Consider the following 114,444-nt stretch of genomic DNA (forward strand, 5'->3'; position numbering starts at 1 on the left):
CCAAGATTCAGATTAGAGGCTGTCAAAAATAACAACTCACCTGGGAACAACCTTTGCCCATTTTCCTGACATTGGTGTTCCAATCATTTATAGGGTAGGGGTCTAGCAGGGGCTTCTAGGGTTGCTTTCCCATATCAGCGGTGTCCTTCATGACCCTTCACAGCATTACTTGTTTCTGGAGATCTTACTTCCAGCTTTTTTCCTCCCTTCCCACCCAGCTAACAGTTTGACGCGACCCCTTTTCAGGCCCACATCTGCAGATCTCTTGCTTTCCAGGAGATGGCGCCAGGAATCCTTAGCTGGGGTACCTACCAGCCACCTCTCTCTCCCTGGAGACCCCAGAGTTGGAGAAAAGTACACCAGATTTCCTATTTGGATAGAATGCATTTACTGCGCCAAATGCATAAGAAATCCACAATTACATCGTGATAACGTAATTGCTTGTGATCCTGCCTCACATCATCTCTCCCCAGAGGTAAAGAAGTTCCAATTTGATTCCCCCCAGGGTAAGCGGAAACCCGATATTTAAATTAGCCAGGACTGCTTCCAGAAATGTCTGGGGAGTGGGGGAGGAGGGGGAAGAGAGGAAGGAGGGGTAAAAAGGAAGGGAAGGGTCGGTGCTATTGTGTAAGGGATTTGTGGTCCTTGCAACATTTTAACAATACAGAAATGTGGCAACACTTCACGTATAAATGAGCTTTCTAGCTCAGCTCTCCAATTTGTCTGTGCATCGCGATCTACTTCATTTGAATCACGAATCTTTTCTTCCAATCAATAAATCCACGGAGTAACAAATATTTGCTGAGCAGTTACTGTGGAAAAAGACCTCACAGTCCAACCACTTAGTGTTTGACCAGTTGGGCCAGTATTTTATCACTGGAACAGGTGCTTGTTCCTGGTGAGTTCCAGGAAGGAGATTTTTTGTTTTAATTTTGGTAACCTGAAAGACATTACTTTAAGTACTGTGGGGATACAGAAGCTGATAACAAGCGAGCCTTCTCAAGGCTAGCTTGAGTGACAAGATCCAGAAACACATTCAAAAATAGCTAAAATTTTTTTAAAATTCCAAGGTAGTAAATGCCAAGAACAAGGTGGAATGTAAAGGGAAAATATAGTCATCTTTCTATGTTCGAGGTCCTTTGTTAAGTTTAACCATTTTTAAATGTCTTAACTAGTTTGGTTACCATTATTTTTTAAAACTCTTATCTTCTAACAGAATCAATTCTAAGAATGGCAAGGAGGAGGCATTTGGGGTTAAGGGACTAGCTCAGGATCACACACCTAGGTGCTACCTAGTTGCCCTTAGTTTGGTTATTGTTTAAAGTCAAAATTTGATCTGAGAGAGAGAGAAAGAGAGAGAGAGAGAGAGAGAGAGAGAGAGAGAGAGAGAGAGAGAGAGAGAGAGAGAGAGAGAGAGAGAGAGAGAGAGAGAGGGAGGAAGGAAAAGGAGGGAGCAAGAAAAAGAGAGAAAGGAAAGACAGAGGTAGGGAGGGAGGAAGAAACAAAGATAGAGGCTCAGAGAAAGGTGAGGGTAGGGAGAGAGGGAGAAGAGGGAGGGAGGGAGAGAGACAAACAGACAGAGATAGAGTCAGAGAGGGAAGGAGAGAGGGAAAGACAGAGTAACAGAGAGAGGAGAGAAGCAGAGACAGAGGAATGAGAGAGAGGAAAAGGGGGGGAGGGAGGGAGGGAAGACACGGGGGAGGGGAGAGAGGGAGAAGAGGGAGGGAGAGATAGAGAGAGTCAGAGAGGGAAGGAAGGAGGGAAAAACAGAGAGAGAGAGAGAGAGAGAGAGAGAGAGAGAAGAGAGAGAGAGAGAGAGAGAGAGAGAGAGAGAGAGAGAGAGAGAGAGAGAGAGAGAGAGAGAGAGAGAGAGAGAGAGAAGAGAGAGAGAGAGAGAGAGAGAGAGAGAGAGAGAGAGAGAGAGAGAGAGAGAGAGAGAGAGAGAGAGAGAGAGAGAGAGAGAGAGAGAGAAAGCTATAACTAAGAGTCTTGGCATCTGGGAAAACATTCAGGTGAGAGAGTGATTATTGCCATTGTTTTGTCAAGAAAAATGGTGGCTCATTTCCTCCTCAAATTTCTGCTCTCTCTCTTTCCTCCTGACAAGACATCTCTTTGCAATTCCTGGGAGCATGGTGGGTGTAGAATCAGGAGACACAAGGATGACAATGGGAAGGAAGCACCCCACCCAGATGGCTTCATCTGAGTAAAAGCCTCACCCTATTCAGGGTTCTGGCAAGTGATAACAAATGGACCACCAGAATGCTGCTGTGGGGTATGTAAAAATAGAGTCCTAGTGAAGAATACTAGTTAAATCCTATATAGGTGCCATATGGGAGGGGAGACAAGAATAGAATGACAAATGCGAAAGTGTCACTGGGTCAAAGGATCAGGGATCTATAGAGTCTATCCTCATTTTACAGATGAAGAAGCTCAGGTTTCAGGGAGTTAAGTGTGTTCCACCAATAGTTCCACCACTAATCACACCAATGAGACACAATGTAAAAACATGTAGGAGCAGTGAAATAACCAGGGGAGAGGTAGCCAGGCCTAGAGATGTGAGATCCTGGGTTCAAATATGACCTATACTTCTTAGCTGTGTGACCCTGGACAAGTCACTTAACCCCCATTGCCTAGCCCTTACAGGTCTCCTGCTTTAAAACCAATACTCACTATTAATTCAAAGACTGAAGGTAAGGGTTTAAAAATTATAAATATATATAAATTAAAACTGATATGTTTTCATAAAAAAATTATAAACATTTGATATATCAAAGGTCAAATAGTAAAAAAAGAAAAAAGCTATATATCCATCGAGGTCTTTCTATAAAAGCTTAATTAATTGTAAGAGCAGAGGTAATTGGTTTGGTGATTTAATGGTGATATATTACTAATTTTTCATTAAAAAAATAAACAAATGCAGATAATTGCTACTGGAACTACTTAGTGCCTAGCCTCGAGTAGGTATTTAATAAATGCTTATAGGGTACAGTCAGGTGTCTCAGTTACCAAATGGAGAAATAACTGAATGTTTGAAAATATTATAAAAATAATTACTGAAAGGAGCCCATTTAAATAGTGGAAGTCTCTGGGAGAAGGAGTTAGGTGCAGACTCACCTTTACTATCTATATCACTTTGGGCAAATTCAATTCTCTTTCTGGGACATTGTTTCCCATAATCTGTAAAATATGGAAAATTGGACTAGATGGTCTCTAATATCTCTTCTAGGTCTAAACCCCAAATCTCTTCCAAATCTGTGAGGCTATTATTGATCTTTATGATGTAGATAAATGAATGAATAAAGCATGTTTAAGTGATTAGTTTGTGCAAAGCATTCAGCTAAGAGCTGGCCATACAAACAGGAAAAAGAGACAATCTCTGCTCTGCAGAAGCTCATATTTTAATGGGGGAGACAATACACGTGGAAAGTTTCAGCTGCAAATCAGACGAAAAGGTCCCATGATCCTTGAAGTACAGGGTCAGGGAAGATGCTACTATGTCCTCTTTCATGGCATCTCTACTGATAAAAACGTATCACTTTCTGATTTTGTACTATTTAACAGTACCAAAGACTTTGGCAGCCAGAAATCTCCTTTCTTGTTCTTTAATAGTTGTGGTTACAGGTCAAGGCCATCTATCCCCCACTTCCCTCAAGTCAGGAGCTTTAGAAAGGACTGTTTAAAAATACACACACGCACACATGCACACAATACATGCATGTGCATATAGGCACACTGAGTCTATCTACATATGCACACATGTATCTATACCAGTGTTTATATGCATGCACAATATGTGTACATCCAGAAATATATGTGTGCACATATTCACACATGCACATAATACATGTGTGTATAGATATATATAAGCACATGTTTTAGATGTATACAGGAAGGTGTACATGTATGCATATACATGTGTGTGCACACATATTTCAGTCTCAACTATCTAATCTATTATATTATTGCATATTATTTATTATGCTTGTTACTTACATATTGCTATATTATGTCATAATATAGTATGGCTATATATACTATATTATATATAAATATTTATTGCATTATAATATATGATATAATTATGAAAATATAACCATAAAATATATTATATGTTAAAGAATATATATTATAAAACAATCAACCCTTAAATATCCTCAGCATTATCAAGGCAAAATGATTGAAGTTTTCTCACAAATATCTCTCAAGCTGCATGTTAGTCTTTATTTTTTTTGTCCCTTCATTCATTGTTTATTGCAAACTTATTTTGTCCTGAGCTATGTAGTGAAATAGAAAAAGTGTTGGATTGGAAGTGAGAGGAGATCGAAGCACTGAAACAAGTCATTGATTTCTTAGGGCTCTCATTTCTTCATCTGTAATATTTTGAAAATGCATTTTTTTAGGGGCAACTAGGTAGCATAGTGGATAGGGTGTCAGGCCTGGAGTCAGGAGGTCCTGGGTTCAAATTTGGCCTTAGATACTTCCTAGATGTGTGATCCTAGGCAAGTCACTTAACCTTGTTTGCCTGGTTCTTACCATTCTTCTGCCTTGGAATTGATACTATTGATTATTGAATATTATAATTGATAATATTCATTCATTATATTATAATGAGTATCAATTAATCAATTAAATCAATTACCTTAAATAGAAAGTTAAGGGTTTAAAAAAATATTTATTTTTACCTGCATTGCTAATCTATCCCCCCTGTAGCAGTCCAGCCCATAGGTATTGTGGAGAGACAAGGATTGTGAGTGAGCACATGGCCATTCTGCACATGGCAATGAACTCTATTCCCAGCGTGGCTGAAGTTAGGGCGCGAAACCTTGCTTCCCTTTGTCTCACTCACCTGAGGATAATAACCCCACCTTCACCTTGTCATAATTTGCAATTATCCAATGGCAATACACATTGTAACTCATCTATATGTATTGAGGCATCATGTAACTTATCAATATGTATTGAGTTCATTTGCATATCAAAGAGAATAAAACAAAGGAATACAGCCAGCTCCACCTACTTTGAGGGACAGGTTTGCCCTACAGACCAACTTCTCCCCTTTCTCTCTCCTCTTTTCCCTTCCTGAGGCCTGGCCCTTCGGTCAGGTCTCTCTCTCTGTCTCTCTCTTTTCCTATGCTAATACCTAGCATTGTCTAATTCTTTCAGTCTCTAATCTCTCTCCCTGCTGAGCTAGTATTATCCTCTGACCAGTGCAGTGTTGAATTGGGATCACTGGATGGGAATAGCCTTGAAAGTAATGTCCAGTGGTCGAAGCATGGCTGTGGCTCCCGAATATTAATAATAATTGATTACTGACTCATTACTCATATCTCAAAGGTCGGCTCTTTCACGCCCTTCGTGGGATTCAAAAACTTCTATCCTGTTTCTATTTTCCTACCATAAAGCTTCTCACTGGCCGGGAGGCTTTACCCCCACTACCTAGATTCCCTCTCCTGTTGTTGATCAAAAGAAGAAAATCTTCATCATTAACATGCATGGTCCTAAAAAAGAAATCCCCACATTGGTCATACCCTAAAAAAATGGATGCCTCTCCCTGCATTTTAAGTTCATCCCCATTCAGGTAGGAAGTGAGTAGAATGCTTCATGTTCAGTTTTTCATCTTGAGACTTCTGGATTCATGGTTTCTCATTGCATTGATCAGAGCTCGAAAGTCTTTCAAAGTTGTTTTTCTCTTTTATGTTATCTTCCCTACATTTTTCTCCTAGCTCTGCTCACTTTGCCATCTACATCAACTCATGGAGGTCTCTTCCCAGGTTCCTCTCAAATTATACATCTCATCATTTCTTATGGTGCAATAATATTCCATTATATTCACATTCCACTAAGAGAACAAGACCTCAGTTTCTCATTTTGGGCCCCTGTGAAAAAGAACGACTAGAAATATTTTTGTATACTTAGGTCCTTTTTCTCTTTTCAGAGCTTCTTACAGTGTCTGGCCTATAATAAATATTTAATAAATTACCTGAGGGAGGGCATCTAGGTTGCTCAGTGGATAGAGAGCCAGCCTTAGAAGCAGGAGGTCCTGGGTTCAAATTTGGCCTCCAATACTGCCTAGTTGTGTGACCTTGGGCAAGTCATCAATTGCCTAGCCTTTACCACTCTTCTGCCTTAGAACAGTACCCAGTATTGATTCTAAGACAGAAGACAAGGGTTTAACAAATAAAGAAATGCTCACGTACTTGGTGATCTTTGATTGCTTTGGGGTGTATGGTCAGAGCTTCGTCAAAGGTATATCATTTAGCGACCATTGGCCAGGAGGAAGCTCCATCTCTAAATGGATCATTCCCTGATCCACTGAGCTAGGGTCTGGAGAGATACAAAGGGGATAAAGCAGTTCTCTTCCAACTAATGCTGAAAGCTTATGGGGACAAGATGTACTCATGAAATAATAAAACTTCCAATTCACAGGATCCTAGATATAGCTAGAATGTACCTTCCAGGTCATCTGATCCAACTCCCTCACTTGGCCATTGAGGAAACTGGAATCCCTGAAAGATTAAGTAACTTAGCCAAGGTCATACAGGTATTGGGATAAGAGAGCTGAGAGTCCAACTCAGTTCTTATGACTTCAAGTTCATCCCTTCTGTTATTGTGCCATGCCACAATTAAATTTAGTGCCATGTGCCAGACTCTTGCAACTATAGGATTGTGGGCAAGTCACTTAATCCTATTGATTTCAGTTTCCACATCTATCAAATGAGCTGGAGAAGAAAATGGCAAACTCCTCCATTATCTTTGCCAAGAAAACCCTAAATGGGGTCATGAAGAGTAGGACATGACTAATCAACCCCCCTCCAAGTGGGGCAGCTAGGTGCCATGGTGTAGAGGGCAGAGCCTGAAGGCAGGAAAACATTTTTCCCGAGTTCAAATCTAGCCTGAAACATTTACTAGCTGTGCAATCCTGAGAAAGTCACTTAAGCCCATTTTCCTCAGTTTCCTCATCTATAAAATAGCTGAAGAAGGAAATGGCAAACCAATATCTCTGCCAAGAAAACCTCAAATGGGGTCACAAAGAGTCAGATATGACTGTAACAATGGAACAATAACAACAAACTATGTGCCAATCACTGTTCTGGGTAGAAAAATGAAGACTAAAGCAAAAGCATCTGTGGATTCAAGGCACCTACATACACCATTGGGGGTTGGAGGTGGGGAGCATAACAATATGTACACCAGGAAATACAAAACATCTACAAAGTAAAAATAAAGTCATTTCAAGGGAGGGAGTTGGGACAGAGTTCAATAGAAACTGAGAACAATCTTTTCCTGAGAAGGCTCTGTGGCTGTGGGTCATGGAACACGATGACCTCAAAAGAATTACAATGGACATTAAAGAGACAAGAGATATCATTTCAATCTCAAATGTTCCAAGAAACTTTAAAGATATTTGAGTGAGACCTTGGAAGAAGGATTGGATTTGAATAGCCAGAGAGGAAGAAACACTATAGGTGGATGAAATATCACAGACAGATGGACGCTGGGAAAACAAGCCCAGGGAAATGGGGAGTAAGACCAATTTGGTCGGAGCAGAGTTTTTATAAGGGAGTCAAGTCATGAGACAGGGAATAGAGATAATCCATTCCAATCCCCTTTTTCTACATAGGAGGAAACTGAGATCCAAGGAAAAGACTTGCTCAGCAGCGGTGAGATTTAAGCCAACATGTTCTGACTTTAAATCAATCGTTCTTTTTCTTATTCATTTTTAAATGTTTAATTGAGTTTTTAAAAATATTTCTGTTCCTTTCCAATAACTCTAAGAACTTCTTTACAGAACTCTTCCTTGTAACAAAGAAAAACAGTTAAGCAAAGCACAATGATCACATGTGAAATTTAAACATTCTATATCCGGCTCTCTATTGAGAGGAGTCATCAGTTCTCTCTGAGACCAAGACCAGTGAATTGTAAGGGCGTCATATATATTGTCCTCATCTGCTTGTTTTTTCTTTGTTATGAATCAGTTCACAAGTTGTCTTGGTTCCTCTGAATTCCAAAATTCGTCATTTCTTCCAGAGTAATACTATTACATTATATTTGAATAACACAAAAAGCTTTGAGTGTGAGTCCAGAAGTCAGCTGTAATCCAAGGTGTAGTCTTGATAAATTCAGAGAATATCATCACCAGAACACTGGTCACCAGATAAGAGATGAGTCCTTATGTCCAAAGTATCTCTATGAACTATCTGAGATAGAAATCTTAACTCGGGGCAAAGGAACTTGACTTTTAAAATATTTCGATAACTGAGTTTCAGTTTAATTGGTTTCCTTTGTAACCCTATGTATTTTATTTTAAGGGCTTAAAAATATTTTTCTAGGAAGGAGGCCACTGACTACACCATACTGAAGCTACAAGTCACAGTGGATAGAGAATGAACCTAGAGTCAGGAAGACCTGAATTCAAATCCAGCCTCAGATATTGACTAGCTATAGGACTCTGGCCAAGGCACTTACCATCCATCTTCCTCAATTTCTTAATCTGCAAAATGCAGGTAATAATACTACCCACCTTTCACAGCTGTTGTGAGGATGAAATGAGATAATAATTGTAAAATGTACAGCACAATGCCTGGCACATAGTAAGTACTATATAAATGTTTGCTATTATTTCTAGGATACACAAGAAAATATTAAAAACTCCTGATCTAAAGTGTGGAGAGAATGAGAAGGCTCACACTGGTGAAGTCATGAATCCTTTGAAAACCAAAGAAAGTTTCATCTTCTTTTATAGAAAATGAGCCTCCATGGAAGCTTTTAATGCAAAGGGTCAAGGATACATGAAAAGTGATTCTCTAGAAAAAATTAATCTTATGGCAGGCTAGAGGATAATTTGTAAAAGGAAGAGACCGGAGGTAGGAAGATCATTTAGGAGTTATTCCAATGGTCAAGAGGTATCTAGGTGGCACAGTGGATAGAAAACTGTGATGGAGGCTGGCAGTGGGCAGTGAGGGGCAGTAAGAGGAATAGGACCCTCTGAAATCCTACATTTCTCACCCAGCATGTGAAGACTGCTTCTGCAGAACAGGCAGAAGAAACCAATAAGAAGGTTCAACGGCTGAGATGGCGACACAGCAAAGCACTGTGGAGTGCTCAGGGCGTGTTGGAGCACAAAAGACATCACGGCCATCCCATGCAGCTGAGGAAGTCTCCAGGTGTAACGACTTTTCGTGCCAATGGTCCCAGGCTTCCAACGCCGAGAGAGTGGGACTGTCTCTGTGCATCAACTTTTCCACTTAAATCTCCTTCATGCACAAGTGTCTTTGTGCACACTCATCTATACACCATAGATGAAAATGCACAAAGACAATCGTCATCCTCGGTTACCGAGAGACTACTACCACCACCAGCACTGGTTAAACATCAACTGCAATACCTGTCATTTCAACATTAGTCAAGCATGAATTATGGATTGATCAGTTACCCATTCTGTAACATCAATTACCTGTACTGGATCTGTAATGTTCTGTACTGGTTGTCAGTTTTGTGATGTTCTGTTTTATTAAATAATCATATTGTTCCACATTTACTTTAGTTCTGAACTGCTAGGCATTATTAATGACCTAGAGTGGTCCTCCAATGTACCGCATCCCCCTTCTTGCTTCCATCATTGAAGAAAACATTCTAGAAGAGCAACAAGGCTTCTCAGACCACACTGACAAATGGTGACAAGGTGGACAATGAGGGAAACATGGGACATGGGCACTAAGGGCTCTGGCATTCCAAAAGGATCTCCAAACTTGCAGATGCTCCTTATTCCTTGTGATGAATGTGTCAAACCTCAAATCACACCTCCACCTGAATTTGGCCATACCCATTTTCCTGGGTTTTGGTGAAAGGTAGAGATTTCCCTGGACTTGATGATGACTAGGCCCAAGACCCTAGAAGATATGCAAACTCTGATCTATACTTAGGGTTGCTACTCAACACCTGGGGCTGCTACTCAATTAGCTATTAGGCTATTCCATCAGCCTCAAGGATACTCCATCACCCCAAGAGCAGCTACTCCACATCAGTTCCAAGGCTGTTATTCTATCAACCCAGGGCTATGGAGCTTCCACTCCATCACCCATTAAGCTACTCTATTAACTCCCAGGCTAACCTATTATCCCCAAGACTATTCCACCAACCCCAGGGCTATCTGGTTAGCCCTTAAGTTATTCCACCAGCTGTTAGGCTCTATAGCACCTTAAACCTCTTCTTCAAATAAAATTCTTTTCTTACTTCTGGATTGAATGGAATTTGAATCTCCCATTCTTGGGATGTGATCCAGTTACAAACTTGGGTGTTTCTCCCACAACAATTGGGCTGGGGTCAGGAAGATTCATCTTCTTAAGATCAAATCTGACCTCAGACACTTACTAGCTGTGTGACCCTAGACACGTATCTTAAGCCTGTTTGCTTCAGTTTTTTCATATGAAAAATGAGTCAGAGAAGGAAATGGAAAACTCTTCTAGTATCTTTGTCAAGAAAACTCCCAAAATGGGTCACAAAGAGTCAGACATGTCTGAAAAAAATAAACAACCTCCTTGGTGCACACAGTGTGCATTTATCATGTGACTACAACACCAACCATTTTGTTTTATTCTGTAACTATGTGATTGTAAACATCTCTGATGGACTACAAGGTCCTTGAGGCCAGGAACTAAAGCTTAGGCAAACTTTGTATAATCCCATAAGCATAGAACATAGGGTTCTGTATATAGTACTCTACTTGGATATTTCGAGGAACTGTAATTTCATTCATGCTTACTCATACCCCAAATCCAAAATCTTTTTTTTTTAATTTTTAAAATTTTTATTTGGTCATTTCCAAACACTATTCATTGGAAACAAAGATCATTTTCTTTTCTTCCCTCCCCCCTCCCACCACCTCTCCCATAGCCCACGAGCGATTCCATTGGGTATCACATGTGTTCTTGATTCAAACCTATTTCCATGTTGTTGGTATTTGCATTAGAGTGTTCATTTAGAGTCTCTCCTCAGTCCTATCACCTCCACCCCTGTATTCAAGCAGTTGCTTTTCATCGGTGTTTTTACTCCCATGGTTTATCCTCTGCTTGTGGATAGTGTTTTTTAGATCCCTGCAGATTGTTCAGGGACACTGCATCGTCACTAATGAAGTCCATTACCTTCAATTGTACCACAGTGTATCAGTCTCTGTGTACAATGTTTTCCTGGTTCTGCTCCTTTTGCTCTGCATCACTTCCTGGAGGTTGTTCCAGTCTCCATGGAATTCCTCCACTTTATTATTCCTTTTAGCACAATAGTATTCCATCACCAACATATACCACAATTTGTTCAGCCATTCCCCAATTGAAGGGCATCCCCTCATTTTCCAATTTTTGGCCACCACAAAGAGTGCAGCTATGAATATTCTTGTACAAGTCTTTTTCCTTATTATCTCTTTGGGGTACAGACCCAGCAGTGCTATGGCTGGATCAAAGGGCAGACAGTCTTTTATCGCCCTTTGGACATAGTTCCAAATTGCCCTCCAAATTGGTTGGATCAATTCACAACTCCACCAGCAATGAATTAGTGTTCCGACTTTGCCACATCCCCTCCAGCATTCATTACTTTCCATAGCTTTCATGTTAGCCAATCTGCTAGGTGTGAGGTGATACCTCAGAGTTGTTTTGATTTGCATCTCTCTGATTATAAGAGATGTAGAGCACTTTTTCATGTGCTTATTAATAGTTTTGATTTCTTTGGCTGAGAACTGCCTGTTCATGTCCCTTGCCCATTTATCAATTGGAGAATGGCTTGATTTTTTGTACAATTGATTAAGCTCTTTGTAAATTTGAGTAATTAAACCTTTGTCAGAGGTTTTTATGAAGATTGTTTCCCAATTTGTTGCTACCCTTCTGATTTTAGTTACATTGGTTTTGTTTGTACAAAACCTTTTTAATTTGATGTAGTCAAAATTATTTATTTTACATTTTGTGATTCTAAGTCTTGCTTGGTTTTAAAATCTTTCCCTTCCCAAAGGTCTGACATGTATACTATTCTGTGCTCATCTAATTTACTTATAGTTTCCTTCTTTATGTTCAAGTCATTAGGGTTTTGGACTCTGATCCACTCTGCTATTCGCTTGCGTTTTATGGGTGAGTTCATTCCATTCACATTCAGAGTTATGATTACTAGCTGTGTATTTCCCAGCATTTTGATTTCTGCTCCTTTTCCTGCCTTTTCTTCTTTCACTATTTCCTTCTACACCAATGTTTGCTTTTGAACAGTCCCCCTTGTTTCCATCCTTATTTTACTTCCCTTTCTACCCCCCTCCCTATTTATCCCCTCCCTTATTTTCCCTATAGTCTTTCTAAAATTAACCCTCTGCTCCCTCCCTCTCTTGTACTGATTCCCTCCCCAACAGACCGTTTGTTACCCTTCTACTCCCCTATAGGGTGCAAATCTATTCTCTGCCCCCAATGGATTGGATTGTTTTTCCCTCTTTGAGTCACTTTCAAATCATGTAAAAGTTGAGTATTTCCTGTCTCCGACCTCTTTACCCTTCCAGTGTATTGATGTTCTCCCCCCTCCCACCATGAGCTTCTTTATGACATATAAATTTACCCCCATTTGTTTCTTTTCCCATTTCTTTTAATATTTACCTATTTTTAAGCCCTAGTTACATATATATATTTATGCGTATATATTTTTGCATGCATATATCTATATACCTATTTATGTCTTGTCCTTTCATCCTATACAGTTTGTTGCTATTCCCTCTAAGTATACTTCTTTTTGCTGCCCAGGTAATAACAACAGTTTTTAAGAGTTACCAATGACCTCTTTTCTTATAGGGATACCTATCATTTTAACTTACTGAGTCTCTTAAAAAAATTTTTTTTCTTTTTTCCCCTCTTTTTTAATTACCTTTTAATGATTCTCTTGAGTTCTGTGCTTGGACATCAGATTTTCTGTTCAGGTCTGGTCTTTTCTTTATGAATTCTTGGAATTCTTCTATTTTGTTGAATGACCATACTTTCCCCTATAAGAATATAGTCAGTTTTGCTGGGTAGTTGATTCTTGGTTGTAGACCTAGTTCCCTTGCTTTCCGGAATATTGTATTTCATGCCTTTCTTTTTTTCAGTGTGGATGCAGCCAGATCCTGAGTTATCCTCACTGTGATTCCTTGGTATCTGAATGACTTCTTCTTGGCAGCTTGTAGTATCTTTTCTTTGGTCTGATAGTTCTTGAATTTGGCTATAACATTCCTGGGTGTTGTCAGTTGGGGATTAAGTACAGGAGGTGATCTGTGGATTCTATCAATCTCCACTTTTCCCTCTTGTTCAAGGATTTCGGGGCAGTTTTCTTTAATAATTTCCTGTAATATAATGTCCAGGCTTTTTCTTTTGTAATGGTCTTCTGGTAGGCCAATAATTCTTAAATTGTCTCTCCTTGAATGATTTTCTAAATCCTCTGTTTTGTGAATGAGATACTTCATATTTTCCTCAATTTTTTCATTCTTTTGGTTTTGTTTTATAGAGTCCTGCTGCCTTGTGAAGTCGCTCGATTCTAGTTGTATTCTGGTTCTTAAAGACTGGATTTCATCCTTAGTTTTTTGGTCGTCCTTTTCCTTTTGGTCGGATTTTCTTTGGAGGTCATTTTTCATCTTCTTCACCTCATCTTTCATCTCCTTTGCCTCATTTTCCAGCTGATTGATTTTGGCTTTCAAGACACTATTTTCTGTTTCCAGATGACTTATCTTAGTTTTTAAGTTCTTTTCCCAATTGTCTTCAGCCTCTCTTAATTGTGTTTTGAATTGCATTTTGAGTTCTTCCAAAGCCTGTATCCAATTCACTCGGATTTCTGATTTTTCCTTTGCTGGGTCCTCCTCCTCTGTTTCATTCGCTCTTTGCTCATTACCTGTGCAGAAGCTATCTATTGTAATTTCTTTCTTCTTTTTCTGTTGTTTGCTCGAGTTTACCCCTTCTTTGCTCCCCGTATTTGGCTGTGCTCTTGCTCCTCTCATTTTGTTTTGGTTGTGGGGCCGTCAGTCTCCCTTCTTGGAGCTTTGTCAGATCTCTTGGTACAGTCTCTAGGGGAGGAATGTTAGCTTCCCTGTCCTCTGGAGGCTTTTGATTGGATTGAGTTCAACTGGGCTGGGCTTTATGTGGTATGAAGCTCTGAGTCTCTGAAGACTCCTGGAAGGCTGGGCCGCCCAGGCTCTCTCCAGTTCTCTCCATCTGCTTCTCCCCCAAAATCTTTTGATGAATTGGCACCACTGAAAAAAACATCACCCTGAAGTCAATCTGGTGATGAATCTCTCTGAATTCAACTAGGTTGGTACCCAGATTATGGGCATCTGATCTTCCCCAAGACCTGAGACTGAAGCCCTTCCCACTTGGCTCTATCACTACTTGTGTGGACATATAGGAAGCATTAAATTCAACAAATTCAATCCAAGAAACATTTATTAAGTGCCTATTCTGTGAAAAGTGCTGTGCTGGTACTCACATTCCATTTAAGGGAAAGGAGCAGAGGATAACAATATTCCATAGATAAATAATTAGAAAATAATTTTAAGGGGGAGGGAATGAAATATATACACACACACATATATGGGGGAGGTGAACCAGAGGATGGCACCCAACCCGAGTCTACAAGATGAAGGTGAAAAAAGAGTGCAGGGCAAGAATGGGCAATGTTAAGAATCTCCCTCCAGGTACAAATAGAAATGCTTGTTGAATGAGGGAGCATTGGCTCTTCATCATTTAGTGACTTTTATTGCTCACCTTCAGGATTATCAGCAACTATTTGATTTTGAGTTGGGAATTAGATGGCCAGGAGATGGGTGCCTTCTTATCTGAGGAGAAGAGCACCAAGGCCAGAATTCTTTAGTGGCCTAAAGAAAGCCCAAGCCAGGCTTAGGTTGGCCAGGAGACCTGGACTTTGTGAGTTGCTTGGATAATGCAGAGGTGAGATGGATGTGTGATATCCACAAAAGCTGTTTGGCAGGCTCACAAAGTCCTTTGAGGCTAACACTTGTCAATGGGAAATTTGGATGATTCAGTTTACCTCTGCCCTTTGAGAAACCTCAGTACCAAGCACCCTTGTTTTGGGGTTGAACTATGGACTTTAGAACTATTTGGGAACCCTTAGTGTAGGTGGAATTTGTTGACATAGATAATGTTAAGTGCCTCTTATTTGTTTTGGAGGCTTCCCTTATTGGGTTAAGTCTCCTCTCAGGAGCCCAGCTCCTGAGTTTGACCCTTGCCTTAGAGGTGGCATGGCTGACCCCTAGGTGATACCCCTGAGACTGGCTGCAAAGAGGTTTGCACCCTGTTTGTGGTTTATCTCTGCAGGCTTGCCATAGCAAATTCTCCAGAGGGTATAAGAGACCCCCCAAGTTACATCTCTTTGGAGTGGGCAATTAGCATGATGTTTTCTCCCAGAGCAGAGTTGGCATCAGAGTTGGCATTTAGTGTGGTGCCCTCTCCCAGGGATACAGTATGGGCCCTGTGTGTTATGTGGCACTGGACTCTGAATGGTGGCCAATGTTGGACCCTGTGTCTTTTCCTGATTAAAGACAGGTTTTTCTGACTACTTTGGTAGTTCTGTGTTTTTTCCAAGTTAACACACTCAACTAGTCAAAGATGACTCTCTTCCAAGACAGAAAGAAATGGGCAAGCAATATTAATCTTGAAGGTAAATACTGGTGTCCACATCCAGAGACTAAGGGCAACAAGTCAACATCTTTTAAAGTAATTTGCTATTCCCTTTCTTTATCTCTTTGACCATCTCCCCTTCTCCTTTGTATCCCTTCTCCATTTGATTTTGTGGTCTTTTCTTTCTGTAACAGGAAGGTTCTTATGCTGTCAAAGACTATGCAAATGGGGAGAAGAGAGGGAACTAGGGTGAAGGGGGCTCAAAATTAGAAATGGTGGGTAGAACCAATAAAGATTAGACCCACTGAGTGGAATTTCAGCAGCCTGATGATTTTTGAAAAGTATTATGAGCTTGGGTTAAGCCTATTCTGATTGTTGCGAGCAAAACATTTAATTATTTTAGATTAACGTTAATACCATTTCCCACCCAACCTGTACTCCTAAGCCATTCTCTCTCTTGTCTCGGTAACTTTTTATAGGTTACCCTTCATGACTGGAATGTACCTCCTTCTCCTCCTCCCCTTTGCTTCTTAGAATATCTCACTTCTTAGAATTAGAAATTTCAAGAATATTTTACTTCTCCCAAGACTTTTCTGTTCTTTCCCTGCCCACCCAAATATTGGTACTCTCCCTCTTTTCCTTCCACCCTCTCTTTTTCCTTCCTTCTTCCTTCCTTCCATTCCTTTTTTGCTTCCTTCCTTCCTTCCCTCTCTGCGCCCTTCCTTTCCCCCTTCCCTCTCTTCTTCCATTCTTCCTCTCATTTTCCTTCCTTCTTTCCCTTCTTCCTTCCTTCTACTGTAAGTGGAGCTGAAGGGAATAAACTCTAGATCTTTGGACTTCTTTGGGACTCATTTAGTACTTTCTCTGTCTTGGTCTTCGTGTGTGTGTGTGTGTGCGTGTGTGTGTGTGTGTGTGTGTGTCGGGGGGGGGGGGATTTTTCAGCCTCCCACTCCCCAAAGCAGCAGCAGTGAAGGCTAGAAACCCACAGCCATGTGAAAATGCTCTTGTCTTGGTGACCACCTTCTTCTGTTTTGGTTTTATATCTAAGCACAGGCCAGGAGCCATAACACTGAGAAATGTTTCCACTTTCTGGGCTCAGAGAAAGAGGCAGCAGGCATTTATTTTTCAAGACCTGCATTGTCAGCAGCTGTCACTTCTGGGGGATTAGGCACTTTATGAGTTGCTTAAACACTGAAATACCAAGTGAATGTGAAATATCCTCAGTATCTTGCTGTCAATACTAAAGAACTGTCTATCTCTCAGGAGAGTGTGATGGGCTATTGTTTTCTTTTTCTGTAGTTTTTTAGACCCTTCCTTCTGCCTTAGTCTTATTTTTAAGATAGAAGTTCAGCAAACACTCTAGTGTTTATTACCTATAAGGAGGGTTAAGTAACTTGCCCAGGGTCACACAGCTAGGAAGTATCTCAGGTCAAATTTGAACTCAGGACCTCTTACCTGCAGTTTTGACTCTCAATCCACTGAAACATCTAGCTGTCCCCTTGTTCCCTACTTTTTTAGGGAGTCCATGGACATAAACCATACTAAGGATTGCTTTAGAGACTTTCTCTCTTTTTGACAAAGGACTACTTTCTTTAATTTCATCAAGTAGTTCAGAGGACTCAAATGATCAGAGGACTTGAATCAAGCTCTCTCCATTTTTACTATATCCACAACATAACATGATAAGGAATTTCAGAGAAAAATGAAATAATGTTATATGGATCTCTCCCTCTGAATACCTAGGGTATCCACATTCTAACTCTGTTGTTAAGTATTTGCCACCAATTACCTTATGTCATCAATAATCTTTCTTCTTTGAGATTTTGCTTAATTTTTCTCAGTGAACAAAAAAATCCATTTTCTATACTTCCTACCACCCCCCACCGAGGGGGGGGGATCCTGTTATAACAAATATCCTTAATCAAGTGAAATAAATTCCCTCATTGGTTACCTCCAAACCATAGGACTCATCCTGCACCTTGAGTCCATCACTTCTATCAGGAAATAGGTAGCATTCTTCCAGAAAAGCAGTCAGTCCTTCATTGCAATTGCATTGATCAGAGAAGTCTCAAGACATTCAAATTTGTCTTTACAATATTGTTGTCATTGTATAAATTGTTCTCCTAATTCTGCTCACTGCATCAGTTTATGCAAGTCTTCCCATGCTTCTTTTAAATCATCCACTAGAAATCTTTTCCATATGTTTATGCCTTTTCTCTTCAACTACGTCATAAGTTTGATGAGAGCAGGGACAATGTCCTAGATCCACTTGTGTCCCCAATTGTGCCCAGTGCAGTGCTTTCACATAGTAGGGACTCCACAAATATTAATTGATTGAATCTAAGGACCCGAGAATATATACAAATGATAGAATTGAAGGTTTTGCCCAACATTTAGGGCCAGAATAACCTACTGAATAGCTGACAATCTTGAGTAAGTCTGTATTTAATTCTTTCAAAATGGCCTTACCAGGTAATAATAATAATTCAGTTAACATTTATATCGTACTTACACGGTACCAAGCTCTACACTAGGGCATAGTAATTATTATCTCATTTGATCTTTATAACCACTCTAGGAAGTAGGTGCAAAATTATTATCTGCATTTTACAGATGAAGAAACTGAGGCAAACAGAGGTTAAGTGAGTTGTCCAGGGTTACAATGTAGTCAGTGACTGAGGTTTGACCTGAACATGGGTCTTCCTGATTCTTGGCCCAGAACTCTATTCACCAAACTACCTTGCTATCTTCAATGAATTTTAAGATCCTTTCCAGTTTAAAAATATTAAGATTAGGGGGCAGCTGGGTAGCTCAGTGTATTGAGAGCCAGACCTAGAGATGGGAGGTCCTAGGTTCAAATCTGACCTCAGCCACTTCCTAGCTGTGTGACCCTGGGCAAGTCACTTGACCCCCATTGCCTAACCCTTACCACTCTTCTGCCTTAGAGCCAATACACAATATTGCCTCCAAGACGGAAGGTAAGGGTTTAAAAAAATATATATATATATATATATAAAGATTCTATGAGAATCAATATGGTGCATTGCAAAGTTTCCTGGATTTAGAGCCATGGGGTTTCATGTCTTTAGTTATTGCCTATTGGACATTGCTAAGTCCCTTCCTGTCTCTGGAACTCCGTTTTGTAACTTAAAAGATGAGGGAGTTGGATTTTATAACTTCTCAGGTGTTTTCCCATTCTAAATCCTCTTTGACCTGTCATCCCTAGCCAGCCATGACCAAAGAGCAAAGACTCTGGGATTAGGAAATTTTTGTAGTATAAAAGTAAATCCCGGTGATTATCATGCTTTTAAGGCAACAAGCCCTGTCAGGGCTCAGGATTTCAGAATGGCTAATTACATTGGGAGAGACAGAGGAAGATTGCCAGGAACTTTGACTGTGGTAACCATCTGTGCCTCAGGCCCATAGCATCCCCAGAAGAACATCCTGGGAATACAGAGGGTCATTTGGGGCAGCCGGGACCAGCATATCTTGAAATGGCGGAACTTGACATAATGACAAACATTCTTCAGGGGAATGAAGTGTCTATGGGGTTTTCCTTCTCTCCCCTTTTGCACCAAAGGATGACAGAAGACTCAAAGTCAAGGATGAAGAATGTGATCTTTGGTCCAAAAGGACTAAGCTCCTGGCATCAACCTACCTACCTACCTATTTATTTATTTCTCTACCTAACTAAATAACTATCTATCTTTGGAGGTAATTCTTTGGGAAGGGCATAAAGCATCTGAAATCCTCTTAGGGAATACATAGATGTCTCATAAATCTCTAGAAACAGGAAAAGAATCTCTGAGCCCACCAAATATGGTCTGTATAGAAAGAATTCTAAACAAGGAAATCTTGGTCTTGGGCCAGTCTAAATGAAAGACTAGTATGAAAGACTACTCTTTTCCCATTTTTGTTTCTGGTCTACAAAGACTTGGAAAGACTTGCAGTTATCCTGAAATTTGTGAATGAACTAGATTTAAGTGAGGCAGAGTTGCTCAAAGCTGTCAACCTAACTTGCTCTCTTTTCTAGTAAGTCCATTGGCAAGACAAAAAATAATGGCAACTGGTAATGGTCTGGGATACCATGTATGAGCCTTGGCCTCTTTGATATCTGACCAAGTTCTGACCAAGGCGCTCTACAGCCTCTGTTTCAACTGCCTTCATGGCCATTGGACCAAATTGCTCTCACCAACCATTCCGCCAGGGGTTCTCGTACCCAGTATTCCATTCCTCACTTTAACCCCATTGCCTAGATCTATGATCTTCATGTACTTATAATGCTTTTCTTCTTCATTTTTAACTTGTGGAAACTCTAGCTTTCTTCAAGGCTCAAGGACCACCTTCTCCAAGACACCATTCTTGGTTCTCCCATTTGTCCGATTTTTCTCATCCCCCCAAATTGCTTGCCGTATTTATCTCAGCCTCAGACACTTCCTAGGTGTGTGATCCTGGGCACATCACTTAACCTGATTGCCTCAGTTTCTTCATCTGCAAAATGGGGACAATAATAACCCTACCTCCCAGGGTTGTTGGGAGGATCAAATGAGATAATAATTATAAAGTACTTAGCCCCGTGTCTGGCACATAGTAAGTTATATAAATGTTAGGTATTAGCTACTATTTGTATGTATTTTTTTAAACCCTTACCTTACGTCTTAGGAAGCTGCTGATCCACATTAGTTTAAGGGGCCTCCTCAAAAGTTCGCATACCAGTGAAATCACAGGATCAAACCCCCCCCCAAAATCATTTTTGTTTCCTTTTCCAACTCATCTGTGTACATGTTTCCCCTAGCAGAATGTAAACTCTCCGGGACGATTTTTTTTTTTTGTATATGTTATAACACATGGCAGAAGCTAAACAGATCCTTACAAATGACTAGAAAGGAAGCCTGGTTGTTGGCCAATCCAGTATTTGGGAGGGGGAGGCACTAGATCACTGGAGCCATCTCATTCTAAATTGTACCCAATGGCAGGATTCTCTCTCCAACATCCTTCAGCATTGCATAATAACACAAGTTTTCCCAATTCTCTTACATTTTATGGTATATAAAACACTCACCTCACAATAATCTTATGAGGTAGGTCATGTAATTAGTATTATCAGCCTTTTGTCAATGAGGAGATTGGATCTCAGAAAGGTGACCATGACTCTGAATCATAGAATTTTAGAACTCGAAGGAACCTCAGGGACCATTTAGTTCTGTCCTACACTCATAAATATCAAGGCTAGAATTCTAACTTTGGTTGGGCTCTCTGCCTGCTGTAGCAAGGATTCCCAATTTTATTTCTATTCTGGACTACTTGGGCAGGCTGGTGAACCCTATGGAACCCTTCAGAGAATAATGTTTTTTGAATGTACAAGATAAAATACTTAGGATTATAAAGGAAGCCAATCGTATCAAAATACAATTATCCAATTTATTTAAAGTTCACAAATCCCAGGTTAAGAACCTCTTTACTATACCATGCTTTCCCCAAACTATATAGCCTCTATTTAAATACTTTTAGTAACAGGGAACTCACTACCTCACAAGGCAGTTTCTTCCACTTAGGCCACTCTAGTTGTTGGGAAATTCTTCCTAATATTTTCCTAAAACCTGCCTCCCTCAAAGTTAAAAAAACAAAAACCACTTACCTTCTGTCTTAGTAACAACTCTAGAACAGAAGGACAAGGGCTAAGCAAAAGGGGCTAAGTGACTGACTCAGGATCACATAGCTAGGAAGTGTCTGAGGTCAAATTTGAACCCAGGACCTTTCTGGTGCTCTATCCACTGAACCACTCAGCTGCCCCTTCCCCCTGACTTTTCATTCTCTCCTCTGTAGTCAGGTAAAATGAATTACTCTTTCTGAGTGACAATTCTCCAGATGTTGTAAGACAGTCATCACGTCCCCCCCAGAGTCTCCTCTTTTCTCAGCTACACATCTGCAGCTTTTCCAATCATTCTTAGTAAGGCACCGTTTCCAGTCTCGCCATTCTGGTGGCTCATAGACTAAGAGCACCAAGTTACTTGGTCTCCTGTCCAGCCCCTTCATGTTAGAGATAGGAACATGGAGATCCAGAAAAGCTTAGTGACTTGTCCACAGTCATCCAAGGTGGCAGCTGGCAGCCCTGGCGTTTGGCTCCAGATCTTTGGATCTCAGATTCCGCTGGAATACCACCTTCCTGCCTTTGACGGATTACAGCTTACCAAAGCCGCCCTCAGACGGCAAACCCAGGCGTGAATAAAGAACTCGAGCAGGAGGAGCAGATATTTGTCCACACTGCCAGGCTGCATGAGACCCACCAAAAAATGTGTGCATGCAAATACCTGGACATGCACACACATATATGGGTATAGACTATGCTGGTGCATATGTGTGATATACATGCACATCTACTATATGCATGCTATGTGTGTATATAGCACATATGTACACATGCACACATATACTATCCATAGTGTGTGTGTATATACCCACATGCATATGTAGTCTACACAGTATATTATATATAGTATATATGCATACATATACAAACATATGATATATAGAATGCATGCACATATACATTAAATACACATGTGCGATATAAACATAATACATATAGTAAATATATACCATATAATGTATAAAATACATGCATACTATATATGTATATGTGTGTATATTATATATACAGTAAATATATGTGTATTATATATATATATATGTATATACATATGTATATATACGCACACTATATACAGGAAATACCCAGGCTTACTAGATATACACTATTCCTATATACTTAATATATAAGGTAAACATACATTTATACTATTTATACAACATATACATAATATACACTAAATGCACAAGCATTCTATATATACACACTATTCATATACACACAATACATACAGTAAATATACATGTATACTATAGATACAATATATACACATACAGTAAATATATGTATACTATATGCATAATATTCATGTACACATACTATATATGCGTGTACTATATTGACAGTATTCACATATATGTAATATAATGCACATATTTACTATATAAAATACTCATATAATATATATGGTAAACATACATGTTTACTATATAGATACTATTTATGTACACATAATACATGGCATAAACAGGCACATATACTACAGATATAATATATACATATACTATATACAATAAACAGGTGTGTATACTATATATAATATTAATGTATATAATATATATAGTATATATACATACATATATAGTACCTATATATAGTATACCTATGTAGACTCTACATAGCATATATGCACATCTGTATAGCATATGTGTATACTATGTGTTCAGCATGCATGCATGCATGTATACAGTACAATACATATGTGCACCTGCTACATGTAATCGATATCTGCCCAAACATGCATAAAGTACATGTGTGCACATGCATCTGTTACACACACATATATTTTAAATACATGTTCCCCGTTTTCTTTGCATTTGACACCACTGACCCAAGTTCACCCAGCCAGGGTGTCCCAGAGGAGGGACAGCCCTTCATGAGTCGGAGGAAGGCTCCGTCTATATATTATACCCAAGTGTCTCTTGCACAAGAGAAATGGCCGAAAGATCTGAAGTGCCCCTGGGCTGAGATGGTGGAGAGAGCTTGTTCAGATGGAGAGAGATGAATTCTTTGCCTGTCTCAACTCATTTGGCTCAGACAATAGCGAGACGGTGTCTTCCTGTAGCACCTCAGCTCTGCAAAAGCAAGTTGTGTTAGAATTACCGTCACCCCGAGCTTTGAGTTGCTCTTTTTTTTTTATCAGGCATCTGTGTTTCTACTTGCAAAACTGAGTCACCCTTTGGCTGGGGTAGAATAAAGGGTGTCTTGTTTGAACTGGAGCACAGGAAGCTAAGGGGGAAATATGCAGCTAGCTTGTCGAGGCTGCACATACAAGTCAGATTTATAAGGATTTTTCTGGCTGGGGAAGGGTGCTGAGGGGCAGTCAGGGGAGCTGTTGGGAACCCAAAGGGGACCTGGAGAACAACGCCTTCTAGGTACCAGGCTTTGCCCAGTGCAGCAGAGGCTGAAGCTAAGGGACACAGATTTGAGCTCCAGTAGAAGGAATTCCATGTAGGCATGTGGAATAAATCGGACAGAAGGGAGATAGCCTGTCATATCCAGGCAGAGGTCAGCAGGGATGTTCTTAGCAGGTCTTGGAGCTCAGGCAGCAATAGGATTAGGCAAAAGGACAGAGGGCTTAGAGTCATAAGACAAGTACATTATTGAGAATTGGAAGGCGTCTCAGAAACCATCTAATCCTAGCCATGACCAAAAAGGAATCTTCACTGTCACTAGACCCTAGCTATACCGTATGGTGTTTGTCCTTTGTACTTAAAGAGGACCAATGGCATCATGGGATAATGTCATGATTTGCACATAAAATGGATTTAAGTTGAGACAGAATTGAACAAAAGTCATCATCCTCTCTCATTCTCTCTTCCAGCGTCATTGATGTCTAGTGGCAAAAAAAGTCAGAAGGACTGGCGATGGTATGGGATGTAGTAGATGACCGTGGCTTCTTCAATTGTCTGACCAAGCTCTAAAAACTCCACAGTGCTTGCTTCAGCTGCCTATACTACATACCTAACAAGCGATTGCTCAATCTCTACCTCCCAGGAGAGAGAACCAATCTACCTCTCCATTTTTGGAGAGATCCAATTAATAACAAGTTTTTCTCTGATAACAAGCCAACTTTTTGTGTGTCTTCCAATCATGGTGCTTGGTTCTGTCCTCTGAGCCCAAATGGGAACAAAGAAAACAGAGGATCACAGAAGATAAAATGAATCATTCTAATTATAAATGCACAAAATAAAAGTCTAGTAATGGTAAGATTAAAAAGGAAACAACTAACTGGGGGGAGGGGGGGATTGTTGGCCTCCTTTCCATGATATAAAAGGAACTGATTCAAGTTTATTAGAAAAAGTCATTCTCTGATTGATAGATCATCAAAGTATGCAAACAGGTAGTTTTCAAGGGAAGAAACCTAGGCTATTTATAGCTATATTTTTAAAAAATGCTCCAAATGACCATTAATTAGAGAAGTACAGATTAAAACACTTAAAAAATTATCCTTTTACCCATCAATATGTTAAATATAAGAAAAATAATAAATGTTGGAGGAACTGTGGGAAAAACAGATATGTTGATGGACTTGTGGATGGGTACGGCTATTCTGGAAAGCAATTTGGAAAATTATACACAAAATTTTACTAATCAATGTATGCCCTTTGACCCACCTGTACCATTCCTAGGTCTTTACACAAAAGACATAAAATAAAATACGAGCACTTCCTTTATGTACAAAAATGTTCATAACAACTCTTCTGGTAGCAGCAAAATAATTGAAACTAAGGGGATGCCCATCAGTTAGGGATGATTGACTTTGTGGCATATGAATAAGATGGAGCACTATTGTGCTTTAGGAAATGAGGATTTCAAAAAGATTGATATGAACTGAGGCAGAGCAAAGTGAGTAGAACCAGGAAAACAATTTCTACTATAATATTAGTATTATAAATATGAATAATTTTGAAGATTTTTATAAACTGGAAAGAAGGAAATGAACAGAACCAAGAGATAATTTTTATAATAAAAATCAGTATTGTAAAATGAGCAACTTTGAAAATTATAATAACTATGATCAATATAATGATATATGATTTCATATGACCCAAGATGAAATAAGCCATCTATGACAGAGAAGTGATCTTGCATTCTTAAAGTTGCAGAATAAGACCTAAATATATATTTGCATACCTTTGAGAGAATTTGCTTTGTTTACACATATTTGTTGTGAAGAATTTGTTTCCTTTTCTTTTCCCAATTGAGTGGGGAAATGGAGAGAAAAAGATTTCTGTTCATTTTTTAAAAAATAGATAAGTGGCGATGAAAAGCAACTGCTTGACTACAGGGGTTGAGGGGACATGTCTGAGGAGAGACTCTAAATGAACTCTCTAATGCAAATACCAACAACATGGAAATGGGTTCAAATCAAGAACACATGTGATACACAGTGGAATCGTGCATCAGCAGAAGGAAAAGAAAATGATCTTTGTTTCCAATGAATAATGTCTGAAAATGACCAAATAAAATAATGTTTTTTTAAAAAAATAGATAAGTGGGAGGCAACTAGATGGCTCAGTGGATTGAGAACTAGGTCTGAAGATTGGAGTTCCTGGGTTCAAACTTGACCTCAGACATTTCTTAGCTGTGTGACCCTGAGTAAGTCACCTAACTCCCATTGCCTAGCCCTTACCACCCTTCTGCCTTGGAACCAATACACGGTATTGATTCTAAGACGGGAGGCTAAAGGTTAAAAAAATTGATAAGTGGGGATGCTATGGATGTGAGTTGTTTGCACTTTGAAATGGAGAGTATTATATTCTGAGTTTTCCTTGTTTTATTTTGTTTTAAAAGACCTCTAATGAAGTGGGAATAATCTCTAATGACATACAATATAAAAACTAAAACACATCAATAAAACATTTAAAAAATATAATACACACAAACCCAAGTCTAATCTTTCCTCCACATAATAGCACTTCAGATATTTGGAGACTTTATCTAACATGTAATAATAATAAACATTTATTTAGCACCTACTATGTGTCTCTTGATCTAAGCTTGGAGGAAACAGGAATTACAAATGGTAAAGCCAAGGAGGAATTACATTATAAGCATCGGACACAGCTGATAGAAAAGTGCGGGGATGGGAGTTGGATTGGGGCTTTTGGAGAACAGCTAGCTGGCTGGTTTGGTTGAAACAAAGTGTATATGAAATGTCCAGAAAGATAGCTGAGAGCTCAAATGTAGAAGGCTTTAATTGCCGATCTCAAGGGGTTACATTTTATCCTAGAAGCAAGAAGGAGCCACAGAAAATTTATGAGCAAGGAAGGGTCAGACCATGATTTAGGAACATTCGTTTAATGATTGTGGGGAGAATGGATTTAAATGGACAGTGTCTAGAAACAGACCACGCAAGAGGCAAAAGATGAGGAAGGTTTGAGTTAGGGTAATGGCTCTGTGAGTGGGCAAAAGGGCGAGGATGGGAGAGATGTAGGGAAGGAGAAATTACCAAAGCTTGGCCCCTTTTTGGATAGGAAATGGGAAAAGTCATGGACAAGTCGAAGGTTGTAAACCTGTGACTTTGAACAGATAGAAGTATCCTCAATTGAAATAGCAAAGTTTGGAGGAAGGGTGATTTTGAGGGAGAAAAAAACACTCTCCTTGCTATGATCCTGTGAGCTAGGTGATACAAACAGCTCCATTTTACAGAGGAGAAAACTGAGACTCAGAGAGATGAAGTTATTTCCATTTCAGACAGGCTGAATTTGAGATGCTGATGAGACATACAAGTGGAGATGTCTAGTAGACAACTGATAAAGTGGAACTGACTGTTAGTTACAGAGATCAGGGTTGTATATATAGGTTTAGGAGCCTCATGTGCATTCATATGATAAATAATCCCAGAGGAACCATTCCTATGTCTTTTTCCTTGGTAAACCCACATGTGAATTCAGGCTCATGCAATTGGTAATCTGAAAAATAAGTAAATAAAGGCAGAAAAACATGTAAAGTAAAAAATCTAAATTATGCTCTAAATTTTCACGATTTCCCCAAGTAATGTAAAATCTCACAGCAATTCATGTGATCATGCTTATTTTTACTCCGAGAAGCATTAGTTTGAGTCTTTACATTGCTTTGTGCCAAACATTAGCTCCTGCATCAGTGCTCAATCATTGCTTGTAACAATTTGTGTCCCCATCAGAGCAGTGCTTCTCTTTTATTTCATTAACCTTATCTGATTATTAATAATGACTCCAAAGTACAACAGCAATGATGCTAAGAAAAGTGCCTAGGTATGTTTGTATAAGAAATACTTATTTAATTATAGGGTTCACTATTATGTACAATTTTCACCCTACATGAAGAGTGTTGAGATGTATTTGTCATGTAAAATAAGGTCCTACTGTAGCTTTAATCTATATATATATGAGCCTTGGGTCTGGAGATCTGTGTTCAAATCCTGATTCTTACATTTAATAGCTATTTGAGCAAGTCAGGTCATTCTGGGAGCCTCAGTTTTCCCATCTGTAAAATAGAGGTGCTTATACCCAAAGAGCTGGACTATCCATCTCCATGGTAAGTAATGGCAACATCATTTAATTATTTACCTAAGTACTTGGTTTTCCCAAGGTGGGAGGAAGCAAACGCAGTCTTGCCTGGTCTTCCTTAATCTTAGTGCCTTCTCTCAAAGGTTACTTCAGCTTTATCCTTCATCTATCTTGATCATACACAATTGTTTGTCTTTTCCCTCTCATTAGACTGTGAGCTCCTCGAGGACAAGTTTTATTTTTATCCCCAGCACTTAGGCACAAATAAATGCTTATTGACTGACTATTTGAAACTCTAAACACTAGAACAAGCTTTAGCTTCCCAGACTGGCCACTTGACACTCTTGAGGCTCTATGCCCAAATTCTTTCTGTCACTCATTGTTAACCCAAGTAAAATAATCTTGTCACCAAATACACAGGGCAACTGTCATCTCAGCCCCCAGGGGATTGAAGCTAGAGCTCTCCCCATCTGCCACATGCCTGGATTCAGAGCAGCTGTCGGACTTTCGTCCATGGGAGAGAAAATGTATGGTTGAAGAACTCTTCCTGTAGTTAGTAGTGAAAGCAAACTGAACTGGAAAAAGTTCATAGATACTTGGCTATACTTATGTGTTACAAGGAAGGGCTTGCAAGGGAGATGTGGGGCAGGGAGTGCATTAGTGGAAAGGAGAGAGAGATGCCATCACATGTCTCACAATAATAATGATGATATCTGTGTGCACATCTATTTATCTCAGTTGAGCCTTGCAATAGCCCCACAAAGGAGGCCCATAGCAGGTGTGTTTACCCACGTTTTACAAATAACTACACTTAGGAGATCAGCACAAGGTCTCCCAGTAAAGAAGTGGCAGTATCAAGACTTGAATCTAGATCATTTTTGCTGGGAACAGGACAGCATCTGGAAGACCTATCTTCTGGAGCTGGGTTCAGATGACCTTATAAATTCCCTTCCTCATATCCAAGGATGGATGGCATTCCAGAGCAGGAATGGCTTAGAAGTCTTTTAGTCAGAGATTCTCTACATATGGTCCTCAGATGCTAGGGGATCCCCAAGACCCTGTGAGGGGGTCCATGAAATCAAAAGTACTTTCAGAACAATAATACAAAGGATTTATTTATTAAAGTGAGTCTTTAACCCAGCTTTAACCTCAGTTTCCCTGGCTTTAAAATGGGAATATAATATATATTATGTATAATAATATATATTTACCAAGGTTACTGTGAGGATCAAATAAGATATTTGTAAAGTAGCTAATACATAGTAGATATTTAATACTTATTTTCTTCCTTCCCTATTTCCTTCTTTCCCTCCCTCCCTCCCTCCTTTCCTTCCTTCGTTCCTTCTTTCTTTCCTTCCTTCCTTCCTTCCTTCCTTCCTTCCTTCCTTCCTTCCTTCCTTCCTTCCTTCCTTCCTTCCTTCCTTCCTTCCTTCCTTCCTTCCTTCTTTCCTTCCCTCCTTTCTTTCCTTCTTTCTTTCATTCCTTCTTTCCTGCCTTCCTTTCTTCCTCCCTTGCTCCCTCTCTCCCTTCCTTCCTTCCTTCAACAGGTATTAAAAAGATTTGTGAAAATGTGTAAAATGATGCCATTCTTCTCACTAAATTTTTCTTGTTTTGTAAAAATAGTTATTTTTCATGAAAATGACATATTGTAATTGTTATTTTACAATCAATTAATAAATATTTTAAAACTTTATCCATTTTTATTTCTAATGCAGTAAATACTTATATAGACCAGGATTGTGCTGCTGAATGTTTAGGGACTAACTCTGTGGGGGGAAATGTATAGAGGACACATTTTTAAGGTTAATCTACATTATGAACATTTTCTCCATTCCCTTTTAAAATCTAAACAATCAACCAAACCAATAAAACACTTCCAGATTTTTATCACTTACTGATTTCCAAGGTATGAATGCTAACAATAAAAATTTAATAATAAACTCTCTCCCAGTTCAGCTGATTCCAGTGCACTCCTGGATGTAAACCAGATAAACAAAAGTTCTTTGGGGTCCTCAGTAATTTTGGAGGCTAAAAAGGGTCCTAAGACCAAAAGGTGAGGATTGATGATCTAATCCAAATTTCTCTCTTTGTAGAGGAGAGAAATAAGACAGAGAAGAATTAAAAGACTTGCCCTCAGTTGTACAGTTAATTTCTTTCTCTGAGTCTGGGTGCATGATGTTTATGAGGACTAGCGACTCGTATGAGTGCTTGCTGAATTCTGTTCAGGAGCTGCTCATTTACCATTAGTGTCTGCCTTTCCCCCAACTCTCATTTGTGGCTCCAAGAAGCTGTAGCATATGTAGTGGTTGTACCCTAGTAAAACTGTCTCAGCAGATGGACTAAACCAGGCTGAGGGTAGCCAATGGACCACAAGCCATTCAGAGAGTTTTTCCTAGGCAGGGTGGGCAGATGAGAACAATTTGTTCCAATGGTCTTGAAGGTAGCTGAAGCAGGTACTGTGGAGCCCTTAGAACTCAACATGGAAGATGCCTCGGTCATCCACTGCCTCCCGGGCTATCACTAATCATCCAGATTTTTGTCCTGTCACTGGACTTCAATGACTGGAGAGTGAGGCTGATGACTTCGTGCAATTCGGTCTCATTTAAATCCAATTCACATTCAAGCCAAGATATCACCCTGTGAAGTCATTGGTCCTCTGAAAATGAAGGACAAACAACATCATCTGAGACTAATTCGTCCTTCTGGCAGAAGTCTTCTCACTTCCTTTTCCAAAAGAGAGCAGTGGCGATATTAGAATAGCTCATATTTCTATAGCTTTGAGTTTTAGAAGACAATTGATAAAATGACCTCTTGTTAGCCTCATAACAACTTTATTTGCTAGGTAATATGAACATTGGTATTGTGACTTTTTATATTTTAGGGAATTGAGTCTCATAAGAGCCAGATGAATGATTCAAAGCCACAGAACTGGGACTCCAACCCAAAGCCTTAGACTCCAGGTCTCTTCCCTTTGCATAATGGAATTTGGCCAAGGCCACCAAATCTTGTTGCTTACTTTCAATTGATAGGAACTAGCAGTCAACTGCATGGATTAGAAAGTCCTGTACAGATTTTTGTAACACTTTTTTTCCAGTCAAACACTTGGACTCAAAGTCCAATATATGTTTATAAAGGCAAAAAGGAAGATAAAAGATAAGGATGGGAAGGTCAGATGAATTAGACCACATGAGTGGAGAACTGTGCTGGGCAGTACTGTGAATCTTGAGATTTCTCAGACTTGTGAATGTTAAAAAATTCCTCATTGGGGAATTCTCCATTGGGACAATTCCCTATTGGGAACATTCCCCATTTGGACAGTGAGAACTCTACTTAGATCAGAAATGTGAAGACCTCTACTCCACCCATACTTAAGCCTGCTTTAGGGGAAAAAACTCCTTGCTGAACAATGGAAAGTACGTAAACCCATACTTAAGCCATGCCTATTTTTAGAATTATTACAAAGGGGTGCCAAGTACCTATAAAGGTCAGGCAACTTGTGAACTTACAAGGAGCAAAGAGGAAAAAACTTACTCAGAGCTTTCCTGGTGTAAATTACTCGAAAATCCACACCTTCTTAGGTGTGGACTAAGAATGGTCTGTCCTTTGAAAAACATCTACTGGGATTGGTACATGTAAGAATTTAGGGGAGGTAACAAAGGAAAATTTCCCTTTATAAGGAAAGGAAAAGCTGAAAAACAAAGCTCTGGAGCTCTCGAAAGAAGAGTCTCTTGAAGGACAATCTCTGAGGAGGTCTCTCAAGGGAGGCTGACTCTGGCTGGAACTCCCTCTGGGGAGACTCTGTTCCCCTGAATCCTCGCTTGAACAGATCTTATAGTGAGTGATAACTGACTGACTGATCTTTTCTTTTAGGGCTTAGACCTGGGTTGGCCAGGGCTGCCTGGGCCGGCCTATTCTTTTCTCATTTATTTCCTTTCTCTCTCTCTCTCTCTCTCTCTCTCTCTCTCTCTCTCTCTCTCTCTCTCTCTCTCTCTCTCTCTCTCTCTCCCTCCCTCCCTCCCTCTCTCTCCCTCTCTCTCTCTCTCTCTCTCTCTCTCTCTCTCTCTCTCTCTCTCTCTCTCTCTCTTTCTTTGATTCCTCATTGTATTATTAATTAAATTCACTATAAAACCCAGTTGACTTGGGTATATTCATAATTGGGAATATTTCCCTGGCGACCACCTTATATTTGATTTAAAAACAAGACACTGTAGTGAAAACATTTTCTGTGGTCACAATTTACTCACCCACTCTTATATCTACTACAATTTAAGTCTTCCACTATTTTAACTCACTACAGTTTACAACCTCAACCATTTTAACTCTTACAGTTTATGGCTCCCACATTCTTTTAAATGTTACAGTACCCAACTGGGAAATCATTTAAGGATTGAATCATAATGTATCTGAAAAAAGGGAAGCTATGAAAGACATGGAGAAAATCTTGGCCCTTCATTGATACTAAAAATAAAAAAAAATTTAAAAAGGAAACAGCAAATACAAATGTAAAATTTTATGGATATAAAATAGAGGTGTCTCAAAAGTGTTAGTGTACCTTTAAGATTGGATCACTCTTCTTCCTCATCTCTACCTTCTGGCTTCTCTGGCTTCCTTCAAATCCCAGCTAACATCCCACCTTTTACAAGCTTTTCATGATTCCCCTTAATTCTAGTGCCTTTGCTCTGTTGATTAATAACCATTTATCCTCCCTATATTTTATTTGTACATAGTTTTCATGTTGTGTTTGCCTTTAGACTAGGAGTTCCTAGAGGGCAAGGACTGTCTTTTACCCTTTTTGTATCCCCAGCACTTAGCACAGTGCCTGGTACATAGATAGTAGGCATTTAATAAATGTTTATTGATTGACTATCTAAACCCAAAACATTGTACAATCTTTTAGGGGAGATTCATCACCAGTCAAAAAATTCTGCCATAACAATTCATTTAGGAAAAACCAAGTGAATGATAAATACTTAGTTTCCAGATAATGTGTGGTTATATGGACAATGAATATAACTGGTGTATATATACGTATGTGTATGTATATATGTATACATACATTGAAAGTGAAAACAACCTCCAAAAGTAGATAGTTTTAATGGAAAGAATCTAGATGGATGGGAAATGAGCCTCCCAGAGACAGTGAAGCACAACCCTTGTAATTATTTAAAAAAAAAAGAAAGAAAGTTTATTGAGGGTAGGGAAATGATAAAGTTCTAAATCCAAACAACTCTAACTCCTTCCACCAATCTATACTCCCCTTCTCAGGATTTGCTCTTCTGGTCTTCTTAAGCCTGCGATGATGAACCTATGACACATGTGTCAGCACTGACACATGTAGCCATTTTCAATGACATGTGGTGAGAAATATGGGGGTGCATGCCAAGAAGGACATTTTTTTCTTGAAGTGACACACCATCCAAGTTATGCTCAATTTTTTTGGCGAATTTTGACACACCAAATTCAAAAGGTTGCCCATTACTGTCTTAAGCCCTTCTTATTCACTCCCTGAACTTATCTAGACCCAAAAACTATCTGACTATCTATATACTCTAGATTACCTTTAAAAAGCTGAGGATGCAGGACTCATAGATGTACTGAGTCCTTACGCAAAGCTTGGGGTTGGCTTCCTAGATAAACCCAAAGTCCCAGGTGACAAAACCCTTGGGTTTACCTTAACCAAGTTGTTTCTGATAGATTGATCCCTGACAGGTTAATCTCTGTACTTTAGGGAAAGGCAGGTCTCCTCCAAGGCAGCTCTCCAACCCAGGAATTTCCTAATCTTTTCACAAGATTAGTCTTTTCCCAGGGGATGCCAGAGCAAAGATCCTACTTACCAGCTCATAGGAAAGCCAGATCAGGAGAGACTATTAAACCCAGTAAACTCCCACAATCCTCCTCTCCTTCCAGTATCTTCTCCCAGGGTTTGTGTCTAAATTGTCCTTTCCTCTTAAAGACAATCCATGTGTTTCTCTCTATCCCTTATCACTTATCCTTACTATGTATAGATATGTGTGAATTTGTATATACATGAACATATGTCTATGCTTTTGCACACATGTGCACATGTATTTATGTATAACATCTGGGTGTATAGGCTGATGTGTATATCAATTCAACAAACACATGCATCGACTTTTCCACATAAATCTCCTTCGCGCACAAGTGTCTTTGTGCACACTCATCTACATCGTAGATGAAAGCACACAAAGACAATCCTCATCCTCGGTTACTGAGAGACTACTTACTACTACTACTACATGTTTAGAATTTACAAAATTCTGTTCAGCAAATCAGAATACCCACTAAATATATATGCGATATTCCATATCCCCAGTCACCTACCTATGTAATAAAGGAAGAGAGATGCATTTTCTCAACACTCCTCTGGGGCCAACCTTGATCATTATTAGTATTCAGTTTCATTTTATTATTCTTTCCATTTAGTTTGTCATCATGATGGGTATCACTTTCCTGGTTTTGTTTACTGCTATGATCTGTGCTTCGGTTCCACATATATTTCCATGTTTCTTTGAATGCTTCAAATTCATCATTTTTATAGTGAGGTAACATGTACCATAATTTGCATAGCCAATCTCCAATCTGTGGGTACTTACACAGGCTTAATTTTTTAGTGTCCAAATTCTTCCTGGATTATTATATAACTGCATATCATGGCACACTCCAGTCTGCAAAGACTCCAGTAAAATCAAAGAACAAGAGGGCAAAGATAGAGACAAGGAAATATAAAGGTGAGCCCCTTTCAAGTGTAAAGAAAGCATTCCACACCTTCAAATGCTTGGAAGGGATCTGAGACTTTGAATAGTGCAATGACTTATGAAAAGGTCAGCAAAATATGAACATAACATGATTGTCCTGATGCTTTTGTCCCCAGACATTTATTTTCATGAGATGCCAAGAGAAATCTGAGGAATATAAATTTAGGGTAGAATGCCTCACCGAAAGAAATAAGCTCTGAACCAGGAAGGTGATAAACCTCAGGGCTAGAGCCCTGAGAGAGTCAAAGCAGAGAGGCTTCTGCCCATTCCAAGCCGAACGTCTCTTCTCTTTCTGAAAGAACACTGTAATATCCCAGTTGAAAGAGCCCTGCAAAGTCCAGATAAATGAGAGGCTAGAGGTAATAGAGACTGCCTCGTTCCCATGAAGAGGAAATCCTGGCAGACCAACCCTTCTAGTTGAGAGAGCCATCCAAACAACCAAATAACTTCTTTGGTTCAGTCAATAGCAGATAGATTCATTCTAAAATAACCATACACTCTTTGATTGATTGATGAGTAAAATGATTCATTCATTACTAATGCTAGCATCCCACACCTCAAAGTCAACTTCATGAGGAATCTGAAGAAATAAAGATCCTTTAGGTCCCATTTTGTTAAAGTTGTGAATTGCCATGGGAACATGTGTTTCTTATGTTTATGCCTCATATTTATTTCACAAGTTTGTGCCCACTCCATTCTCTCATGGAATCTGTGTATTTTGGGGAATGTGTGATTCAGATTTAGGCAACAATATTTTGTAATTATTATTTTTACCCTGTCAATTATGTAAATATCTTTTCCTAAGAACTAATTGAGTCAACTGTCTAATTGTTCACAGGAAGTACATCACTGGGGGCTTGTGAGCTACATTGTCAGTGCTATCACTAGAAGCCAACATAGCAGATGTCCATCTGGGAATACAACCTTCCAGTTAGAGGGGACTCCAGCATATAACAAGTAAAGAGCTATTTAAAAGAACCTTAATAAAAGTTGTCACAAAAGGAAAGAATGATTAAAAAATAAGATGGAGGGGCCACATGGTGAGAACAAAGAGTAGCAAATAAACTATTTTTGTATTTCCCTGATACCATCATTATATGAAAAGCAAGGAAGGAAGATCCTCTGAACATTGGATGGACCCTCTGTAGAGAACTTATGGGATGATGTAAACAAGGGTAACACAGGACAAGCAATCAATGAGATCAGAGACTCTTTTGAGCATTTGAGTCATCTCTCACTTATCCATAATAATGGCATATAGTGTATAAAACTCAAATTATATTTAGCTAGGGAAAGTAATGGGGTGTTGCTGCTGCTGCTGCTATTGAAGCAATGACTAAAGAGGCAGCATGGTATTAGTAGATAGAGAATTGGCTTTGGATCCAAGAAGATTTGAGTTCAAGTCCTGAATCTGACACATACTGACCATGTGATCATGAGTAAATTAACTCTCAATGCTCTAGGCAACTGTCTAAGGTTTTAAGTTGTAGAGAAGGTGTTGAGCTGTATTGGCAGAGGGAGTTTCCTCACCTGGGAGTCCCTATAACAATAAAATCAGAGATGTAATCCCTATTGTGCCTAATTATAATCCTAATTAGGCTATTAGGATAAAGTTTTACTCATTAAGAATTCAGGAATTACCTGAGGGATAGGATGGGGTAGACAGTCCAGAACCTTTTTGGAGATCTGGGTAATATAGTCAAGGATAAAAAAAAAATAATAATCTTGGATACTCTTAAATTAGGATGGAGAAATAAAGGGGTGGAGCCAATATGGCAGTGTAGTAGCAGGAGCCTTCTGAATCTCCTTCCAACCAATCATTACAAAAGGACAGAAATCAAAACTAGACAAGTAAAGCAGCTCTCCCATTGGACACAGAATGAAATATAGACAGTGAAAGGGGATTCCCATGCTATAAGGGGGAGAAACTACACTAATCAAAACTCAAGCTGATTTCCCCTCCCCTACACCACCTACCACGCTGGAGTCAGAGTGAGGGCTGGGGCAATCTCCAAATTCTCAGGGGTTGACTGAAAGCACCCCTGAGGGCTTACCCCTGAGGGCTGTGTCAGGCCTTGGTAGCAAGACTCAAGGCTGAAGGGCACAAAGTCTCAGCATTTGAGGCAGCAGGAGCTGGGAAGATAGCACCAGGGAAAAATGCTTTAAAGTGCATGCTACAGAAAGAACATCACAGAGCTACCTGCTCTCACTCAGGCATCTGGCAAGAAAGGGAAGATAGCACCAAAACAAAGCCCTGGGAGACAGAAGCTAATAAAGCAATGACCACCAACTTGCAGGAATCCCAATCTGCCAGTGGCAAAAGGAATAAGCAATAGCAAAAAAAAAAACAACAAACAACAAAAAAAAACCTCTTGGTCTTGGAGAATTTCTGTGGTGAAAACCAGCAAAATACAGAGGCAACAGCAGAGAATAACAAACAAGTAAAAAGAATCAAACTTTAAAAAAGCAAGGAAATTGGTCACAAGCTCTGGAAGAACTCAAAAGGGAGCTCAAGAACCAAGTAAGAAAGACAGAAGAAAAATGGAAAGAAAAATGAGAAAAAGAAATGAAAGTAAAGCAAAAAGAAAATAACAACTTAAAAGACAAAATTTACCATATGGAAAAAGAGGCACAGAAATCAAATGAATAAGCAAATTGGAGACCAGAATTGACCTGCTGGAAGCCATAAAAAGCAGGATAGACCAAACTGAAAAGGAAAATCAAAAGATCATAGCTGAAAAACCAGTCTTTAAAGACTAGAATTGGGCAAGTAGAAGCTAATGATCTCAAGAGACAGCAAGAATTATTAAAGCAAAATGAAAAGAATTTTAAAAATAGAAGGAAACATGAAATATCTCATTGAAAAGACAACTGACCTGGAAAACAGATCCAGGAGAGACAATTTGAAAATTCTTGAACTACCTGAAAGCCTAGAACAAACAACAACAGCAACAAAAGACTTAACATAATATTACAAGATAGTATTCATGAAAATTGCCCTGATATTCTTGAATAAGAGGGAAAAATAGACATTGAAAGTATATGTATATCACCCCCTACATTAAATCCCCAAAAGACAACTCCCAGGAATGTTATGGCCAAATTCAAGAGCTTTCAGGCCAAGAAGAAAATATTGCAAGAGGCCAGAAAGAGACAATTCAGATATCAAGGAGCCCCAGTCAGGATTGCACAGGATCTGGCAGCCTCTACACTAAAGGACCTCAAGACTTAGAACATGATATTCAGGAAGGCGAGAGAATTGGGTTTACAACAAAGAACCACCTACCCAACAAAACTGTATATATGTTTTCAGGGGAAAGTATGGGCATTTAATAAAATAGAAGCTTTCTAAACATTCCTAAAGACCAGAAGTAAATGGAAAATGTGATGTCCAAATACAAAATTAAAGAGAACCATAAAAAGGTAAGTAAGAAAGGGGGGGAGGGGATTAAGGGTTTCAATGAGGTCAAATTGATTATATTCCTCTATGGAAAAATGATATCTGTAACTCTTATAGGTAGTAGAAATACTCATAGGTAGAAGTTGCAGTATTAAGTTGTTTAAGGTGATATGTAAAAAAATGGAGAGACAAAAAAGAGAATGGTACTAAGAGAAATTCGAAGGAAGAGGTAAAATATGATAAATTATAACACATAAAGAGGTGCATGAGGGAGGAGGGGTAATAATACTACTAAGTTAGAATGGTTGGTTCATGGCAAGATAGTTGAGATATACTATAATGAAATGTCCGAGTATTACAATTTTCTTTTTTTTTTTTCTGGGTGGCATCTGAAGGGCTGAGATAGGGATTCCTATGGTCAGACTGGTTCTATTCACTCTTGATTGGTTTCCTAATTTTGTCTCAAACTGACTTCATCATTTCACTCCTGATGTCCCCAACACAAAATTGATCATTTCTATTTGCATTTGGTAACATTTTACCTGAGATATACCAAGGAAAGGAACTTAAAACCCATCATTGTCAATCTAGAAAGGCAGGGAGAGAGTGTGAAAAGTATGTAAAAATTGGGTGACTAAACTTGGAGTTACAGCAGTCCAAAATATCTGAGATCTTAGGTAAATCATATAATCTCTCTGGGCCTTAATTCCCATCTGGGTTACTACCCAAATACACATTCAAGTCTCTAGGAGTACAACTTCCTGAGATTTGAGGTCATTTGAGAGTGTGCACTTCTAAAACTATAGTTCATGAGCCCCTACCAGAGTACTTTCCTTTAAAAATTAGCCAATAAACACAATTAGCTCAGCTTATAAAAGCAATAATAAAATATTCTCCCATGAATACATGTTGTATTCTCTTGTGATATCTTCATGATGTTCCCTCTTGGTACAGTTATTCACTGTGTTCACACCCTCTGTTCACTGGTTTTCTCAGCTGTGTGCTCCTTATTCCTCTCTGCAGTCCAATTCCCAACAGCCACAGCTGCCTGGTTTCTCAATTTACAAATGCTATCATCCTCAGAACCATCTACCATCTTCCATCTTGGATGCTTAACTCACCCCACTCTTTGCTTTGTGTGGGCTGTTGTGAAGATTGGATTTAGCTATTTCCTGTTTGTAACAATGAAGATACTTAATTTAACATAATCAGGAATGTCTTGGGAACTCTAAATTACTCCACCCTACTTAGACTGTACTTTAGGCGAAGATAAAGTTGTAATCTCCTGATTGAACAATGAAGGTACTTAGTTCTCACCTTATAGTGAAGATAGAACTTTAAGCTAAGTCTATTTTTAGGTCTAATATAAAAAGGGGTTAAGTAACTATAAAGGTTAAATTAATCACAAAAAGGTCAAGTAACTCACAAAAGGTGAACTTAACAAAGAAGTGTTAAGTAACTCTAAAGATACAATCAAATCAAAGAAGGTGAGAACTAAAAGTATGGGCAGTCCTGGAGAAAAAGCCTTTAATGTGATTGGTAGATGTGAAAATTTAGAGGAGGAGACATAAGGATGAAAGATATATATATTTGAGATTTTTCGTTCCTCTTTCCCTGATTGGAGGTGGAGAGTTAACTGAGAGCCATGTGCTGAGCCTTTCAGTATCTTAGCATAGCTACAAGATATTGTCCAGTTTGGTGGTGAGTTTCTGGCTAAATTTTCCTCCTTTACTTTCCTCTCAGAAGCCTCTAATCTTCTTCAGAGACCTAGAGGTGGGGAGTTTAAAACTCCCCCTGGCATAGGCAAAGTAGTAGAAATCCTAAATTCTCTTTCCACCTTCTCCTTAAATTCCTTCCCTCTATATTAATTAAATTACCATAAATTTCCAGACTGACTTGAGAATTTTATTTGGCAACCACTTAAGTCTAGATTTAAAGTCACAACCCTAAAATTAGATGACACTGGTTTTTTTATTTGTTTGTTTGTTTTTAAACCCTTACCTTCCATCTTGGAGTCAAGACTGTGTATTGTCTCCAAGGTAGAAGAGTGGTAAGAGCTAGGCAGTAGGGGTCAAATGACTTGCCCAGGGTCACACAGCTGGGAAGTGTCTGAGGCCAGATTTGAACCTAGGACCTCCAGTCTCTAGGCTTGGCTTTCAATCCACTGAGCTACCCAGCTGCCCCTGATGACACTGTTGAAAGATAGCAATAGCCAATTCAGGGAACAAAGAGAGAGAAATCCCTTTCTATTCCAGTCCAGAAATGAGGAAGTATTCCTTTTCATGAATTGGCTTCTTACTCGATGGTTAGTGGCTCTCTTCTGTCAGAGGTCATACTCTTCTGAGTTGTCTCATGCTTCAGATCCTTCTTACAGAGCATACTCTGCTTTATAAAGGGTCATTAAAGCCCCCTTTTAAAAGGGCCATTAAGGACATGTAAGATCCTTGGCCAACTGTTGTTTAGTTGTTTGAGCTGTAACTGACTCTGTGACTCCATTTTTCAGGTTTTATTGTCAAAAATCCTGGAATGGTATGCTATTTCCTTCTCCAGGTCACTTGACAGATGAGGAAACTGAGGCAAACAAGATTAAGCAACTTGCCCAGGATCACACAGCTAGTATCAGATTTGAACTCCAGGCTTGGTACTCTATCCACTAAGTCACCTAGCTGTCCAAAGTAATAGTGTTCCTCTAATCACATCAGTTTTGATCAGATTAAAGTCTTCACATATCATAAAGGAGTAACAAATTGTAAGCACTTTTTTATACTTAGTTTTAAACCTCAACCCCTTGTTTCTCTGTTACTTCCCTCTTATCTTCTATTTCACCATTGTAAGAGAGGAATTGGTCCTTTAGCCTGCAAAATCTGTTTCTCTTCCTTCTGACAGATTGAGTCCAATTCCTCTCTTACACTATCATCTAAGGTGAAATCACTTGATGAGAATTCTTCTGATCAGCTCTTCCCCATACCCAAATCATATAAAATGGAATTAGCATGCAGGACCTCCAAGGTCCTTTGCTAGTAAATGACCCTGTTAGAGTCAGCTGTCCAAATAGTCTTGAAGAAAGCAAATGGAGCACAAAATTGGAAGAGATTCTAGAATTTGAAATTTCAGCTTGGATGAATCCAGGCTTATACAACTTCAATTCAGATAAATTCAATTCAGATAGGCATTTCTGAGGGGCAAGTGCCTTAGAAATCTCTTCACTCCTCTTCATTTTACAGAACAAAAAACTAATATGCATAGGGACTAGATTCCTAGGTAGCTCAGACTGTAGTCTAGGCAGTAAAGAATAAGGATGATTGACTGGGGAAGATGGGGATATAGCTGCGCCAAGGATGGTCTATCTGGTGTGGGGGGAGTCTGGGGAGGTAGCAGGAATATAACAAGGTTACATGACCAGGTCCTTAGAAGATGACCATTGAGACTGAGGCACAGGATGCTAGACTTAGGGAGGGAAGTTAAGGAAGTTCATGCTATGTAGACACCCTGGGGCAAAGGCCATTGGGCTCCATACTGGATACAAGTCTACCCAAAATCCCCTACTAGAAGGGCTGTTTCAAAGTTTCTCTACAAATCCAGCGGTCTTTACCAGACTATGCTAATTCTGTCACAATGGGTCCAAAAACATCTCTAGAATTTCTCCCCACCCCAAGGTTTACTGGTGGGATGGTAAGGGATTTCCTTGTTTTCCCACCTTGACCGGTTTCCTTTTGAACTGGTTCCATCATTCATTCCAGGTATTAGTGTGGGCCTTTAATTAAAGTTATTCTGGGGGAACAGACAGTGGGAGCGACCAGTCCAAGGAAAGGCTTTGGGCATGATCCTCTGAAGCTCTCAATTTTCCTGTCAGATTTCAGCTTCTTTTCAGGGTTGAAAAGTTCCTAACAAATGGCAGGCTAATTTGTAAGCCTGTAATCTCCAAGCCCCTATTCTTTACACAAGGTTTGTACAGAGAGGGATTAAAGAGCCACAGTCTGGAGGCATGCTTCAAATACAGGACAGACAGTGATGAGGGCTGATTTCTTCATTGCTCCTTAAATTATAGCATCCACAGAGAGCAGGCTATCATTAACTCTTCCTTTAAAGAGCTCCTTCCTCTTGCCCACTCCCTTAGCTGGGGGCTAATGTGTGGCTGTTGGTGGCAGGGGGTCTTTGTAGGCAAGCATTAAAGTTTGACTTCAGGAAACAGGGGGGTGATGGCAGTGAATCTGGGGTCTCTGTGATCAAGGATTCTAGAAAACAGAAGCGACTAGATAAGAAATCGGTCCCCATTTGAATTCAGGAAGGGCCACATTGGTGTATGTTTTAGAAGAATGGGGAAAACTTAGAACCATCTATCTAGATTTGGAAGGGACTTCAGAGGTTATCCAGTACAACCTCCACATTTTTCAAATGAGGAAACTGAGACCCAAGGAGGCTATGATCAACCCCAGGTCATACAGATGATGAGCAAAAGATACATGTTACTGGAGTAAGGGCAAATAATAAGGTCCCTTCATAGGATGCAGAAATGGAGGAGACTTAAGGGCTCATCTATTCCAATCTTTTCACTTTATGACTGAAGAAACCGAGGCCCATTACAGCTAACAGGTTGCAGTCCTAAATTCAAGCCAGGGTCCCCTGGTTTCCACAAAAGGCGTGTTACTTTGCATTCATCTGCATATTAATTCTAAAGCTGTAAAGTCTTAAAGCCTGGGAAGAAACATGAAAGCATCCAGCAGAAATCGATGCATGAATCCCATGAGATTAGGAATTGGTAGGACAAGGGAAGTATGGGTGAAAGAGGGGAAACTTTAGAAGTGGTAACAGTAGGTGGGCATACGTACCCGTCTGGGGTTGGCAAGCAGTCCAGAGCCAAATGACACGTATGAGGTCTCAATAAACATTGATTTATTTGGAGTGGATCTGTGTTAGACTTTTAATTTGTATGGGTTGGAATTCTTTTTGCTTTTTCTTAAACCCTAATTTTCTGTCTTAGTCACAAGTGCAAGGGCTAGGCAAATAGGTGCTCTATTCAGAGCCGCCCAGCTGCCCCCCAATTGTGTGGTTTTATTGATAGAACGTAAGCTCCTTGAGGACAGAGATGGATCCATTTTGGGGTTTTTTATCCCCAGTGCCTGATCGTTAGTAGGCACTTAATAAATGCTTTTAAGAAGTCAAAGGGAAATGTTTCCTACTATTTCTCAAAAGGCTGCCCCATGTGATTGGAGTTCCCCTCTTTGTCAAGGGCTAATACCAGCATCACTTTCCTGATTAAGAACCCACCTGTTTGACTCAGTCATACAATCATGGTGAATTTGTGGGTTATTTTCTATTTTTTAAAAATCTTGTCTTAGTATCAATTCTAAGACAGAAGAGTGACAAGGGCTAGGAAACTGGAATGCAATGGCTTGCCCAGGGTCACATAGCTAGGAAGTATCTGAGGCCATATTTGAACCCAGGTCTTCCCAACATCAGACACCAGGTCTGGAGCTCTATCCGCTGTGCTACCTAGCTGCCCCTGTAGGACATTTTCAAGAGAGGGAGGGTACTGGTACTATATTCTTTAGCTACTTGGCAGCATAGTGGGAGTAGCAGACTTGGCCAGCAGGAATGGGGAAGGACTGGACCCCACCTATGTCCCCACTCCCCAGAAAGGAAAGTAGACAAAGGCAAACAAGAAAAGAGAAAACCAACAGCAATGGCATTAGAAATGTAGACAGGCTCCTTAGCTATTCTTTATGTTAAAAATAAAACAGAAGCAAATCCATCCCCTTCAAAACCATCCACAAAGAACAGATTGGTTAACAAGAGAATTTTTAAAAATTGAATCAAAAAAACATGTCATTTACAGGGTAGACGATATTAACCTCTTATTGGCTACTGGCTAGTGCCAACCTTTTAAGAACAGTTAAAGCAGACAGGAATGAAAATATATTAAAGAGGCACTTAGGAATATTATAGCTAACGGGTCTACTCTTTAAAAATAAGAGTTCTACAGCATCTTCAAATTAGTAAAATATTAGAAAAAGCAATGAGACTTAACAAACTGCAGAATACATTGTTTTCTTTCCGTTTTGAAAATCAGTAATGGTAAAGCACGTCTCCAAGATATTTAACAGTATTTTCTTCAAGGAAACATTCGAAAAGAGAAAAATTGCTTGTCAGGCAATTATTATCCCTCCTTCCCTCCAAAGTTGCCCTTTAAAAATTATTTTAACAGTAGTCAGAATGAAGGAAAGAGGAATTGGTGAAATGTTTCAAGGGCCCTGATGGCTTCCTAGGAGACAATCAATTCAGAGCAGAGCCTCTCAGGGAATGGCCACTGAAAGAACACCATGAGAAAATGTTCTGGCTACCTGCATTCTGACTCCCTGCCCTCCTGTTAAGCCATAAGGATATGGTCCAGCTCCAGATGTGGGGGTCTTAAATCTTTCAAAACACTAGAGCACTCGGGTATCTCATTGTCAGAAGTGTCCTACCTGGGAACTAAAGTTCCAAATGGTAACCTAAAACTGAATTTGCTCTAGGGGTTCACTTTGGTTTCTAAGGAACAAGGTGGCTGAGCTCTAAGTTTGGAGAAAAAAGAATTCCATTGGTGAAGGAATGCAAAGATGGCAGGGAGCTCTCTACCAAACAATGGGTAGAGAAGAAGCTTCTTATGGAATAATTTTCAACCCTATATAGTCAGTCATCGCTATTCATCATTAAAAATTAGAGAAGACACAGGGCAGGCTGGGAACCATAGATTTCAGGCATTTTTGGCTATGGGATCTCAGACAAATCATTTTAATTTCTAGACCTCTGTTTCCCCAAACTGTAAAGACTGGTTGATCTCTAAAAGTCCCTTCCAACCACATGGTAAATCAGATGCCTTGCTTTAAGAAGTTGGTGTATTTATCTCCTAATACAGAAGTCTTTTGAGGTCACTGAAACACAAATTCCTCATGTGACAGATGATGGAAATCAGGCCTGGAAGTTAGATCACAGGACAAATAAGATGGTAAAATTGGGACTCCAAATCTAATGTTTCTACTACCTGCCACTCCTGCCCCCACCACTGTCGCCTGTTCATGGCCAAACTGGCAAATCAAAACCACGTTTTTAATGGCCCAGAATATGGCTATTTAAAAGCCAGCAACACTTGCTTCATGAGCCGGAAATCCAATGGAAAGAAAGGAATTGACTTGGGAAATGTGGGCAGGTATCAATGTCTTCTCATTGGAGGGAAAAGGGATCCATGACGAGTTCTTGAAGTCACACTCAAACACAAATACCCAAGAAATACAGCCAATTCCAACTTTATAAAGGTCAGAGCCGACCGGTCCTTGTTTCTCTCTATCCCAAGCCCTTCTTGAACTCTCGGGAGCTACGGCCACCAAACCTTGAATCCCATCGACTGAGGCCGGGTGCCCATCAGGGGCAGCTTCATCTTGGAATGCAAGCTCTAGTGTTGGCCAAACCTGGCTATCCATTTGACTCAGAGAAAGTCCTTTACTTCCACCTTGCTTAGAACTTCCTCTAGGAGGCCCTCTGGCTTTATGGCATTGCCCCTGGATGTTCACAGTGATCGGTCTGTACACTGATGTGTCGACTTTCATGTAATGCATAAAAGGGGTGGCTGGAGGCAGTGATGCAGTCAGCAAGTGGCCATGTTGTAGTCACCCAAATGTCCTGTCAGGTCTCAGTTTCCTTGAAGGACCTTCTGGGATGGACCTACTCATGGCATTGCTGATAAATCCAGGAAAAGGGGTACCTTCTGGGCCATGCTGTGGCCTTTGTTCTCTCCTATCGACCCATAGAAATAGTCATCAACAAAATCACATACTGTGGCAGGAGCTTTTCTACCAAGAGGTTGTTTGTTAAAGGACGATTTTTAGGTTTAATTTTGGAATTGTCCCATGTTGTAAAGGACCAGCTTTTTCTTTACAGATTAGGAAAGTGAGGTCCAGAGAAAGTGCCTTACCTGAGGTAATAGAAGGAATTAGGCTCATCTTCAGAAGGCTCATCCTATGCTATACCCTCCCAGGTAGGATGGAATTGGTCCTAATGTTCACTTCCTGAACTCTGGGTGTTTAGAATGCCCTTTAAAACCATCCCTGAGTGTGAATTGCCTACGTTGAGGCCAGGCTCAGTGTCCCTTTTCTAAGAAAACTCTCTAGACCCTGTCCTTCCCACCACCTACCAATTCCAGCCCGAAATGTGATCTTGTGTCTTGTTTTTCCCCCAGAGATGTGAATCCTCCAGAAAGAAAAACCAGGAGTTGGGATAAGTAGAAAGCTGGATAGACAATGAATGAGGGAGAGAAACAATGGAGAAATCACAGTGATAGACAAGGTGATAAATGATAGATGTAAGCAGATGATGGATAAATGATAGCGATAGATGACATGGATTCATAGCAAAGCAACCCCTGCATTCGTTCATTCACCCAATCCCGACAGTCCTGTATTGTAAGGTTTTATGGTCCCCATTTTTCAGGCAAGGTTATAAAAAGGCCAGGGGTGCTATGAGGTTTGAACCCAAGTCCTTACCCATTAAAGGACGCTAATTCTGCATGTGGAACATGATGCAAGACCCTCTCACTTGTTTGCCATTTTGTTTATGGACCCTGTCCCAAAGCAACCAAGTCCCATGAACTGCAGAGTGGCACTGGTGGTCCAGAAGCAGCCTCTTTCCAGTAATATGAATTGTGGGGGCTGCTGCCTGCTCCGCCGTGCACCCACCTAATCCTCAGGGTTGCTCCATCCCGATTTGGGTCCCCGTTACAGGTCGTCTGTGAGTCACCTGCCCCTTCCAGGCCCTTGTGGCCACCTGGGACTGGCGCCTTCCAGTGATCTATCACACACGTCTCTCCACGCTTGCTTCCCAGTCACAACTGGACGAGAGTTCTACTTCGGACAAACCAAGCCCCAAATCAGTCAGCTGACAGGTTGTGAGTTGGAGCTGCCAGAACTCTCCTGGGATGTTCCCTAAAGGTAACTTCTTCATACAGTCAAGGCTTCTGGTGAGTAAAACACCTGCGGCCTGCCCTTTAACCCTAAAGCTCTCTGAAATGGTCAATTCCAGAACAAAATGGCGCACACCAGGCAATTCCAACCCAACCAACCCCCAGATATGCCTCCAGGTCCATTTCCTCATCCTGTGAGTCCCCAACAGGATTCACTCTTCAGGTAGTCAGCCATTGGCCTCGAGAAAAGGTTCATGCAAGGAGACCCTCTTAGGGGAGGGAAATACACGCCATCCGATTCCCAGGTATAATCTGGATGAATTCGGCGACGGGCAAGGGGGTAATTGTATGGCCTCACGGGGAGGGATGTTCAAAGCGACAGCAAGATTCGCAGCCTATCAGTGGATGCGGATGGAGGGCCAATGGCTTTCTGACAAGATGGCGGCCTTCTCTAAGAGGGAAGGAGGTACTGAACTCAGAGGGTCCTATGGAAAAGGGGCTCCTTCCACCCTCCCTGGAAGAATTCTCTCGGCCTTCGCTCCAGGGTGATTGCCCTGCAGCCTTGAGCAGCCCAGCCTGAGGGAATCTCAGCCAACCCTCTAGCCGGTGGTCAGAACTCTAAAGCTCACAGTATGAAGGGAGAATGCTCCAGCCTAGGCTGATGTATAGGCGTAGGCCAAGGCTCAGGAGCCCTGAGAAGAGTCGAGGGGCAGCAGTGAGCCTGCACCCCTCACTGAGAAAGATGCCGGGATCCTTCTCGGCGAGCGGGCTCGCGTGTGGATGGCCTGAAGAGGACCGAGGGCTGCTGCCCCCGCCCAGGGTCCTTGGGGCTGCCTCCTTTGGAGGAAGAGGGTCAAGCAAGGCGTCTGCATGAGCCACCCCCAGCCTCCGGAACCCCCCCTTCACACTGCCCACGACCCCAGGGCTATGGATTCCTTTATTCTCCCCCTTGGGGAGCAGCCAGTGAGGAGAGACCACCTCCAGGCTTCAAGGCAAAAACAAAAATTCAGGTTCAGTTTGAACTAGCTCCATTTATGACAATTAAAAAAACACAAACCAACAACCCAACATCAGGGTGATAACAAAATGAGGAGCAGAAGCAGAGCCTCGGGGGTCAGTGCGAGCCCCGAGAGATGCACACGGGAGTCTCCGTGGTTCTGCCCGCGGCGCCCCGAGGCGCGGGCAGAGAGCGCCGCCTGCCCCAGAGTCGCTGTGTTGGTCCCATCCGGAGGTCCGCGGGCCGGCGCTGGGAAAAATACCCTCACTTGTAAAAAGAAATCGTATCAATAGTATCTACTAGATGGAGCCTTAAGTCAAAAAATAAATGACTGAAAACAAACATTCTCGAAAAGAACATCTAGCTGTCAGCCCGAAGTCCAGAGTCAGTGCCTTGTTGGAGTGCGTGTTCCCTGGCCCCGCGGCCGAGGAGGTATTCAGGAGATCCTTTTGTACCGCAGTTTTTCTTTCAGAGCACCCTCAGCTGCCGGGCTCGAGCACAGGAGGGGAGGCTGCGGGCAGCCCTGCCAGGCCGGGGGCGGGGGTGGGGAGGGAACTGCGGGGCTCGTCGTAGTTGTCTGAGGGGGGCTGTTTTCCGAGGGACGCCCTCGGGGGTTCAGGACTCCTGGGGAACCACCTCCATGAGCTTCTGGCACAGGACCGTCGTGGAGACTGTTTGGGAAGCAAAGGAGCCCGGGTTAGGCTGGGGTCCCCCGCTGCGCTCGCCATTCGCCCCCAGCTCAGCCCCCCACCAGGCCCCCGCCGGGCGGGTACTCACAGATGCCCTGCAGCAGCCACTTGGGCTTGTTCTGCCACCAGACCCCGATGAAGTAAATGGGGATGCCGGTGAGGATGATGACGAAGCCGATGGCGCACTCCACGGGCGTTTTCCAGAAGGAGACGGCGATCAGGAACAGGCAGGCCATGATGAAGAAGACGGGCAGGGCGAGGTTCACCTGGGGCGGGAGGGTTTGAGTTTAAATACCCAGAAACAGCCGCAGCCCGAGAGCCCGGCGGGAAACGGCGCGGATCCAGCGTCCGGCTCAGGGCTCCCAGGCTAGCTTAGCCTTCGTTTTACACGCTTCCCTTCCGTCCCAGAATCCACTGGGCTCCAAGGCAGAAAAGCACTAAGAGCTGGGCAGTGGGCTTAAGGGACTCGCCCGGGCTCACCCAGCTGGGAAGTGCCGGAGGCCACACTTGAACCCAGGGCTTCCCGACTCTAGGTCTGGCTCTCTATCTTGAGCTGCCTCTTTATTCCCACAAGTTAACTAGAACATGCTGATATGTTTAGATCACTTTGAGATATGGTTTTAAATTTTAGCCATCATTTATTATGGGCCTGCGAGGTGGTAGGCACTTTACAGCGAGGGAAACGGAGGCAGACAGCGCTCAAGTGACTTGTCCAGGGTCACAGGCCTTCCCGGCCCAGGAGAGCCCGTCATGCCACCAATGCTCCCCGAGAGCAAGGACTTCCTTGGGTCAGAAAGGGCGGGTTTGGGCAGTGACTCTGGCCAGCTGGACGTGGTCTGGCTGCTGCTTTCTTGGCATCTAACTTGCTATTGGCCCCAGGAGGCTTGCCCACATCCACGCTCTGGAGACCGTTGCAGGGCTGCCTCACTCTGCGTCCCCCTGGTTCCGTGACCCCGACTCCTACAGAGCTCATGCTTGCCCGTCTTCCCTCCCAGCCTCCTCCGGCTTGGAGTCACGTTGGCCCTTCCTCTGCTGGGGTCTGAGGGGAGGCCCGTGGCCTGGCCCACTTCTGGGGGGTTTGAGACTTCTCAGAACACGGGGCAGCAACCCTCCCTTCTGGGGGCTCCAGGAGACTACGCCGGCCCCGACAGTCTCAGGGCTCCTGCCCACCCGCTGGAGCCAGAACTCAAACGAGGCCGTGTGGTTTCCAAAGTGGAAGCAGAGGACACCCGGGTCTGGGCCCGTGTGGTCCAGCCCGGATCGCCCCCTTCAACCAAGAGGAGGCCCCGGGGCATACCCGGTGCTCACCAGGACCCGTAAAACCTCTGAGGCCCGCTCCTCCTGCCAACAGCTCAGCAGGCCTTGGCGCCCGCGGGCCGGCCCTCCCTCGGCTTCTCTCCCCCCGCCCAGCCAAGAGCCCGGAGACTGTCCCCTCACAGCGGCTTTATGGGCTGCGAGGCAGGGCCAGACACCGATGAGCCCGGACTTCTTTCTGGGGGAATTGGGCCGAGCGGCTCCCTTCAAAGGGGCCGCTGCAGCCACCTCGGACACCGACTCTCCCCAGAGACCAGCCCGGCCCTCGGGGCTTGGCTGGCGCTCCTTGGAGCCTGGCCTCCACGTCTCCCCTTTATTGGTGTTTCCAGAGCACAAGGCAAAAGGGAGGGAGAGCCAAGATAACGAGGGTCCGTGGCCTGCTCTCCAAACGGGCCGTCTGGGTGCCGCGTGGCTCAAGCTCACGCCCAGCATCTGTGCTAGGCTGCCAACAAAGGGAGGCCGGCACCTGCCAGGGAAGAAGGGCACGGCCAAAGGCTCCGCGAGGGCTGCGGGGTGGTGCCAGAGAGCGAGCGGGCCTCGGCCGGCCTGCTTACACCAGAGCCCGGGGCTCACCTTTATGGGCCTGTTCATCTCGGGCCGCTTGAAGCGCAGCCACATCATCCCGATGATGGCCAGGGCCACGCACAGCCAGTTAAAGAAGCTGAAGAAGTTGATGACGGAGAAGATGTCTTTGGAGAAGGCGTAGAGCAGGGTCATGGCGCACTGCGAGGCACAGAGAGAGGGGTGAGCCGCAAGGCCACAGGCCGAGCCTCTGCACTCAGGAGAAACAAGCCCGCTGAGCACAGAGAGCGTCCAGAGAGCCCCGGCTTATCCCCAGCCACGTCCCCCTCGCGGGAGAGGCCCGGGGGCGTGACAGGCTGCGGTGGGCTCTGCCGGGAGCCGCTCGGCCTCGTGAGCCTCTTACCGTGAACACGAGGGACGGCACGGGAGTCAGGTTCTTGGGGTGGATCATGGACAGGATGGAGGGCAGGTGGCCCTCCCTGGAGCCCACAAAGAACAACCTGCGGGGAGAGCACGCGCGCTTTCTGTCCCTGCTCTGGCAAGGACCCTGGCAGGCCGGGCCCGCCCCCCCAGGGGGTACCATCATTCCGGGTACAAGAGAGGGAGCCAGGCCGTGGACAGGCTCCAAGGATGTGGGGACACCAGCCCGGGCCCTCTGCCCCCCTCCCCTCCCCAGGGAGCACCCACAGCCCATTTCCCGGCCCGCTCCTTGGAAGAACCCAGCAGGCCTGGCCCGGAGTACCTGGAGGAAGTGAAGAGGGAGCCATTGACTGATCCGAAGCATGACAAGCCCACGAAGACGGGGATGATCCAGGACATGACACCCAGGTGGTAGTTCCCAAAGTCCTGCAGACACAGAGCCTGCCGTCAGGCCTCCCTGCCCCGGGGGTCCAGGAAGGGGAGGAACAAGGGGGCCAGAAGCAAACAGAACTTTCTGGCTGCAGCCTGGAGCCTCGGGACCCCACGTGGAAAGCCGGAGCTCCCTTTACGGAAGCGGCACAAAGGCTTCCGGCAAGCTTGGTCAGACCTCTTCTGGCTCTTCCCACAGAGGAAGTGAGGGAAGAGTGGCTCCAGGAGCTTGGGGGGGGGGGGGGGGGGAGCCAGAAAGGACCCTGGAGATGTCCCCTCAGGAGTCCCCCTCCACAGGGAGCCCCAAAGCAATGAGAACAAGGACTCTGGAAGGGGGGCCTCTCTCTGGACGCTGCTTGCTCAGCAGGGAGGAGGAGGAGGACATTTGGGTCCAGCCTTCCAACAAGACCCTTGGGGCAGGCCTGAAGGTGGCCCCCTCCCCAGGGATCCCAGAGGGAACCCTGCTGACACGCCATTGCCAGGCCATTGGCCGCCAGACCCCCCGAGGACCCCGGGACAGGGACCAGAGACCTACCACAGCCACCGCTTCGGAGCTCAGCATCTGCTCCGTGGACAGAGTGGTGAAGTAGGCCAGGTTTGTGAGGACGTACACCAGGGTGACCACGGGCAGGGAGATGATGATGGCCAGCGGCAGGTTTCTGCAATCAGAAGCGGGCGGTCACGGGAGGGCCGGGGGCAGGGGCGTGGGGAGGGGAGCCCCCGTGACTCGACCAGGGACAACAAGGCCTCGCACCCACACCTGTGGGATCCGAGACACGCCTGCTGGCCCGTGCTAAGGCGATGGACCGCGCCGAGAAGCCGAGCCGTCATGACGGGCCCCGGAGCTCCGGGAGGCCACACGTGCTGGCTGAGAGGCTCTAGAGGGAGCGAACTGTGGCCGCCTAGCCGGCAGGAACATGCCAACCCTCTGACCCTCCGCTTTCTCTTCTACAAGTGGGGCTGCCTCCTGCTGCCCTCACGTGCCAGGCTGCTCTGGGGACGGCCCTCGTGGCAGCCGGCGCGCCCCCCCCCCCAATCCGGCTCCAGAGAGGAGGAGGTGGTGCTGCCACACAATGGCAATCGGGCACCATTTTCTTCCTGTCGGTGAGCTCAGCCACCTTTCCTAGCCATGTGCAATGCCAAATTCTAATGAATAACCTCCCTCAGAGGAGGTCCAGGAGGCGAGGTCCCACCCCGTCGTGACGGCCACAGACAGGCACTGGCTATCTGTCTTGTCAGCCTCGCCAGCCTCAAGCCAAAGATGGGAGGTCAGAGGCCATCACGGACCATAGATGGAGTGCGGAGAGGGAGCTGAGAAGTGGTCTGGCCCAAACCCCTCATCCTAGAGGTGAGGAAACCCAGGTGGAGAGGGGATGGCCGCAGAACTGCAGCAGTCGCCCCCATTCAAATCTGGCCTCGGACACGCTCTGCCTCCTGCCAAATGGGGGTCCTGGGGGGCTGGGGGGCTCGAATGAGAACATTTGCAAGCCATTTGGCAGACTTTAAATGGCCGTAAACGCTAGCTCGGACACACCGAGTTCTTAGTAAGTGACAAGAATCCAGGTTCCTCCGCTGTCCTCCAAGAGCAAGACAACGGAGCTTTAGGACCACAGGAGAACCAAAGTGTTTCAGGCTTGGCTTTTGCTGAATTTTATTTTTAATTCTTTTTCCTGGAGACAGAAGCCTCGCAAAGCCCTTCACATACAGAGTTAGCCCAAACGCCTGAACCCTGAGCTCACTTTCGGAAGCCCAGGTTGTTCTACAATTCATTAAAATCATGTCTCTGTTCATTAAACGTACCTGTAAGGGTTTATCATCTCCTCTGTGACAAAGTTCAAATAATTCCTGAAATTTAAAAGATAGAGTTTTAAAATTTCCCCTCATGGGGGTCTTCAGAAAACCAACAATGACATCATCAGAGATAGGAGAACGAGAAGCTCCCTCCCCTCCACTCCAGGAGACCAGTGTGGCAGGACTGGGGCCCCGGGGAGGGCTGCCATGGCTCCACGGGCTGAGGACAGGGGTCAGAGTCCCCCAAATAAGCCAAGTTGGGAAGGGATGGCTGACCCCTGAAGACTACAAGGGGGCCCAGGAAGCGCTCTATGGACAGGTCGGACATGGCGATGATTTCTCATCAGACACAAAGCAGAGGGCTCTGAGAACGCTGAAGGCCATCAGGAAGGAGGCGGGAGGTGACCTGAGGAACCTAAGTGTGTGTCTGCAGAGGCCTGGCCACCTCAACCCCAAGGCAGCGGCCTGGGGTCTGGCCAGGGGCAAAATGGAGAGACTAGGCCTTCCGCCACAAGCCCAAGCAGGCCAATACCTGACTCAGCCACTGGTACTGGCTCCTCAAAAGCCAACTCTCCAGGGAAAAGCACAATTCCTGGCATACAGTAGGTGCTCAATGAATGCTTGATTTATGATTTCATTGGTATAGAGGCAGATAGAGTGCCAGGCCTGAAGTCAGGAAGACATGAGTTCAAATCCAACTCAAATCCAAATTTGGGTTGTTACCTGGGCAAGTCACTTAACTTGTTTGCCTCAGTTCCCCCAACTACGAAATGGGAATAATAACTTCAAGGGTTGCTCTGATGACCAAATGAGATAAGTGTAAAACACGCATGAATAGAGGGGCTGGCAGGCTATTATATAACAGGGGCTATGTGAATGCCAGCTATCATCACCAAGAAGTCCCCGGGAGGAAATTTCTTCCGTCAATGCAGCCTTCCCAGAGTTGCCTGGGGCAGCCCGGGTCCCACCTCTCGTGGTAGAGGCAGGACCAGGGTCCAAGGCTTCCTGACCTTCAGGCCAGCTCTCTGTCCACTGCTCCCCGCCTCAAGCCTAATGTCCTAAAATCACAGTCATGAACCTGGAAGGGGCCCTAGAGATGGCCAAGCCAAATCCCCTTCTTTTAAAGCCTGCGGCTGCTGTGACACCACTAGAAGCGGGGCCCCAGGCCTCCAGGAGAGCAGGCTGCGGCCTTCCCTGGTGCCCAACTCTCCGCACAGGGCCTGGCACACGCTCGCCCAGCAGGCCTGCTTGCTCACAGCCGCTCGGCCCCTCCCCGAACTGTCCGCTAGCTGCCTCCTAGAGGAAGGGGAGTGCGTGCCCATCCTCTCTGGAGGGGGGACTGAATGAGGCTGAGTCTGCGGCACACCCAGAGAGCCCCAAAGAAGGCCCCTGTGAGCCCCGCTCAAGCACCCCGGGGCTAGAAGAAATAGGCAGCCTGGCCCTCCCAGGGATCCCCTTAAATCTTTGAGCTGAAGAAGCTCCTTGTCAGATGGTAGAAACAAGCAAGGAATCCTCTGCAAACTAGAGGAGCAAAGTGCCCACAAGGGGACCCAGGGGCAGCCCAGAGACCAGGCAAAGACCATGGGGAGGGGCTGGGTAACCCCTAACTGGGCACAGAGCCCACCAGGAGGCTTCTGGGGCTCAGCTGAAGAGCTCATGCCTCCCCCACCCCCGCCATCCAGGCCCCAAGATCGTCCTTGTCTGCTCTTTCCTCTCTAGCCTCTTCCTCGCCCATGGACACTCGTGGCCCAGAGACTGGTGCCACAGCCCAGCGCAGGCTCTTCCCAGGGGCCGGGAGGAAAGGCCAGCACTTCTCAAAGAATGGCCACGATCCCAGGGCAGGCTCTGACCCACCGAGTGAGCCGCAGCCTCCTACACAATGCCGACGAAGACCCTCCAGCATCTTACCAGCCGCCGTAGGCAAAGAGGCCGCTGTACAGCGCCAGCACGATGTTCCCGACATCTAACTTGGTGCCTTCGAAGGCCACCTGGGGGCTCAGACTGGAGACCTCACCTGGAGATGAAGCAAAGGGAAGAGGAGGTCGTGAGCTCCCTGGGCACATTTCACAGCTCTAAGCCATTTAGAGGGCTTCACGCCACAGGACTTGGCACAAGAAGGAGAATGCACCCAGATTCCTAATCTCACCCCTGACATGCTTATCCCTGGGCCTCCAACTCACTTCCAAAATGGAAAGGCTGAATGGGAGCCTCTAAGATGCCTCTGGGAACCTGGGGTCTTACTTATCTCGATGCTGACTGAAAACCTGCTTGTCTTAAAGGACACTAACATGCCACAAGAGCCAAAAAAGGTGAAAAAAAGGTGAGACTTGACTGAGCTGGTGCAGAATGGAGTGCGAAGAACCAGGAAAACAAAAAGCTTGGGGACAACAACACAAACGGGAGACCCACACACAACCCTGACTGCCACACCACTACTGTAATCAGAGTAGACTCTAAAGAAGAGACAAAATACACGGCGTCCCCCCTTTTTGCGGAGATGGGGGGCTGCGGATGAAGGACCCTGCGGTCAGCCCTGGTTAGCCGGGCTGAACTTTCATTTCTCTATCCTTCGTTTCAAGTTTGGAGACTCTGAGGAGATGAGAGACATCTGCAGATAAAGCCAAGATGGAAACACGTCGACAAAAATTTTAAGAATATTTATCTGTGAACACTATGTGCTTTCTTCACTAAGCTCACTTCATAGTTCTTTGGACTATTCATAAAAGAAATCAACCTCTGTCACTGCTTGGGCTGGGACAGCCACGGTGGCTGCCCAGGGTAGAGGCATGCCCATGCTCCGCGGCTCGCAGTCCCCCAAACCCAGGGCCAAGGGCACAGAAAGGCGGAGACTTTCCAAAGCAGTGGTGTCAAACTCAAAGAGAAAAGGGGCCACTGATGGGTGCATGAGGATTCCCATAGGCTGCACGGCAACTTAGATTTAAAATGTCACGTTATCCATGTCTTACTCTATTTTGTTAAGTAGCCCAGTGCAATTTGGAACTATGTCCAAAGGGTCATAAAACTGTGCATACTCTTGAATCCTGTCATATCACTACTGGGTCTGTATGCCAAAGGACATGCTTGTACAAAAATACTGATAGCGCCCTTTTTGTGATGTCAACAAACTGGAAATAGAGAGGATGTCCATCAACTGGAAAATTGCTAAACAAACCGTAGTATGTGATGGGGATGCAAAACTGTTATGCTGGAAGGAATGATGAACAGGATGATCTCAGAAAGAGCTGGGAAGACCTACATGAACTGATGCAGGGTGAAATGAGCAGAACCAGGAGAAATTGTACACAGTAACTGCAATACAGTAAGATGATTAATTGTGAAAGACTTGACTACTCTCCAGGACAGTTCTGAGGGACTTATGACAAAGAATATAATCCACCTCCAGAGAAAAACTGTTGGGGTCAGATGCAAATCGAAGCACGCTATCTTTTACATTTGTTTATTTATGGTCTTATTTTGGGGTTTTGATATTATAGGAGTATTCTCTTATAAAAATGATGCATATGACAGTATGTTTTCATGATAACACACGAATAACCCAGATTAAATTGTCTACCATCTCCAAGAGGGGGGGAGGCAAGGAGATAATTTGGACCTTATAATTTTGGAAAATATGTAGAAAATTGTTATTACATAAAATTGGGAAAAAATATCTCTGAATAAAAATAAACAATTAACTAGTTCTTAATGACATTTTAATCCAGTAAGAGCAGCACTTGGGAGTTCTGGGGGCTGCATGTTTGCCACCTCTGTTCTATTCCAGAAACAAACTTTCTGGGCATCCCAACTTGTTATTATTTCTTGGGGCCCCATGACAGACCATCATACTAACTAACAGGCCATACTCTTAACACAGGCCAGAGCCAAGACATGTCTGGCTATTAGGAACAAAACACCAGGAAGTCTTGTGTATAGAGAGCAACCATAATGTCAAAAGGGAAGACCAGACCTGGCTGATGGCAATAGGAGCCTTCCAGCGTACATGCCAGGGTGAGGGACAGCACCAGGACAACACTGTAACTGAAGCTGTTTCCTGTTGTAAAACAAACCATGAGGATCCCCAGCAGGCTCTTCCTGCCATCCATTCAGAGCCCATGGCCACAGCCAGGAAACCACAGCTGTGCACAGTCAAAGAGGATCTGGCTGGGTGGATGCTTTAATTAGGAGACCACCTGTGGCCATGCTGGAACTGGAGCCTTGGCAGGAGGAAGTGGGCAGGAGACCCTCAGGGCTAGCTACGGTTACATACCTTGGAAGACTACCTCAGGGAAGGGAGCAGAAACAAAGCCAGACTCAGGGGTCTGGCATTCTCAGATGACAATAGCTATCATTTATAGTTAGCAAAGTGCTTTTAAAATATTTCATTTGATCTTCACAACAACCTCAGGAGGTAGATGCTATTATTATCCCTATTTTACAGATGAGGAAATTGAGGTGAGCAACTTGCTTACTCAGAGGCTGGATCTGAACTTCTGGTCTTCCTGATTCCAGGTCTAGAGTTCTATCCACTGCACCACCCAGCTTCTATGGTTACATCCCAACTGAGGTTGGACTTCTGTAGGTGTCTGCTGCTACCATCCAAGGGCTTAGGGGCTCTCTCTGGTTATGTCCTCAGGAATAATGCTGTCCCTTTTCCCATGTAAGAAGATACACTTATCTCCCATCCCTTCTAGTAACAAAAGCAAACTACTCGCAGGCCCAGACATTCAACAACAAATCTTCCTTTATTCAATTAATCAAAAATACACTAGAGAGAAGAGAATCCTGCAAGAACCCTGGACTGGGAGTGCCGACTCCATCTGGCCTCCGATGGGCCATGGAATGGTGGACAAGTCATTTATTCTCTTGGGATCCAAGGAAAGGTCTTGGAGAAGAGATAAGAGAAATTGGTGGAGAAGAGGAGAATGACTACTCAATGGCAAATGAGGTTTCTGGGTCAGATGATTTTGCCTTTTTTTTTGGTCTCAAGAGAGAATGGGAATGGGAGCAAAATGAATCAAGATAGAGGGTCTCGAAGATCCTTTCCCATTAACCCTAGGATGCTTATCATCTAGGTTACTCAAAGTCCTAGGGACATGAGAGCCGCTTCCAAATCCCAGAGCTGAAGGAACCTCGGAGTCACAACTCCCAGGCAGTCCCCTAACTGAGGAAAACTAAAGGGGCTTCAGTTAGGGGATTCCTGCTCTTCCAGTACTGACTTGAGAGTAATGATGAAGACGGATTGATTATGGTTGTGCTCCAGGTGGCAGAACTAGGAATAAGGGCTAGATCGAAATCAGCAAAAGCTGCCTAAGAAAAGCACCTATCCTAAGAAAGTGCTTTCTACCCACCCCAACCCCTTCTTGGCAAAGGTGAAGGACTATGGGCACACTTCCCCCCAGGTGTTGATGCATCTCAGTGAGCACATTTTTCTCCTTCTCTTTATTATATTTATATGGGACAGCTCTTTGGGAGGTGCAGGAGAGGGATGTACTGGGAAATAAATGCGACAGAAAAACAAAGACGTGGGGATTTTTTTTCTCTTAATTAGACTAGCCAGATGGCAGTATATTCCTTCCCAACCTGGAGGTCTCCATGTAAAGTCTGGACTGGACACCTACACTTGGGTGTCCTGAGACTGTGGATCTGTCTTTGATTACAGATTGTGCTCAATGGCCACAGAGGTCCTTTCCAAATCTAAAATTCTGGAATTATGGGTCCAGTTTTAAAATGAAGAAAAGAAAGGACTACAGAATTACTTATTCATAAAAAAATATTTTCATCTCTCCTAAAACGAAGCCTGAGCATCCAAGATAAGCACAGGATTTCCGACAGGTAAATGCTATCATGTTGCAGACTCCAAGAGGGGTGGGAAGGGAAGTGAGTACCTTCAGGGTAGACTACCAAAGTTCCTGTTGTTTTTTTAATCCACTCCTCCAGTTTATTTGTTTTTTCTTAGAGGCTCAGAAGTTATTTGGTCTCAAATCTTTTGATCTACAGCCTAAAGTCCAGGCCAAGGGTAAAGGAAGAGAGTGAGGAAGAGACAGGCATCTCCCATCATCCATCTACTGGACCAGACAAGTGATCTCCTTTGAAGAAGAGGAAGAGCAGGCTCCATAGGACACATTCATGTCTGCCTGCCAGTCCCCATGTGATCCATCTCAGAGACACAGCTTCTCAAACCAGGGCAGGCGGCAAGGTCACAAGGCGATCAGCGGGACTGGGATGTAACCTGCGGTGCTGGCAGCAGGGGAGGCTCAGGGGTCCCATGACGAGCATTCTTTCCCTACCCTTTGAACCTCTGATAAAAGGGTCTCTATGTGTCCATCACACGTGGCTTCTACAGCAGCTGGTAGCCCTGAGCCATTGCTACCATCCATCTTTAAGCCTGGTAGGCAGAAATGTTGTCTTCACTGGTGCCTGGCCTGGAGGCAGCATCCCCAGTGAGGCACAGGACATGGGGAGAACCAGGACTCCTCAAGAGTCTCCAGACTGTTGAAGTAGGGGCAGGGTTATAAAAATGGAACCTAGCTTCACTCTAGGGAAAGCACGGCTCCTGACAGGAAACGGTCGACAATTTTTTCCTTGGTGATTTTTCAGAACCTTGAATCTGAGTGTGGAGAAACTTAATACAAACTTCCCAGCTTTCTAACCAGAGGCTCAAGGATGGAAGCATCCTCCACTGAGGCTTTAAGGTACAGCCCAGGGTCTGGTAAGAAAGAGCCTTCAGATCCTAAGCATCTCACTTAAAAATGGAGGATAATTACAAATTGGAAACTCTGGCTCTAAGAGGGGCAAAGGAAGCTAAAATCTGGCAACGTGGCAATGAGCAAAACCCTTGCCCTTCCTGGGTCTCAATCTCCCCCTCTGTAACATGAGAGAGGAGGCTGGAGAAGAAGACATCTGAAGTGACTTTCAAAGTTTCAAAGTTGGAACCCTGATTCTGGCCTCCATTTTAATGGGCAAGAAACCGAATGTGGCTCAAATGTAACCCTTCCTCTTCCAATATTCTTTGGATACCCTTTGGGAACTCCCCTGGTGAAGTTTAAGAGCACAGACAGAAATTACTGAATGAGGGTGATAGTACAGTAGATAAGGTAGCAGGAGAATTTCCAACAGTGGATCTCAGAATTGTTAGAAAAGTTTAGCGTGGAATGAAGTATCTAGGAGAGAGAACTGATTTTCCTGGTATTCAACGCTTGGTCCAAAGTTTCAGATTGGCAATTAAACACAAACAACTGCTTCGGGAAACCGAGTCAGTTCAGGCCTCTTCTTCTGGTGGTCTTATGTCCTCATGCCAGAGACTCAGGCTTCCTCTAGGGCTGGAATGCTTCTATGATTACATAACCAGGGTTTCTAACAGGCCTTGAGCTCCTCGGATGAAAGCTCAGAGCAGGCAGGGCCAGTCCCCAACACCAAACCATCCATCCTTTCTGCAGTCAGCACAGCCGGCCCACATACTTTGGGCTTTGCTTCCTTTTTCTCCTTTCTCAAGATGCTGCCAAGAATTTACTGTTTGGGGTCTCACCAATTATCCAAACCCCAACTTCTCCAAGCTCTTCTGGCTGCCTATCTCCTGTGTCTCGCCCTCTTGCCTACAGCAGAGAGAATGTCTGTGCGCTTGCTTCTGACAAAGGGCAGAGCCAGGTTGGCTAGACACACTATGAAGCTGACTCCTATCCCCTAATCCCCGATGACTCTAGTCTTTGAAGGCCTGATGCCCGGCAGGGGCTGGGGCTTTCTGGCCTCCTTCCCTAACTCCAAAGGGTGGACTGCTCAGCACTGACAAGTAGAGCAAAGCTTCTTGCTTGGACTGCAAAGGGGGGATTTTGCTATAGTTACCCCACAAACACGAAGTGCCTAAGTGAGGCCCTCTGATCGGGTGACACCAAGATACAGGCCTGCCCAGAAGGCCCTCACCTAATCCTAAGGAAGCTTGCTCTCCAGAGAGATTATAACATAAGGAACCCTTTCATAAACTCAATGACCGTCCCTGAATCTGTGCAAGTCTGGATAAGTGTGAGTTAGCCGAGAAGCTGGGATATCTCAGATAAGAGCCACGACGGCAGAAAGCAGACGGGATGAGAATCATCTGCGGCAGGAGGTCCTCTGGGTCTGTCTGGGTATACGCTGGATTTGCTATGCCAGCCGGGCACTCATCCTACTACTGCCTGTGGAAGGCCAGTCGGGCAAGCAGGAGGTAGAAGGAAGGGCCCACTGAGGACGGAGTTAGAAGGCGGTAGGAGGAGCTCAGCTCAGTCATTCACTCATTATACCCTGTGAAAGCAGTGGCCTGAAAGAGCTGGCTTCTGCTCCTGGCTCTGCCCATAATCGGCTAGGGGATAACTCGCTGGGCTTTTTTATCTATTAGAAGGGGGTTGGAAGGGAACTTCTACCGGCATTGGAGCCTCCACTATATGCCAGGAGGTTAGGTTAGGTTAGGTGCAGGAGACTGGATGGAAAAGAACAGTTCTTACCCTCAAGAAGCTTGCATTCAATGAGACCAAAAAGGCACATGGTAAGCATGTGTATGTCTACATCTCCATGGACATGGACAAGGTATTTCTGGGAGGAAGGTCTCCAGCAGCTAAGGGGGTCGTGGGAAAGGTGGGAGAGCTTGATTTCGGATCAAATTCAGGGATGTAATAAGGCAGGGAGAACTAACTGCATTCCAGTCTAGCAGAAAGCCTTGGAGACGGGAAAGAGCCAAAAGGCCAGGTTGTTTGGAACAGAGCTTAGGAAGGGGGGCCACTGCTCAGATGAGCAAGACACCAGGAGCTAACTGCAATGAAGCCTTACAGAAAATACTACAAATTCTCCTAATGCTAACTTAAACGATGGACTCTGTCTGCTGCTACCCTGACCTCCATTAGCTCAAGCCCAGTTCCTCAGCGTCGCATTTCATAGGGCAAGTGAGACAAGTAAAGAGAAGCATGGCAGGAATGCCCCCCTGCCTGTTTCTTCCCTGTACAAAGAGGGAGGGTCCTTTCCAGTTTTAGTGTTAGTCTGAGAGTTCTTAGGACTCATAAGGCAAGCTCTACAATTAAGGGGTTTAGAGTAACAGTCAGTATTTATAGCATGCTTTAAGGTTTGCAAAATGCTTTACAAATATCTCATTTTATCCTCAGAACCCCAAGGGTAGATATTAGTCTCATTTTACAGCTGATGAAACTGAGGCACTACAAGAGATTGTAAGACTTGCACAGGGTCATATATCTAGGAAACAACCTGAGATCACATAATTTACTAGGAGACACTCTCCTGACTGATTCAAACCAGTGATTTGTTCTAACAGTCCTTAAGGTTAAGTAGGGTACAAAGGGCCTGAATTCTCTCCACCAGTAGAACCCACCCTGCTCAGGTCAGCACCATCTCCCAGATAACTTCTTTGGCCACAACTGCCCTCAGAGTCCATGGTGGACTCCCTCCAGGTCAAAGGGCACCATCACCTTGGCTTAGAAATAAATGGCAATGAGCAAGCAGAGCTGTTTCCCTACAGTCAGCTTATCTAAAAATAAACACATTAAGATAAAAGGGTGTTTGTTTAGAGCTAGATAGATTTGCTGCTCCAAAGTAGCACTCTTTCTAACTACTTTATTAATTAAAAACTCTTGATAGGCACTTGTTGCACACTCAACTCATACCTACTGGATAATAATGCCTGTTTTGGTCTTTTCTGAATATGTAACTGGCATTGATTATTAAACTGGGGTTATCCCAAAGTAACCGTAGGCCAGGCCAAGTCCACAAAGGCAGTTTGGGTTTTCCCCCTTGGCCCATTTCTCAGGGCATTTCTCAGCAATGATTTAGGGTATCTGGTTTTCCACATTTGTAGTCACTCTTCTTAGGCCAAGTCTCTGAACAATGAAATCTGGCTGAGAAACAAAGACCTCCGCCTCATCCCGGAGCTGCTTTAAGAACCCACCTAGTCCATCTGGGATACCCTTGATAAGAGAATCAGTGAAAAGTTTCCTTCTCCTGACTTCCATTAGAGCAGGCTTTTGATTCCAAGCCCTTGGTTTTCTATCAGGATGGTTCTCTAAAGAATTCTTTTCCCTTCCTCTCTTTCAGGGGTTGGTGGAGAAATATAAGTTCATGACTACAAGGGCAATATTTGCAGTGAGTGGATAGGTTGGGTCTCTTGAACAGATGATAACTATGGCATGGAGAAATCAGACTGAGAAGACAAAGACAATCTGTGGGATGCTGGGAGGGCCATTTCTGCCTGCTCTGCACAGGATGAAGGGGAACGGATAATGCCTACACCTGTCCCACCTTCTAATTGTCAATAACTTTTTGTAGCCTTCATTACAAACCCTGAGTCTAGGATTAGCCTGAAATCAGACAGATGAAGCCTCCAAAGAATAATCTAGTTAACTTGCTGCTTTCCTTCAGCCCACCCCACACCTGAATTTCTCTCTCCCACTAACAGCTCTGAGTCTGCTGTCTCATTACTCCTTTGGTCCTGACATTATCTCTTAGTGCCTCTCACAGTCACAGGGCACTAGTGGGCCAGAAAACGTGGTAGGCAACAGTCCAACTTTCCATTTCTTTGATCTAATCTGGGGGCTCTGCACAAGTGAAGCACATGATTCTCTAAAAAGTTATTATTTTCCAGATGCTATATTAACATTGAATATGGCAGATCAAAAAGGAGCTGGTCAAATGCGCTCATCCCCTATCCCTAAAGCTGAATCACAAGTCTTCCCACCGTGGGTCTTTTTTTATGTGTGCCTGAATCAAGAGGCCATGTGGCCTTCCTGCTTGGGGTCAGATTCTCACTCTCCCAGAGTATTCAGCCTTCTTTCACAAAAGGGCAAGAAACAGTCCCAAATACATCGCACAGTCTGCCAGACAATCATTCTGCCAGTGAATTGTTGAAAGAAAGCAAGTATTCAGCTCAGGCTTGTTTTCAGACCCTCCTTAAAAAGCTCTCTCCCTTCCCCTGCCAAAAAGGATTATATGGTATATATAATTAAATACAATAGCTATATTAACCCAGGGTGAGCAGATGCCTTGGACTGAAATCCTCCCAGCTCCAGCTTGCCACTGGCCTGGCCTGACCCTGCTCTGAGCCACTTCCAACATGGCACATATAGCTCAGGGTCAGACACCACGAGCAGTTCCATTGGAGGATTCCAAGCCTGGCAGCTTTAATTACAAACTTTCCTTGGCAGCAGAAGTCAGATTCAGACTCATGCTTATTTCCCCACTCCCAACCCCTTATTTAAACAAGTCCTTTGGTTCCCTGCCATTCAGTAGAGGGTTCAATGTGCTTGCCCCACCCCCATTCTAAACCCCTGCAGAGAATCCTTCAGCAGCACTGCCGAGGTCTAACTGGCATGACCTACTTCCTTTGACAATAAAATCGTTCTTAAGGCTCAGATCCTATGCCCAAAGAGGCTTTCCTGGCCAGAAGACACTAATCTTTCAGTTTCTCCCCACCAATGTGGCTTTGGAATTCTCCTGACTCCTCTGGCTTCATATCCCACTGCCACTGCAGCCCTTCAGCACACCCTCTGCCTCTCACTGGCTATTAGGACTGAGCCTCGTTACCAGCTCCTCCAGGGAGGAGCTTTAGACAGAGATATTCTACAGAAGAGCTGCCTTAGGTCAGGAGTGGCCCGTGTGAGAGGAGGAAGAGTGCAGTTCTCTAGAAAGCCCGGGCGCCCAAGACAGAGCACTCACTTACCGGTACAGGAAGTTGGGCTCAGTCCTCTCTTGGAGCCTTGGAGAAAGCTGATCAGACTAACTAATACAAAGGCAACTACGACTGAGAAGATGGCATCAATATATGCTCGATCATGTAGTGCGATGGGTATATGATTGGATTTTTTTCCATATTAATTGTATCTTATTAAGAAAATTTTCCCATGGTTACATGATTCATGTTCTTTCCCTCCCCTTCCCCCACAACTCCTCCTGTATCTGATGCGCAGTTCCACTGGGTTTTACTTGGGTCATTGATTAAGACCTATTTCTGTATTATTTATATTTCCACTAGGATGTTCATTTAGAGTCTACATCCCCATATGATTGGGGTTTTGATGTTAAAGGATCACTCTACTGTAAATACAAATAACATGTAAATATGTTTATGAATATGAATTATGAATTATATGACTATGGAAAATATTCTAAATAAAAAATTAAAAAGAAAAGAGAAGATGGCCTCAATTCTGAAGCCAACAACAGTTCTGCCACACTACAAGTTGTTCCACGGGAAATATTTGGGAAGAGCCACCTGGCTTCTCAAAATGCCATGAGTAGTTGAGAGATTTTTCTGTTTCTTCAATACTGATGAATACTGTATGATGCTTATTAGAACACTTCATCTCTGAGTTGCAATCTACTCATCTGTGACAACAGTGTCTTCTACATCATAGTTAGGTTATCATAACTCTTTATTTCCCCTTCTATGGAACTTAGGGATGAACTAGATATCTCCAAGGTCTTCTTCAAGACTGTTTAGAATCAGTTGGGGATAGATATTATAATGGTCTTCTTTCATTTGAAAACTTTGAAGCTTTAGATAAAAAGGCACAAATGAGATATAAAACTATATGTTTAAGGAGAGAAAGAACCTTAGAGATGAAATGAAAAATATCATCAGCACAGCTTCTTTTCTCAGTGATGAAAGACCCACATTTGTACAATTCTCACCAAGCATTTCTGGGGGACAGGGCCATGGGTATGAGTTGAAACACTGAGCCCCGAATGGTGGGGACAAAACAGAAGATTGGGCTCATTAATAACTGTGTTTGGATCTCAAAGAGTGCAGGCTTGGAAAAAGAAGCCCTCCCATCTTTAAGATTTATTAGTTCTGTTTAAGGTCCATGGAAATACAAACTTAGGTGGGGTGGGGGTTTGCTAACCCAGAAAGAGAGGGAAGAAGCAAGAAATAAGGAAAAGGCCAATACAAAGAAAAGCTATTCAACTTCACTCACCCACGAAACAAAATGTCATGGGAACCAAAGCTCTCCTTCCACCTCCCCCAGAGGTCAAGACTGGCTAAATTAGTGGAGAAGTAGGTTCAACTTGGCATATGTTTTCCTACCATACTAAGGAATGGTCAGGTTCAGTGAACCCAGGGCCATGGTTGCTCCTCCTGGGATAGGCCCCTTTATCCCAAAATCAAACCAGGACTGAACAACACATACACAAAAATCCAAACCAACTACCCAAACTCCTCCTCCTCTGCATGGGAATAGAATTCCTCATAATGTAAGAGATCCAGAACAAAAGCCCTTCCTCTACCCACCTCTTGTCCCCGAAATCAGTAGCCCTGGATATTAACCAAAGAAATGCTAGCTTAAAAAAGGCCCAGCTGATGGGGGGGGGGGGAGGGAAGGGGAGGAGAGAGAGCTGGCAGCTGGGTAGCTCAGTGGATTGACAGCCAGGCCTAGAGATGGATGGTCCTAGGTTCAAATCCAGCCTTAGACACTTTTCCAGCTGTGTGACCCTAGGCAAGTCACTTGACCCCCATTGCCTAGCCCTTACTACTCTTCTGCCTTGGAACCAATACACAGTATTGATTCCAAGATGGAAGGTAAGGCTTTAAAAAAAAAAAAAAGGCCCAGCTGGTACACTACCACAGGGCAGTAGAAGGAGGACATCCATACAGGTGCTTTTTACTGCAAAGAATCAGGGGTAAACTCTAGGAAATATCAGCTAGGACCTAACAGAAGAGGTCCAAGAAAAGGAAACAGTTTATAGACATCTTGCATTCATTTAAAATGCAAGTGGAAATGTTGCCATAACATTTTAAATCATTTTCTTCACTAATTATAAAAAGTCAGTATGCATAGAGTAGTATTACTAAGTATAATGGATCATACTTTCACAGAAGTGAATGAGAACTTTAGGAGATCACTTCATTTAAAATTTTAAAATTTATTTTATTTTTTTAACCCTTACCTTTTACCTCAGAATTGAAGAAGAACAAAAGAAGAAGAACAGTAAAGGCTAGGCAATTGGGGTTAAGTGACTTGCACACAATGACTGCATTCAGATTTGAAACCAGGACCTCCTATCTCCAGGTCTGACTCTTTATCTTTAGGAATAAAATTCTTTTTTTTTTCCTGGCATACATCTGATCCACTAAACCACCTAGCTGCCCCAAGAGGAAACTGGCTTTCAAAGAGCTGGCTGAGGTCAGATACTTTGGCTAGTTACATGCTATGAAGACAAGCATGAAGATAGTCCCTTAGAATATAATCTAGCCAAATAATCAAGGGTTCTCCATAATTGCCTCTCTCTCTAAACTGAAATCCCTGTTCTAGGCAAACTAGTTTATTCTTCATTCAAAAGAAGAATTCAACAAAATTAAATAAAAGGTCTCTGGGAGTAGGAAAAGGAATAGGGACTTTTTGTTGCTATTTTTTATTTTTGGTAACTATTTAATATAGAATTTCACAAACAGAAGAATAGTTTTGTTCTAAAAATCAAAAACAAACCTAGACTGAACAACTGGGTCCCTTTCTTAATTGGGAGACTCTTGGTCACAACTTTGTTTGATCCTACTAAGAGGCCTGGCTCTGGGCCATGGTTGTAGACTTTCTGGTGCAATGGAACTTGTGCCTACTTAAGGTTCAGGCCCAGAGCTGTCTATTAATGCTGTAGGGCAATTCTTTTACGCAGAAGGGGTAGTTAACAAATTGCATTGGATCAAAATGCAACAAACACATTTAGTTCACTTTGCTGGGGGGTGGATTTTGAATGCTCTAGCTGGTTATCAACACAATGATCAAATTAGACTGGCATAAGAATTCAGCTTGTGAAGGAGAAATGAGTTCAGTGAGCAATATGGAAAGTGCACAAAATGCAAAGAATGGAGAAAAGGAAACGAAATTTTTTAAAATGTCCTCTCAAACTAAGGACATTCATCTAGGGCAAAGAGAAGGGATTTCAGAAATACTTCAAGGAGGAATTCTATAGAAACAGCAATTTTTCTGAAAGGTCGGACAAGGATTAACATGGAGGAGGAAGGGAGGGTGACAGTTTTTTCTACCAAAAAATTATGGATTCAAATTGAATAAAGTTCTCTTCCATCAAATTTTTTTCCTGATATATATCTGATCCTAACAATGACTAGTGGACAAGGGATCAGTGCGAAGTGGCATCATATATATGGTTCTTGGGACCAACATTTCCAGAAGTACAGACAGTTGGGTTAGACCAATGGACTTTTCTTCAAAGTAAGAAGTGCATTCCAGATAGTATTTGCCAATGATGTCATCAAACAAAGGCAGCAAAGCATGGTGCATCTGGAGAGAAGATGAGTCTGAAACTTAGACTAGGTATATGACCCCTTGGACCTCAGGCTCCTTCTCCAACAGAAAGAAGAGCCAGAACACAGAGCTCTCTACATTTATGACAACGGTCATATCAAATGATGACCTCTGCTGAAGAATTCCTTCATTGGCTCTCTGCTCCTGGGCAATCCTTACTCCCCAAGGCCCACAGTCAGCCCTTAGCAGCCCCAACATTTCCAGGAGTTCAAATAAGTGCTGTTGCTCTCACTAGCTGTGACCACTCACAACATCAAGAATAATGATTCAAGGTTTAGACTCAGATGACCTCTAACGTCCCTTTCTTAGGATCCTGTGTTATGGGGAAACACCCTCCCTGCCTCACAGGGCATGTCTGGATGAAAGTGCTTTCTAAACTTCAAAGTGTAAATAATTTAAAGCTTAAATTAAAGGAGAATTTTTATCAGCTCTGTGACTTGGAGGAAGCCACCCATCCATAAAATGGAAGTTTTGAACCAGGTGACAAAGTGTTTTGCCACAGTGTCTTTCCTTCTTAATCCTTACCTGGATCCCACTCATCTAGCAAAGATGGACTCAGATCTTACTCTTCCAGAAAGCCCTCTTATGCCTAGCCTAAGTGCCTTGCCCTCTTCTGAATTACCAGAGGGTTTTTCACACACACACACACCCCCCCCCCCCTCTTGGCGCTTAGCACAGACTGTCAATGTTTGGGGAATCTCATTTGTGTATACCTGGCCTCCCCAGCTGAGACTGCAGGACTGGAATGTCCATCTTTAATCGACCACATCAATCCGTCTGGCATCAAGATCCTTCTACAATCTGGCTCCAATTTAGGTTTCCATTCTCATTTTGTACCATTGCCTTTTGGGCACTGAGGTCCCACCTCCTCCATGAAGCCCCTCCTCTCCAATCCCAAAGCTAGAGCACTGTCTGGAAAGCCAATCCCTGCCACCAAGTCTGCTCAGCCTTATCTGTGTACAAGTTGTATTCTTCTTTAGTGGTTAGCAACTTGAGAGCACAAAGCACATCATCTTTATTACCACCACCCGCCAAAAAAAACCCTGAGAATGTGGCCATACACAGTTTGACATCAACAAAATGGAAATAGGTCTTGATGAAGGACACATGTAAAAGCCAGTGGAAGTGTGTGAACTCCATGAATCTGGAGCTCAGTACAAGCTGGACCACTAGACTTTTCACTTCATGACCTGAACCCAAGAGACATGGTGTCTATAAAGAACTTGCGCATCGGCTATGGGACGGGGTGGGGAAGGAAAGAACATGACTCTTGTAACCAAGGGAAAATATTCTAAATAGATTAAAGAAAATTTATTTTTATATATATATATATATATACACACACACACACACACACACATATATGTTTGAATCCTAATTATAACCATATTCATGTCCCTATATATACCTAGGGCTGCTCTGGAAGAAACCAGAATAAGGGAAGAAGTGCCCCATGGAGGCAACATCATGGTATTCCTTTTTTAAGAGGGGCTGTGAATCCCATCTGCCCTATGGGATGGCTCTTAGGGAGGGGTACATAGAATACTGTAGTGATAGAAAACCAGAAAATAGCAACTAGTCTTTTTAAAAATCAATTAAAGGCTGTCCTTACCCTTCCCAATTTGAATGAAGCCAAGTAGAATGATCAAGGCCAAAGCCAGCAACTTTGCTGCAGCAAATGCATCCTGGACCCGCGTGGCAGCTTTCACACTGTAACAGTTCACTGCTGTGAGTAACACTGGGGAGGGAGAGGACATGAATAAAAAAGGTTAGTTTCCATCACAGCAACAACAGAGTCTTTGGCATAAAAGAACGCACCCTGTAAAACCAGCCGGTACCTGGCCGTGCCCACAACCCTCTCCAGGACAGCCGGTTTACCCTCTTCTTGCCTTATTCTTCGTTTCCATCCCTGCAGCCACCATCCCTCTGAGCTGCTCCCAGCCGGGCATCATCAGCCAGCGCACAGCTATCACTACTCTAGCAATACTCAAGACCAGAGGGCTACATAAAGCAAGCTCAGTGTGCACTGGGGCTACGAGGAAAAGAGGAAGTCCCAAGTGAGTAGTGCTGCTTGGCATAGTTGGGCTCATGACAACCAACAAGGCAAGAAGGCCAAGTTGTTCAACCTCAAAGATTAATCATCTTTGGACAGAAAAGGTCACAGCCCAAATGGATACTTGGGAACTGAAATCCAAGATAAATGAGGAGATAGTAAAAGAACATAACATGCTGCCCAGGCCCTGATGAACCCTAAGAGTACTGAAAGAACCATTTGGCTATAGTCGCTCAGGCTCTGCCAGTGAGTAACCTCAGGGAGGTCAGAGAGAACTGGACAGGTTCTATGGGATTAGAAAGGAGAAATGCCCCAACTGATAGAAAAAGGAAGAGAAGGGCACCTGCCAACTCCACTGGTCAATGAACTTGGCTTCAATGGCCAGCAAAATTCTAGAACTGTTGAAAACAAGAGTTAGCAAACATTCAGTAAAAGGAGTGACCCCAATGAGCCACCATGGTTTTATCAAGAACCTATTGTGGCAAACTAACTTTACTCTCCCTTCTTAGACATTCAAATAAATATGAGCACAGATCATTAGTAAATCTGAAGTTGGGAAAGAGAGTTATGAGTCTGAATCCAAAAAGGCTTTGTCCCATTGCAGCAATTAAGCTGAATTTAATAGGAAATTAAAATAGGACAAATATAACATTTTTTTTAAAATCTTGGGTTCAAAAAAAGTCCAAAATAAGGGAGTTATAGGCAGAAAGTCTGAGAAATGTTTGAGTGTTTTAGTGGACTGCAAGCTTAATGAGTATGATATAGCAGACCAAAAAAAAGCTTTTACTTCCCCTTTTTCTTTTGTTCTTTTTAAAGAACATTCTTTTGGATGAGGAGGAGAGGGTGAGTGGTATAAAGTAAACAATTTTTTTTTCTTCTAAACTGACTTGACTCTGCTATCCTCTCAAGTTGTAATCTATTATTTCTCCTCTCTCTCTCACTTGGCTATACAAAGATAAAATCAGACTTCCCACTGAATCATTCCACTAAAACTGTTCTCTCCAAAATGACTGTCTCAACTCCCAAACACAATGGCCTTTTCTCAATTGGGCTTCTCAACTGTTGAAAGAACTAAACATTCCATCTTCCACCTCCAGGAGTTTGCATAGAGACCCCTTATTCCACCCCATATCCCTAAAATACATTCTTCATCTCTGCCTTAAAAATCTTCCCCTGATGACAACATCTCTTCTAAGATACCTACCTTCTCCTCCCTCCAATTTCATGACACTGATTTCTCTTGGCTCTCTCCTACTTGTATGAAAAATCTCCATTGATGGATCACTAATCTCTAACCAGAAGTATACCAGAATGAAGCTCTGGGCCCTCCTGTCCTTACAGGTTCAACTCATCTTGATGCAGACAACTCAAATCTATACATCCAGCCCTTATCTCTCCTGATTTCCAGTCCAGTATCACTAACTTCCTACTGGACATCACCACCTGGATGTTTCATAGCTAGAATACAGAATGCCCCAAATAGAACCCACCTTTCCTCAAAAACCTGCCCTCCAGCTGGGCATTACCATTTTCTTCCCAGATCCGATCCTTCCCTTTCCCTCTCATATCTAATTGTCTGCCATTCTGTCCTTTAGATTCTATTTCCAAAATATCCATATTCCTCTCTCCACTCCAAGAACTCTACAGCACTTCAAACCCTCATCACTTTGCACTTGTACTACTAACAACAGCCTCCTAACAGGTCTTGCTGTTTCCAATTTGTCCCTTCTGCAACCCAGCCTTACCCACTAAGTTTCCCAAGGTACAGACAGTTCTGACCATGTCTCCCTATTCAAAAGCCCTCAGTGGCTTTTCTACTGCTCTGGAGTAAAATCCAAATTTCTCTGCCAGGGTCAACCTACATTCCCAGATTTATTCCATATCTCTACATTCCAGTCAAACCAGGCTACTAGTTGTTGGAAGAACTAAACATTCCATCTTCCACCTCCAGGAGTTGCAGAGTCCCCTTAACCCCTTGTTCTTCTCCATATGCCTAAAATGCACTCTTCATCTCTGCCTCAAAAATTCTATTGTCTGATCCTCAGCTCAGGTGCCAAGTTCTGCAATGTCTCCCCCCCCTGCCCACTTCTGCCCAGAAATGGGTGTTCGGTCTCTTCCAGATATCTTTATGTAGCCTTCTAAGGCCAAAGATTATTTCTGGTTTATTTCTTTTTCCCCAGTACATAGAAGTGCCTTGTCACACACACGGTGAATAGTTTATGGTTCTTTAGCTTAAGTCTCACAGGGAGTAGTGGATCAGTCTTTGTTACACAGTTTGCCCAATACAAAACTCCCTTTCTTCTGAATGTGCCTTTGAGAAGTCAGGACCCCAATTCAGGTTTTCTCCTTCCAAATCCAATGCTCTTCCCACCATGCCACATGGCCTCCCTTCAAACTAGTATACACAGTATGTGACCCTTCTGCCCATGTCAGAATGTGATTTGCAGAACACAAGGTCTCCAGTCACCTCCTCCCATGAGAGGTGTTAATGAGAAGAAAAGGGGAAAAAAGAATCCACCAGTTAAATTGTTTCAAAGTGTAAAAGATCTGAGTTCCATCTCCTCTGTACCAGGAGGCAAGGCTCTCCTGCCAGGGCAATCTACCCATGCTATTTCTCCCCACACTTCATGGGCTCTCCTCCATTCATTCACAGTGTCTGGGTCATGCTGGATGTAATGAAGTGCTGTGCCTCCAGATGTTCCTGTGGTTCAGTATACAGAGAGGCCAATCAAGAACTTCAACAGGTTTCTCAGGAAATAAAGCTTTCACACTTGGGAGGAAGCCAACAAACCCAAGCCAATTTCTGCTCCGCTTTGCTGTTATAACTAGGAATAGAGAGTAAAGAGGAAGCCAGGGGACATTTTTCTCAAAATACCCTCTCTGGTGCTGCTTCTCTAGAATGCTTTGCTCAAGATCCCAAGCGGCTTTTCTTTTGAGGAGTGTGGAGTTAAATCTTTGTGTTCGCTTACATCATCTCCTCTCATCAGTAAGGGGGACAAGGTCAGCAGCATTTCCAGACACAAAGGCTGTGAGGAAATGAAATGAGATTCTTCCTCCAGAATGAGGATGTGTGTTTGGGGTGGGCTCCCCTAGAGACTGTCTCAAACTTCCCCAGCTGGGTATTCTGCTCAGCGAAAGTCACACAGTGAGACTCAGATGGCAAGACAGCAGGAATATTGCATCATGCATTCACACTGTCTCTATAGTAAGTTATGTCTGTATCCCCTACAGGTCCCAGCATTCAGTGCAACTACAGGTCCCAGCATTCAGTGCACCGGCACAACAGATCAAACATGGGCTGCTCTTTGAGGATTTCCCAAGCTGGTACCTCCAGATAAAATGTAAGTACAGACTGATGGCTGAAACACAAGATTAAAAAAGGGAGTCATCCTAGACACAGAATCAACACTATGAATACATTGGACTGTGCTGCCTCCCTGTTTCCACTCCCCCACCCCAATTTTATAATCTTTTAAAAAAATAAAAATAGAAAACTCCTTATTCACATCCTGTTTCATGAAGATAGAAAGTGCCTCAGTTTCATCTAACAAGGATCATCCTTGATAGCAAAGGGCTATCAAACCCAGGCAGGAACTGAGCCCAAGAGTATATTTTGCTCAATCATCCTTAAAATAAGCATTAAGCCATCATATCAAAGTTCTGTCTGCCTGATCTCTAAGAGTCATTCTGGAAAAGGCCCTTGACAAAGTGGACACTACATTCTTCTCATTTAAAAAAAAAAGAAGATGCCCAGAAGTTGCCCTGACATAATGATCCTGGCTATCACAGTAAATGCCCATTGGGTCCTTCCCATCCCAGATCTACCAAAAAGCATTTCTTCCAAGTTATGATTCTTGGACTCTCCTAAGCAGTTCTGTAATTTCATTAGATGTAAAATTAAAACAGAATCAAGAACAATTCCATGCCAGATGATCAAAAACTCCATTTTCCAAAAACTTCACTCTTCTCGGGTCCAGAAATGCCTAACTGAGGCCCTAATCCTGGGTCCTCCTTGGCCACATGCTTTCTTGTTTCTGCCCCAGAGAATCAAACCACCAAGGATAGAAACATTTCCTTTGTGATGTATCAATTTATTTGTATTTCACTTGTTGGAATGAATGATCACACACACACACACACACACACACACACACACACACACACACACACACACAGAGTTTAGGTGCTGACTAAATACCAGGCACTATATAAGTAGAAAATCTGGCAGTCCCTGCCCTCAAGGAGCTTACATTCTAAGTGGGGAAAACAACACATAAGGGAGTAGTGTCCAGGGAGGGGGATGTTTTCGTCTGAGAAATGATGGGGTTGAAGTATGAAGTCACTGATATGTCCAACAGATGATGATAAGATGGCAAGGGTGGAGCACAAAGCAGAGCTGGGCCAGCTGGATATATCCCCATGAACTCATCCTAACTCCCCAATGAGCACTGGTTTGAAATTCGTGGGAAATTCTGAGTCAGAAACAATGAAGGTATGAGACTAGCTACTATGAGCTCCCCATTCCTTGTGTGTGGGAGTGTGTGGGAGTGTGTGGGAGACTAAGACCCCAAAGGTCAAGCCATAAAAGCCTTGCTTCAACTCAGACATGGTGCTCTTTTCTTTACTCCACTCTGACCTCACTGAAAAAGGAGAGCCTGAGATGGTAGAGGAATGCCCAGCACAGAAAGTGCACAATTGGATTAAATTCTCTAATCTTTCTGATGCCCTGCCCAAAGCTGCTATTTCAGGAAGGGAGAGACTCACCCCAAAGGGTTTCCCAATGCCTGAAGTGGTAGAAAAAATAGTCTAGGGCAGGGACGATCACTATGTTGTTGACATACCACTTCACCACCTTCCAGTTTCTGCCTCCCCAACTGGAGGGTACCTAAATTTTTAGCTGTACTCCCTAGCACAGCTGTGAATAAATGAAGGGGGGAGGGAGGAAAGGAAAGTTTTTAACTCTTTCCTAATCCATAAGAAGTCCCACTTAGAATCAAGCTGGAACAGACCTCCATGTCCCTTTCCCTCAACTGATAAAATAAACTTACAGTTTATGAAGATAACGAAGACTAATTGAGAAAATTCAGTCCCTGGCTTTGCTTCTCAAGCTAGAAGTGGTCAAGGAGAGTAACAGTGCTCCAGCATGGCTGAAACCAGTCACACTCTGCTGATCAGCTCACAGGACAGCATTGAGCAAACTGACCTTTGCGTTCCTGGCCCCAAAGCTGGCTCTGAATGAAAGGAATGGACTCAAAAGGTTTGGCTTTTTTTTTTAAATAAAGGAAATAAATTCAGGAGGCTGGGTCATACAAATATCCCACGTGGACTGTTCTATGCAACCATAAAATCCTAGAATGTTCGAGCAGGGTGGGCCCTTGGGGGATCTCCATTCTGGCCTCCTGGTTTTGCAGATGGAGATCCTGTGGTCTGTGTTCTGAAAGTCAGCACACCCTCTATAGGATGACTCCAAAGTCTCAGTACATTTCTAAGCTTCAGTGGCATCTCTGAACATCCAGTTCCTCGAGACATGAGCGCTCTGACTTGACACCCAATTGGGCAGCTGCCAGCCATTTATCTGGGTAACTTTGAGTCTCTGTCCAGCACAGTATCAGCTGCAGTGCAATACAGAGCACCTTAGCAACCTCACAGAGGTTTCACCCTGTGACCAGTATCCAAAAAGGTTAGAAGTACACCACTTTCCTGTTTTCAGAAACAGATTCTGCTCAGCCTGATAGAACAACTAGGTTTCAAGCCTGATGAAGAACAGCCCTCTAACCACCCCTGCCACAATGAAGAAATCCCAACTGTAAGGAACACACACAAGTTCTAATTTCTGGAGAAATGGATCATCGATGGCTTGGTCATATATTGTCTTATCATAAAGATAAGACAAAAGAGCCTGGCCTGGAGTAATACAAATTTAAGAGAGGGAGGAAACGCTAGGCAGGAATTTGTTATATGGGCAGGAAGCATGAGATCCAAGCTCTGGACCTGGCTGGACTGATAAACAGTAATCTGGCCTTGGTGAAGTCACTTCCCCTCCATGAGCCTCAGTCTCCTTATCTGTTAAGGGAGAGTCTGGAGTACATGAGTTTTAAAAAGATGAGGTAAACCTCATCTTCTGTAAAGTGTGAAATTCATGCTGATCATCCCTAAGTAAAAAACTGCCAAATCCAGGTTTAAAAACTCTACAATCACACTGTCTGAAACATTGAAGGAATACCAAATCTTTGCAGTATATTTTTGTCAATCTAGAATTCAAGTGGTCTCATTCTGATTACTAGATCATTAGTACATCAGTAGATTACTAATGATCATTAGATAAGTTGGTACCTACACTAAATGGAGAGGGCATAATCATGCCATTTTAAACTCCCAATTCCCTTGATTATTGAATTGCTTTGAAAACACTTGAGTATTGGGATGAGGCAGTTATATCCCATTAATTGGGTCTGGTTTAGCTTCCTCAAAATAATTGAAGATAAACAGATTCTTACGAAGAAAAATGTTCAAGCTTGGTGAGGAAAAAAAGTCACTGCCAGGATTCTTTAACTTCTTTGTTATTTTGGGCAATTAAATTTATTTACTCTCACACCAGCAAATATTTTGCAGGGAGTCTTGGATTAAAACAATGAAGTCACTTTTTAATGAATGCATTAATGATTGTTAACTCCCTCCTGATATACCTTTTTCATGTTCCAACCCTCTAGCTATGTTTTATTTCATTCAAAACTTTAAAACCATACAAGTATATTGTGTTGTTGAAAGGATCTAATAACACTTTCCCTGGGTTAGAATTAGTGGTATAACATAATTTTCATTATCATTGATCCTTTAAGCTTTTTGTGCACTGATTCTTTTGTACACATTACTTCCTTAATGCTCTTTTTTTAAAAATAAGAAACAATTGATGTATACTGTTAGCCACCAAGAATGTTGCCTGACTCCTAAATCAGCTTGATAATGACTTTTAAACTCAGACATTCAATCCACTGTGTTAAATCTCATCCAAACCCTGCCTACCTAGAAGTTTCTTACATTTAATGGTAGTCATGGTTGTATTGTTTTATATAAAGTTAAAGATTACTCTTTAATTTAAAAAAGATTACTTTTTAATTACTACTTGAATAGGGATTGTCTGGCATAATGCATTACAAAGATGCAATCTTTGGAAAAAATGTAATATTGAATATTAAAATCTGGTGAATGGATCTCCCTGATCATTACATGAGTATTGTGTCATTACAGGGACATAATTTTTTAAAATGTTGTATTAGGATTTTAAAACAAGATTTGATATAAAATCTATACTTGCAACTTTTTATATCTGTCTGTTCCCTATTTAAGAGACAGCTTTTTGTTGCTATAAAATTGAAATGATTTTCTAGCCACTGTCAATTAAATCGATACTATTTCTCAAGTTTGTTTTCTGACTGTTACTTGATGCTAGCTGGAATTCGAGAAAAGACATTAACTGTATACAAATAAAATATTTTATTAAAAAAAAAACAACCTGATGTGCCCCAGCTCTAAATCTTGTGAACCTCATCATGTTATTAACATCCAGGACACCCATATGGCCAAGTGAGAGAGTCCTGAGCCAGAATGACCTCCCATTTGTTTCACTGCTTTCCTGGACATTTTGGGGCTTAGAACCCTTTCTCTTGTCATGTGTGAAGGTTTCTCAAGTTCAAGGATGATAGACCCTCTCCCCACCCCATTTAGACCAAAAGAGAAAAGGCACCGTAATTACTGTAGAAAGACAGAGCCTGCTTTGGTTCTAAAATCATTTTCTTTTCACTAAAAAGTGTGTCCTGGAAAGAGACCTATAGCTTGGAGTTTACCTTCTTGCATGCAAATGTGACCTTATGTTCATCATCCTCACTAAGTAAAATGGGGATAATTTTCTCCCAATCTTCTTCATGAGGATGCTGAAGGACCAGATAAAAGGTTTATAGTGAATGCCTTGTGGAAACCTAGAAGACAAACTAATTGATACTTAGAGCCCATCTTGCCTTTCGAGCTGCTTTCCCTATGGTCTCCCCTTTAGCCAAACCAACCAGCTCTGTCGTTCCCTAAACTTCTGCCTCAAGTCTTTGCCCAGGCCATGCCCCATGTCCCATGCCTGGATGCTCTCCTTTCTGACTGCCACCTCTTGTGATCCCTAATGTCTTTTGAGACCTAGCTTATGACTCCCCTAAATCCCTTCAGAGTCCCAGAGGTCAGGGCCTGATCCCCCCCAACCCGCCAAGGCTAGGTGTTTCCGCCCAGCAGAATGTAAGCTCTCTGAGGGATGGGCACTGCCAGAGTCTGCTCCTAGATGAGGCATCTCAGGATCCTAATGCAATCTTGGGGTGGTTGGTTCACCAGGCTCATAAACATGATGAGCTGGAGCTACACTGAGAATTCTGGGACATCCTGCACTTTGGGAATTCCTGGGCGTTCTTATTTAACCCAAACCTAAAATAATCCTCAGGTCCATCTGAACCCAGAAAGGAAAGCCAAGGCTGCCATGAGGCTGGGCCGTGCTCTGTTTACTGTACCCACAACCCTTTGATCTGCATTCAAAAAGGTGACAGTCACTGACTTCTCCCTAAAGGTGGAATTTCCCCATTCTGGGAAAGGCTTAGGAATGGGCGAGCTCTTCACAGGAGTATGTGGAAGCCTGCTAGCTCAGAACAATTCAGAGGGATGTGGGCTATTTTAGAAGTTAAAAAGAATCCTCTTCCTCCAAATCCCTCCTAATACAGAGGGGGAAACTGAGGCTGCATGAGGGGCTGCTCCAAAATAGGAAGAGACAAGCAGAGAGGAGGAGCCAGTCCCCCAGCCCCTAGTCCTGAGGCCCTATCTGGAACTCTGGGTCCCAGCTGCAGAGGGGGGCTGGGGCAGAAGCTGAGCAGATGCGGGCTCTCTGGGAGCTGCTGCTGGCCAGACTCCTTACTCCACTGGGCACCTGAAATCCCATCTCCTAATTCCTGCTGCTCTGAACATTTTGGGGAGGCTTTGGGGGTCAGGGTGGGACATTTGCTCAGGCTTGGAATGTCTTGCCCCTCACTTGATTTTTATGTATTTAAAGTCCAAGGAGATGTCACCTCTCCAAAAAGGAGAGGTGGATTTTGCATGAGAATACCTGTATAACCCAGATCAAAAAGAGGGGGAAGGGAAGGGAGGGAAGGAGCTAAGTTTGGCCCTATAACTTAGGAAAACTTATGTGGAAATGGTTATTACATGTAATCGGTATAAAACTATTTTTTTTTTCAAAAAATCACAAAGGAGACAGTGTCTGCTGGGAGCCTGTGTTTGCACCTCTCTGACACACTGGCCATTCTTATCTGTACTGTGCTTCTTCCTCCTGGAGGGCTAGACTAGAAGCTTCCCCTGGGTAGGGCTGCCTCTGGTCCTCCCCTGCAGCAGGTAACACTTGGCACGCGCTGGGCATTTCATAGGGGGCAGAACTGAATTTTGCCCCCATTTTCCACATGTCCTTTCCTCATCCTTCTTAGCTGTTTGTGGCCAAACAGGCTGGACTCTGAACACAGCCTCAGAGGTCTCTTGTAACTTCAGGCCACTTCCAGGACCGGACACCAGAGGCTGCTGCAGCCTTAGGCCCTCGGCAGAGTCTAGGGTGGGGAAGGCACCTGCTGCCCCCAGTGGGACCCCAGTCACATCCCCCTAATGCGTCCAGCTGCCCCTTTGTCAGACTCTCTGCCTGGCCTGCCCCCAGAGAGGAGAAGTACCCCCTGGCCACTCCCCCAGAAAGAGAGACTCAGATCCTGGATTGCTCCTGCCATGTAATGATGGGAATGGCAAGTGGGAATGGCAAGGACCCAGGCCCAAATACTGGCCCTTCCACTGACACCAACGGAGCCGGTCACTCTACTTTTCTAGATACTGGTAGAGGTGAAGAGGGGGATGGGAATGATGTGCAAACTGAGGCCCAAGGAAGTGGAAGTGACTTGAGTCCCAGAGAGGTTAAGTAGTAAGCAGGTGAATTTGAGCCCAGGTTCTCTGACTCCATTCTTCTCACTATGTCAGAGAATTACAAGAGAAAAGTCTGAAAACAGAAAACAAATGCCCCCAAAATAGAGACCAAAAATGGAGATAGTCCCAGCAAATAAGCTCACAGTAGGCTCTCATTACAAGAAAGCATGTGTGCTGAGGAGATAAATACAATCACATACACAATCTCTACTCACAAGGAGCAGAGAATTCTACAGGGGAACATGACAAATGCACGGCCTCCTCCCCTTTGCAGAGCCAAAACAGAAAGACCCTTCTTCTAGGAGCATAGGGCTGGGGGGAGACCTTAGAGGTCACCCAAATTCCCTCAGAGCACAGATAAGAACACAGAGAGTGACTTAACCACAAAAGGAAATTGCAGTTAATGTCCCCAAGTTGTCCTTCTACCATAATCCCATGACAGATTACCCCCAAACTGTCTCTCCCCAAACTCCCCAGGAACCATACTTCTCGCACTTGCTGGTGAAGAAAAGGGCTGAAGGAAGGCCATCCCCATCCTGTGTGCTATCTCCTCATGCCCTTTCCATTTCCTACCTAAAGGCTTGTCAAGACTTGTCAGTCTTAAATTGGTGTGGCCAGTTAGACGAAAAGAACTGACCTCGGTGCTAAGGCTGTAGAAAATGTGGAAAAGAGAGAGTCATTTCAAAAGGGGAGATCCAAAGGAGGGCCAGGAGCAGCAAAACTGGATGATAGAAAATGCCAGATGTGAGCCCTAGTTCAAATCCCAATTCTACTAATTACTGACTAACCTCAGTCAGTTAGGTCTGCTCTTTTGGGACTCAGTCTGACACATAAAAGTTCTCCAAATATCAAGAGACACTGAGCCGCTCCTAAGTCTTGTTTTTTCTGGGCCCATGGTCCTTCAAACAACTCTTGGCCGTGAGCCTCCTCACCATCATGGACACTGGATTTTCAATATCCTTAAATGTGGTGGCCCAGATCAGATGTGTGTGTGTGGGGGGGGGGGGGGGGGGGGGTTGTCCCTGAACCTTTCTGCTCTATAAAATAAGGAGGTTATCCCAGAAGACCTCTAAAGTCCCTTTCCACTCTAAATTTATGATCCAATGATCTATAAACTTTCTATATGGAAAGATAATGGATTAGGATCCAGAAGTGGATTCTCTACTTTATAAAATGGGAATAAAAATCTCTATCCACCTGCCTTGGAGATATGAGGTAAAAAAGCTTAAGACATTTAACATGTTATAGTATTTTTTATTATAATACTGTTATCTGAAAGAAATACTCCAGATGAAAAAGGCACTACTTTCCAGGCAAGAGATAAAAGTCAGGAATAGGGAAGGCATGGGGGGCACACTTGACGAAGCAATCAGTCTTTTCACACAAGCCAAAGTTTAGAAAAACCACAGTAAGTGTCACAGGAAGAAACATTGTCCTCTTTATGTGCATTTCTGACACTGTGCCACTGATAGGGCTGTTGCATTTTGAACAAGTTCTGAATTGAGTGGTGACTCATTATAGAAATCAAAACCAGGCAAGGACAGCCCCAGGCAATAGTGAAGCATCAATGTAGGAACAGGCCCATAAAGACCAGATTTTATAACTGCTAGGGAGGAAATGTGCTGGGTACACTGGGTTCAGGAACCCAGTAAGACCTTACTAGTATTGAAAAAACTTGTTAAAGGATATTTCTGTTTGAAAAAAGAATTCTCTAACAAATGCTACACAAAAGACCACATTTTTAAAAGCCTTCTCTAACATCTTCCCTTCAAACTATACATGTCTTATAGAAATATGGATTTACATGTATCTCTCCCATTAGAAGATGACCTATTTGAGGGAAGGAACTATGTTTTTGCCTTTTTCTTTATGTTCCTAGTACTCACCACAGTACTTGGCATATAGTAAGTTCTTCATAAATCCTCCTTGGTCAGTTAGTCTAATTCAATAACATGTTTATTGGATCCTAGGATTCAGGGCCAAAAGGAACTCTCTAAAGCCTACGTGGCTTCATGAAGCATCATGTGCAGTCATGACACACTAATCTAATTTCCTCTCTGACCAGAATGCTAGATTTGCAGTAGAACAAAGAATGTTTTAGAGATAGCTTAGTTAACTGGGAGTAGAGACTTTTCCTACAGAGGCTAGACTAAAGGTTTGTCAAACATATGGCCCACAATTCCCTTAGGGATGGCTGAACCAGATTCAACTAAACTGGGAAATATTTAACAAAAGAAATAAAAGTACAATAAAACATAGATAATATTTAATTTTAAAACCAAGGCAATATGCAGTTTCCAGGGGATCCTTTTGAGTTTGACATCACTGGGCCAATTAATATGGACTTGGATCTGGATGAATAACCAGAAACAGAAGAGCAGCTTGAAAGCAACACAGAGCTGCCACATAACATTTTCATCAATGTCTTTAAACAACAGCATATGTAGCATCTGCAGATAGCAAATATATTGGAGGGTTAACTAAGACACAAAGTTAGAATGCAAAAATTCATCTTAATAAGCATCTATGGACAAGACCTGTTGGTGAAACAAAAAAAGATAGTTCTCAACTTCAAAGAACTTCTCTCACCAGAAGGATCCCAGAACTTATGATGAAAAATGCTATCTACCTCCAGAAAGAGAAGTGATGGAGTCTGGATACAGACTGAAGCATAACTTGTTCACTTCCTTTATTTTTCTTTATTTGTTTTTGCAATATGGCTTCTACAGAAATGTTTTACATGATTTCACATGTATAATTAATATCACATTTCTTGCCTTCTCAATGGATAGGAGGGGCAAGAGAAAAAACTTGAAACTCCAAAATTTTTTAAAAGAATGCTAAAAATAAATTTAAAACTTGTTGTTTTCTAAAGAAGAAGGCAAAGATAAATACATTGTTGTTAGAAAAATAACAAACAAGAAACAGAAGGATCCTGGCAAAATGAACAAAACAAAATAAAATAGTAACAACTACTTTGGGATTGCTTATCAATGACAACATAAGAAATAGGTGACCGGTTTAGACAATAATATTTCCTGTGTAAATTATCTGGAGGACTCAAGCTTAGCAAGTCCACAAATGTCAAAGAAAGCATTGTGCCCAGGATATGGGAAACATTGGTCCCACTAGACTATGCCCTGAGCAGACTAATCTGGAGTCCTGAGGTCAATTCAGGGTACCATATACCAGAAAAATCACTGAAAAATCTAGAAGGGGCAAGATGGTGAAGAAGCCCATGACCATGCTCAAAGGTTATTTGAAGGACCTGGACCTGAAGAAGACAAGAGTTGGGAAGGATGTGCCTTGATGTCTGGGAGGGTCTGAAATGTCTCTGACCTTATTCTGCCTGGCCCCAAAGGGTAGAACTAGAAGCAAGGAGATGGTAATGGTAAAGGTCACTTTTGGTGCTTGCTACTTCTCAGTAGGAGGCACCTAGAAACAAAGAGTCACATACTACCCATATGTCTAAGTGAAAAAAGGTACAGCATAGCCAGCTTGTCCTGCCTCAATAGCACCAAAATGTTACTGCATTGGGGAGATGTCAGGTTTAGAGTACCGTGTGAACTTGTATGGCTTCTACAGTCCTTGGTAGGTACCTGGAAGGCTTCAATGGAGGCATGAGAAGAAAGCTGGAGGACAGATCACAGAGACCAAATCAGAGGCAAAAAGTGGAAGCAGACAAATGGTTTCTTTGCACACACAGTAGGTGTCAGGTTGTATAGAAATCAAAGTCTGGTCAAGCAATTCTGTGAGGAACTCAGTTAAAGAAGCCCTCTCACAGCAGATTTACATGGACTGGGTTGGCTTGGGGGTGACCCCACATTCAAAGTTAAAACTCCTTCTCCTTGGTGGCTAAATGGATCTGAGTTTTAAGCTACCACCGAGATAGCCTTCTAGCTAGTTTTCTTACAAATGTAGCCAACAAGGCTCCCAACATAGTGGTGATAGAGCCTGTATATGAAATGATACCACACTACTGAACTGGGGCTGGATTTCCCATCCAATGTTTTGACCTACACTCTCTCCCATAGCCATTATCTTGTAGGATGGAGGCTATTCTTGCTAGCCATCTTGAGTCATGTGCTTATGTGAAATGTTCCAAACAAATGGAACTTAAATCCTATTCCTTTTGCTTGACTTACCTGGAAGTAGGGAATAATGTTCACGTGCTGACCGATGGAGGCTGATTTCAGTGCTAATTATTCCCACTCTTCCACACTCACACACATTCATGCCCCACCACAGGGTTCTCATAATGCCTCCAAACTACCACAGGCAAAAGCCGCTAAGTCTTATGAACTAATCCCTGGGCTGGAATGTTTCCATGGGATTGTAAAACCTGCAAAGGATCTTAAGGATCACTTCTTATACCAACCACCTTGTTGTGGGGAACACATGTTCCCAGGGCTTCAGCTACCCCTGGTAGATCTGAAAGCCTTTGGTTATCAACAACAGTCACCATCTAAAGAGCTACGGTCTACAAAAAAAATAGTGTGCAACGATCACCTGCCCGGTGGCCTGCTGTGTGCTAGGAATTTAGGAATACAGAATTCATCCTTTCTCTGCCCTAAACAAAATGCAACAGAGATTAAAATTATGTGAACACTGCCCCCAGTGTTTGCTTTTAAAAACAAATAGCATTTTAAAAAATAATCAAAGTTTTGTAAATATTAAAGCTTATCAAAAAATCAATATTCTTTTTGGCAGAAGGAAAAAGCCTCCTCTCCTCATTTGGTAGGAAGGAAATACAGAATGATCAGGATAATAGTTAAGCAAGTGATACTTCCAAATCTCTTAAGCAAAACATTTTTACTCCTACTATTATGCCTCCCCTCAAACCAACCTTCAAAGACCAAAGCAAAAAATCCCAACTTTAAAATTCTGTACTCCCTCACCATCCACATTTACTATCCTCTGGGGCCTTGGAGGGATTTGTAAAAGTGAACAAATGAGCTAATTAATCAAGAATTGGAACTGTTTTCAAAAGGCAAGACTGGGCACAAATGCTGAAAGCTCCCTTATCCCTTGGCCCAAGTACACAGCACAGCATATTAAAAAGGCGGGAACCAAAAGAAGCCCTGGAACCAAAAGGGAGGACCCCAGCTTTGAACTTGAGTAAAGCACTTCACTACTTTGGGTCTAGTTACTTGAAGGGCTTGAACTAGATGATTTCTAAGGTTCCTTCCAACTCAAGAAATTCTTGGAAACATCCTAACCAGGACAAAACAGGAGCTGCGCCAGCCCCCTTCAAGCAGAAGCTTCAAGTCCTGTCCCCTATAAAAGCAAATGGCAAGGGCACCCACTTCTCCCTCTCGTTTTGGTGACCCTACTTTGGAAGAGATATGAACCCCTAAGAATTAGGTTAGTTCTCTCTACCCTAAACACAATGGCAAGAAGAGAGGGACTATGTTAGCATAGGTGGTATTTAATCTTTTTTTTTTAATTTAAGTTTTAAATACTAAACCTGATCAGAAATCAGTAAATATTAAGCTTGGTAAGCCTTGGTATCTCTTAGCTAAAAAGCTAAGCTTTGGTCAGGAATAGTCTCAGGGTTCCAAATATGCTGATGTGGGACCCCCAACAGACCAAGCTGTCTCATCTGTCTCTGTCTGCTTTACCTTTATATAAGCCAATTGCCATATTATTAAATCAGGTTCAACACTTGACTTCATCATTTATTCAGTTTTTCCCTCCAATGGGAGGACCTTTCTCACTGTAGAAACAATACCACCCAGAGGAAAATTTACAGAGAAAGGAACATGAACTCCAGGTCGTTCTCTCCAATCAAAACCAGAGGCCACTTGGCATCCACTATATTCCAAAAGGCACACCTCAGGGAGGACATCCCACTCATAGGCAAGTGCAAGTCCATGGTTTTAGCAAATTGAATCCTAAGTAAAAGTGCCATTAAATGGCTGGCCCCTGAAAAATAGCTCATGGGGAAACCAACTGTCACAAATAGTTGTGGATAACAGGTGAATCTAGAGTAGCACTGGGGGGATTACTGGTGAGAAGGCTGGCCTTGGAGCCATGGAATCCTAAAAATGGGTTCAAATGCTGCCTTTGACATATCCTAGACAAAGGCTCTGACTTCTTGGGCCCGATTCTTTAGCTGTAAAAGGATAAATGAAACTGGAATAGATCAGCACTAAAAGCCCTTGAGCTGGATCTGTACAAGCCTACAGATTTGTGCTATACTCTGAAGGTCTAATGAGTCTGAGATTATAGGGAAACAAAAAGATGGAAAGGAGGGAATTGAGATTACACTGAATTCATCAGCCATCTAGAAGAAAAGTTAATCTTGGCGCTTCCACCATTAATTTAAAGTTTCCTTTTTTGCCAGTTAGTTTAGGAGTCGGTGTTTATTCTTATTAATGGCTGTCCTGATTTTAAAAGTCTAGCTTTTTGCAGAATTTGACTGTATGGACAAAGGCCTTCATTAAATTGTGATCAACCTACCCACTATAGTAGGAGTTTTAGGAGTCTCTCAACGATGTCCTCACACACGCTCTCACAGAACAATTCTCCTGGCATTCTGATTACTACTTGGCATTGCTAGACCTATAGGAAAAAGGGTTTTAATTAATAGAATAAGGGACAATGGGGGAGTTAAAGTTAGCCGCATGGATGGGCTGAAGCCCTGTAATTGTTCCTTTATCTAGGTCTATTGCTTTAGAAACATTATTTTATCTGATCAACACAAAGCCAAGCAATGCAATTTTTCAAGAGTGCAGTAAAAGAAAACTGTCCTTGGTGGGACATGCCCAGAATGCCAGAAGGGAGTGCAAAAATCCAACAGAAACAAGCCTGTTAAGGCTATAAAATAGCTTCCAAAGAGATGCCAATCTGGCATGTAAAAGAGAAGGCAGAGCCTCTGTGAGATGGGAATGTGGGGCATTTGTGAGACCATCAAATGGCATTGAAAGCTCTGGGTTAGGATTAGGCTCAGGAGTGACAAGATTCATTTCCCTTTCTCAAATGTAATTCATGTGGAGATCCCAGGCCTTTTCAGGGCTCACATGTGATGTGAAGTGAATCGGCAATGCCTCCAGGGTTTCAGTGCAACTGTAAATTGTAACTATTTTTATAAAAAAGAAAGGAAGGAAGGAAAAAAGGGAGGGAAAGGAGTAATAAGATAATGCAAGATCAAGAGCCAGTAATTCTACTGTTTCTAAAATCTGCAAATTGCTTTATAGATATAGTTTCATTTTATTATCACAACAGCTCTATCAAGTGCCATCATTATTCTCTATTTACAAAAAATTGTTCCAGTCCTAGAATTTCATATAAAGAACTCCCACTGAGGAAGTTCCCTTTACCGATGCAGAATGATTTCACCCCAAGCCCCACAGAGCCCCTATGGGCAGGGCCTCAGGACTGGCCCCAATTCTGTTTTGTATAGCACTGCTTGGAGCACTGAAAAGTCTGTGCTTTGCTGAGTCATACAGTTAGTGTGAGCTAAAAGCCTCCATGCATTTTGGGAGATTCTATATATTTGTAAAGCGCACATACACAGCAGGCTGCCTTGTAGTTGCAAGGCACTAACTAGGAACCAAGGAGATGCCTACTGCCTGGGCCTAGGTTAAATGGAATAGCATCAGGACAAGAACATTGCAACACAAGCAATTCAGAGAAGTGCCAGCACAAACTCCTTCCAGGATACTCCAGTTGGAAGAGCTTTCTTCCTCCTTCTGTAAGTCAGTCTGCCTAAGGAAGGACCTGATTTTTATGCTGGTCTTTAATGTCACTTGCATTCTGTTCGGGATGGTGGTCCAGGAGCTGTGCCGTAGACATGGAACAGGAGGTCAAGAGATGCTCCCTGGATCAAGAGATGACTGCCTGGGGGGCAGCTGGGTGGATTGAGAGCCTAGAGACGGGAGGTCCTAGGTTCAAATCTGGCCTCAGACACTTCCCAGCTGTGTGACCCTGGGCAAGCCACTTAACCCCCATTGCCTAGTCCTTATCACTCTTCTGCCTTGGAGCAAATATACAGTATTGACTCCAAGATGGAAGGTAAAGATTTAAAAAAAAAATGACTGCCTAGACCAGGCTCATAAGCTTTCAGTGGCATCTCCCTTCTCTAGCCCTATCTGCCACTGGTCCTTCCCATTAGCTTAGCCTAGAGCTGATGTGCTAGAAAAGGAGACTGTTGTGGCAGGCAGAGACCTGGAGTGATAAAGGCTTGGATTCAAATTATACTTCAGAGACTTACTGGCTGTGTAACCTTAAGCAAAGCCCCTCTACATATCTGGCTGTTGGTGCTTTCATCAAATAAAGCTCTAAAGTCTCTTCCAGCTCTAAATCTTTGCTCCTACTTTCCAGCTTCCCTACATATACCTTATTTTACTCTTTAATATTAATAATCTTGCCTAATCATTCTACTTTGCCCCATTTAAATGCCACCTTTTTTTTACTATGCCCCCAACTACTCTATCTCAAGGCTACCAAATGCATCTCTCATTAAATGGCATATCCTATCATCCCAACTGGAATAAAAAGCAAGGATTTGGTTCAGTTCTTTCTTACTACTACCTTGGAGTTTAGGGACTTTGAGGTTGAATGCTTTAGCTGTCTTTTAATTACAATTAGAAGTATTCCTGTAATTTTTTAAAAGAACAATCTTTCTGTCAAACATGTCCTCCTAGTAATTTCTCTGAGGGTCCATCAGAACGATTTCAGTACACACACTTCTTGCCTTAGCAGAAACAAACATGAGGCAGGCTCTTCTCAAACATGGCCAAATAGAATGCCCATTCTCACCAATAGCATTCAATATTGTACTGAAGATGCCAGCAAGAACAGTAAAAGAAAAAGGAACTGAAAGAGTAAGGATGGACAGTGAGGTTTAAATAAAACTCTTTTTTGCAGATAATACAATGATATACTTGGAAAATACTAGAGATTCAACTAAAAAGCAAGTTGAAAAAGTAATTTTAGCAAAGTAGGACGTAAAATAAACTACATAAATTTTTCTATATTTATACCAGAAGAGAGAGTTCACTTAAAATAATCATAGATGACATAAATACCCAAGAGTATACCTGCCAAGACAAACTCAGGAACTATGGGAACACAAATTACAAAACACTTTCCATACATGTAGCGGTAGATTTAAATAATCAGAGAAATGTTAATTATTCATGGGTAGGCTAAGCCAATATAATAACAATTAAATTCTACCTAAATTAATGTATTTGTGTCATTCCGATCAAATTACCAAAAAATTAATTTATTGAGCTAAAAATATGAGAAAATTCATTTAAGAACAAAAGGTTAAGAATATAAAAAAAATCAATGAAAAAAATGTAAAGAAAGGAAGTCTAGCAGTACAAGTTCCTAAACTGTATTATTAGATGTTAATTATCAAAATTATCCTATATTAGCAAAGAAATAGAATGGTGGGTCAGTGGAATAAAGTAAATATCTAATACACAGTAGTAAATGATTATAGTAACCTATAATGTAAAGATTTAAGCTTTAGGGATAAGAATTCACTGTTTGATTAAAAAAAAACTGATGGGGAAACTTGAAAGCAGTCTGGAAGAAACTAGGTATAGACCAATATCTTACAGCATTTTTGAAGAGATCAAATGGCCCAGGCATAAAGGGAAATTCATAAATACATTAGAAATCATGAAACATCAGATTTATGGATAAAAGAATTTATGGATAAAGATAGAACTGAGATATAAAATAGATAATTTTGATTATATTAAATTGAAAAGGTTTTGTACAAATAAAAGCAAATAGTTGAGTTTAGAAGGAAAGCAGAAAACTGGGAAGGGGGTGTTTTATAGGTAGTTTCTTAGATAAAGACCTCATATTGCAAGTACAGAAAACTTTGTCAAATTTAAGAATCAGTCACTCTCCAATTGATAAATGGTCAAAGGATATGAAAAGGCAATTTTTAAAGGAAGAAATCGAAGTTAAATATAGTCATATGGAAAAATGTTCAAATAATTAATTAGAGAACTACAAATTAAAGTAACTGGGATAAGGTACAGGATTAGGAATGGGGATTTTGGGTTTGTCTGGCAGTAACACAACACACCATCTGTAAAACCTGAGTTATCTTTAAAAGAGACACCTCCTCAAGTCATTATGAAATGTGTGGAATCAAAATTAAATGCTATTTGGGGGCAGATGATAATTTGAATAAATTAAATGATAAGTCCTCCAGGAAATCTCTAGCAGAAATTAAAATTTTATGTTTTAATAAGGACAAACTTTTGGAAGGGTTTCTTTTTCTTTAAACTAAGTGTTCTAAAAAACTAAATAAGCACCATATGTTTTTACCAATTACAATTTCTTGATGGGTCTTTTCTAAAATTTCCTGACAACTGAACCTTGCTGTCAGACTATTTTGATTTTTTTTAAGGTGATGCTACATCCCAAATTTTCCCTGGAAAGAAAGTAAACCACCCTCCTGTCCTGCTACAATGAAGAAAGGACTGAATGTCTCTTACTGCCCCTAATTAACAAACCATTTTCAGGCAGCTTCAACACTAGCTATTCAAAACTTCACTTTTTATTGTCCAGACCTCCGAGACATTTGTTCCTCTCCTGATTTTCCCTGGGCCTGCCTCCAGTTCATGAGGAGTTCACAAATGCTATCTCAGACCTCCTTGGCTATACCTTTCTTTATGGAAAAGACCTTTCTGCATTCTTTTAGAAAATGGTAATGATTTCATCAAAGGGCAGCAACAGTTGGGAAACCCATTTTCATGAAACTAACCTATAAGAAACTATTTCACAAGTGCTGACATAAAACCAAATTTACAATTAAGGGTAAGATAGATTCTTAAATCAGAGGGCAGTTACTCCTAGGAATGAATCAGAAACTTAGTTGCATTGTATCACAAAGATATTCACGGCTCAGTGGTGGAAATGGAAAGAATGGTGGAACTGGATTCAAATCCAGTCTTGAAGTGGAAGAAAAGCATCCAAGTTTGTAGTGGGATCTCACTCCAAGAACGGGAGACTCAAGCTTCATTCAGTCCAGGAGTAAGAAAAGAATTTTATTTGAAGTGGTTTGGGGTGGTATAATAGCCTAATAGCTGGTGGAATAGTCTAGAGGCTAATGAGGTAGCCTTGGGGTTCATGGATAAGCCCAGGGACTAGGAGGTTAGCCTCTGGGGCTTAGTATGGAGTAGCAGCTCCAAATAGGGTGGCAATTTACTCCAAGGAGTGGAAGCTTCCATACCCTAGGGATTATTTATTGGGGTCTGTCTGGTAGCTTGCCACCTTTCCAAACTCAGGTGGAGTTATGTCATAGGGAATAAGGAATATGCAAGACTGGAGACCTCAGTGTGTAGGTTCCATGTTACTCCATTGTTCTTTTTGCCATCATTTGTCAGGGAGAGGTCTTGATGCCCTTCCAGAGTGGGAAATGGGGAGGGGATATAGTACACTGGAGGACCACTATAGGTAATTATTTCTAAGAACAATATAAGCAATTAATAAAACAGAATGGGTACAAAGCTGATACCTAGCACAGAACATTACCAATCTGGTACACAGAGTAGAGAATTGAACAATCTACAATTCATGTTTGATTAATACAGAAACTACAGGTATTGCAGTTGATGTTTAGTGAGAAATGCAAGATTTTAGAATATGAGGGTCCTGTTCCTATTACTACCCCTTACTGCCCACTGCTAGCCCACATTAGCTTCAGATGCGGTTGTGTGACCCTGAGTGAGTCAAGTCACTTTTGCTCCTCGGTGAAACAGGGAAAACAATGGTACCTATCTCCAAAGGTTATTGTGGGGATCCTAGGAGGTAATTCGTAAAGCCCTTTTGCAAACCTTAAAGAACTATATAAATATTGGCTATTACCTTTTTGAGTCATCATACAGATCATTTCAACTTTAAAACAAGAAATTTTAAAAACAAAACAAAAAAAAACAAAAACTTTTTTTTAAACCACCAGCACAATCACATGTCAAAATCCTTCAGTGGCTCCCTACTGCTTTTCTAATAAAAGACCCACTCTGAATTATGGCATTGTTCAGATTCTCCATCTATGGGATTTAACCTAAAACTCGTTGCTCCCTAACTTGTAGCAGTTGTTCATCCAGTTCAACTTTCCCCAGCACCAGCCCAGGGGTCAACCCACTCAATATCTGCTGAATTCTTTCCTTCCCCTTTCAGTCTGCAGATGTTCTTCCCTCTCACCCCACCTAAAGTTCTCGTTCCTCAAATGTTCCTTAGTCACTCTGCCTTGACCTCCTCTTTCTATCCCAGCTATCTAGGCACACGTTGGACCTCCTCACTTTGCACGCATGCAAGCGAGATAAACTGTACTACTTGTGTTTAAGTTTTCCAGGGTTCTGAAAGAAATCAAAAGCACTGGACTGTGCAGGATACACAACCCTAATAGTCATCCTAAGTGGTCATGCCCTGCTACTAGGCACATAGCATTGCCTTAATAATTTGATATGACAAAGAACCTAGGTTCAAATCTCAGACTCCCCTGTGACCTACAAATAATTTCTATAGTGACACAGGGAAGTCAAAGAGTCTCAAGTCCAAACCATTTACTAGCTGTGTGATTGTGGCAAGGCACTTAACCTATCTGTCTCAGTTTCCTCACCTGTAAAATGAGGATAATAACAGCACCTATTCTCCCAGAGTTGCTGTGAAGATTAAATGGGATTATTTGTAAAGCGTTATTGGTTGCTATCATTATCAGTATTTCCCCGGATCTCTGGTTTCTTCTCTGTAAAATGTGACGTTTGGACTAAATGACTTCTTAGGTCCTATAACCAAATGTATGTATTATTCATACACAATATGGTACCTGGCTATAATGTAATCTGTATGGCCTCCAAAGAGATTTTTTTTTAAAAAAACCTTTACCTTCCATCTTGGAGTCAATACTGTGTGTCAATACTGTGGCTCCAAGGCAGAAGAGTGGTAAGGGCTAGGCAATGGGGGTCAAGTGACTTGCCCAGGGTCACACAGCTGGGAAGTGTCTGAGGCCAGATTTGAACCTAGGACCTCCCGTCTCTAGGCCTGGCTCTCAATCCACAGAGCTACCCAGCTGCCCCAAAGAGAATTCTTGAATAGAGAAATAAATAAGTCCATTCTGCTAGGGTTTTTTCAGCCCCTTCCTACCTCCCTGGAAAATACTCACTAGGATTTGTGCCTTAGTTTAATTTAGAATAATTTCTAAGACTCAGCTTAGACAGGAAAATCATCAACATGGATTTTTTTTAATCCTTACCAATTCTAGACAAGCCAGTTCAGAAACCTCCGCCTCCCTAAAGGCTGAAAGAACTTATAGAAAAACAAACTCATTTTCATTTGGACTTCCCTTCCAGGTACAAACAGCACCTCTCTCCTCCACATCCACTCCACCTACCTCTAAAATAGAATAGAAAAACCTTCCTACTTTAAAGCTCCTTGTGAAAAAAAAACCCTTTAAAAAATATATCATTAATGTCATATAGTAAAAAGTCTGCCAAGACTGCCAGTTTCTTCTGCTTTAGTTTTCCAGAAAAGGGGGCAGAGTCTTTATTGATTTTTGTAAGAGAAAATCAGGTTTATATTCTAGTTTCTTCAGGTAAAAAGCAAATGAGGCTTAGGAGGTAGGGAATGAAGATTGAAAAATTCAGATAAAGGTGGGAGGGAAAAATGTCTTGAGACTTTTTGAGGGGAGTAGCAGTAACCCACACATTTTAAGGAAAAAAGAAGAGGGCCAAGGGTAAAGGGAAAGAGTCCATGACTGGATCATCCCTTGCCATGGAGCTCCTATGGAAGAAAGGATCATCAGAATTCTTTCCTCTAGAAATGGAATCATGACTGGGGTGGGCATTGTGCACAGCATGGGCATCTCATGGAAAAGGCTATGGGGTGTGGGGGTAGGATAACAAATAGTTATTAAGTGCTTAGGATTTATCCAACAAGGAGAGGAAGGAGTCAGTGAGTTGGGCATTTATTAAGTTTCACTATGTTGGTGGGGGTTGTTGTCAGTCAGCCAGCATTCATTAGGATCCTACTAGGGGGGATGGAAGACTTGGTCAGCATTTATTAAGCACTTACTATGGAATTATCAAAAGCTTTGGGGAGAGGCAAGGAACATTGATTTGGGGCTTGATATAGGGGAGGAAGTAAACACACAGCATTTTTTCCTAAGGGGGCCAATGGAGTTGGTCAGTCAGTCAGCATTTATTTAGCACTAAATATGGAATTACTTGTAAGTGCTACGGGATGGACAAGGAGTGGTCAGTCAACTACCATTTATTAGGAGCTTAATATGGGGAATGGAGAAATCACTGGATCAACATTTGTGGCTATGGTGGGTAAAGGAGTGGGGTAATCAGCATTTATTCAGCAATTACTATGGAATTATTAAGTACTTTAGGAGGTGGGGGCACAAGTAGTCAACCAGCCAGCATTAACTGGGGTCTTCCTATGGGGAAAGAGGGGGGCAGGTTAGTCATTCCCTTAGCATTTATTAACCTAATGGGGGGTTGGGGGGTGGCAATGGATGAACTGGTCAGTCAGCCAGAGGGAAAGAGAAGTCCTTCAATTAGTAGTCAGCCAGTCATCAAGAACTGTGAGGAGTGGCTCTGCCAGTTAGCATCTATTGGACACTTCACAGGGTCAGGGGCAGTGTGTGGGGAGGAGATATAGGGGTTTGTGACTTCATTTCCTAAGTTTGTTCTTAGCTGGCAGCACAGCTGGCACTTGCAGGGGGGGGGTAGGAGAAGGGGCAAAGTTATCATTTATTCATTCCTGAATGGCAGTATGTTTGGGGCACTTGCTGTAGGGGGGAAGAGAATGCATTCATTCATTCATTCATTCATTCATTCCTAACAGGCAGCATGGATAGGAAATTTACTTGTAGGGAGGGAAGGGAGCTGTAGATGAGTCATTCATTCATTCTTATCTCGCACCGATGGGGCGCTTACAGTGGTGGGGTGGTTAAGAGTAATCATTTATTCACTCTTAATGGAGAGTACATTACTTACTGGAAAGTAAAATTTACTGGAAGGGGGAGTCATTCCTTCCTTCCTAGTGGGCAGCACTGATCTGGCACTTACTGGAGGGAGAAGGGAGGGGTAACCGGGAGTCATTCATTCATTCCAAGAGGGCAGCACAGACCCGGCACTTACAATAGGGCTAGGAGTCCCTCATTCATTCTCGGCGGGCACTCCGTGTCTGGCGGGCTGCAGAGGGGATCAGTGGAGTACCTTTGCCCCCCTCTTCCCTCCCGCTCGGGCCGGCAGCCCCATACTCACGCACGCAGAGGCAGGCCACGAGCTTGGCGGCGTCGTCCGGCACAGGGCAGGTGGGGAAGAGCGGCTTGAGCAGGTAGGTAGCGAAGACGAGCGCCACGATATACTGCGACGAGGGCCGGATGATGAGCAGCTCCACCCAGAGCTTGAGGAAGGCGGGCAGCGAGCCGTAGACCTCGAGCATGTAGGCGTAGTCGCCGCCGGACTTGGTGATGGTGGTGCCCAGCTCGGCGTAGCAGAGCGCGCCCACGATGGAGAAGAGCCCGCAGGCGGCCCATACGACTAAAGCAAGGCCAGGAGAGCCGGCCTCCTTGAGCACACCGGTGGGCGTCACGAAGATGCCCGAGCCGATGATAGTGCCCAGGATGATGGCCACGCCGTTGAGCAGCGTGATAGAGCGCTGCAGGGTTACGCCTTCGGCTTCGGCCTCGGTCCCGGGCCCGGGCCCGCCGCCGGCTACGGCGTCCCCGGCGTCCCCACGGCCGCCGCCGTTTTGCCGCCGGAGCATCTTCTCTCGGGACTCGTCGTCCTCGTTGGGCAACGACGCGGCCCCGGCTCCCAGGCTGGGGGCGGCGTTGGGCGGCCCAGTGGGCCGGCGCTGGTGCGGCGTGCTGGCCATGCGGCGGCGGGGTCCGAGATCTGTGGAGGGGAAGCTGGCAGCCGGCAGGTCGGTGGGCTGGGAAAGAGGGAGGGAGCGAGGGAGGGAGGGAGGAGCGAGGGAGGGGAGGGAGCGAGCGAACGAGCGGGAGAGCGACTGAGAGAGGCGCGCCGACCGTGCCGCAGCTGCGGCTGCGCCCGCCTTTTGTGTCCCGAGCCTGGCGCCGGGGGCGGGGGCGGGGCCGCTCACCTCCTACAGGTGCAGGCGCGCGGCGCCCGGCCCCCTCTCGCTCTACGCTCCGCCCATTTAGCGAGCCCAGGAGGGGGGGGACTGCTAGCCCACGCGGTCCTCTACAGACTAGGCTGGAGCACGTGGCGACACTCCCCTGCCCCTCCTCCTCTTTCTCCTCCTTCTCGGGTTGCTGCCGCGGCCGGAGGCACTTTGTCTTTGAGAGCCTAGCATCCCTAGCCGACCACCATGTGGCTTTGTTCTCTGCCTCTAAACTTCGCCCTGCGCCCAGCCTTGAACCTGGGCCAGAAGAGTGCAAACTGGGCTTGGATGAGGGTAGCCAAGTGAGGAGTGCTATAGGGTGCCACTAGTGCTGGCATTAACAAGAAAGGGAGAAAAGAACTTGGGCCAAGGTGGGGATGAATGAGGAGCACTGTAGAGGGGAGAGGCAAGTGTTGACATTAACAAGAAAAAGGGGAATAAAATGAATAAATGTGCATCAGGGGACAAATGCACATAAACAAAAAAGTGAAAGGATAGTTTAACCCACCAGGGGAACAAACAAGAAATGCGGAGGCGGTGGGGGGGGGGGGTGCCAAGCGTTAACAAAATGGGTAAATGGCTTGGATAAGAGGAATAGATGAGCATCTGTGGGGCAAAGTGTTGGATAGGGAAGTAAAGGAGTGCTACGGGAGGACGAGTATTGACCTTAAAAATAGAGGAAAAGCTTGGATAAAAGAATGAGAGCAATAGGCACGGCAAGTGTTAACAAGAAAATAGGGAAAAGCTTGGATAAAAGAAATTAAGAATGCTGGAGGGAGAGGCTCTGGTGTTGAAAATAATGAAAACATTAAATCAACCTGAGAATTAACTAACAACAAAACTCCTTGAGGGAGCTCCATAATTTTTTGCCTTTTATCTCTAGTATTTAGACTATATAAATAAGTTGTTTTTTTAATAACTGGTCAATTCTCTTAAAATTCATTCAAGAAAAATTTATCATGCATTTGTTGGTCAATAAGGATTTACTGAGCTCAGTGCAATGCGCTGGGCCCTTTAATTTTTCCAAATTACTAAAGATACAAAGACAAAAAGAACACAATGCCCCCGCCCTTCAGGAGTTTTCATTCTACAGCTATCTTATTTTCAGACTTTAAGAGTCCGCACCACCCCTCGTTTTACCGAGGAGGTGACATACCCAGAGTTTAGTAACTTGCTCATAGTCACCCACCTAGTCAATGTGGGAACCAGAGCTCAAAGCCAGCTCCGTGTGACTTCCTCAAGTCCAAGGCTTTTCTTCTAGACCTGGGCCACCCGCTAACGTTTCTAAAGAGGATGTGCAAATTCTAAATGGTCCCAATTATGCTGACCAACCCAGCGTCCCTTTCATCCCTGCAGATCAGAGCCCTCAATTCTGACTCGTTCTTTTCCTGGTGGATTAAGAATGCTCCCGTTTCCATGAAACCTGGATGGAGTAATATTTGAATAAAGCAAAGGCTTTCCCGAGCTTGACCCTTATTGTCTACCTTAACAATCCATTGTGCCTTTTACTCCCCCCAATACCCAATATGTGTAACGTACCCTATGGTGTCCAGGGAAACTTTTCTGCGAGGTTATCGGTTTTTGTTTTTTGTTTTAGTGTTAACCTACATGAAAGGAAGGATAATTTACATAAAGAATGGAGGGGATTTCCCTACAGAAGTTTTATTGCAGAAGGCCCCCAAGCAGTGACAGGGTCCAAATAAGTGCTTTAGGAAATGTATTTAGCAAGAAGTGGGATTGTGAGGTAACTTGGAGTCAGGAAGAATCCGAGATAAAGCATGAATTAAACATTGTATAGTAGTGTACTAAACTCTGGGTTTACAGATACAAACTAGCAACAGTCCCTGCCCTCAAGGAGCAAACGACCCAAAAAGAATGTAGGAAGAAAAAGGGAGTTAGGAAGGAAGGAGGAGGATGTCTAAAAATGATAGGGAGTCCTGGTTCTGGACAAGAATGGAGGATTTCTCCACTTTAGCCTCCCTAGAGGAGGGCAAGAGATTCTGGTATCAAAGTATCTTGGGGAAAGTATCTACAAGTTACAAACTACCATGATACAAATGAATCCTGTTCAAGGTTAGAAATTAGGAAGAAACCTTTCAGTAACCACTTTTGACTTGGCATCGATCCCCAAAGGTTTGTAATTAGTAAACTGTTGACTGTTCCTTGGGTCCCATACAAAGCTTATTCTAAAGCCTGAATTCCTGTTATTTATGCCTTGTGCATAAAAGTCATTTATGTAGCACTCTTGCATTGACTAAATAAATGCTTTCAGAATAGTCTTCTAAAGAAGGTGTAAGCAAAAGTCCTATAATTCCATTTTAGAGATGATAAAACTGAGGGTCAGAGTTTCTTATAGAATTGAAATGACTTACCCATAGACTACAACTAGTAAGCAGAGAAGCTGAGGGTTTTTTGTTTGTTTGTTTGTTTTGTTTTGTTTTTTCCCTCAGTGTCTGGCACTTGGCAGGCAATAAAAAATGAGGTGATTGATTGAGACTAGAAAATGGATTATAAACCTACTGGGGGTTTCCCTCTACTATACCATGTTACCTCTGTCATAATGAAGTCTCATTAATTAATATAAAACTAGTGACCTGGATGTGTTCTATTTTCTATGGGGATGATTCCAGGAAATGATCTGGCTACCCCAGTTAAATTCACACATGAGCTAGCTCATAAGTGTGCTGCAGAATTTATAAGGTTGCAAAATATATCAAACCAATCTAGTTGGAGTTATAGGGAGGAACTTCTTTGGAGTGCCATCTTGTTACTGTAATTCATCAAATTACATGTAAAACAGTATAGTGCTTTGCACATAATACATATTCTTTTCATTCAGTCATTTATTAAATGATAACAAGGATTAAAATTGGAAGTTAAATTCCTCATTTTATTCTTTTGGCTTCCTGGGGGTGACATGAATAGTCCAATCTTCTTTTCCCTCAAAATGCAGCCTCTGCCAATGCTTAAAACCTATCAAATACAGAAAGAACAATGCAAATCATTAATTCATTCAGAGGATGGTAGACTTAGAGCTGGAGGGGGCCTGAGAGGTCATCTTGTTAAGGCCATCTGAGTGACTCAGTGGATTGAGGGCCAGGCCTAAAGATAGTGAAGTCCTGAGTTCAAATTTGACCTCATACTTTCTGGATGTCTGCCCTTGGGTAAATCACTTAACTCCCATTGCTAGCCTTTACTACTAATCTGCCATGGAACTAACACACAATATTGATTCTAAGAGAGAAAGTGAGGGTTAAAAAAAAAATAGAAGTCACCTTATCCAACTCCTTCATTTGACTGGTGAGGAAGAGTATGCAATTTGCCCTTGATAAATTCTTGGGAGCAATGCTAGAGTTTGAACCCAGGTCCTCCAACTCCTAATTTCACAATGCAATACCATATTTCCATAAAATTCTCCTGAGGTCCCCATCGCTGAAAATCTATCCCAATATTTATATTTGAAATGTCTGCCTTCCATAATGTATATTGATCTCAATCCCATTTTGCTGGCCATGGTAGGCACAGAACGCTAGCAAAGCCTGACACCTACTGGTAGAAGAATTTTGTGTTTTTTTTTCCTTTTTTTTTCCCCAAAGAAATTTTTTTTTGCTCAAATAGTCTAAACTTGAGGAGCCCCTGAAACCATAGGGACTAGGATACGGTGCCTATTCCTTTTATTTTATCTAAGCATATAGTTTAGACCCAGCTCAGTCCTGGGGAGCCTGGCCCCTCATCAGATGGGAGTAGGTTCCCTTTACTCAAACTCTTCAACTGGTTAAAGCCTTACCTACTCTGGAGTCCTGGGATCATTTCACTTACAGCTTAAATTATGCATCAGGGTGCCCCCCCCCCAATGGGAAGTAAAAAGGTGCTGATGCACAATATAAAACCAATATCAAACAAGTAACTGATTCCTACACACAAAGGAAATACCAACCACAGAGCATTCACTTTTGACAAAAAACAAACTCAAAACAGGATGCAGGAACTTATAACTTTCATTACAGCCTGATACTTAGACCACCTCAGAACACAACAGAGCAGTTCAAAGGGCTGCTAATTAGATATTTTACATTTCACTTTGGCTCTTCCTTGTCTGAACAACTGCTGGATGAGTTAGAGCTAGAAGGAAACAGATTTCATGTAGCTTAATTAATGAATGAAAAAAAACATTTATTAAGGACTTAATATGTGCGAAGCACTATACTAAATATTGAGATCAAAAATAAAAAAGTATCTTCCCTCTGAGATGATTTCCCATTTATTTTATATTATACAATGGGTCCATCTCTTACTGGCTCTGAAAAGTCAATTGTTAAATTTTTAGCATGAGAATTTATACCTCAGAAATTGGCAAGATATATATCAGGGCTTGATCTATTGTGCTTTTGATGGTCTGGATTGAAGAAAATGTTATTAATGCAGACTAAACTTTAAAGTATGAAAAGGTTTTCAGAGAGCTTATTGTTAAATATTTACCAGCATACTCCTACTTGTATATATCTTGAAGACATCATTGTTTGGATATTGCCTCCCCACTCCCCCCAATAGAATGTGAGTTCCTTGATGGCAATTATTGTTGTTTTTTTTTTTACTTTAAACCCTTACCTTCCATTCAGAACCATTACTATGTATTGATTCTAAGGCAGAAGAGCAATAAGGGCTAGGCAATGAAATTTAAGTATTTGTCCAAGGATCCATAGCTAAGAAGTGTCTGAGGTCACTTTTGAACTCAGAACCTCCCTTTCTAGGCCTGACTCTAGCCTAAGCAACCTACCTGCCCTAAAGTTTTGGTTTTACTCATTTCCACACCTTTTATAGGAAGTCTTTCCATCCCCTTAATTCTAGTGCTTTCCCTCTGTTGATTATTTCCAACTTATCCTTTCTATGGCTTCTTTGTGCCTGGAGGTATTTATGTTTTCTTTTCCCATTAAAATGAATTTCTTGAAAAATTGGTTCTGGTGTTTTATTTTTGTTGTTATTTGTTTTACTTTCTTTGCATCTCTCACATTTAGCACAGGGCCTGGCACATCATAGGTGCTTAATAAATGTTTAATGACTTGTCAACTTGTCCCTGCTTTCAATGAACTTATATTCTACTAGAGTGAATACCTGCAAGAGTTTTCAGATGAAAAGCCCCATGGTCCTTAGGGCATAACATCAAAGCAGATGGTCATGCATCTTCTTTATTGTCAATTCCACTAGTAAAATCACATCTGTTTCTATTGTGGAGCTATCTGCCAGTGCCAAGGACTTTCATGGCCAGAACTTTCTTTTCTAGGTCATTAGTGGCCGCTGAGGAAACAAGGGCTGCAGTGATTAGAGAAGCAGTTGGCCAGTCACATTTCCACAAGGTTTGCTTCCCTTGATGAGGACTCTGGGATCTGGGCTAGAAGCAGGATTAGGAGGGAGGGAAGCGGAAGAACTTCCATTAGTGGGACTCTTGAGCTTAGTAATGATCAATAGCAGTAGGTCAAAGGGTTGTATCAAAGATGGAAGCCCCCTTTCTCCCCAGGCCTACCCTCCTTCATGATGTCTTTGCAGGCCATGTTGAAAGCAGGGAGAGTGAAATGATAGGGAGAGGGAATCCGATTTCTAGGACTCTTCTGCTCAGGTCATGAGTAGGAAATCCTGGATCCTTTGTTTCCAATTCCAGTTTTCTTAGTTTCCCAGAAAAAAATCTTTTAAAAAATTTTGCCAAGAGGTACAATTAGATCCTCAATTAAAAAGTTAAAAATAACTAATAAGAAAAAGAATGGGCATTCTCCATCCTTTTCAAAGAGGAATTTTTTTTCTTTTTTTTTATATTTTATTTGATCATTTCCAAGCATTATTCATTAAAGACATAGATCATTTTCTTTTCCTCCCCCCCCACCCCCCATAGCCGATGAGTAAATCCACTGGGCATTACATGTTTTCTTGATGTGAACCCATTGCTATGTTGATAATATTTGCATTAGAGTGTTCATTTAGAGTCTCTCCTCTGTCATGTCCCCTCAACCGCTGTATTCAGGCAGTTGCTTTTCCTCGGTGTTTCCACTCCTACAGTTTATCCTCTGCTTATGAATGGTGTTTTTTTCTCCTAGATCCCTGCAGATTGTTCCGGGCCATTACACCACCACCAATGGAGAAGTCCATTACATTAGATTATACCACAGTGTATTAGTCTCTGTGTACAATGTTCTCCTGGTTCTGCTCCTCTCGCTCTGCATCACTTCCTGGAGGTCGTTCCAGTCTCCATGGAACTCCTCCACTTTATTATTCCTTTTAGCACAATAGTATTCCATCACCAACAGATACCACAATTTGTTCAGCCATTCCCCAATTGAAGGGCATCCCCTCGTTTTCCAGTTTTTGGCCACCACAAAGAGCACAGCTATGAATACTCTTGTACAAGTCTTTTTGTCCATTATCTCAAAGAGGAATTTTTGTTTCACTTCACTATCAACCTCTGGAAGACTTAGAACAGAGAGACTGGATGCCCATTAGTTTGGAATAACATAGAGGGTGCTTCTTTTTAGGATAGATCCTGTCAATATGGAATCTAGAAACCCCAAACTTATGGCCTACTGGGATTTGGAAACCCCAGGTTTTGACTTTGTCACCTGAGAGTTCCTCCCTGAGGGATTCACTGCCTCTTAGACTAGCAATAGACTTTAAGATGTCAAATGGCTCTCCTGGTCTCTAGGAGCCTCTCCCAGTATATCACACCATCTTTCCAGAGGATCTAACTCTTTGGAGACTAATGGGCTACCTAGTGCTCCAAATCTTAAAGTCTATTTATTGTTAGTCTGAGATCTGAGAAGTAGGACTTTCCCTCAGGGAGGAACTCTCAGGGGACAAGGCCAAAACCTGGGGTTTCCAGATCCCACTTGGCCACAAGTTTGGGGTTTCTAGATTCCATGTTGGCAATCCCTACACCACCTTCTCTGTATATGCCACAGGACCAAAGTCAATTGACCAAAAAACTGACAGTGAAATGGGACCATTTGGACAAAGAGAGAATGAGCAAAATTCTAGGATCCTGATTCTAGTGGTTTGTGGATAGGATGTGTAAGGAGAGATTTTGTCTATGTGGAATCCAAAACCCCCAAACTTGTAGCCTTGGGAAGTCTGAGAAACCCCCCCTCCCCCCAGAGCAGTTTAGTTAGCTTGAAGGTGAAGACCTCTAGCTTGACTTTATCCTATGAGTTTCCCCCTGAGGAAAAAGCCCAACTTCCGGAATCCCAGACTAACAATAGACCTTAAAGTAATTGAGGTGGAGGTGGCTAATTCCATCTGGAGTTAGGTCTCTCTTTTTGTCTCCATGGTTTCTCCCCTTAGGCAAAGGTCCTTTCCCTAGGTAGCCCTGCCCTGGGCTGGATCTTTTCCTTTTTGTGTCCACTGTTGTTATTCCTGTCTAGGAATTTTCTTTGTTACCTCCCTAAAGCCAATCCAGGATACTTTCCCCTCCTCAGTCCCAGCTCCCCTAAAAGGGTATATAAGCTTCCCAATTTTCATGGCTCCTTAGAGTTGTCATCTAGCTCGGTGGCACTCCCAGAGGTCAGTGACCAGAGCAAGCAGAGTCTTGGGACTCTTCATGTTTTTGTAGGTCCCAGCTCTATGTGGAGGCCTTGAAAGCACTGAACCCTTTTCCTTACTTAAAAGAGGGGCTTTTCTGACTATTTAATAGTTCTGTGTTTTTGCCAGTTTAACAATTTAAATATGACTATTTACCCAACAGTTTGTCAGTCCTGGATGTATCGTGCAAATATATGTTCTTTGTTCCCACTAACCTTTTTACATCTTTGGTTTTTGATTCAATTGGTTTTTTCCTCACTGTTCTAAGTGGTATACATGGAGTGTCCAGAGTTATCCTCTTCCCCTGTTTTAAGATGAACTCTTTTTTGACTTAGGAACATTCAGGATTTGATGCATCAGCTGAGGAGGAGGAACACTTCCAATTCCTTCTTGAGTTTGAATGAAGTCAAGTCTTCATGTGGAAAGGAGTCACATGGATAACTAAAAATAGTAGGCAGACACCCACCTCTGGCTTTGCTCACCTGGTTCCCTCTGCCTAAAACGCCTTGCCCTCGCATTCCCCCATGTTAAAGGCCTCTCTGTCCTTCACAGTTCAGTTGATCCCACCTCCCCCATGAAGCCTTCACTGGTTGCACTAAATGGAGGGGAGCCCACCATCCTTTAAAACCCACAGTACATTTATCTATCTTGCAGCACTTATCACAAACTAACTTGTAGTTATTTCTGTTCTTGTATTATCTTCCTTTTCCTGGCAAACCTGCCCTACCTCTCCTCCTTACCACCCCCAGACTGGAAGCTGTCCAAGAGCAAGGACTATCTTATCTCATCTTATGTTAGAGATAGCTAGTAGTCCAGTGATTGGAGCACAAAGCTTGGAATCAGAAATATCTAAGTTCAAATCTGTCCTCCCACACTTACTAGTCCAATGATGCTAAGCAGGTCACAACCCTGTTTGCCTCAGTTTCCTCAACTATAAAAGAAAGATAATCATAATAAGCTATTTGCAAGGACCAAATGAGATAGATATATTGGCAAAAGTGCTCTACAGGTCCTGGTATACAGGAGTTACTATGCAAATGCTTATTCCCTTCTCCAATATCCAACTTTAAAATTGGGTCCAACAACAGAGCTTTGCACATAATAAGGGCTGCTGGATGCATGGATGCTGGATGAATTCCAAGCACTAGACTTGAAGTGAGGAAGACATGAGTTCTAATCCTGCCTCTGAGAGGCAGACAGCCTCTGTTTCTTCATCTGTAAAAAAGGGATAATACTTCTTGTATCTTCCTCACAGGGTTGTTGTGATGCTTAAATGTGATAACCATTTGTAAAAAGCTTAAAAAGACATATAAGTTGAACTAATTATATCATGTGCTATAGCGCAAAGACCACTGACCTGGATTTCAAAAAGTCTAAACAAGTTCTGGTCATTATCAAGTCTGACTGTAAACAAATAATTTCATCCCTCTTAGTCTTAGTTTTTCATCTTGGAAAAAAAGAGGACTTTGTAAAACTTAAATTGCTCATTAAATAAGATTTCTTATTAGTAGGGAATGAAACTCTCCTCCAGCCTGTTCTTTTCTTCCTATTTACTTCTCATCCTCCTCACTGTCTGCCAGTAGAAATGCATTTCTTGATGGACTCAGCTGTGCATCTATTGCACGTCATCCTCAAGGTTATATCTTTATCTTCTTGGCCTTGCGTGTGTACATTGCTAGGTGAAGGGCACGGCGGAATTCTGAGCCTGAGAAGATCTATGTGATGCCCCCCTCAAATAGGAATGTCTCCATGCCTTCACCATCAATAGTGTAAACCTCAAAATTTCTCAGACTTATGAATGTTAGGGGTTTCCCCCATTGGGGAATCTTCTACTTTAAAAAATTCCCTAGCAGATGGTGAGAACTCTACTTGAGTGTGGGGGCTCCTAGCTATGGGAGTGTCCCTGCTTCACCCTACTTAAGACTGCTTTAGGACAGAAAACGGCTTGCTAAACAATGAAAGTACTTTGATCCATGCTTATGGAAGGGACAGGAAGTTCTTTGAGTCATGAATGTTTTAGAATTGATACAATGGGATACTAAGTACCTATAAAGGTGGGGCAACTTGTAAACTACTTAAACCTAAAAGGGTGATAACTTATTCAGAGGTTTTTTCTAATGAAATTTTGACACAGCAGCATTTTTTCCTGACTTACTAAAGAGATTAAAACTACTCAGCTGTGAATTCAAAATGGGCGGTTCTTTAGAAACATCTACAGTGATTGGTAGATGTAAGGACTTAGGGGAGGTGACAGAGGAGATTTTTCCCTTAAAAATAAGAGCTTGGATCTCATTCAGAAAAAAATCTCAATTTCTGACTCTCATTTTGAAGGAGAGTTCCTTGAGGAGCTCCTCTGAGGGGCTCTGTCCCTCTGGGGTAGGAGCTCTGGAGGCTCTTGAGAGAGGCCCTTTGAAACAATCTCTGGCTGGAAGACTCTTTGAGGAAGGATGCTGGCCTGGTGTCACTAGTATCCTTGTTTAGTCAGACCTTGTGGTGAGTGTTAAAAAACTGACTGATTTCTCTTTTAAGACTCAGGTCTAGGCCATATTGTCTTGAGGCCCTTCATACTTATTCCTTTATTACTCTCTCTCTCTTTCTTTGATTACACATTGTATTGTTAATTAAAATCTCTATAAAACCCAATTGACTTGGATATTTGAATAATTGGGAATATTTCCCTGGCGACCACCTTATATTTGATTTTAAAACCCAAGACACTGTAGTGAAACATATTTCTGCAGTCAAATTTACTCACCCTCTCTTATATCTATCACAATTTATATCTTCCACTATTTTAATCACTACAGTTTAAGACCTCAACCATTTTAAATCTCACAATAGGGAATTCTTCTTCTTTTCTATTCCACAGTGAACCTCTGCCATGACAGACACAAATGTTTTAGCTGACTGGATTACACTTGGGAAAATCTGCAGCATTTTCTTTGTCAATTACTATTTCCTATCAGGCACTGGGCTAAGGGCTGAAAATACAAAGACAGAAATGAAGCAGCCATTTTCATCAAGGAGCTTGGACTTTTGGGGGAGAATGAGTATATATGTGTGTATTTTTATATATGTACATATGCATACACATATATACATACATGTATGCACACATATATTTACAAATCTACATGTATGTTTATAAATGCATGTGCATGTATGTGAATAAATAAACATATATATATAAGCATACACCTCCACAAAAAAGATAGTCCCTTACCCTCAAGGAGCTTATAATCTAACAAATGCAAAATATATACAAAGTAATTTGGAGGGGCTTTAACAGCTGGAAAGATCAAAAAAAGACTTTTCTAGAGAGTGGCCTTGAGGTGCACTTCAAAGGACTTTCAGGATTCTAAGAGGCAGAAAAGAGGAGGAAATTCATATTCCAGGCATAAGAAGCAGCCTGTGTGAAGGCACAAAAATGATAAGTGGCATGTTGGATGAAAGATAAAGTGGGATGGCTTGGCTAGGACTTAGAGTGCATGAGGGGGAGTGCTGTGAAATAAGGTTTGCAAGGCAGGCTGGAGCTAGATTGTGAAGAGCTTAAATGCCAGGAAAGAGTTGGCATTGGGTCCTCAAAAGGGAGTCACTTGAGCTTTTAGAGCAGAGGGAATGGCACAGCTAAGCCTGGGTTTCCAGACACAAAACCCATCTTTTTAACATAGATATTCTGGTGATACAGCATGGTTAGGATGATAATAGCTAGAATTTACACAGTGCTTTACAAATATTATCTGATTTTATACTCCCCACAATCCAGAGAAGTGGGTGCTATTATTATTGTCATTTCACAGTTGAGGAAACAGGTCAATAGAGGATAAGCGAATTGCACAAGCTCACAAAGCTAGTAAGTGGCGGAGGCAAGATTTGCAACTCAGGTCTTCCTGACTCCAAATACAGTGTTCTCTCTACTGTGCCACTAGCCATAAGGGTCAGAGGCAAAATTTGAACCCATATCTTCCTAATTCTAAGTCCAAGACTCTTTGCACCATACAATGCTGCCTTTCTCCTAGATAAACGAGATGCCTTAGAAAAATCAAACTGGATTCTTTTTAACAACCAGAAAAATGCCCAATTATGAGTTTTTCATAATATATTTGTGTTAGACTGATCATCTCTTCTATGGCAATGAATATGATTTTTTAAAAAATATTAAAAAAAAACCCTTACCTTTCATCTTAGAATCAATACTGTGTATTGGTTCCAAGGCAGGAGGATATTAAAGGTTAAGCAACTGGAGTTAAGTGACTTTCCCAAGGTCATACAGCTAGGAAGTAACTGAGACCAGATTTGAACTTTGGAACTCCCATCTCTAGGCCTGGCTTTCAATCCACTGAGTCACTCAGCTACTCCCATATGTTTTTAATCATATTGAAGAAAAGTGTGAGTTTGGGGAAGCATCTATAAACTTTAAATCATCATATAAATGTAAGGAGGTTTTTGTTTACTATCTTATACTCAGTGATGACTTGGTGACCTGGACTTGACAAGAAGGCCATCTTGATCAAAAGACTGATCTCTCTCTCTCTCTCTCTTTCTGTCTCTCTCTCTCTCTCTCTATATATATATATACACATATATATGTGCTTGTCTCTCTCTCTAATATGAGAGAGAGACAAGCACATATATGTGTATATATGTATATGTATATGTATATAGATCAGCCTTTTTGATATATTCTATATAATGTTGATTATCTTTCTGCCAGTATATATTTAAAGATAGGAACTGCTCGGATCTCCTGCTCAGGTCTATCAGGTTTCCTTTCTATGTGTTTGAAAAAGTTAGGAAATGCTTTCCCAAAACAGAATTCCACTTCCTGAATGATTGCTTTTCCAACAGTTATGATGTCTCTTATCTTGTACAATGATTAAACAAAGTTTTAACAAGGACTCAACCTTTTTGGTGTCCTGGTTTCCTTTGGCAGCTTGGTGAAAACAATGGATCCCTTCTCAAAATCATGTTCTTATATGCATAAAATAAAATTGATAGAATTACAAAAGAAACCAATTAATGGGAAAAATATCACTTTTTTAGTTCATGGACATATATTGAAGAACCCTTGCTTTTGAAGGTGGCTTGCTAATACAGATAGTTTTTTTTATTTGAATTGTTAATTCTATATATTCCATATATTATTTCTTTATTCTATGAGTAAAGTTGTTGTTCCTTTAAGGTTAGTGTATGATATTTTCTACCTGAGACCACATTCGTTTTTCTTGCAAATGTTACAAAATTTCATTGTTTTGTCATTTGAATATTCTACCCCAATTAATGGGGGTGAGAGAGGGGAAATTGAAAAGGATAGTGGGAAGAACAGATTTGTGATTCTAGAAATTTAAGAATTCTAGGATTATGATTCTAGGTACCTAAGGACTCTCCTTCCAAGGATTCCCCTTCCATTCCAAGTTCTGTGATCCAAGAGGCAACTTTAGAATGAGCATGCCTGGATTTTCACATTCCCACTCTAAAATTATTTATTATATAACTAATTTATTAACGCAAATCATTTGCTCTGATTAGCTACCAAAAGCAGAAAATGAGGCTGCATAGAAAATATTTTCAAGAGAATTAGGGATTGCTTAATAGAATTAGTATTATTTATATCATTACCACCTGCAACCCCCAAAGAAGACTAGGTCCTGAGATAAAAACTTCCACTTTATTGTTCATTTTGCAGATCATTCAGGCCCTCTGATAATTTACCTCCCTACCACCAGGCAAGAAGGGAAAAGGAAGGGATAAAAATGCAACTTTGGGTGATGAGAAGAGGAGAGTGGTCTTATAAGGCTTAGGTTTAAATCCCTTGGTTGACATTCTTCAAAGTGATATTTTAGCACAGAGAAGAATGTCAAGAGTGCCAAAATTCTGAAGGGAATCTAGTCTCACAGTAAAAGCTGGAGCCTGAGAATCAGGAAGACTTGACTTTGAATCTCAGTTCTGCCACTGGGTAACATTATGGCAAATCACAGATCTCAGGATGCTATCCCCTAGAACAGTAATGGCAAACCTATGGCATGAATGCCAAATATGGCATAGAGCATTCTCTGTGGGCACTCAGTCACCCTCCCTTCCCTAGCCTTCACCCCCAGAATTCTTTACTAGAAGGGCAGAGGGACTTGGGAGAAGCTGCTCCTTTCCCCTTCTCAACTGTGCCTGGTGACATTTTTTCACATCCCCCACTCTTCTTCCCAGCAGCCCAATGGGAGCTCTTACCCCCCTTCCCCTCTCTACTCTGGCTGAGGAAATTCTTCACTTCACCCACCATCTCCCCAACAGCCCAATGGGAGCACTTTTCCCCTCCCCTCTGGGTGGTGGTGGGGTGGAACATACCCAGCTTATGGGTGGGGGGGAGGCGCCTGACACTTTGTCTGAGGGTGGATGGGGCTCTAAAAGGTTTGCAATCACTGCCCTAGGAGAATAGAAAGCAACAAGTAAATGTAGGCATGTTAGTTGAATTTCATTTTCTGGATATGTGAAGGGAGGATAATAATCCTATCACTGAGAAGAGCATTCAGTAAAGTATTCTATTTATAAGTTTTGAAAGTTGAAGAAACATTGTGGAGGGCCTTAAATAGAAGATAAGCATCTGTATTTTATCCTATAAGCAATAGAGAGTAACAAGAGGCTACTTTTAGATCTGGGGAATTAATATAGTTTTTTAGTCATTTCAGGTGTGTTTAATTCTTTGTGACTCCAGGATTTTCTTAGCAAATATACTGGAGTAGTTTGTCATTTCCTTTTCCAACTCATTTGACAGATGAGGAAACTGAGGCAAACAGAGTTAAATGACTTGCCAGAGTCACACAGCTAGTAAGTGTTGGGGGCTAGATAGATCTGAATCCAGACCTGGTGCTCTATCCATTGCACCATCTAACTGCCTTGAATGGAGTTACAACTGTGCATTGCAAGAATTTCCTTGGAAACTATGGGCAAAATAGATAGGACAGCCAATAGATTAGACATAGGTGGGGTCCTATGGCTACAAAATGTTGCATGTTGCATTTATTGTTTGTAGCCTTCATTGCACTTTTCTTGTTGACTTAATTGCATTGTTTCTTTACTTTGTTACAAAGGAAGACTCAAAAGGAGTAGATAAAGAAATGGCTAGATAGGGGGCAGCTGGGTAGCTCAGTGGATTGAGAGCCAGGCCTAGAGACTGGAGGTCCGAGGTTCAAATTTGGCCTCAGACACTCCCCAGCTGTGTGACTCTGGGCAAGTCACTTGACCCCCATTGCCTAGCCCTTACTACTCTTCTGCCGTGGAACCAATACACAGTATTGATTCCAAGATGGAAGGTAAGGTTTGTTTGTTTTTTAATCATTTGTTTTTGTTAAAATTCATTTGTTTTTATTATCTGCATTTGTTTTGTTAAACGCTTTTATTTTTGTATGTCAAATGGGCAAAGACAATTCCTGCTCTCAAGGGAGTTTATATTCGCAAAATACACAAAAAGGGACTGAGAAGCAGAGGATGGGAGCTCTTCCTTACTTGGGGCTTGGTGAAGGCCTTAGATTGAAGAATAAAAAAGGAATGAATTAAAATTTGAACTGTAAAAAGCAGGTTAGAGGAGGAAAAAGCAGAAGGTGGGAGAAACCAGTCAGGAGTCTATTATATCACTCCCAGGGAGTGAATAAGAAAAGGAAAACAAATGCAGGTTTGTTGTGGAAATAGAATTGACAAAGGGGCAAGTAGGTAACTAAGTGGATAGAATACCAATCCTAGAGTTGTGTCCTGGCCTCAATCACTTCCTATGTGACCCTAGTCAAGTCACTTAACCCCAACTGCTTAGCCCTTACTGCTCTTCTGAAAACAATACTTGTATCTATTCTAAATTTTAATTAATTAATTTAAATTTAATTAATTTAGAATATTTTTCCATGGTTTCATGATTCATATTCTTTCCCTCCCCTTTTCCCTCCCCCCTCCCAGAACTGGGGAATAATTCCACTAGATTATGCATGCATCATTGTTCAAAACCTATTTCCGTTATTAATATTAGCAACAGAATGATCATTTAAAGTCCAAATCCCCAATCATATGCCTATTGAACCATGTGATCAGTCATATGTTTTTAGAAGGTAAGAATTTAAATTTTGTTTAATTAAGTTTACATTTGTGAAAGAAACAGAATTGCCAGTTCTTAAAAAGGGAACAGTTAAAGATGGCAAAGGATGAAGGTAGAAACCATCTTCTTTGTTAATAGAGGTATCATTGTACTTTCACTCAACTTGAACAAGTTATTGTCATTGAGTTGACATGAATTTTTCTCATTTTTCCCACACCCCCAGGACTCTCCCATTTTTGTTATTTCACACAGAGTAAAGACCATCAAAGCAAAGGGAGGAAGCCTGGAACCTTATAAGTTCGGCCAGAAATCTCACAATACAGTCACCTGCAATCACATTAACAAAGAAAATCCCATTCTCAGAAACAGCGGCCCCTTGCACATCTGTTATTGGCTCTAGTTCAATGGTAGGAGTGAAGGCCTTCTCTGTTTATTTTTTTGTACTATTGCTTTGAGGGTAGAAATCAATGTCCTTTCCTCTAGGTTTGTTTGTGAATTCATCACATATCTACCCAGACATTGTTGAGCTCCCAGGGGTATTCTGATTTCTTAAGATTCACATAGGTTTTTAAAAATAACTGTTAGAAAATCCTGTCAAGGGACAAAGACATTTATCTATTCTCAGAAAAGGCATTCTGTCAATCTACGTCAGAACTTCCAGGACCCAAGATTACTCACATCTGTCCCTCTCTGGGCTCTCAGGGTCTCCACCCTAGTTCAAGCCCTCATCTCCTCTAGCCTGGAAGATTAGATTATAATTGATCTCTGCCCCAAAGATATAAATCCCAACCCATCTATAATTGAGTAGACTACCATCTTGAATTGCATTGCTGTAAAAAAAATCATTTTAAGGACAACCTCCTATTTGGGAACATGCATGGTCTTTTAATGCCAGACATATAGTCTAACTCTAAGCCATGGTACTCATTCATGGGAGTTGAAGAGATCTTCTTATTGTTTCTCATACATAGTACTCATCTCCTGTTCCAATGTCCTTGCTTTAGATGTCCCCAATTTATTCCTTTTCTTCTGACCCTCGCAATCCCATTTTCTATGAAACTTGAACCTAGTGATACATTTTTCTTGAGGTCTTCCTCAATCTAATAGCTACTAATTATTCAGTCATTTGATTCATGTATGACTCTTTGTGTTCCCATTTGGGGTTTTGGAATGGTGTGCTATTTCCTTCTCCAGCTCATTTATAGATGAGGAAACTGAGGCTAACAATATAAAGTGACTTGCTCAGGATCACACAACTAATAAGTGTCTTGAAGCTGGATTCATGATGAGTCTTCCCAACTTCAGGCCCAGCATTCCCTAGCTGCCAAACCATGCATATAGTAGGTATTTAACAAATTCTTATTGAACTGAGTTGAACTGAAAGCATCCTCTGATATCATCTACTCCATCCCCTACAGAACAAGAATCTCCTCTACTTTATCCCTTCCAGATGATCAAGTTATTCTACTTACATAGGATCTGACAGATACTAAAAGGTATTTGTACCAAAACATTCTCATCTCTTTTTATGTCCTGGTCCTCTCAGGTAGTCTGGGTGAAGCCTATAGATTCCCTAACAAAACGATGCCTTGTTACCTATATAATAATTGAAGAAAATGCTAAATTTCATTTAGAACTCAGTGCAAACAAAATCCTAATTTTTCTCCTATGACCCCCCCCCCCCAATGATCAGGTTAAAGAAATTCAGAAACATGAAACCTACAACCTATGATAGTAGCTTTTCTGTCTTTGGACATTCCTATTAAATAATGTCTTTCCACTGAGCTGAAAGTGTCTCAGTTAATTCTCCCCTTTGTTCCTAGTTCTACCCTCTGAGGATGTGAAGATAGGCAAAAATCAGTCCCAGCATTCTAGTAGCTCACAGCTCAATGGGACAGGCAATGGGGAAACAACTATATTCAACAGAATTTGGAAATAAAAGAATCTACAACATTAAGGGGGGTCAGGAAAGACTTCTTATAGAGAGGGTGGAATTTTAGCTGAGACATGAAGAAAGCCAGGGAGGCCAGGCGATGAGATGAGTTAGAGAGAATTCCAGGCATGGGGAATATGAGAAGGAAGGGAATTCTAGGCATGGGGGTGCAGCTTAACTGATGAAGACAGCTTTCACATCACACCCATTCTTTCTTAAGTCCCTGGCTTAACCAGATGGCTCAACTAAAAAAATTCTTCCATTTCACTACCCTATGGGAGATTAGGGCTTAGGGAAGACATATGGTAACTCCCAATCCCTTGTCCAGAACCAGACCAAAAACACTGAACTTTCTAGATACATAGGAGGACTAGAACTGAATTGCTGATGTTGGGAAACAATTTCA

General features: G+C 42.5%; 1 protein-coding gene across 1 annotated transcript; it reads right to left on the minus strand.

Moving 5' to 3' along the window:
- Positions 1–47,883: 47,883 nt before the first annotated feature.
- Positions 47,884–96,560, minus strand: SLC7A5 (solute carrier family 7 member 5). Its single transcript, XM_007477274.3, has 10 exons — positions 95,607–96,560; positions 69,934–70,059; positions 54,943–55,048; positions 53,044–53,088; positions 51,779–51,902; positions 51,137–51,240; positions 50,798–50,894; positions 50,446–50,595; positions 48,647–48,824; positions 47,884–48,540 (listed from the first exon to the last, which is right to left on the minus strand). Exons 1-10 carry the CDS (start codon positions 96,220–96,222, stop codon positions 48,485–48,487), a joined length of 1,602 nt encoding a protein of 533 aa, XP_007477336.1. The 5' UTR covers positions 96,223–96,560; the 3' UTR covers positions 47,884–48,484.
- Positions 96,561–114,444: the final 17,884 nt, after the last annotated feature.

Source organism: Monodelphis domestica, chromosome 1 (assembly GCF_027887165.1).
Source record: "Monodelphis domestica isolate mMonDom1 chromosome 1, mMonDom1.pri, whole genome shotgun sequence".
NCBI classification, from domain to species: domain Eukaryota; kingdom Metazoa; phylum Chordata; class Mammalia; order Didelphimorphia; family Didelphidae; genus Monodelphis; species Monodelphis domestica.

Bases quoted from the DNA above. Each gene is read 5' to 3' on its own strand.
- SLC7A5 (XM_007477274.3), bottom strand. From the start codon at position 96,222: ATGGCCAGCACGCCGCACCAGCGCCGGCCCACTGGGCCGCCCAACGCC. The intron at 70,060-95,606 runs GTGAGTATGGGG...CTCCCTCCCCAG, and splicing joins CGTGGCCTGCCTCTGCGTGC to TGTTACTCACAGCAGTGAAC. The intron at 51,241-51,778 runs GTAGGTCTCTGG...CTGTGTCTGCAG, and splicing joins GCTCCGAAGCGGTGGCTGTG to GACTTTGGGAACTACCACCT.